General features: G+C 46.5%; 1 protein-coding gene and 1 long non-coding RNA gene across 4 annotated transcripts in view; both read left to right on the top strand.

Annotated features, from left to right (window-relative positions):
* LOC139079343 (uncharacterized) overlaps positions 1 to 5940 on the top strand; it is a 6918-nt gene extending 978 nt beyond the window's left edge. Inside the window, exons 2-3 of the long non-coding RNA XR_011532908.1 lie at positions 1 to 58; positions 1790 to 5940. The exon at positions 1 to 58 is cut by the window's left edge and continues 55 nt beyond it. This is a non-coding gene — a long non-coding RNA (uncharacterized lncRNA). The remainder of the gene's footprint in view (positions 59 to 1789) is intronic.
* A 4193-nt stretch (positions 5941 to 10133) lies between these two features.
* Positions 10134 to 71917, top strand: LOC103541855 (choline/ethanolamine transporter FLVCR2-like). Of its 3 annotated transcripts, XR_011532905.1 has the most exons (11): positions 10136 to 10752; positions 45989 to 46130; positions 54212 to 54346; positions 60179 to 60246; positions 61501 to 61604; positions 64498 to 64608; positions 65622 to 65727; positions 65877 to 65988; positions 66579 to 66634; positions 70248 to 70525; positions 70704 to 70959. XR_011532905.1 is itself a non-coding variant. In XM_008508750.2 (10 exons), exons 1-10 carry the CDS (start codon positions 10243 to 10245, stop codon positions 70311 to 70313), a joined length of 1410 nt encoding a protein of 469 aa, XP_008506972.1. In that variant the 5' UTR covers positions 10136 to 10242; the 3' UTR covers positions 70314 to 71917. The 3 variants fall into 3 exon arrangements, 2 of the variants coding, with proteins under 2 accessions (XP_070449753.1, XP_008506972.1); XM_008508750.2 differs by having other exon boundaries at positions 70248 to 71917; XM_070593652.1 differs by lacking the exon at positions 54212 to 54346 and having other exon boundaries at positions 10134 to 10752; positions 70248 to 71917.
* The last annotated feature ends 48216 nt before the right edge of the window (positions 71918 to 120133 follow it).

The following is a 120133-nucleotide window of genomic DNA, read 5'->3' as shown; positions in this document are numbered from 1 at the left end:
CAGATTCCCCCAGGGCGCTCAACCGTCAGCTATAGCTCCAGCTTTGGAGGCAACAAAGGTGAGTTTGAGCCCCATCTCTGCACTCCACTGTGTGACCTTGGGCAAACCATGTAACCTCTGAGTCTGTTCCTTTATCTGCAAAATGGGGAAAGGAATGGTTCCTAAAATAATCCAGTGAACAATAGGCAAATGTTTGATAAGTGGCAGCCGCTCTCCCCTCTGCCCCAGCAAGGAGACGGGGCAGCACAGCCCGCTTACTCTTGCACACATCTCCCTATTCTGCACCTTTTTTCTTCTTGCAAGACAGCCCCCGAGGCTTCTTTGAAACGGGCACGGAGATAAACATTCGGGGTGGGGAGTGTGAACGCAGGGGGAAGGTCCGCAGTCTGATTTTTCTGGAAGAGATCCACTTTCCCCCTTCCTTGCCTCCTTCTACCCCTTCTCTAACTCTTCACTTCTTTCTCTATCCGGGGATTTTTATTTGCCAATGTGTGTTAACCACCTGCTCTGTGCGGAGCCCTTGTCTAGGCAGGGACAGGTGGGGAGCGAAGGCTGCGGAGAGCAGGGTCACGCGCACTGGAGAGCGCCCCCCGCTCAGAGGCGCTCCCATCCTATAGGCACGGAGCTGATCCTCACGCGTGGGCGCTCAGTGCAGCCAGTGGTTAAAACACGGAAACATGGAGGTTCTGGCTGGCCGGTAGCCCTGCCCCAGCGCCCTCCACCCTGCAGCGCGGGGCCTGCCGAGCGCCTGCTCCGTCTTATCAGCCTGGTGAATTGCCCCTGTCTTCCTGGGGACTGCGCCTCTCCACCTCCATATGGCAGCTGCGTCCTTGCCTCCATGGTCACAGTCGGTGGGTCCAGGAATGGGCATCTGGGAGTTTGTATTTAGGACAGAAAATCAGGGCAGCCTCTCTCAGGCAGCTGAAGCTGCGAAGAGATGAAACTTTAGCGTGAAGAAAACTAGTCTTGAGGAAGAGAGAAAAAGAAAGCGGACAAGCAGGGTGCAATGGACAGTTTGTGTCCCGCCAAAATCCTATGTGCGAATCCAACCTGTAGATAGTAGTGTGGGGAGGTGGGCCTTTGGGAGGTGATGGGGTCCTGAAGGTGGAGCCCTCATGAATGGGATCAGTGCCCTTATAAAGGAGACTTCAGAGAGCTCCCTTGCCCCTTCCACCACGTGAGGACACAGGGAGAAGATGCCGTCTATGAACCAGGAAGGGGCCTCACCAGACACGGAATCTGCCAGAATCTGGGTAGTCGGCCTCCCAGCCGCTAGAACTGTGAGAAGTAAATTTCTGTAGTTTATAAGGTGTTTTTGTTATAGCAGCCCAAATGGACTGGGACACAGGGAGAACCAGAGAAGGGAAGAGTCCTGAGGGGTTCCAGTCCCTGGTTCTGGCAGTTCCCGAGGCTGCAGCCACATTCTCAGAGCCCTTTCTGCCACTGGATAGGTCCCCACCTCCCTGACGTCTGTGAGCAGCCCCAGTGTTCTCGAAACATGTTCTCTTTGGCTTAAGCTGGTTCAGGTTGCGTATCTGTCACTTGGAATCAATGCAACAGTGAAGAGAAATGACTGTTGAGAACAGTGGGTCCAGCCAGCACCCTTGCTTTCCCCAGCTGAGACACCAGGCAGCGCTCTCTGGACAACTCAGACTCAGGGTGGCTGATGGCACGCAGCGCGGGGGCTTCACACCACTGTGGACTTGGGAAGGCTTGAAGGAAATCCATGAAGACTTGGGTTTCGTTTGGCACTTGTTTGTTTCTTTCTAATTATTCTGTTTATTCACAGAATTAGGGAGAACCTGAGCCAGCGTCCTGCTTGCAGCCTGGAGGGCACGTGATGGCCAAGAGGGAAAGAGGAGAGCAGGAATTCAGGACTGGGTAGTTTCCATGAAATTCGATGATTGGACTTTTGTGGAATTTACACTCTGAAGTGACAGCAGCTTCTCTGGCCTCTTGACCTCGCCGTGCCTGAGGCAGCTGTAGGAAGGGGTGGAGGGCAAGTAAAGGAAGAGCAGAGAGGAACCAGAGGCAGGAGTGATAATAACACTGGGCACTTTTCCTTCAGAACTTGGCTTCTCCTCTGCAAGATTCACAGGCTGAAGGTGTTTCTCTCCCTCTGGAGGGCACCATGCTGACTCCTCCCTCTGTCCCTCCTGGTCCCCCATCCCATGCAGTCCACCCTGCTCCCCTGCCCTCCCCCACCCCCATCTTCCTGCATTTCCGGAGTGCATTTGTAAAACTCCATTCTGCCCTGGGTGTTCCCATGCTCACCCCTGACCTCGTGAGTTCTCCACAGAGCAGCCAGAGTATCCTGTCCAGGTGACAAATCTGACAGTGTCCCTCAGCTGCTTAAAACCCTCAGTGGCTCCCTTTTGCTCTTAGGATAAAGTACAAAACCTCTACACCATCCAGCAGCTGCCTCTCTCTCTTGCCTTGCCCTCCCCTCACTCTGCTCCAGCCACGATGACTTGGTTCAACTCCTGGTAGGGCCCTGCTCCCTCCTGGCTCAGGGCCTTTGCACCAACTGTTCTCTCTGCCTGGATGCCCTTCCCCTCTCTTTCACCCAGTTAGTTCCCACTCTTTCTTAGGATCTAGCTCATCTGTCCTTCTTTACAAATTCTTACAAATAACCCTCATAGCCCTTATCACAATTTAACTTACCCCAGTGGGAGTGTTTGATTGACAGTTGTCCTCCCAACTGGACTGCAAGCTCCGTGAGGACAGGGAGAGACCACGTCTGTTTCCCTCACTGCTGAAACCACAACACCGCTCACAGGGCCTGGCTGAGTCTTACCTCCTCCTCCAGACCCCGTTCAAACATGTCTGAGAGGCCCTCTCGGGCTCCCCACTCTGTCAGTCCATGAAGCAGAGTGGACCTCTACCATGCATTTATGGTGCTGTGCTGCAACAATTTGCTCACGTGTCTGTCTCAGCCCCAGTGTGTGGACTCCGGGAGGGCTAGGACCACTGCCTTTGCTGTGTTTGTTTCCCCGACACCCAGCACAGTGCTTGGCCTGCAGGGGCCAGCTGTGTGAATAAATGCATCACGGTAAAGACAGGTCCCTGGGCCGGGGTGTCATCCTCCGTAAACCAAGCGGCTGGACCACAGGATTCTGTGTGTCCTTTCTCTCACACTCTGGCTCAACATCACATAACCCTGCCTGTCAGCGCCTCTCTGCTTTGTCACCCATGTGCTTTAATTGTTGCCCTGGCAATCAGCAAACCTCCTGCCACCAGAGGTCCTGCGTTTCGCTCTGCAAAGAAAGCCTCACACCTCGGGCTTTCTATAGATTATGCAAAAATAAGCTGTTTAATAGCTCCTTCCTCTGACTCATATTTTTTCCTTAGGTCTTTCTCATGTTTATGCAGCATCTTTCTTTGTTTTCTACTTATTAAGAAGCATTTAAAATACATAAAAAGGTATGAAGAATAACGTAACGGACACCCATGAACACACCCAAGTGCGGAGAGCTGAGGACGTGGACCCGTGGACGTGGGCCTTTTCTTTAGAGAAGAACGAATGCCGTCCGAGGCCTCTCTGGATACAGCCGTGTATTTCCAGGGAACTGAGACAGCGATTTCCAGCACTGCCTCTGGGACAGAGCCAGCGTCTCCGTGTCCAGGCGGGGGCTCTCCTCCTGTGCTCCCTTCTAAGGAGAGCGAGGCTCCTTCTCCCCAAGGCCTCGGCACAGCCTGACCACAGTCCCTTCCAGGACAGACCCCGAGACCCTCTGAACTGAGGGGACCCCAGAGGGGAAGGCATCCAGAATTCCGCTCAGCACAGGAATGCCCTCCCTGCCGTCCTGTCCTGTGGGCTCCGGGAGACGTGGCCCTGGGCTCCAAACCCATGGGGGAGGCACCTCAGAAAAGAACAAGGCAAACCTAAGAAACAAGGAGACACGAGCATTCAGGACAAGCTGCAAGTTTTTTCCCTCAGGTTGAGGACTTCTGGAGGTGGACTCATCCAGGAGTTGCATCCCAGAGCTCAGGGCAATCATGCCTTCGTGTCCCTTCAGTGGGCCACATGTCGAGCCAGAGGCTGGGCTTTGAATGTGAATAGGACACGGTCCACAGGCTGGAGGAACTCACGGTAAGTGGATGACTTGAAAGGTTAAGAAACACTCATGATGCAGTGTGCCAGGAGCCACTGTGAAGGGGTACGGGCAAGGTGTGAATGAAGCCTCTGAATCACACTCAGGGCTTCGGGGAAGGCTTCCTGGAGGAGGGGATGCTTGTCCCGCATTGTGAAGGATGGCAAGCGCAGGGCATGATGTGTTCACAATGCTTGTGGGGAGCTGCAGGTGGTTCCAGCTGCCTGGCGTGAAGGTGGGAGTGGGCAGTGGTGGGAGAGGTGGCCAGAGAGACATCACAAAGGCCTTGTGTGCTCCTCTGAGGAGTGTGAACTTCTGCAAGCTAGGGGCGGCCACTGGAGGAGTGGAGGCAGGGCAGAGGCCTGAAGGGAATTGGGAAGCCCTGGAAAGTGGTGTGGTCGTGAACTGGAGGAGGAAGAACAAGGAGGAGGGGGTCGCAGGACCAAGGGGAGATGCCACGAGAGTCTGCACAAGGTGATGTCGAAGGAAAAGGAGAGGAGGGAAGATGGTGAGGAGATCAACGCCCAGGGGACACTGAGAAGGAGGGAAGGGAGGTTCTGGGGATTCTCGGCGTTTGGGTTTGGCTGACCGGGAGCTGGCAGTGCCATTCACTGACAGAGAGGATCCCAGAGGAGAAGACCTTGTTGTGGTCTTTGGATGATGGCACAGAGGTGAGGCCTCAATAGAGGGGATAAGACCTCCACAGAATCTCCAAGAGAGAAAGTCACTAGAAGCAGAAAGAAGGTCAGAGAAGGACAAGCAAGACCAGCATGTGGGTAATAGGGCCTCTGACCACACACCCGGTTCCCCGAGGCGACACCCTGGCACAGCTTTGGAGGACACAGCATCCCTGAGGTCCCAGGGCTAGAGACTTGGGTGCCCGTTTTAGCACCAACATCATAAACTCCATGATGGAACTGAACACACCCCTAGGTGTCACCTGTGGGCCTCGGTGACGCAAGTCCGCTTCCATTCCATATGTTCCTATTTTTAGATTTTAGAGGGTTTTGTTGGAAACCAAAGTTATACATAATTTAAGGAAGCAAATAGTCATATGTCAACAACATCAGTTTCTTTCCTCTTTCCCACTCCCTTGAGGTAATTGCTTTCAGTTCTTATTAGATGATTCTCTTGGTATTTACCTCCATAGCTCTACACAAGATGGATATATGGAACCTTCCTGATTTTGTCCCTGTCAGGAATCAGCTCCTGACTTTCCAATGTGGCAGACAAAGATTCAGCTCTGTTAACCCCACCCTCATCTCCACGACACACATGTGCCCACTTCCCACTCCCCCATCCTCCCGAAATGCTTCTATCATATTTGGTTATATCAACTTTCAGCGTTCACATTATTATGACTGGGTTTATGCTACTCACAACTGAGTCACTTGAGGTCACCATGATTTTTCCCCTCTCCTTCATGCCTTTTACATTCCACAGGAGCTGGTAATCATGTCCCCCGACCCGCATTTATTTAGTTCTACTTCGTGGTACTTATCACTGGTCCAACCCCTAATTCTCCCCCAATTATGTAGACCCCCTTGCGAAACTTTCAAACATAATTTCTTCAGTGTCATCTTCTTGATCACATCTTTCCTGGAGCCCTTTGAGCAGCTTTAATCTGAACGGACTGCTTTCTATGCCCAGCCCATGGCTGTCCTCCTGGGATCTTCCTTCCCAGGATCTTGGTGATTCTCATCGCCTGCCTCTCGTTTCCTCCCTTGTTTTGATGGAGCCCATCCTTTAGCAGCTTTCTGGAATAGAGGCTAAGGCAGTACCTTTTTTGAAACTTTGCATGTCATGTGTGAAAATATTTGATAGTCTTCTCATCCTTTTTTCTTTAGTAGTTTGGATATAGAATTCTAGGCAGAAAATGGTTTTCCTTCAGAAAACATTTTCCACAGACTTCATTTCCAGGTTTGATGATAACTCTGGTGACATTCTGTTTCTGGTTTTTGGAAAATATTTTATGAAACCAGTTTTTATCTTTGAAGATCTGTTGGATCTCCTCTTTGTCTCAGTTTTCTGAAATTTCATGGTGATGTCTAATTCAACTCAATTCTCCCAAAAGGTGTTGCGAGCATGCACTGTATAGCTTCTCTCTCTAAATGCTCCGCTGAATACAGAGATACACACAAGTCCTCAGGAGATGGAAATACATGGGGAGTGTGGGGGATAAGGCAAACAGGATATTGGTGAGTATGCAGCATTACACATATAAATACACATATAAGATTTGTAAGGGCAACATTTTTACAAATTGCAAGTTTTGGTATTTCTTAAGAGGGACGAATCCAGGGTCTCAACCTGATGCATTGTGTTAGCAATTTGGCCTTCCCAGCACTCAGCGAACTTCCAGGCTCCCACACCTCCAGCCTCTGTCGACTGGGTGGAAAGCTGTCAATACTCCTGTGATGTGTTGCCTTCCAAGTTGTGCTCTCCCTGCTGGAGCTGTTGTTGGCCTCTAGGGGGCGAACACTGCCACCATTCTGCAGAGCCCCAGGACAGGCTGAATTCAATGCCAGAGGCTCCCTCAAGCTCCTTATACAGGCAGTTGCCACAGAACCAAGAACCAGGGCCCTTTTTCCAGAAGCAATCCCTAAAATGTATTTCTCCTTCCCCTTCAAGGTGCATCTCTAGATACCTATAGATAGAACATACAGCTAAATAGATATAATACATAATAAGCTGCTCAATAAATGGTTTTCTTTGTTTTTTCTTTTTTTTAAGATTTTATTTTTTCCTTTTTCTCCCCAAAGCCCCCTCGTACATAGTTGTATATTCTTCGTTGTGGGTCCTTCTAGTTGTGGCATGTGGGACACTGCCTCAGCGTGGTTTGATGAGCAGTGCCATGTCCGCGCCCAGGTTTCGAACCAACAAAACACTGGGCTGCCTACAGCGGAGCGCACGAACTTAACCACTCGGCCATGGGGCCAGCCCCTCAATAAATGTTTTTCAATGGCTGAATACAGAATACTTCTCTCCATGTGCTGTCTGCCCAATATCTATATAGCTGTCCTCCCCCCGGTGGGAATCAGCCAAGAGACAGCACCACCCTGGTGGCTGCCAGAATTTTTTTTTTTTGAAGATTGGTACCTGTGCTAACATCTGTTGCCAATGTTTTTTTTTTTCTTTCTCCCCAAATATCCCCAGTACACAGTTGTATATTTTAGTTGTGGGTCCTTCTAGTTGTGGCATATGGGATGCCGCCTCAGCATGGCCTGATGAGCCATGACAGGTCTGGGCCCAGGATCCAACCCGGTGAAACCCTGAGCCGCCGAAGTGAAGCACACAAACTCAACCACTCAGCCACAGGGCTGGCCCCTGCCAGATTATTTTTATTGAAAACAATTCACACCTTGTCCTGTTTAATTCTTGCAACAACCCTATCAGGCAGGTATTTTTAATCCTCATTTTGCAGATCCAGAAACTGAAGGAGAGAGAGGTGAAGTAACCTGCCCAAGATCCCGAAGCTGACAATGGCAGAACACAGCTTCAGATCTTGAGTAGACTGAATCCAGAGCTCACAATAGATCCCACGGGCTCCAACATAAAAGGCGACCCCAAATACCGCTTGAATCCCAGGTTAGACCCCCTGGGACTCGTCGCCAAATGGAAGCATTGCCCCAGAGGAGCATGTGGGAGAGGCTGCATGGGAGCGAACTGAGTAACCTGTCTTACTGTTGCTTGTTCTCATGCTAATTAGCTGTGTGACTCTGATAACACAGTGTGACTCTGTGGGCCTCAGTTTCCATTTCAGTAAAATGAAGTGAAGAATATATTCTGCAGGCTTTTGGGAGAGGACCCTGATGACCTAGGGAAGAGAAACAGTGAAGGTCTCAGAAGGTTCCAGGAGAACCTAGGTTCTGTGCTCCCTGGAGAAGGCTGGGAAACACCGTTGGAATTTCAGGAAGACGGGATGTTGACCTAGTGTGGAAATTCTTAGGTGGGTCTGAGTCCCCTTTTCAAACATCCCATTATGATCCAAGACCTCAAATTTCCACTGAAAAGTGGGTGCCTCCAAGCAGCCTTCCCTCTCCTGGGAACCAGTGGTTCTAATTCCACCAGAGGTGCCCACAGGTGGTTGCATGTTGAGGTCCCCTGGGGACCTTTAAACATGCAGATGCCGGGGTCCAGTCTCAGAGACCCTGATTTGGGGTGTGGCTGAGGCATTGGGAATGTTAAGAGCTCAGGATGTGATTTTAATGCTCAACCCAAGTTAATGCCACTGCCCAGAGCTTTAAATTCTTCATTTTGCTCTGAAGGTTAAAAAAGAAAACCAAAGGGAAGCAGTGGCACCCAGAGGCTCTCAAACTTTAATGTGCAAACACACGAATCACCTGGAGATCTCTAAAATGCAGCCTCTAATTCAGTAGGGCCAGGGTGGGGCTGGGCTGCTGCCGTTGGAAGAAACTTCCAGAGCATGCCCACACTGCTGTCCCCAGACCACACTTGAGCAGCTGGGCTGTAGCTTGAATGAACACAAACTCGCTTGAGAATGATGGCTCTTCAGGCAAGCTCAGACCTTAAGTACGAAGTTACTTTCCTTCTCCGAGCTTTTTCGTCTTCTGTAAAATTCAGGTAAGCAATACTAACTACATCCCAGGATTCTTGTGATCCTTAACTGAGATCACGAGGTGGTCATGTTTAGCACAATATAACAATCATTAGCTTGTTAATCCTTAGGGTAGTCAACACTCACGGAATGCTTACTACCTGCCAGGAATTTTCAAGGTGCTTTCATGCCTTAACTGTTCAAACCTCAAAACAACACTCTGAGTTGCGTCGTGCTATTTTATCGTCCTTATTTTCCAGATGAAGACATGAGGCACAGAGAGGTGGAGTACCTTAAGTTACGGTACACACCTAGGAGTAGCTAAGCCGGTGTTTGCACCCAGGGAGACTCTGGGCTCTTATCCCTCCCCAGGGCTGAAAGGGATCAGTGGGAACAGGCACTTCCGCCCTGCAGGCCTGCCTTTCTGGAGGCGAGGACTTGAGGGCTTACCCTCTGGAAAGGGCTGAGCCCAGCAGGCGGCAGCCTAGGGTACATGGGTGCAAAGACAACTTACAGACCCCGCCCAGAGGCAGCGCTGTGCTGGGCCTGTCACCACAAACCCGCCCCCGCTAGATCCTAAACGTCTGCGAGCTCCCCTGCACCCTCCGCCCTCAGGGCCCCGCCCAGGAGGCCGCCCGGGCATCCATCAGGAAAGAACAGCCCTCCCTCCCAGGTTCCAGCCCGAGATCCCCAAGATAGACCATGTCCGCAGGGAAGCAAAGAGCACAGGGAGTTTCTGCGACTGCGTTTTACCCCAGGAGCGCAACCAGACCGGGAGATGCACAAATGTCTGTTTCAGCCGAAAATTCAGGGGGAGTCTGGGAGCCCAGCCAAGCGGGGAAATGTCAGGAAGCCCTCTTGGATTCCCCAGAGCGCCTTTGGGGCTCCGAGCACCGGTGCGCGCGCAGGGATGGGACCCGGCACGGAGGAGACTCCGTTTGGATAGTCACCTCGGAAGGGCAGAGAGACTTATTTGCGGCGTCCCCCGGGAGGCGGCAAATGAATTTGAGGGGCCGTGCGGGGAAGGGGGGTTAACCGGCGGTTTCCATGGCGCCCGGGGCGTGTAAGAGGAATGCACCCCAAGCTGTGGCGAAACAAGTGCGCTGCTGGGCCAGCCCGGCTGGAGAAGGCGGGCAGGAGTGGAGGCGGGGCGGGGGGTACGTCGGACTAGATCGGGCGGGGCCGTCACGTGCGCCCTAGGGGGCGAGGCCCCTAGCCTGCAGGGCAGCGAACAGAATCCGGCGAAGTGGCTGCGCAAGGAGCGCACTTCTGCCAGGACTGAGGGGCTCAAAGCGGCCAGACGCCCTGGAACGTCTCCAGGAACCGATGGCCAGCCCCAGGCTGAGGCGTCTGCCTTGACTTGGGGACAGCGGTCAGCAACAGAGGACGCCAAGGAAACGTGGGAGTAGATTCTCGGGGTGAGCGCAGGGAGGCCCGCTCGCGGCTTTTCCGCAGGCTGGGGTCTTGGTTTATTCGTGGGCGGGCCGGGGCAAATGCCTCGTCAGCTCTAGGGGACCAGCCGAGGCCATCGTCCCTTAAGACCGCCGGTGTCCTCAGCACCTGTCGAGGGTTCCGGGAGAGGCTGTGATTATGGGGAGTGAAGATCACAACCAACGGGAGGGCGATGACAGCAGTAGCTCTGGCCCCGAGGACCTTAGCGTGATCAAGGTGAGCAAGCGCCGGTGGGCGGTGATCCTGGTGTTCAGCTGCTACTCCATGTGCAACGCTTTCCAGTGGATCCAGTACGCCTCCATCAATAACATCTTCATGAACTTCTACGGGGTCAGTACCGTAGCCATCGACTGGCTGTCCATGTGCTACATGCTGATCTACATCCCTCTACTCGTGCCGGGCGCCTGGCTGCTGGAGAAACTCGGCCTGCGCACCATCGCCCTCATGGCCGCCGGTCTCAACTGCCTGGGGGCCTGGGTGAAGTTGGGCAGCCTGAAGCCACATCTCTTTGCAGTCACCATGCTGGGCCAAGTCATCTGCTCTGTGGCGCAGGTCTTCATCCTGGGCATGCCCTCCTACATGGCTGCCGTCTGGTTCAGGCGTGATGAGGTTTTAAGAGCCTCCACTATAGCTGTCCTTGGCAATCAGGTGGGTAGAGGATCTGCGGATGTTCAGAGCAATGGGCGTCATGTCATTGTGAGACTGAGTGGCTTAGCTTGTCCCTAACTGTGTGGGAGAACTGACTATGCAGTTCTCTGACTTGAGCAGTGTTTGTGACTCTGGGTGACTGGCTGGGTGTGACTGACAGTGTGAGTGAGTGATGATGACTGGGTGACGGTGTGTGAGAGGTGCTGGGAAACAAAAGGAAGGGACCTTTTCTGTCACCCACAATTTCTCCTCCCCCAGCAGAAAGCATGCTTCTGGAACATATGCTGTTTATGTGATCTCTTTACTGAACCTGTCAGTCCATCAGCTTCGACCTGTAACTTAGGAAAGCTGTTCTTTCTTGGGGAGCAGCCCTTGGGGGTCAGACTCTTCTGGTGTCATCAGAATTTGGGAGGTGTTTTTAGCCTGAGCAGCCAGCTTTCCTAGAGTCAGCATCTCCCGTCCTGCAGAGAGTCGCGGAGCGGTGCCCTGCTGGTGCTGGGTACTGTTCTTACCTCCTTTTATTCACAACTGAAGCCAGGACAGTGGGAACAAAGCTTTGTGCCAACCTCCTTCCCTGGGGTTTAGAGACTAGTCCAGCAGTATGGAGTAGAAACCTGGCTCTGAATTTCCAAGGCCTAGAAACCTTGGAAAGGCCTGGAAAGTTCATATCTTAATCCCTTCTCTTTCCTTTTTGGAAGGAGAATCTCAAATTCTTTGCATCTCAATGTGGTTATGACCCAGAAGGGTAGGTGAATTATGAATTTGCTGTTTCCTATTATTATTTTTTTCAGTTTTTTCAATTTACACCTTATTGCCTTCCTCTTCCCATGTCCTTTAGATATAGTCACCTATGCATTTGTTTAACAAGTATTTATTTTTTTAAATTATTATATTGAGGTCATATTGCTTTATAATGTGTAATTTCAGGTGAACATTGTTATTTATCAATTTCTGAATATACTTCATCGTGGTCACCCCCAGTAGTCTAAATTTTGTCCGTTATCATACGTATGTGCTCCTTTATCCCTTTCACCCAATCCCCCAACCCAATCCCCTCTGGTAACCACTAATCTGTTCTCTTTATCCATGTTTATCCATGTATGTGTTGTCTTCCACGTATAAGTGAAATCATGCATCATGTGTTTTTCTTTGTCTTGCTTATTTCTCATGATATGATACCCTCAAGGTCCATCCATGTTGTTGCAAATGGGACAATTTTGTCTTTTTTATGGCTGAGTAGTATTCCATTGTCTCTCTATACCACATCTTCTTTATCCATTCATCTGTAGAAGGGCATTTGTGTTGCTTCCACATCTTGGCTATTGTGACTAATGCTGCAATGAACATAGGGGTGCATAAATCTCTTTGGATCATTGATTTCAAGTTCTTTGGATAAAATACCCAGTAGTGGGATAGCTGGATTGTATGGTATTTATATTTTTAACTTTTTGAGACATCTCCATACTGTTTTCCATAGTAGCTGCACCACTTTGCATTCCCACTAGCAGTGTATGAGGGTTTTCTTTTCTCCACAACCTCTCCAACATTTGCTGTTTTTTGTCTTGGTGATTATAGTCATTCTGCCAGGTGTAAGCTGATATCTCATTGTAGTTTTGATTTGAGTTTCCCTAATAAATAGTGATGTTGAACATCGTTTCATGTGCCTGTTGGCCATCTGTATATCTTCTTTGGAAAAATGTCTGCTCGTATACTCTGCCCGTCTTTTGACCAGGTGGGTTTTTTTTTATTGTTGAGTTGTATGTGTTCTTTATATATTTTGGATATTGACCTCTTGTCAGATAAATGATTTCAAAATATTTTATCCCAGTTGGTAGGTGGTCTTTTCGTTTGTTCGTGGTTTCCTTTGCTTTTCAGAAGTTTTTTAGTCTGATGTAGCCCCAATTATTTATTTTTTCTTTTGTTTCCCTCCCTGAGTAGACATGGTACTTAAAAAGAAGCTGCTAAGACCAGTGTCAAAGAGGGTACTGCCTATATTTTCTTCTAGGCGTTTTATGGTTTTATGTCTTACATTCAAGTCTTTAATCCATTTTGAGTTAATTTTTGTGTATGGTGCAAGATAATGGTCTACTTTCATTCTTTTGCATATGGCTGTTCAGTTTTCCCAGTACCATTTATTGAAGAGACTTTCCTTTGTCCACTGTATATTCTTGGCTCCTTTGTCAAAGATTAGCTGTCCATAGATGTGTGGTTTTATTTCTGGGCTTTCAATTCTGTTCCATTGATCTCTATGTCTGATTTTGTGCCAGTACCATGCCATTTTGATTACTATAGTTTTGTAGTATATTTTGAAATCAGGGATTGTGCTGCCTCCAGCTTTGTTGTTTGTTTCTCAGGATTGCTTCGGCTATTTGGGGTCTTTTGTCATTCCATATAAATTTTAGGATTCTTTGTTCTATTTCTGTGAAGAATGTCATTGGGATTCTGATTGGCATTGCACTGAATCTGTAGATTGCTGTAGGAAGTGTGGACATTTTAACTGTTTATTTTTCTGACCCATGAACATGGAGTATCTTTCCATTTCTTCATGTCTTCTTCAGTTTCTTTCAATAATGTTTTACAGTTTTCAGTGTACAGGTCTTTCACCTCTTTGGTTAAGTGTATTCCTAGATATTTTATTCTTTTTTGTTGCAATTGTAAATGGAATTGTATTCTTGATTTCTCTTTCTGCTGGTTCATTGTTAGTGTGTAGAAATGCAACTGATGTTTTGAAATTGATTTTGTGCACTGCAACTGTGCTGTAGTTGTTAATTATTTCTAATAGTCTTCTGATGGATTCTTTAGGGTTTTCTGTATATAGAATCATGTCATCTGTAAACAGCGAGAGTTTCATTTCTTCCTTTCCAGTCTGGATTCCTTTTATTCCTTTTTCTTGCATAATTGCTCTGGCCAAAACCTCCAGTACTATGTTGAATCAGAGTGGCGAGAGTGGGCACCCTTGTTCTGTTCCTGTTCTCAGAGGGATGGCTTTCAGTTTTCCCCCATTGAGTATGATGTTGGCTGTGGGTTTGTCATACATGACTTTTATTATGTTGACGTACTTTCCTTCTATACCCATTTTATTGAGAGTTTTTATCCTAAATGGATGTTGGATCTTGTCGAAAGCTTTCTCTGCATCTACTGAGATCATGTGGTTTTTATTCCTCATTTTGCTGATGTGGTGTATCACATTGATTGATTTGTCGATGTTGAACCATCCCTGCATCCCTGGTATAAATCCCACTTGATCATGGTGTATGATCCTTTTAATGTATTGCTCTATTCAGTTTGCCAATATTTTGTTGAGGAATTTTGCATCTATGTTCATCAGTGACATTGGCCTGTGATTTTCCTTCTTTGTGTTGTCCTCATCTGGTTTTGGTATGAGGGTAATGTTGGCCTTGTAGAATGAGTTATGAAGTGTTCCATCTTCTTCAATTTTTTGGAATAGTTTGAGAAGGATAGGTATTAAATCTTCTTTGAATGTTTGGTAGAATTCTCCAGAGAAGCCATGTGGTCCTGGACTTTGTTTTTTTGGGGAGATTTTTGATTACTGTTACACTGTCTTTACTTATGATTGGTCTCTTTGGATTCTCTATTTCTTCTAGATTCAATTTTGAGAGGTTTTATGAATCTAAGAATTTATCCATTTCTTCTAGGTTATCCAATTTGTGGGCATATAGTTTTGCATAGTATTCTCTTGTAATCCTTTGTATTTGTGCAGTTTCTGTCATAATTTCTCCTGTTTCATTTCTAATTTTGTTTGAGCCTTCTTTCTTTTTGTTTAGTGAGTCTGGCTAAGGGTTTGTCAATTTTGTTTATCTTCTGAAATAGCCAGCTTTTCATTTCATTGATCCTTTCTACTGCTTTTTAAAAAAATCTCTATTTCATTTATTTCTGCTCTAATTTGTATTATTTCCATCCTTCTGCTGACTTTGGGCTGTGTTTGTTCTCCTTTTTCTTGTTCTATTCGGTGTAGTTTAAGACTGCTTATTTGGGATTTCTTTTCCTTGTTGAGGTAGGCCTGTATTGATATAAATTTCCCTCTCAGCACCACTTTTGCTGCACACCATAAGAATTGGTATGTTGTGTTTTCGTTTTCATTTGTCTGCAGGTAATTTTTGATTTGTTCATTGACCCAATGGTTGTTCAGTAGCATGTTGTTTGAGCTCCACCTATTCGTGACTTTCACAGCTTTTTCTCATAGTTGATTTCTAGCTTCATAGCATTTTGGTTAGAAAAGATGCTTGATATGATTTCAGTCTTCTTCAATTTATTGAGACCTGCCTTGTTTCCCAACATATGGTCTATCCTTGAGAATGTGCCATGTGTACTTGAGAAGAATGTGTATTCTGCTGTTTTTGGATGGAATGTTCTCTATATATCTATGCTCAAGTGTTTCATTTAAATCCACTATTTCCTTGTTGAGTTTCTGTATGGATGATCTATACATTGATGTACATGGGGTGTGGAGGTCCCCTACTATTATTATGTTGCTGTCAATTTCTCCCTTTAGGTCTGTTAATAGTTGCTTTATACACTTTGGTGCTCCTGTGTTACGGGCATATATATTCATAAGTGTTATGTCCTCTTGGTGGAGTGTCCCCTTGGTCATTATATGCTGCCCCTCTTTGTCTCTCATTACCTGTTTTGTCTTGAAGTCTGCTTTGTCTGATATAAGTATGACAACATGTGCTTTCTTTTGTTTGCCATTAGCTTGAAGTATCATCATCTATCCCTTCACTCTGAGCCTGTGTTTGTCCTTAGAGCTGAGATGTGTTTCCAGGAGGCAGCATATTGTTGGGTCTTGTTTTTTAATCCATCCAGCCACTCTCTCTTTTGATTGGAGAATTCAATTCATTTTCATTTAGAACAATTATTGATATAATTACTTATATACTTAATATGTGTATCTGTATAATATATCTATAACAGATTAATGGCATAATACTGCCATTTTATCTCTTCTTTGCTGGTCATTCTATATTTCTCTTCTTTCTCTTCCTTTGTATTTCTGACTGCCATCTCAGTTTGGTGGTTGTCTGTGATTGTTTTCTCAATTTTGTCTTTATTTATGATTTGTGTCTCTGCTCTGATTTTTCATTTAGTGGTTACCATGAGGTTTGTATAAAAGTTCTCGTAGATGAGATACTCCATTTTCTGATAGTATCTTATCTGTATTAGCCTAAGCAGGTTCCATCCCCTCTCCTCTTCCCCTTCTGAGTTATTGTGTCACAAATTGTTCTTTTCTGTGTTGTGAGTTTGTTACTATATTGAAGTGTTTGTAGTTGTTTTTGATGCTGACATTCCCTTTGTCATTTATATTATAATTAAGTGGTTACTGAACTATTCTGATATAGAGCTGCAATTTTCTGATTTTGTCTATTTATCTCCTTGCTCAGGGTTTTGTAAACTTTACCTTTTTGTTACAAGTAGGAGGGCTTCCTTCATCATTTCTTGTAAGGGAGGACTAGTGGTGATGAACTTCCTCAGTTTTTCTTTTTCTGGGAAAGCTTTTATTTCTCCATTGTGTCTGAAGGATAGTTTTGCTGGAGAGAGTATTCTTGTCTGAAAGTTTTGTCTTTCAGTATTTTGAGTATATCATTCATTCTCTCCTAGCCTGTAAGGTTCCTGCTGAGAAATCTTCTGAAAGCCTGATTGTGATTCCTTTTATGTTGTTTTCTTCTGTGTTGCTGCCCTTAATATTTTTTCTTTGTCATTGACTTTTGCCAGTTTTAATAGTATATGCCTTGGAGAAGGTCTTTTTGCCTTGATGTAACTAGGAGTTCTCTTGACTTCATGTGCTTGTAAGTCCAGTTCTTCAGGTTTGGGAAGTTCTCAGCTATTATTTTTTTGAACAAGCTTTCTGCTCCTTTCTCCCTCCCTTCTCCCTCTGGAATACCTGTAATCCTTATATTGCTTTTCCTAATTGAGTCAGATATTTCTCAAAGAATTTTTTCATTTTTTAAAAAACCTTAGTTCTTTTTCCTTCTCTATCTGAATCATTTCTATATTTCTGTCCTCTAAATCACTAATTCTGTCCTTCATAACATCAGCTCTATTTTTTATAATTCTGGATTATTTTTTATCTCATTAATTGTGTTCTTCATTTCTAGAATTTCTCTTTGTTTTTTTTCAGAGTTTCAATCTCTTTGGTGAAGTATTCCTTCTGCTAATTAATTTTTTTCCTCAGCTCATTGAAGTGTCTTTCTGAGTTTTCCTGTAACTCGTTGAATTTCTTTGTGATAACTATTTTGAATTCTCTGTCATTTAGATTGTAAATTTCTGTGAGTTCAGGATTAGTTTCTGGGACTTGTCATTTTCCTTCTGCACTGAAGTGTTAATGTAGTTCTCTGTGGTGTTTGATGAAATGATCTTTTTCTGGTGCATTTGTGGTAGTAGCACTTCGCAAATTCTACCTGCCTCCAGTGTGGGGGAGCAGGAGCTGTGTTTTCTGATCCTGCCCCATCTGCTTGAAGTTGTGCAGATAGGGCTACTTTGCGTTTGCCTGGGCTGGCTGCAGGAGCTCTACAGTTTGCGCTCATGTGCACAGGGCCTCTGTGCTGGGTGGGTGGGTTGGGCACAATTGGCAGGGTCTCTGTGCTTGGCTGAGGACTGGCTGAGCTGCTGCATGCTGGGCCAGAGGGGCACCTACACCAGGGCTGAACCATCACCTGGTGAATCCTGTGGGCTGCTGTGCTCCATGGGCGGCAGTACCTTCTGAGTGGGTGGGGCGCCTTCTCCCCCATGCTGCACTAGGGGCATGGAGAACCCAAACAGAGGCTGACCTGCCACTCAGTGAGTCCCGTGGGTTGCTGTGCTCCATGGGCGGCGGTGCCTTCTGAGTGGGAGGGGCATCTTTTTATCTGTGCTTTGCTCAGCAGGCGGGCATCCATGTGTGGGCTGAGCTGCCACCACTTGGTGTAGAGTGATTCCACTGGCGGGGCTGCTACAGCACAGTGGGCATTCCCATGGGCTGGGCTGCAACTCAAAAAGCGTTCACATGGGCTGGGCTGACCCTGCCTCCTCTTACAGTTGCACTGGCTGCTATTTGAGGATCTTTGACCTGGCTTGCTGCTGCTGGGGAGGGAGAGGGGTGTGCTCACCTATTTCCGTAGCCTTTCAGTGATTAAATTCTACCACCTTCAGATGTAGAGCTGTGTGAATCTCTCAGACATCGTGTTGTGCTGTGCAAGGAATCCTCTGCTGGTCAATGAATGTCCATTTAGTTGTAACTCAAAGAGTAGAAAGTAAGGGGCTGGCCTGGTGGTGCAGTGGTTAAGTTTGCACATTCTACTTTTTGGTGGCCCAGGGTTCACCGGTTTGGATCCCAGGTGCGGACATGGCACCACTTGGCAAAAGCCATGCTGTGGGAGGCGTCCCACGTATAAAGTAGAGGAAGATGGGCAAGGATGATAGCTCAAGGCCAGCCTTCCTCAGCAAAAAGAGGAGGATTGGCAGTAGTTAGCTCAGGGCTAATCTTCCTCAAAAAAAAAAAAAAAAGAGTAGAGACTAAGGGAACAACTTACTCCACCATGATGCTGATGTCACTCCTTCTCTTCCAATTATTTGAAGCAAATATTTATGGACTCCGTTATCTGGACCACTGCTTCCTGGTCTCACATCTTCCCAAGCACATGCAGTGTGGCTATGTGTTTAACAAATGACCAGTGTAAGGGAGAAAGACATATTTCTCTACACTCTGGGTCCTTCTGGCTGGTCTAAGAATTAAATTGACACATGACAGAATAAGAGGAGAAAATCAAACAAACTTTGATAACATGTATACATGGGATAAACCCAGGAAAACTGAGTAACTTTTCATTTTGGCAGAAGCTGCCACCATAAATACCTTTTCCAGCTAAGGACAAAGGAGGATGTTGGGGGTAGTAGTTTGGAGCTTCAAAGGGGAGGAGGGCAATTCACATGGACATAGAAAAGCAGATGTTTGATAAAAAAAAAAAAATGTTTGTGGGGCTGTCTGTAGACACTGTGAGAGAACTTTGATAAAAATGGGCTTATAGCAAGGATCCTTCCAATCTATCATACCCAGCATTATCTATGGTGATGGCCTGTCCTGGGGACAGGCCTTCTATCATAAATTCTTTTAGGCACTTAGGGGGATGGTCAAAGTTTCTTTCAGAGTCTTTTGTCTTTAAAAATAATCAAGCCAATGAGACACCTTTTGGGGTGGCCAATTCTCATCCCTCACGCCAGTAACCATTAGTTCTTATAGGCCTGTTTTCTCTTACCTGTTCATTGCATTTAGAAAATTTAATCTTTTCTTTAAATTTCTCGTTGGATCAGACATTTCCAAATCTTCTCTAAAGGCAAATTTCCATTCTGTTCATCTTCAGCACCAGGCAGGTAACTTGAGTTAAATTTCCCTGAGTGGGGAGGTCCTGCCACTGGGGTAAAAGCGTAAGCAGTCCCTGAAAGCCAACAGAGGGGGCTTCTTTAGCACACAAACAGGCAACATAAAATCCTGTAGTCAGTTTTCTTTCACCTGTAGCTTTGAATGTTCTGAAGATTGAATTGATTTGAGGTCTGGGATGAAACAAGATGGATCTTTGGTTCAGGGTAATGAACAAATAGGGGTTGAGAGGGACATCTGCCAACTCCCTGCCCTCTAAGGGGATGTGACTGTGGATTTTAACATCCTCTGTGCAGCCCTGCTGGTGGGTTTGACGCTACTGGAAACAAAGAACAGAGTATAGAGGATTTCTTTTCAGTTCCCCACAAGGTTTTTATACTATCTGCTTTGCCTAATTGCTATGGGCAAACTGAAGGGGATGGAAGCTAATGTGTATCAAACACTTACCATGCGCAAGGCACTTTTTCATCCATGGTTTAATTTTTCAGCTCTGTGAGGTAGGTGGAACTGTCCCCATTGTTCCAGATGAGGACACTGAGACCTAGATGAATGCAGCAGCCTTCTCTGGGGTCCTACGGCTGCTGAGTGGTAGAAGGGAGATGTGAACCCCGCTCCCCCTCCACGCCTGTCATAGCCAGTGTTGAGTCTTCAAGGGGATAAAACATTTGTTTAAAAAAAAAAAGGGCAGGATTCTGAGGTTCAAATATTGCCCCAGTGTCTTCAGTGTCCAGCAGTTTTCTGAAGGGCCTGGCACCTGTCTTCTGTTCTGAAGTTCCCAGCATCAGCATTGGCTCCCCACCGCTGTGCTGTAAACTGCGAAAGAGCTCAGTCTGTCTCTGAGCCTAGCTCCACAAGAAGGAGGGGCTCCAGTCTCTGGGAAGAAGAAACCAGCGAGGCCTGAGCTGGGGTGAGAGAGGGAAGGGGTGTCTGAGACTGCAGCCCAGGCTGTTCCCTTTCTGTGGTCCGCTCTGACCAGTTGCACAGGTGGGAACAGCTTGGCAGTTTGTAGCAACACCTGTTCCATTGTTTCAAGGGAATATGATCTGTGTGGAGTTTTGAGTGATGTGGACACGTTGTGACTGGGCAAGGGTTGGAGGGCTTTGTGTTGGAGTCTGGTGATGGCTTCATGGCACACGGTGAGCCAGATGCGGGAGCTGGAAGAGAGCCTCAAGTCAGCTCCAGCCCCGATGACGAGCCCACAGCACTGACACTTCCTCAAGGACTCTGGGGCATCTTGTAGCCCCGCAAAACCCAGAAATAGAGTAGGAGTGAATCTGTTTGCTTTTCGAGGTAAAGAAAATACAGTAGCCTTACGGAATCAGTTCTGTAGAATTCACACCTGGCTGGGTTGTCGAAATAGTGCTGTCCAATAGAAAGAAAACGCAAGCCACTACTGCAAGCCACGTCCATAACTAAATTTCCTAGTAGCCACATTAAAAATAGGTAAAATGTAAATTTAAAAAAGTCAAAACAACAGGTGAAATTTCTTTTAGTAGTATATTGTCTTTAACCCGGTATATCCAATTATTTCAACATGTAATCAACATAATAAAATGACTGCGAAGCTATGTTACGTTCTTTTCAGCACATATTCTACACTTACGGCTTAGATGCTTTTTGCAGTAATGATGTGGTGTCGTCAGTACCATCAGGTTTTAGCAGATCTGGAACAAGGCTGCTATTTCTAGAGGAGGAAAAAGTTGTCGTGGCGTCTCTTAGGGTCCCTGACTGGGTCTAAAAATTCGCTGACAAAGTCAAATTAACAGGAGAAAATCATCCTGATTTCTTTAATGTAGGTAGGACATGACATAGGAACCCTACTGTTCCTTCATGAGGAAAGGAAGAAACAGACTTAGGTACCTCTTTTGTTGTTGCTGAGGAAGATTTGCCCTCAGCTAACATCTGTGCCAATCCTCCTCTATTTTGTATGTGAGTTGGCATCACAGCATGGCTGACGAGTGTTGTAGGTCTGCGCCTGGGTTTCCAACGTGTGAACCCAGGTCGCTGAAGTGGAGTGCACCGAGTTAACACTCAGCCACGGGGCCGGCCCTAGACCTGTGTACTTTTGTGCTAGGTTTCATGAGGACAGTCGTGAGGGATGTGAATAGGTACGGAGTATGATGTAACTGTAACTGGGGGAGCCGCGCAAGGCCCGTCTGTCAGGATTCGTCTTGGGGCGTCCCTTTGTCTTCAGAGATAAGGGTGCTCCCTTCCTCGGAGTCTAGGGAGGGCGCCTCTCACAGGAGGGCTTTGAGGCCTGTTTCAGGGAAGAAGGGCGAGGCCGTGAGAGGAGGTCAGAGGGATCTTCCTGCTTCTGCCATTTTCTCAGACTCCTTCAGCTTCAAATATTATCATGCCAAGGTGCTGTATTTTGGGGAGCGTGTCCTGAACCCTCTCATATTTCGAGCAGTTGGAAATCAGAGTCTAGCAGATAAAGATGGGCTCTAGGAAACCGAGGCCAGCCTCGAGGAGGTTGTACTTGCTGGACAGGCTGATCATATGGCATCACCCAGAGAGGCTGACTCAGGACCAGGGTTGTAAGGTGGGCCGTCAGCCTAGTCTTCTTCCAGAATCGTGGTCACTTGGGTCTGTTAAAGCACAGGCTTATCATTCTGGATCTTCTAGTGTCAGAGGCCTTTCAAGGTCGGGGGGAAGTTTGGGGAGGTGAGGGCAGACTCTTGTTCTCTTCCTTTGTTGTTGTTGCTCAAGGCACACAAAGTGCCTGCCCACATGGCTGCCCACTCTCTGGCCTCCCCTCACGCATTAGAAGAGAGGAACGGACAGGGCCTCGAGAGCAGAATGGAGCTAGTGGGGACCCAAATGAGACGGGGTGGAGCTGGGACCACAGCCTCCAGTGCTCATTGGGGCCGGCCAGGTCATATACATGGGGCAGAGTAGAAGTGACACTGGAGTGTGGTGGGGTCACAGCAAAAGTGAGAACATGTATCTCACCGAAGGGCAGCAGCGGCTTCAGCACCTGCCAGCCGTTGACACACAGAGTGTGACCCAGTCTGGTCAGGCCCCCTTTTTTTTTAAGGAGAAAGCAGAAATCCGGATTTTTAATGTGAAATATATTTTCTTTTTATTGTGGTAAAATATACATAATATTTATCATTGTAACCATTTTCAAGTGTACAATTCAGTGACATCAAATATGTTCACAATGTCGTGTATTACCACTGTCTATACCCAAACTTTACATCATCCCCCACGACTCTGTACCCAATAAACAATGACTCCTCCCTTCCCCCCACCAGCCTCTCGTGACCTCTGTTCTGCTGTCTTTACGAATTTGCTTGTTGCATAAACCTCACACAAGTGGAGTCATACCGTATTTGTGTTTCTGTGTCTGAAATCTGTATTATAATGCTGATAACTAATTCAAAACTTGTATTATTATTATATTCTGTTTTGAAACTGTGCGTCAGATAAACTGCCCATTTGAGACTTCTGGGGAGGGTAACCCTAAACCCAGTCCCGTTCTGCTCTGTCCTTCCTCGGAAAGCCCTCACCAGAGATGCAGGCAGTGGAAATGAGCTCAGAGGCTGGCAACTCTGGGGAGGAAACTAGACCAGTGCTCGCCAACAATGGTCGTTCGCCTCACCTATGGGGCTAGGTAAAAATACAGATGCCTGGGTCCCCCAAGGACTTCCTGAACTGGCCTTTCTCGGGGAGCGGCCCAGGCTCCTGTATTTTAAACCAGGCTTCCAGCTGAGGCTCATGGTCAGCACTTCTTGAAGCCATCTGGAGAGAGGACCAGCATGCCGTGGGAAGGCATCCTCTTGCTTGAAGAAACGTTCTTGTCAGGGCTGATTTATCATGTGTTTGCTGTGTGCTGTGTCCACTGTCCAGGGGGAAGCCATTGGGAGCTGAGCTACTCACTCTTCAGATTGAGGGGAGAAGCAGGGCTGGGGGTGGGGTTCATGATTCTGATTCACTTAAGGTTCTGAAAATATACTCGAAGTCCTGGGGTGGGGGTTGCGGGTTGGGGAGAGGGGAAGGCCCTCATGGAACGTGAGGCAGAAGCATTTCAGTTGCTCCACATCCTCCTGTTTCTGTTACACTCAGCTCCGTGCACTGGACGAGGCTTGGGATGGCCTGGCTGGACTTCTGTCTTGGCTTTGTGGCCTTGCCCGACATCGTCGCAGGTGCCCGCCAAGTCCACAGCATCACGTCTGAGTCTTCAGTTTAGTGGTCCAGGGCCCTCCTCCCTCCCCATTCCTAACCAGCCTGTCCCTTGTTCCCTCCCAGCCTTGTCTCTGCTCTGACCAGTCTGGCTCCTTAGTTATCTCCTTGAAGATACACTGCTTAGGGAATAAGTCTTAGGCCGTGGAGAGTGACATCAGCAAGATGGTGGACCAGGAAGCTCCAGACCCTCACTCCCTGCAGAAACATGAAACAAACTAGAACCTGGCTAAAATGCCTTCCCTCTTAGAGCCATGGCAATCCATCAGAGATCTGTGGCAACCAAGCAGACGCCCAACCTGGAAAAAGCCGCATTCAGAATGTTAGGGATTTCACGGCCTTCTTCCCCACCCTGGCCTTCCTCCTCCTCCCTGCTGGGCCTCCCAATGCCTTGTTCCCTCTGCAAACCACAGAGAGCAGAGCGGACCCAATTTGCACCGTTTTAACCTAGTTATACACTAACAGTGAGCAATGCAGAAAAAAAATAGAAAACAATTCTATTTACAATAGCATCAAAAAAAAGGACTTAGGAATAAATTTAACCAAGGGGTAAAAGACTTGTACATTGAAAACTACAGGACGTTGCTGAAAGAAATTAAAGATGAATGGAAAAACATCTTGTGTTCATAGATTGAAAGACTTACTATTGATAAGATGTCAGTACTATGTAAAGCAGTCTGAAGGTTCAATGAAATCCCTATCAAAATCCCAATGAGGTTTTTCACAGAAATTGAAAAATACATCCTAAAATTCATGTGGAAGTGCAAGAGATACTGAGTAGCCAAAAATATCCTGGAAAAGAACAACAGAGTTGGAGGTCTCACACTTCTTGATTTCAAAACTGCTAACAAAGCTGCAATATCCCGACAGTGTGGTGTTGGCATCAGACAAACACAGACCAATGAACTAGAGTCCAGAAAGAAATCCTCTCCTGTGTGGTCAAATGATTTTCAATAAAGGGTACCAAGAATATTCAATAGGAAAAGGATAGCCTTAAAAAAAAGAAGACTTTGTTTCTTAGAGCAGTTTTAGGTTCACCGCAGAATTAGAGGGAAGATACAGAGATTTTCCATATACTCCCTGCCCCATTATCAACATTCCCCGGCAGCGTGGTACATTTGTTACAATTAATGAACCTACATTGACACATCATTGTCACAAATCTTTTCAACTAGTGGTGCTGGGAACACTATAAAACTCACACAAGAAAACATAGGGAAAAAACTTCATGACACTGGATTTGTCAATGATGGCATTGATTTCTCTGATATGATACTAAAAGCATGGGCAAAAAAAGATAAATTAGATTATATCAAATTTAAAGACTTTTGTGCATCAGAGGACACTATCAATAGAGTGAAAAGGCAACCCTCAGAATCGGAGAAAATATTTGCAAATCATATATCTGATAAGGGGTTAATATCCAGAATATATAATGAACTCCTACAGCTTGACAACAAAAACAAACAACCCAATTTAAAAATGAGCAAAGGACTTGAATAGATATTGCACAAAAGAAGATATATAAATGGCCAATAAGCACATGAATAGATACTCAACATCAGGGAAAATGCAAATCAAAACCACAATGAGATACTGCTTCACACCTATTAGGATGGCTATTAGAAAAGAAAATAAGAAAAGTGTTGGCAAGGACTTGGAGAAGCTGGAACCCTGTACACTGCTGATGGGAATGAAAATGGTGGAGTCATGTGGAAGATAGTATGGTAGTTCCTCAAAAAAAATTAAATGTAGAATTACCATATAATCCAGCAGTTCTACTTCTGGGTATATATCCGGAAGAATTGAAAGCATGAACTTGAACAGATATTTGTACGTCCTTGTTCATAGCAGCGTTATTCACAATAGTCAAAAGGTGGAAGCAACCCAAGTGTCCATCTGTGGATGAATGGATAAACAAAATGTGATATATACATACAGTGGAATATTATTTAGCCTTAGAAAGAGGAAATTTTGATAGATGCTTCTTGGATGAACCTTGAAGACATCGTGCCAAGTGAAATATGCTAGTCACAAAAGGATAGACAGTGTCTAATTCCTTATGTGATGTATTCTGGCGTCTTTTTTTCTGACACCAACCTGTACTCCAATTCTCTAACACCAGCTAGGTGTCCTCCAATTCAGTTCAGTTCTATCACTAACATCTTGGAGTTAGTGCAGACCCTGTTAAGGGCTCAGTTCCACAAGACTGCCTCCACTGAAGTTGCCATTTCCAAATCCTGGGGGTCACCCATGCTTCTGACTGACTATAAATTAGGGGTTTCCACAGCCCCTCCTCAGATTCTAGAATGGCTCAGAGAACTCAGGTAAACATTTTACTTTCATTTCCTGATTTGTTACAAAGGATACAACTCAGGACCAGCCAAATGGAAGAGATGCCAGGGGGAGGTGTGGGGGAGGGGCAGAGAGCTTCCATGTCCTCTCTGGGGACACCACCCTCCCAGCACTTTGATGTGATGTGTTCACCAGCATGAAAGCTCGCTGGATTTCCTTGTTGAAGAGTTTTTGTAGAGCTCAATGTCCAGCTCCCCTCTCCTGCTCAGAGGTGGGGGGGGGGGGTTGGGAGTTCCCAAACTCTGATGACTAGGCAGTTCTTCTGGTGACCAGCTTCATGATGAGGCTGTCAAGGGCCCCTGGTCACTCTCAGTCACCTGATTAGCGTAAATTGGAAAGGGGGCCCTTTTGAATAACATGAATAATACTCCTATCACTCAGGAAATTCCAAAGGTTTTTGGAGCTCTCTGCCAGGAATGGGGTCGAAACCCAAATATATGTTTATTATAGCACAGGTGCCTACAGTAGTCAAATTCATGGAGACAGAAAGTCGCATGGTGGCTGCCAGGGGGGAGGGAATGGAGAGTTATTGTTTAAGGGGTACAGAGTTTCAGTTGAAGAAGATGAAGAAAGTTCTGGAAATGGGTGGAGGTGATGGTTGCACAATAATGTGAATGTCCTTATTGCCACTGAACTGTACAGTTAAAAATGATTAAGGTGGTAAATGGTTAAAATGGGAAATTTTATGCTGTGTATCTCTTTTCCTTTTTTTTCTGCTTTTTCTCCCCTAATCCCCCCAGTGCATAGTTGTATATCTTAGTTGTGGGTCTATACTGTGTATCTTTTACCACAACCTCCAAAAAAAAGGTACAGCACTTGTGAGATGTTCTCTGCTGGCTGGGTACCTGCTCACCTCCTGCCTTCCCGTCATCAGCCTGTGCTTGGAGGAACTCGTTCCTTGCCCTCTATGTGCTTGCTGAGTTTACTAGGATCCTGGCCTTTGTTTTCTGGTGGTTTGAGTTTCCCCCTCTTCCTTCTCTCTTCTCCTGTCCTCTTCCCCTCCTCCTCCACCTCCTCTTCTGACTCAATGGGAAACTTTTTGGGGGCCTGGAACCTTCACTAAGACATCTCTCCTATGGCTCAGGGCTCTGGGCGTAACAGGTGCTTACAAATGAATGGACAAATTAATAAACAGGCTTCCATGTCCTGAAAGGAGTTAGTGACCAGTCAGTTAACCGAGAGCTCAGGTGGTTGGAGGAAGGCATTGTCAGGCCTGGATTGTCTTCCCGGTGTGACTCAGTCTTGTTCCTTCAGTGGAAAGAGCTGTAAGTCTTTACTGTGTGCCTTGAACTGTGCCAGACCCAGGGTGGTTGAGGACACTCTCTTTAGCTCTGCTGGGTGCCCTTGGACAAGTTCTTTAAGTTTTCTAAGTTTTGGCGTCTTCTTTCATAAGATGGAGATAATATTGGCTATTGCAAAAGGTGGCGGGTTGGATTAAAAGAGACAATAAGTGGAGGGCACTAAGCTAGCAGACTTTACCAGATGAGAAGTGCAAAATGAAGACAGATGCTGTCAGTACTATCACCCATAAAGGTGGTTGCTCCTGTCTTCCGGAGGGGGGGTGGCTCCTGACGTAGAAGGAGAGGCCAGTACTTCAGTGCTCCTAGTACCCATGTGGCAGGCTTAAGGATATGTGTGCACAGGGCATTAAGAGGTCACAGCCTGTGCGAGGACATTACCCCAGTGTGAGCGCAGTGGGGAGAAGCAGGACAGCTTCCCTGAGGACGCGATGGTAATAGCAGTTCTTAGTGAGCGAGGTGACTGAGTGTTGGGTGCATAGAAGAGGGTGGCCCTTCCAGCAAGTTTCCAGGCAGCATCCTGATGGGCACTTCTCCCTCGTGAGAGCTCCTGGAAGTGAAAGCAGTGCAGGTGCTGGAGGTGTGTTATCGTCCCAGTGTGTGGTGAGGAGACCTGATGTCTGTGATGAAAACTAGGGGGTCCCCGTGAGATTCTGGGCTGAGCCCCCCCCGCCCGCACATTGGACTTTAGTCTCATAAACCTCAGACTCTGCTGAAGGAAGTGGGGCGCCCAGCTTATCAGGTGGACACAGCTGTTTTCCACGGCCTGGTTCTTGATCTTTTTCTAGCAGTGCTGTTCACAGGATGCCCTTCCCTTGACTTCAACTCCCCTCTGCCCTCAACGTCAAACAGCCCCGTGCGGATTGCAGGATGAGGGTTGGAGCCCCATCAGGGATGCTGAAGAACCATCAGGTTACAGTGAAAGCTGGCGTTCCCTCTCTCTTTCTTCTGTGTCTCCTGACTTCTCTCCAGCACCATTCCCAAACTTGACCGATGGAGCACCTCCCTTCTCTTGTTTCTGCAGGACTAAGGGCCTGTTACTTTGCTGGGCCATTCAGAGGGGGGAGGGCATCCTGCAGGCTCAGGCGGCCTACCCAGAGTCTTCTGCTTTCTGACCTCATCACAGGCATTTTTCCCTTTTTGTGCTGTGTGAAAACTCTAGCTCACACCTCACCACCCACAGTTCAAGAGGAGGCCTTGCCCAGCGTGAGGGCAGGTAGCAGCGGCACCTGCAGTGTTTGCAGAAGGGCGAGATGGGAGGCAGGCCCGGGTTCCACTTGCTTACCAATTTCTCGTGATTGGACGATGTGTCTCAGAACCTTATGATGGAGCAGGGTTGGCTTTATCCCCCATACGATTCCTTCTCTAGAGAGGAGGTGAACACAGCCCCTTTCAGTTCCAGGTGACCCCCTTTGATGGGACAACCCTGCTCGATCCAGAAGGGAGGGGCACAGAAACTGTAGCAAATTTGGAGGTTATTTTTTCTTCTAGTTTTCCTCTCCTCTCCCCTCGAAATTGCTGATTTCTGCCCAGAACTCCTGTGTCAGCGTGGCTGGGTCTCCTTTGGTGGCTCTGCAGGCAGCCATCTGTGCACAGGCTGTTTGCTGTGTCCGTGTACTCTGAGAAATGTAGGACGTGAGCGGCCCTGGGTCCTTATGTTAAAGCAGAGCCCATTCCAATAGGCTGTTTGTTTGGGGTGGTGGCTGCCATGTGAGCAATCCACGCCTGCTCAGACCTTTGTCCTGGGTTTCCTGTTTGGTGCTGGACCTGTTGGTGGAGCCCTCAGTGAGCTCACTCAGAGGACCACTTCTTCTCTGCCCAGGAGCTAAATAGGAGCACACAGCTGTCTGGCACCATCCCTGTCTAGGATGCATAGGGAAGCCAGCTGCTGAGAATTATCTCTGGATTTCTTTCCTTGGGGCAGCTGAGATCAATTGTCTTTAAGTGTGGTCCATGAACCCCAACACTAGAACCATCTGGCGTGTTTGTTAACAATGCAGTATCCTGGGCACAGGGCAGACCCCAGGAATTAGCCTCTGTGGGTGGCACTCAGGAGTCTGTGTTTTTGATTCTGTGCCAGGGATTCTGATGCTCACTGAAGTTGAGAAGTCCTGCTGTGGAAGCCATGGAACTGCAGTGCAGCTCTGCTGCCAGCTGTTTGGGCCCCCAGCATGGCACCTGCCCTCCCTGGGCATCAGCTTCATTATCCGTAACAAGAAAGCCTGCCTCACAGCGTTGCCGCCAAAGTGAAATGAGGGAGAGAGTGTGTGAAGCTGCTGGCTCCAGATAAGCCCTCTGTAACTGTAGGGAATCCCCATCTATTGCCTCCCTCCCCACCAAACTCCGGCTCTGGACCAATTTTTCTGCTATCTCTAGTTTGCAGCTCCTTCCTTTCATGTTAGCTGTCGTCCCTAGAAGTTTTGCTGACAGTTGCTCCTCCCTGATGTGTCACCGTTGGGAACTGAAGCAGACCCACCTCTCTGCTCTCTCTGCTGATAAGTTAGGTTGGCCCCAGTGTCCCCACCTTCTAGACAGAAGTCAGCCCCTGCAAGACCTTGCTCATGTCACCGAGGCCATGCCTGGCACACAGCAGGGACTGAGAACATTTGGATGGAAAGAGGCATGACTTGTGTTCTGGTATAACACGTTATCTTTGGGACATTGTCTTCTATTTCAGAAGGAAGATTCCAGAGCATTTTCTCTGATTGCCATTTAATGACGTGTCAGCCACAGCCTTAGGAGGTTGGGAGTGTGGTAGGGGAAGAATGTGCCTAGAATGGCTTCTCTCGTCAATGTCGGAAAATGGTGGTGGTGGCACAGCATGGAACGGATTAGGTCCCACCATCATGAGATAGGGCCCGAGATTGTGAAGTTTTCTCCTGAGAGCCTGGAGGTCCCAGCCTTACCACATTTTTCTCCCAAGCCCCTTACAGTTGCAAGTGGCAGTGATCAGTGGTCATGAATGGGGACTGGTGGGGTAGGACAGTCCTTGTGAAGATGTTGCATCTTCTCTCTCTCGAGTTCTTCTCTCGCTCCTTAGGGAAGAGGGTAGCCCATTATCTGCCCCAGGAATGGCTAGCCCTGTATTCTCATGCTACTCCACAAAAGTCCATGACTTTTACTAGGGTGTCCCCACCCTGAACCAGATCGCGGTCCCTTGCAGATAACCCACACAGGCCCCGGGCCATTCAGTCTTTGTCTCTCTTTGAATTCTACTTGTCCTGGATGGCATCCTCCAGCCAGCCTCCCTGTGTCTCCCCAGTGGACAGCAGGTAGTGTGACAGATGAGAGCCAGTGAATGAGGGCTCTCCTCCCATGGGCCTGTCCCTGTCACCAAGTACAACCTTGGATTAGTGGCCACACCCTCCATTTAAAGGGCTCAGCACCCTGACCTTTACAGTCAGTTCTTGAGAGCTACTTTTGCTTTTCTGAGACAATGCACCACCGCCTTCATTTATTTATTGAGCAAATATTTACTGAGTGTCTGTTCAGTGCCAAGCAACATTCTGAGCTCTGAGGCTGAAGCAGTGAGTGGGAAAGCAAAGGTCCCCGAGTTCCCCTTTAAGGGAAGAGAGAGTAGACTGTAAGGGCGTCATTGAGGGAGGGATGATGCTGGAAATGTCAGGCCACGTAGGAGGGGCGCTGGCTTCAGAGCAGGCTATTGGCAGATGTTCTCCTGTAAGTAGGCCCCTGAGTAACTCGCTAAATCTCAGGGCCGGATCTGGTGGTGCTGCTGTCTTGGGGTGGTGTTACATATGGGTGACTAATAGTTTTCCTGGTACAAGGCTTAGATTTCTTTTTCTTTCCAGATTTCTCTCTGGGATCATGAGGTAGGGTTAGTTAACTTGTGAAGTTGGCTTTTTAGGAAAAAACCACAGGGGGCTCACGCTGTCTGTTTCTGGAGACACACCCTGAAATAAGAGGAAGTGGGTCTGGCTCATGGCAGCCCTTTAAGCAACAACTCTTCCAGGGCCTGCCCGTGAGTAACCCCCAGGGTCTGAGTTTCAACTCTGAAAATGGCAATGAGAGGGCTGTCACTAAGCGAGCGCAACCAGACTGAGAAGAAAACTTGGGAGGATTAGAAATATTTATTGTCACAAGAAGTACTTTTGGGAATGACAGCGTGTGACATCGCAGACAAAGGAGACAATTCTTCTGCTTTGGGCTGTTTTACGACCTGCTGTCAAAGGCAGGGAGTGGTACAGTTGAGCACAGGACAGTATGGTCCATCTGTTGGCTGCTGCGTGCTGGTGTCTGGGACAGAATTGGTGGGAAGTACCCAAGCATTTGAGCGGAGCTTTGCATGTTGGCTATTTCAAATGTGAAAAGCTTGGAGAAAGTCAGCTCTGCATTCTGTGCCTTGGCTGTCCTGTTGGTTCAAAAGATTCCGTCTCGTTTTTCCTCTTTCCCAGCTGAGTCCCTGGGGAAGTTCTATGAGCCTATGGTCGTTGGCGGCCAGCACCCTCAGACGGAGGGACGTTTGAGTGGTGAAGCCGGCATGACACGGGCTCTCGGTGAAAGGGGAGGCAGAAGAGGCTTCACGTCTGCCCTCATGTGGACCTGCACTGACCCTTGCAGATGTCACCATGAGGACAATTTCAAGAGGAAGACCAACCCTTACAAGGAGGGGTGTGTGTACCAGGAGCCTCCTGAGTTGATGACTGAAAGTGGCCACAACTATGAGGCTCAGCTGAAAAAAATAAATAAAGCTCTTTGTCAGCATCCTTTTTTGTTTTAATCAAAAGATTTCCCTGTAGAACTCAGACCCCTCCCCTAAACTTAGCATCTTCTCTATTTACAGCCTAGGGTTCCCCTGCTCTTCAGCCACCTTGCACTCCCCAAAGATGAGGAGGAAACCCAGCACCAAGGCTGTAGGTCAAGATCAAGGTATATTAGATGTCTATAAGCTTGGTGGTGTGAGCGCCTTGTCTCCTCTACCCTTTGGTGTGGTGCTTAGTATCAGTAGGGGCTCAGTAAATTTGTGTGTAGATTTGAGGGTGAGAAGTTGATCAGTGTACTTCCAGTGGCCTCCATATCTGATCTTGGGGCACCCCAAATTTGAGGTCTTCCCTGTGTCATTCCACCTTGCCTCTGCTTACTTTTGGTGGTAAACTCTTGGAATACAGCAAACTGCTCCTGTGCCCAACTTGTATGCTGTAGAGGAAACTGGAAATACTTCTTAGGTTTGAGCTGCACAATTGTAGAAGTCATCTCTTTCTTCAGAAGATAATTCCCAAACGCCATCTCTGTGAACCTTAGCTTCTGATTAATCTTTGGACTGTAATCCCATTGCTAGTGTACCCAGAGATGTGTAGATACACCACGTACCTAGCCGTGCATCATGTAAAGACACCCTTGTGGGGGTGGCCTCCTGCTTCTAAGGGTTGATGGGCTTTAAGTGTCAAGTGTTTAAGTGGGCTTTAAAGGACCCTCAATCACGCTTTTAAATAGCAGACTTTCTGTGAGAACCTTGTCTGGGATTAAGTTTCCACCCACGTCTTTCCCTGGGTCTGGGCTCAGGGCTGCTGCGGAAGGGAACTAATGTTTTCCTGACGGTCTGGTTAACTGCAGCCCATTCATTCGACAGCCATTTATGGAGTAAGCCCCTGTTCTGGTTCCCAGGCTCCAGACTAGTGTCAGAGGAATGGCTGAACACCAAAGGATTAGAGAAGTTTGGGGCAAGCAGATCTCACTAGCTTGGATAACCGAGGAAGACTCAGTGAAGGAACTGACGCTGAGACGGGCTCTGAAGGACTGAGAGGGAAACCTTTCCAAGCAAGGCGACTGCTCGGATCAAGGTGGAGGCCAGAGGTGGAAAGGTTGGAATCGTGACTCGTCCAATCTGGCTGGAGAACCAGGGACCTGGAGGGAAGTGGGTGGAGACAGACTGGAAACTAGGTGAAGAAAGCCAAGAGCAGCAGGCTGAGGGGTTTGGACTTCCGTGCTCCCTCTGGGAGGGCCGACTCCTTGAAGGTCTTGAGCGGGGGCTTTGTTGGCAGTGCAGCTCCGAGGAACGTGCCCCTGAATACGCTGTGCAGGGTGACGGAGAGAGACCCGGGTCGCTTGAAGGAGACGGGGCACATTCAAAGTGGGCTTCCGGGGAGGCCTGGGAGGGTCTGGGACGGAGAGGACGCGAGAGGGCAGAGTCGGAGGTGACAGAGAGCTGAGAAAGAGCAGAGAGAAGGGGCAGGAGCCGGGGAAGGAAGAGGACGAGAACTGGGGCGGGGGGTTTGCCTGACTGCCATAAAGAAACCAAGCGCGTCCTGTGAGTCCCAGCAGCCTCTCCGCTCCTGCCGGGCGCCATCGCTGGGTGAGGGTGTGCGGGCTGGAAGAGCCAAGCTTGCACGTCGGCGTGAGTGCCTCGTCGGTGTAGAGCATCCTGCTGAGCAGTCCCTTCAAGTGAGCTCATTTAGTCCTCAGAACAACCCCGCGAGCTCGATAGTTTGACTAGGTGATATCATCTTCCTTTTCTGGGTTAGGAAGCGGGCACTAAGAGGTGAATTAACTTGCCAAGGTCAGACTGCTAGTAACTGGTAGCGCTGGGATTTGAACTCAGATCTCTCCGACTCCAGAGCCTGAGCCCTTGACCACTGTATTCCAGTGAGGATGTCTCCAAGGAAGGTTGGGATGGAAAGAAGGAAAGGTGAGGGGTTCATTTCAAAGTGAACAACAGGGGCCGGCCAGGTGGCGCAGCGGTTAAGTGTGCACTTCCGCTTCTCTGCGGCCTGACATTCTCTGGTTCGGATCCCAGGTGCGGAAATGGCACGGCTTGGCATGCCATGCTGCGGTAGGCGTCCCACATATAAAGTAGAGGAAGATGGGTATGGATGTCAGCTCAGGGCCAGCTTTCCTCAGCAAAAAGAGGAGGACTGCCAGTAGTTAGCTCAGGGCTAATCTTCCTCAAAAAAATACACCCCCAAAAACAAAAATAAACCACAAAGTGAACAACAGGGGTGTGACCTCCGGGTGTGAGCTCCTCAAGGAGCAAGGTAAGCCCCATAGGTCACAAGGAGACCCAGTTTGAAGTGAGGGTTCAAGCCCAGGGGCTCTGCTGAGGGGAAAGCTGCTGACCCAATAAGGGGACATTTTTGACCCTCAGTGCCAGGGAGCCAGCTCCTGGGAGCCCTGAAATTCTGGAGAACGGTGGTTCTGGGGGTCTCGGAGCCGATATAATGCGTGTTGTGTTGTGTGATGGGTTAGGGGTGGCATCTTATCCCAGAGGCAGCCCGGTGGTTTTCTGGTTTTATTCTTGCTCTGCCAAACGCGTGAGCCAGAATGACAGGTGGTGCATTACACAGAGCAAGGCTTCTCCTGTCACCCAGGCCCTCGGGCTGCACAGGAGTGTTTGTAATTGTGCCATTTGCTCTGAAAGTGCCCATGACCGCTAGCTTGCAGCAGTGTTTAGCTATCACCCTGGAGTTTGTGGAAAGAGCAGAAATAAGAGAGAAAATGAAAATCGAGTATCCCAGGCTGCCTCTCATTCCTCACATTTTTGTTAAACACCTGCCTTTGGGGTGAAGTGGGCGGTGCTGATTGGTGCGCAGGCTCTGGATTCAGAACCGCTGTGTGTGAAACTGAGCTCTGCTACTGTATGTCTGTCGCCGTGGTCAGGTCACTTCACCTTTCTGCACCTCAGCTGCATCATCTGTGAAATTGGGACAGTGTTAGACCCCTCTTTCTGGGGTTGTTGTGAGGATTGAGATACCCTGTGGAAAGTGCCACACAATTCACCAGTTGGTGTTGTTATGTCCTAGGCTCCAGAGATAAATGTGAGCCCTGCCCTCATGGAGCTTATAGTCTGGTTGGGGAGACAGATGTTTATTGAATAATCCTACAAACATAAAACTACCTCTGTGAGGGGACCTGACCTGGGTTGAGGGACTGGAGAAAGCTTCCCTGAGGAAGTGTGACTTGAGCTCAGGCCTGAAGGATGTCTGCGTTTACTAGGTGACACGGAGCAGGGAGGGCACTGCAGTCTGGTGCAAAACTGAGAGGAGCTGGTGCAAGATCCCTGTAGTCTTCTGGCACGAGGGCGCTTGGGACATTTGAAAGACAGAAAGGAGGTCAGTGTGGCTGGGTCTCAGGGAGCAAATAGTCGACCAGGGGCAGACGACCCCACGAGCAGAACTTTGTGGGTGTGTTTAGGATTTTTCCCGCTCATTTCTAAGAAGGGGAAGTCACTGCAGGGTTTTAAGCATCTTAAGGACATGATCTGATCACATTTTCCAAGTATCCCTGACTGCAGCGAGGAGAATGGCTGGGAGCACAGCCACAAGGAAGCTGTTAGGGGGCCCATGCCATAATTTTTGTGAGGCCAGTGTCTCCCAGAATCCCTTGATGGGTGATAAGGATTGCCTGCGTATGAAAACAGGTACTCAGGACCAACCCCAGACCTGAGAGATCACAGTGCAGTTCGGGCTGGTGAAATACTGCTATGGGCTATGTAGAAATGAAGAGAACCTAACTCTCCTGTAAAAGCAGTTTTTAAAAAGTAGGCTTCTGAAGGCCAGCCCTGGTGGTCTAGTCGTTAAGGTTCAGTGCTCTCACCTTGCAATGTGGGTTTGTTTCCCAGTCAGGGAACCACACCACCCATCTGTCAGTTGTCATACTGTGGCGGCTGTGTGTTTGTGTGATGCTGAAAGCTATGCCACTGCTATTTCACATACCAGCAGGGTCACCTCTGGTGGACAGGTTTCAGCGGAGCTTCCAGACTAAGACAGACTAGGAAGAAGGAACTGGCCACCCACTTCTGAAAAAGTTGGCCATGAAACCCCTATGAATAGCAGACGAGCATTATCTGATAGAGCACCAGAAGGTGAGAGGATGGTGCAAAAGACCGAGCAGGGTTCTGCTCTGCTGTCCTCCAGGTCCTTAGGAGTCGGAATCCACTCAACGGCACCAACGACAGCAACGCATTCCTGAAGAGCTAAGACTCTGACTTTGTTTGAGTGTGGTATCGTGTGTTTTGCCGGTGTCTTTGTATTTTGTTAAGGATGATAAAACTAGAACCTATGTTGCGACATAAGCCAAGTCAAAACCAGTTAGCAGTGATTTTTAATCATCCACCTTCATGGCCTGGGGCTCTGTTTTCTGTGAGCCCAGGAAGATGCCTGCACCACCCTCCCACGACAGCACTCTCCCATCTCTTGGAATTAATTTTTTTTCTGTTGACATAAACATATAGGTCTTGAAATTTTATAATGTTGACATATGTATGGTAAATGTAGATAACTGTTACCAGTATTGTCCTCATTTTTTTTCAATTATTTTATTGAGGCCTAATGGTTTATAACATTGTGTAATTTCAGGTGTACACTAATATTTACCAATTTCTGTATAGACTGCATTGTGCTCATCACCAATAGTCTAATTTTTATGTGTCACCATATATATGTGCCCCTTTACCCCTTTCTCCCCCACCCCCGCCACCCCTCTGGTGACCTCTAATCTGTTCTCTTTATCCATGTGTTTATCTTCCACATCTGAGTGAAGTCATACAGTGTTTGTTTTTCTCTGTCTGGCTTGTTTCACTTAACATAATACCCTCAGTGTCCATCCATGATGTTGCCAATGGGACCGTTTTGTCTTTTTCTATGGCTGAGTAGTATTCCATTGTATGTATATATATACACTTCACGTCTTCTTTATCTGTTCATCAATTGATGGGCACTTGGGTTGCTTCCACATCTTGGCTATTGTGAATAATGCTGCAGAGAACATATGGGAGCATAAATCTTTTTGAATTTTTGATTTCATGTTCTTTAGATAAATACCTGTTAGTGGGATACCTTGATCATATGGTATTTCTAATTTTCATCTTTTGAGAAATCTCCATACTGTTTTCCATGGTGGCTGCACCAGTTTGCATTCCTACCAGCAGCGCATGAGCGTTCCCTTTTCTCCATATCGTTTTCAAAATTTGCTATTTTTTGTCTTGTTAATTATAGCCCTTCTGACAGGTATAAGGTGATATCTCATTGTAGTTTTGATTCGAGTTTCCCTAATAATTAGTGTTGTTGAACATCTTTTCTTGTGCCTGTTGGCCATCTGTATCTTCTTTGGAAAAAATGTCTGTTCATATCCTCTGCCCATTTTTTTTTATTGAGTTGTTTGTTTGTTTTTTGCTTTCTTCTTCTTCTCCCCAAAGCCCCCCCAGTACATAGTTGTATGTTCTATTTGTGAGTGCCTCTGGTCATGCTATGTGGGATGCCGCCTCAACATGGCTTGATGAGCATGGCTTGATGAACGGTGCCATGTCCGCACGCAGGATCCAAACTGGCAAAACCCTGGGCTGCTGAAGCAGAGTGCACGAAGTTAACCACTTGGCCACAGGGCCAGCCCCAGTTTGTTTTTCTATTGTTGAGTTGTATGAGTTCTTTATATACTTTGAATATCGACGCCTTTTTGGATACGTGATTTGCAAATATTTTCTCCCAGTTGGTGGGTGGTCTTTTTATTTTGCTCATGATTTCCTTTGCCTTGCAGAAGCTTTTTAGTCATATATAATCCCATTTGCTAATTTTTTTCTTTTGTTTCCCTTGCCTGAGCAGACATGGTATTTGAAAAGATGCTGCTGAGCCTGATGCCAAAGAATATACTGCCTATATTTTCTTCAAGGAGTTTTGTGATTTCAGGTCTTACATTCAAATCTTTAATCCATTTTGAGTTAATTTTCATGTATGGCATAAGATAATGGTCTACTTTCATTCTTTTGCATGTGGCTGTTCAGTTTTCCCGACACCATTCACTGAAGAGAATTTCCTTTCTCCATCGTATGTTCTTGGTTCCTTTGTTGAAGATTAGCTGTCCATAGATGTATGATTTTGTTTCTTGGCTTTCAATTCTGTTCCATTGATCTGTGAGTCTGTTTACCATAGGTTTGTAGTATATTTTGAAGTCAGGGATTGTTATGCTTCCAGCTTTGTTCTTTTTCCTCAGGATTGCTTTAGTTATTTGGGGTCTTTTGTTGTTCCATATAAATTTTAGGATTCTTTGTCTTGTTTCCATGAAGAATATTGTTGGGATTCTGATTGGGATTGCACTGAATCTGTAGATTGCTTTAGGTAGTACGGACATTTTAACTATACTTATTCTTTCAATCCGTGTACATGGAATATCTTTCCATTTCTTTATGTCATCTTCGATTTCTTTCAATAATGTCTTATAGTTTTCAGTGTATGGGTCTTTCACTCCTTGGTTGATTTTATTCCTAGATATTTAATTCTTTTTGTTGTGATTGTAAATGGGATTGTATTATTGAGTTCTTTCTGCTAGTTCATTATTAGTGTGTAGAAATCCAACTGATTTTTGTAGGTTTATTTTGTACCCTGCAACTTTACTATAGTTGTTGATTATTTCTAATTGTTTTCTGATGTATTATTTAGGGTTTTCTATATATAGGATCATGTCATCTGCATACGGCAGGAGTTTCACTTCTTCCTTTCCAGTTTGGATACCTTTTATTTCTTTTTCTTGCCTTATTGCTCTGGCCAAAACCTCCAGTACTATGGTGAATAAGAGTGGTGAGAGTGGACACCCTTGTCTTGTTCCTGTTCTCAGAGGGATGGCTTTCAGTTTTACACCATTGAGTATGATGTTGGCTGTGGGTTTGTCATATATGGCCTTTGTTACATTGAGGTGCATTCCTTCTATACTAACTTTATTGAGAGGTTTTTTTTTTTTTTTATCATAAATGGCTGTTGGATCTTGTCAAATGCTTTGTCTGCATCTATTGAGATGATCATGTGATTTTTAGTCCTCATTTTGTTATTGTGGTATATCACATTGATTGATCCCTGCATCCCTGATCTAAACTTCACTTCACTTCTAAACTAAACTCCACTTCATCACAGTGTATGATCTTTTTAATGTATTGCTGCATTTGGTTTGCCAATATTTTGTTGAGGATTTTTGCATCTATGTTCATCAGTGACATTGGCCTGTAATTTTTCTTCTTTATGTTGTCTTTGTCTCCTTTTGGTTTCAGGGTGATGTTGGCCTCATATAATAAATTAGGAAGTGTCCCATCTTCTTCAATTTTTTGGAATAGTTTGAGAAGGATAGGTATTAAATCTTCTGTGAATGTTGGGTAGAATTCTCCAGAGAAGCCATCTGGTCCTGGACTTTGGTTTTTTAGGAGGTTTTTGATTACTGTTTCAATCTCCTTACTTATGATTGGTCTATTCAGATTCTCTATTTCTTCTTGATTCAGTTTTGGGAGGTTATATGAGTCTAAGAATTTATTCTAGGTTATCGAATTTGTTGGCATTTAACTTTTCATAGTATTCTCTTATAATCTTTTGTATTTCTGTGGTATCTGTTGTAACTTCTCCACTTTCATTTCTAATTTTATTTATTTGAGCCTTCTCTCTTTTTTTCTTGGTAAATCTGGCTAAGAGTTTGTCAATTTTGTTTATCTTCTCAAAGAACCAGATCTTAGTTTAATTGATCCTTTCTGCTGGTTTTTTTGGTTTCCATTTCATTTATTTCTGCTCTAGTTTGATTATTTCCCTCCTTGTGCTGACTTTGAGCTTTGTTTATTCTTCTTTTTCTAGTTCTGTTAGGTGTAGTTTAAGATTACTTATTTGAGATTTTTCTTGTTTGTGAAGGTGGGCCTGTATTGCTATGAATTTCCCTGTTAGAACCACTTTTGCTGCCTCCCGTAAGTGTTGGTATGATTTATTTTCATTTTCATTTGATCCAGGTATTTTTTATTTCTCCTTTGATTTGTTCATTGATCCAATGGTTGTTCAGTAGCATGTTGTTTAGTCTCCACATATTTATGACTTTCCCAGCTTTCTTCTTGTAGTTGACTTCTAATTTTATAGCATTGTGTTTAGAAAAGATGCTTGATATAACTTCTATCTTCTAAAATTTATTGAAGTTTGTCTTGTTTCTCAACAAATGGTCTATCTTTGAGAATGTTCCATGTGCACTTGAGAAGAATATTCTGCTGTTTTGTCATGGAATGTTCTATATATATCTGTGAAGTCCATCTGCTCAAGTGTTTCATTTAAATGCACTATTTCCTTATTGACTTTCTACCTGGATGATCTATCCATTGATGTAAGTGGGGTGTGGAGGTGTCCTACTATTATTTTGTTGCTGTCAATTTCCTCCTTTATGTTTGTTAATAGTTGCTCTGTATACTTTGGTCCTCCTATGTTAGGTGCATATATATTCATAAGTTTTATGTCTTCTTGGTGGAATATCATTTTTATCATTATATACTGCCTCTCTGTCACTCTCATTGTCTTTTTTATCTTGAAGTCTGTCTTGTCTGATATAAGTATGGCAACACCTGCTTTGTTTTGCTGGCCATTTGCTTGGAGTATCATCTTCCATCCCTTCACTCTGAGCTCTGAGCCTATTTTGTCTTTAGAGCTGATGTGTTTCCTAGATGCAGCATATTGCTGGGTCTTGTTTTTTAATCCATCGATCCACTCTGTGTCTTTTGATTGGAGAATTTAATCCATTTTCATTTAGAGTGATTATTGATATATGCGGGCTTAATCCTGCCATTTTATCTCTTGTTTTCTGGTTGTTCCCTATTGCCCTTGTTTTTCTGACTGCCGTTTCAGTTTGGTGGTATTCTGTGATGGTTTTCTGAGTTTTATTTTTATTTATGATTTGTATCTCTGCTCTGATTTTTTGTTTAGTGGTTACCATGAGGTTTGTATAAAAGACCTCTCTGATGAGATAGTCCATTTTCTGATAGCCTCTTATTTCCATTAGCCTAAGCAGGTTCCATCCATTTCCTCTTCCCCTTCTAAGTTATTGTTGTTCCAAATTATTCTGTTTTGTGTTGAGAGTTTGTGATTAAAATGAAGACATTGTAGTTATTTTTGATACTTTCCTTCCCTTTATCTTTTATGTTATAATTAAGTGTTTGCTAACCACTTCTGATGCAGAGCTGCACTTTTATGATTTTGTCTTTTTATTACTTGCTCAAGGCTTTGTAAACCTTTGCCATTTTGTTTCAAGTAAGAGAGCATCCTTGATCATTTCTTGTAAGGGAAGTCTAGAGGTGATGAACTCCCTCAGCTTTTGTTTATCTGGGAAAGCTTTTATTTCTCCACCATATCTGAAGGATAATTTTGCTGAATAGATTATTCTTGGCTGAAAGTTTTCGTTTTTCCATAATTTGAACATATCATTCCAAACACTCCTAGCCTGTAAAGTTTCTGCTGAAAGCCTGATAGAAGTTCTTTTGTAGATTATTCTCTTCTGCCTGCTGCCCTTAATATTTTTTCCTTGTCATTGACTTTTGTCAGTTTTACTATTACATGCCTTGGAGAAGGTCTTTTTGCATTGATGTAATTAGGAGTTCTGTTGACTTAATATACTTGTCAGTCCACTTCTTTCCCCAGGTTTGGGAGCTCCTCAGCTGTTATTTCTTTGAACAAGCTCACTGCTCCTTTCTCCCTCTCTTCTCTCTCAGAATGCCTTACGTTGCATTTCCTAATTGAATCAGATATATCTCAGAGTTTCTTCATTTTTTTAAGTCTAACTTCTCACTCCTCCTCTACCTGATGCATTTCTATACTTCTGTCCTCTAACTTACTAATTCTGTCCTCCATAATGTCAGCTCTGTTTTTTAAGGTTTCTAGATTGTTTTTATCTCATTAATTGTGTTCTTCACCTCCAGAATTTCTGTTTGTTTTTTTTTTAGAGTTTTGGTCTTTTTGGTGAAGAATTCCTTGTGCTCATTAATTTTATTCCTGAGTTCATTGAAGTGTGTCTGAGTTTTCTTGTAACTCATTGAATTTATTTATGACAACTATTTGAATTCTCTGTCATTTAGTCTGTAAATTTCTGTGACTTCAGGATTGATTTTTGGAGACTTGTAATTTTCTTTCTGCTCTGAGGCGTTAATGTAGTTCTTCATGGTGTTTGATGAAGTGATCCTTTGCTGGCACATAGTGGTTGTATCAGGTTGCAGATTCCACCTGCCACCTCTGGGAGGGGCGGCAGGAGCTGTGCTTTCTGAATCCTCTACGTAGCTGCTGGAAGTGGTATCGATAGGGCTCATCTGCATTTGCTGCTGGCCACAGCCTCTTGGCAGGTCACACACGCATGCACAGGCACTCTGGTGTGGAACTGCTGCTTTGGCCAGGGACTGTTGGAGATGGTGCCCTAGGCAGGAGGGGAGGGGGGCTTTCTTTCACATGTGTGGGCCCACTCTGCATTCACAGGCAGTACACCTCAGCTGCTGTGCAAGGTAGGGGTGCCTGTGTGGTGGCTTAGCCACGACAGTGAATGTGGAACATTCTCACTGGCTGACTGCAATTCCAAAAGTGAAAGTGTTCAGGTGTAGGCCTGCCTGCTCCCCTGCCTCCTCTTACAGTTGCATGGCGGCTGATGTGTGAGGATCTGTGATCTACATTGCTGCCACTGGGGTGGGGAAGGGAATCTGGTCACCTATTTCCACTGCTTCCCAGGTATCCAGTACCCCCATCTTCAGATGTGTGGCTGCATGAATCTCAGACATCCTAGTGTTCTTTCTAGGGAATCCTCTGTTGCTTAATGAATATCCATTTGGTTATGTCTTGGAGGGAAGAGACTAAGGGAACAGCTTACTCCACCATAATGGCAATATCACCCTCTTGGAAGGTTTCTGAGTTTTACCCAGGTGGTGTCCTATTGAGTGCTTGCCAGAGCTCAAATGGGTGAAAATATAGGCTTCTGTGTTGACTAATATCACACTAATTCATGGGAGGCGGGAGGTGAACTCAGGTTCTGGAGTCAGACAGAACTGGTTTAGGGGCTCAGCTCTTCTGCTAGCTGCCTGTGTGACCTTGGACAGGGTGCTGACCATCCGTTTCCCTCATTTTTGTCTGTGTTGTAAGCTTCTTTGGTTAAATAAAAATGATAAATTATATTAGATACCTGGTGCATAGTAGATGCTCAAGAAATGGTTGGCCATCCTACCCTCTCCCAACTCTCCCCTGTACACATTTTTTCCCTTACCATTTCACAGTTGATTCTACTATTTGGTTTGTAGATAGAACATGGACTCGCCATGGGCAGACCTGTATGATATGGTCAGCTTTGAGTAGACAAAATTTTCCACCAGTGTTCATCTGTCCATATGTCCAGCCACATGACTGAGCGCCTGCTAAGGAACAGACTTAGGAACTGGGAGCTGGGAGTACATCCATACATTCTCACTGAACACGGCTCTCAAGAAAAAGTAAAAAAATAAGTCTTGAAAAAACAAAAGAGACAGCAGTCTGCAGTCTAATCCCTATGTTTTGGTGTTCTGCATTGTGCATGAAAGTAGTTCCAACACCAATTTCCTCCTGAAGAAAGGTCACTTGAGACAGCGTCGCTATCTGAACAGGGTTACCTTGGGCCCCTGTGGCTGGCTGCTTGGTCCTGCTGGCTGGAGAAGGCTTCAGTGCTGGACTTGAGGTGGAATGAAACTCACTCAGCCTTGGTGTGTAGACGCCTCTGAGGGTTCGGGCAGGCAGTGTAGAGCCAGGTGGGAGGACTTATTTCTCGGGGCAGAAGATTCCTGCAGATTAGGTTATCCTACATCAGGGTCCTTTGGGGATGAAAGAATGAAAGAGCCTTGGGTGATGTCCTATATCTTCCCTCATTCTTGCCACAGGGACCCTGGGCATTCTATTTAACTTCTAGATCTCCGACTCTGAAGTGCTTAGGCTAAGGCCAGGTATGATTGGATACAGATCCGAGGATGTGAAGTATCTTCTCTTCTGGAGAAGCCTGCTCACCTGGGCCTTTCTTAAGGCCCTTGGTCCCAGAGGGCACCACCAGGCCCAGTGGAGGAGGCACTGGCTTGAGAAGCCAGGATATCTGTTTTATCACCTCAACTCTGTGTGCGTGACCTCAACAAGTCACTTAACCTCTAGAGTTTAGCCTCACTTAGCCTCCGTTTGTCCCACTAATAATCGGTTGTAGTAGAGGATGACAAAGGAACTTTCAAACTATAATATTCTATAATTTCAACCCACAAATATCTCCATTTATGTTATCTTTTGTATCTTCATTTTAAATGCCCCCTGCCCCCCTAGAATATAAAGCTCCTTGAAGGCAAGAACCTTGCCATATATGTCTTGGTGCCTCCTAAAATCTAGCAGAACACTTTTCACATAGGAGATGCTTTAAAGATCGGTTTGATTTGTCGATTATATACTGGCATACATCGGAAGAACCCTATACTGAGCCTATTGATGGTGACTTTTGTGAATATTCCAGAGCTGAGGACCACTAGTGACCATCCTGAGTGGGTGTAATTGACAGGCTGGAAGACCAGTGTAGACAGTCAACAGATTGGCAGCTGCTGAATGGTGTTGTGTATGTCTGATATTTTCCCATAAGCATCGTTGCTGTAGACATCTTCGCTGCAAGCACTTTTGCCACGTAACTAATTGGTCATAGGACAGTTTTGCTGTAAGAGATAAAAAAATCACAAAAAATAAAAGAGGGACATAATGAAACATGAAAAATGAATAACAAGATTAAAGACTTTCAAAATACAAAATATTTGAATACATTTAAAATGTGTATAGATTCATGGCAATACTGTGCAAATAACTGACTTTATTTTGTGGGTTGGGCCTAAGCACTTGTCTTCAAAGTCCTTCATTCATAGTAGTCTACGTTTTTGTTTTTTTTTTTTTGCTTGTTGATTGGTCTCCTTGTTCGGCATCCATCACACTTTTTATTTTTCACTAAAATGTGCTCCTTCATTAAGAGAGATATCAGTTTCCATAGGATGCATATTTGTAACTGAGCTTTGAATTGCTTGTGAAAAGCCGTCTACACTGTTTGTTCTTGGCATATTGTCACATGTCTGTTGATAGACGTCCCAAAGTTCTACGGGAATGTGGAGCTAAGATTTATATAATATAACATGGCAATACTGTGTCCATGAAGAAATGAAACTAAACTGTCAAACAGTTAAAACCAAACTCTCAATCAGTTATGTTATCTCTTACAGCAAAGTTGCATTATGAAAAATTAGATATGCCGCAAAAATGTTTGCAGTGAAATGCTTGCGGCAGAGATGCCTAAAGTGGAAGTACCTAGAACCTGCGTACAATGTGGCGTGAAAGCAAATTGCTTCTCTACCTGCAGGTCCTTTCAAATACAATAAAGGAGAAGTGGCACCTTAAGACAGAAGACCTACTCATCTTGCTTCACTCTTAGAATCTGAGGCTTGCCTGGGTTCTCAGGCTATTTTCCAGTTTCTGCCTTGGTGTTACGTGTGGCAAAAGGGCTTCTGGGAGTCATATGACAGCTAGTCACTACTGAATCAAGGCATCTCTGACCTCGGAAACACCCACCTCACGTTATCTGTCAGGTCCCTGGAATTTGAACTTCTACGCAGATATGAGATGTTTTAATCTGTTGGTGCGTGCACGTGTGTGTGTGTGTTGTGTGTGTGTATGTGTGTTTATATCCAGTTTGCATGTGTCCATGTCCTGTGTGTATAAATTTATGCAGTTGCATGTGACTTCACACTACAGATGTTTTATAAATCACTAAGTTCTTTACACAGTGAACTTAAGCTGTCATGTTTGTAAATGTGGTAAGAACTGAGGCTTCCATCTCTTACTGAATGTAAGTTCTTGTGGTTTTGGGTGTAGAACTTTTCCCTCAGCTGGTCTCTCAGCTCCAGGGTAACAGATTCACTGAAATCAAGCATTTAAGTGGTAGGAAAACAAATCAACATTGTTTTACTCTATCATACAGATGGGAGTGTAGTAACCACTATTCATTACTTTACAGCTATAGAAGGGCCAGTCTGCATTGAGATCCCCAACCATAATGTTTTTCAATAGGTATTGATAGTGAGAGTGGTCAGGGGTACGTGAGTTGAGTTGTCAATCAAAAGAGAGATCTCTCTGGTGTCTTAAGGGGGGGTTAAGGGAGCATCCTGTTTGGGTGTTAAAAAGGACTGGAATTTGGGATTTTTGCTTCTTATTAGGAGTCTCTTTAAATTTGTGCTGTCATCTCTTGGCCATTGGTAACTGTGATTGATTGTCTCTGTCTTCTATAGCTTGGAAATGGACTTGGATTCTTGGTCCCTCCTCTTTTGGTACCCAACATTGAAGACCGGGACAAGCTTGCCTACCACATCAGCATCCTGTTCTACATAACAGGAGGTGTAGCCACTCTGTGTTTCCTCCTGGTCATCATTGGTAAGGCCTTTAGTAGACTGATGGGAGGCTGGGAGGCAAGGAGGTTCTGCTGACTTGGGTGGGGACCTTGTGAACACGGCCCTGGAATACCAGGGACATTTATAGATTAGAGAGCTACTAAGTGGCAGAGATTGGATTCAAGCCTAAATTTGTGAAACTCCAGACTCTAAATATCTGCAACAAAACAAAACAGGATTGACCCCAACACTAATCTTCTCATAGAATCACCTGAGAATACCTCGGACCACATTTTTTTTTTTTTTTTTGATGTTGCCATTCTAGAATCCTCTGGTTTTTATTTTTTATTTTAAAAAAATTTTATTGAGATTATGATAGTTTACAACCTTGTGAAGTTTCAGTTGTACTTTATTGTTTGTCAGTCGTGTTGTAGGTGCACCATTTCACCCTTTGTGCCCACCCCCCAACCCTCTTTTCCCTGGTAGCCACTAATCTGTTCTCTTTGTCTACAGGTTTAACTTCCACATGTGAGTGGAGTCATACAGAGATTGTCTTTCTCTACCTGGCTTATTTCACTTAACATAATACCCTCAAGGTCCATCCATGTTGTTGTGAATGGGACGGTTTTACCCTTTTTTATGGCTGAGTAGTATTCCATTGTGTATATATACCATATCTTCTTTATCCAATCATCAGTTGATGGGCACTTAGGTTGCTTCCATGTATTGGCTATTGTAAATAATGCTGCAATAACATAGGAGTGCATGGGACTTTTGGAATTGCTGATTTCAAGTTCTTTGGCTAGATACCCAGTAGTGGGATGGCTGGGTCATATAATATTCCTATTTTTAATTTTTTGAGAAATCTCCATACTGTTTTCCATAGTGGCTACACCAATTTGCATTCCCACCAGCAGTGCATGAGGGTTCCTTTTTCTCCACAACCTCTCCAACATTTGTTACTTTTTGTTTTGGTTATTTTTGCCATTCTAATGGGTGTAAGGCGATATCTTAGTGTAGTTTTGATTTACATTTCCCTGATGATCAGTGATGATGAACATCTTTTCATGTGCCTATTGGCCATCCGAATATCTTCTTTGGAGAAATGTCTCTTCATGTCTCCTGCCCATTTTTTGGTCGGGTTGTTTGATTTTTTGTTGTTGAGTTGTGTGAATTCGTTATATATTATGGAGATTAACCCTTTGTCAGATATATGATTTGCAAATATTTTTTTCCCAGTGGGTGGGTTGTTTTTTTGTTTCAATCCTGTTTTCCCTGGCCTTGAAGGAGCTCTTTAGTCTGATGAAGTCCCATTTGTTTATTCTTTCTATTGTTTCCCTTGTCTGAGAAGACATGGTGTCTGAAAGGATCCTTTTAATACTGATGTCAAAGAGTGTACTGCCTACGTTTTCTTCTAGAAACCTTATGGTTTGAGGTCTCACCCTTAGGTCATTGATACATTTTTAGTTTATTTTGGCGGATGGTGAAAAAGAATGGTCAATTTTCATTCTTTTACATGTGGCTTTCCAATTTTCCCAGCACCATTTGTTGAAGAGACTTTCTTTTCTCCATTGTAGGCCCTCAGCTCCTTTGTCAAAGATTAGCTGTCCATAGATGTGTGGTTTTATTTCTGGGCTTTCAATTCTGTTCCATTGATCTGTGCACCTGTTTTTGTACCAGTACCATGCTGTTTTGATTACTGTAGCTTTGTAGTATGTTTTGCAGTCTGGGATTGTGATGCCTCCAGCTGTGTTCTGTTTTCTCAGGATTGCTTTAGCAATTCGGGGTCTTTTGTTGCCCCATATGAATTTTAGGATTCTTTGTTCTATTTCTGTAAAGAATGTCATTGGGATCCAGATTGGGATTGTGTTGAATCTGTAGATTGCTGTAGGAAGTGTGGACATTTTAACTAAGTTTATTCTTCCAATCCTTGTGCATGGAGTGTCTTTCCATCTCTTTATGTCATCATCAGTTTCTTTCAGGAAAGTCTTGTAGTTTTCGTTGTATGAGTCTTTCACTTCCTTAGTTAAATTCACCCCAACATATTTTATTCTTTTTGTTGTGATGATGAATGGTATTGCATTCTTGAGTTCTTTTTCTATTAGTTGTTTATTAAAGTATAGAAATACTACTGATTTATGTAAGTTGGTTTTACAAGCTGCAACTTTGCTGTAGTTGTTGATTATTTCTAGTAGTTTTCCAATGGATTCTTTGGGGTTTTCTATATATAAGATCATGTCGTCTGGAAACAGTGAGAGTTTCACTTCTTCACTCCCTATTTGGATTCGTTTTATTCCTTTCTCCTGCCTATTGCTCTGGCCAAAAGCTCCAGTACTATATTGAATAAGAGTGGTGATACAGGGTATCCTTGTCTCGTTCCTGTTCTCAGGGGGATGGCCCTCAGTGTTTGCCCATTGAGTATGGTGTTGGCTATGGGTTTGTCACATATGGCCTTTATTATGTTGAGGTAATTTCCTTCTATCCCCATTTTGTTAAGAGGTTTTTTTAATCATAAATCATTCTTGGATCTTGTCAAATGCTTTCTCTGCATCTACTGAGCTGATCATGTGGTTTTTCTTCCTCAATTTGTTGATGTGGTGTATCATGTTGATCGATTCACGGTTGTTGAACCATCCCTGTGTCCCTGGTATGAATCCCACTTGAACATGATGTATGATCCTTTTGATGAATTTCTGAATTCAGGTTGCCAAAATTTTGTTGAGAATTTTTGCATCTATGTTCATCAGTGATATTGACCTGTAGTTCTCCTTTTTCGTGGTGTCCTTGTCAGGCTTTGGTATCAGAGTGACACTGGCCTCGTAGAATGTGTTAGGAAGTGTTCCATCCTCCCTAATGTTTTGGAGTAGCTTGAAAAGTATAGGTATTAAATCCTCTCTGAAAGTTTGGTAGAATTCCCCGGAAAGCCATCTGGTCCTGGCGTTTTATTCTTTGGGATGCTTTTGATGGCTGTTTCAATCTCTTTCCTTGTGATTAGTCTGTTCAGATTGTCTGCTTCTTCTTGGCTTAGCTTTGGGAGGTTGTAGGAGTCTAAGAATTTATCCATTTCCTCTAGGTTATCTATTTTGTTGGCATATAGTTTTTCATAGTATTCTCTTACAATCCATTATATTTCTGTGGAGTCTGTTTTCATTTCTCCTCTTTCATTTCTGATTTTGTTTATTTCAGCTTTCTCTCTTTTTTTCTTTGTAAGTATGGCTAGGGGTTTGTCAATTTTATTTATCTTCTCAAAGAACCAGCTCTGTGTTTCACTGATCCTTTCTCCTGTCTTTTTTCTTTCAATAGCATTTATTTCTGCTCTGATTTTTATTATTTCTCTCCTTCTGCTGACTTTGGGCTTTGTTTGTTCTTCTTTTTCTAATTCAGTTGGGTGTAATTGGAGATTGCTTGTTTGAAATTTTTCTTGCTTGTTAAGATGTGCCTGTATTGCGATGAATTTCCCTCTTAATACAGCCTTTGCTGTATCCTAAATGAGTTGGTATGGCATGTTATCATTTTCATCTGTCTCCAGATATTTTTTGATTTCTTCTTTAATTTCTTCAATGATCTATTGCTTGTTCAATAGCATATTGTTTAGTCTCCACATCTTTGTCCCTTTCTCAGCTTTTTTCTTGTAATTAATTTCTAGCTGTATAGCATTATGATCGGAGAGGATGCTTGTTATTATTTGAATTTTTTAATTTGTAGAGGCATGCCTTGTTTCCCAACATATGGTCTATCCTTGAGAATGTTCCGTGTGCATTTGAGAAAAATGTGTATTCTGCTGTTTTTGGATGGAGTTTCTATATATGTCTATTAAGTCCAAGTGTTTTAGCTTTTTGTTTAATTCCAGTCTTTCCTTGTTGATTTTCTGTCTAGATGATCTGTCCAATGATGTGAGTGGGGAATTGAGGTTACCTACTATTATTGTGTCATTTTTTATATCTTCTCTTAGGTTTGTTAATAGTTGTTTTATGAACTTTGGTGCTCCTGTGTTGGGTGCATAGATATTTATGTTATTTCTTCTTGATGTAGTGTCCCTTTGATCATTATATATTCCCCCTCTTTGTCTCTCTTTACCTGCCTTATCTTGAAATTTGCTATGTCTGATATAACTCTTGTGACACCTGCTTTCTTTTGTTTGCCATTAGCTTGGAGTATCCTCTTCCACCCCTTCACTCTGAGCCTGTATTTGTCATTGGAGCTGAGGTGTGTTTCATGGAGGCAACAAATTGTTGGATCTTGTTCTTTAATCCATCTTGCCACTCTGTATCTTTTTATTTGAGAGTTAAATCCATTTACATTGACGGTGATTATTGATGTATGAGGGCTTAATGCTGCCATCCTATCACTCGCTTTCTGGTTTTCCTGCATTTCCTTTGTTTCTCGTCCTGTGTGTTTTGGTCTACCCATTGATTTCTGCAGTTTCTTATGCTGTGTTTCTCAGGTTTTTTTCCTTATTTATTTTTTGTGTCTCTGTTCTGCTTTTTAGTTCAGCAGCTACCCTGAAGTTTGTATTCAGAATCTTGTGCATAACATAGTCCATTTTCCAATGACCTCTTATTTTGTTAGTCTACACTGATTCAGTCCCTTTCCTCCTCCCCTCCTAAGTTATTATTTTCATATCTTATTCCAACTTGTGTTGTGAGTTGGTGGTTAAAGTGACAAGATTGTCTTTGTTTTTGGTGTTTTCCTTCCCTCTAGCTTAATGCTATAGTTGAATATTTGTTATCATATTCTGATTCTATCTGTCTCTTTACTCTGTATTTTGTGACCCCTTTCTCCCTTTTTATCTTTTTTCAGGTATGAAGGCCTTCTTGAGGATTTATTGTAGGGGGGATGTCATGGCTACGAAGTCTCTTAGCTTTTGTTTGTTTGGGAAAGATTTAATTTCTCCCTCATATCTGAAGAATATTTTTGCTGGATAGAGTATTCTTGGCTGAAGATTTTTATCCTTTAAAGTTTTGAGTATGTCATTCCATTCTCTCTTAGCTTGTATGGTTTCTGCAGAGAAATCTGCTGAATGTCTGATAGGGGTTCCTTTGTAGGTTATTTTCTTCTGCCTTGCTGCCCTGAGTATTCTTTCTGTGTCGTTCACTTTTGCCAGTTTTACTACTATATGCCTTGCAGTAGGTCTTTTTACATTGACAAATCTAGGAGATCTGAAAACTTCCTCCACACACATTTCTCTCTCAGTCCCTAGACATGGGAAATTCTCTGCTATTATTTCTTTGAGCATGCTTTCTGCTCCATTCTCCTTCTCTTCCCCTTCTTGGATACCTATATTTCTTATGTTGCATTTCCTCATTGAGTCAGATATTTCTCGGAGACTTTCTTCATTTCTTTTTAGTCTCAGTTCTCTCCTCCTTTGTCTGGAGTCATTCAAGATGTCCGTCTTCGATTATGCTGATTCGCTCCTCCATGGTGTCCACACGAGCATTCAGGGAATCCACGTTTTCTTTTATCTCTTCTGTTGTGTCTTTTGTCTCTAGTATTTCTGATGGGTTCTTCTTTATAGTTTCAATCTCTTTTGTGAAGTAGCTCCTGAACTCATTGAATTGTTTCTCTATATTCTCTTTTACCTTATTGAGTTTTTTGATGATAGCTATTCTGAATTCATTATTGCTTAGTTTACTTATTTCTGAGTCCTCAGGACATAATTCTGGACACTTATTGTTTTTCCTCTGGTCTGGAGCTTTGAGGAACTGTTTGATGCTGGAAGTACGGGTTTTGCCCATTGTGATATTATTTGGTTGCAGTTACAGCCTATCACCACTAGACGGGGGTCGAGAGGCACATATTCTGAGCCCTCGACCTACAGTCATGACGGCGTGGCACAGGGCGGGGTGCTTTTTCTTTTGCGTGCAGACCCCGTTCCGGTCAGCTCTGGCTGTCTGGCCTCCTGGGGTCTTGGCTTGATGAGGTCACCCCACGTGAAAGCTTTCACCCAATTAGAGGGCTTCCATCTAGGATCCAAGGGTGCTAGGGAGTCCTGGGTGATCCTGTGGATGCACAACCCTTCCCCCACTCTTTGCCTTACAGAGCCTCCCACGCAAACGATCCCAGTCATTAGGGGAGGGAGTCAAGTTCTCTCTGACCTGGGTCCAGCTCCTCTGAGAGGGGCTGCAGCCTCTCCACTCTCTGTCGTTTGGCTGCTGTGACTCTCTGAGGATTCCTGTGCTATTAGGATATTTTCTGTTGGAATATGGTTGCTCCTTTTTGTTGTATGTTGGAGGGGAGAGAGTCCTGGGCAAGCTCACTCTGCCATGATGCCAGAAAGATGGGATCACGTATTTTTAATGATTTTTAAAAAATTATAAAAGAGTAATGTATCCTCATTATGGAAGAATCCAGAAAATACAAAAAAGAATGCCCATTAATTTAGCCTTGTACCAGTTAATCCCAACCACGAACGTCAGACAACTACTATTAATTTTTTATGCATGTACATTTAATCATTGAGATACTTGGTGAATTTTATCTTCTTTCATCATCTGAGTGATATTACATGGGCTCTGATAAATTCAGAAACAGCACAGTAGAGGTTTTCATTTTCAGTTAGTCACTCATCTTTAAAGCTTAACCAGCTTTCCTCCTAACATCTGATAGTTCCACCACCCACGTTAAAGGTGTCGGTCCTTCCTAGTGGCCTCACCTCCAGAGTCAGTTTTACAATCTGTACCTCATTCCACTGTTTTCACTGTGTCCTTCCTTCCCCAGTGTCCAAGCTGAGGAAGGGCTGTCTGATGGCCCAAGGCTGGCAGATATCTTGGACAGAGGACTTGGTGTCCTGGAAGGCTGAGAAGCTGTGGAGCCATGGATGAGAGCAGGAAAGAACAATCCGGCCAGGGACCCTCACTCAGCCAGACTTTAAGTTTCAAACTATGATGTTCCCACCTGCAAATTCTCATGTTTGTAGCTGGTGAGGGCCTGGTCCTTTGCAGCTGAAATCTGGGCGATAGGACACTGCTACATTTTGTCATGTTATTATCAAGCACAGATAGTAGCTCATTGAGGAAAGAACTGAGAAATCTTATCTGAATTCTGTTTTGTGGTTGCCAAGTCCTTGAGCAAACACCTGCTGTTGCAGAGATAAATAACCTCTTGCCTTGCTTTGATTCCCCTGATGGAAGGGGAGGTGAACAGGCAAGACAATGGATGAGGGGTTCCCAATGGTGGGAAGTCATACAGGGCTATTTCCAGAGAAGGAAGAAGGCAGGCTCTGAAGTCAGTGCTGGAGGGTTTTCTGGGAGAGGCGCCCTATGATCTTCAAGAGAGTAAACCTCATTTCCAGAGCTTCCTCTTACTGGAAACAGCCTACTGACCTTTGAGGAGTGTTCTCATGGAGTGTGGAGGAGGCCATGTGGTACTTGCTTTGACACAGTTTGAGGACCATTTTAGCCAAACAACTGGGTAAACGGATCTACCCCCCAGAGAACTGAATGACAATCAGTGCACACAAATGGATTGTCCCAGTTGCACTGAAAATAGAATATAAAATGAATGGTTTTCCGTGTCCCCCTCAGTCCTTCGTATCTGAGTGGCTACTCCTGCAGGAGCATGTGTTAATCCTCTTGTCTCTTTGGGAAGCAGGTGTCTGACTCAGACTTTGAGAAACTAGGAAAGGAGGTGAGTTTTTCCAGTAGAAGAAGCTCCTTTCATTTCTTCAGGGAATATGTACCGGCTGCCCTGTGCCAGGCTCTGTCTAATCGTGAGCAACACAGTCCCTCCCCCTCGAGAGGAGCTCTGGTGCTCAGCCAGTAACTGGGCTCACTAATTCCAAAGCTCAGCCCTCACTGCCTTTCCATCCTTACGTTTCTACTGCATGTTCTCAGGGCTCTGTGCTGTGTTCTTTGCTGGTTGTTATGGGACTCCTTGATCCTTGAACATTCTCTGGGAGGCCCAGTGATGGCAGCCATTCAGAGGCCATTAAGGAAAAGCAATCAAAGAACTGCTTAGTCAGCCACAGACAGAGAGACGCAGCTTCAAGAGAGGGGCTGTAAAGGAGCTAGTTGAAGAATTACTATTTCCTCTTGGAGTCTGGGGTCCTCCTCAGATGAGGGAGCCAGCTCCACAGGGATGGGACCACAGGGATTTGAAGTGATCTCTCTGTCTCTTTCCTTACAGTATTCAAGGAGAAGCCTATCAATCCCCCCAACAGAGCCCAGTCCCAGAACCCTGCCTTGACGTTCTCTGATGCTTTATCCTCTGTCATCCGGCTCTTCAAAAACCTCAACTTTGTGCTGCTCGTCATCTCCTATGGTAAGGTGCAGGTGTCTAGGAGTGTCCTTGAACAGGGAATATGGCACAAGAGGCCTGATGTGTCTGTGCGTCTTACTCTTTCCAAATCTGAAATGTATATAAAACATCATTGTTTGGGGTCAACCAGAAGAGCTGGCTGTGCCTCAGGCCCTTTGCATGTTCTTAAAGTTCACCTAGAATACCATTCTTTCCCATGTCAGGTTGTCTGACAAATGCATACTCATCCATCAAGTCTCATCTCAGTGTCACTGCTATAAAGCAGTATTAGGTGACCTTTCCTCTTTTATTATGCTGTTCCTGGTATGTCTTAACACTTAGAATTTCTTAAAAAGTGTTTCCAGCTCTGTCTTCCAACTAGACTGTGAACTCCCTGAGAGCAGAGGTTTACATCTTTTCATCATTGTAGTTCCTCAGCAGTGCCCAGCCTGGTGTGGCTACTCCACCAGTCATTGAATGAGTGAGGGATTGAATGCATACATGAGTCTTGCCAAATGAACCACTCCCCAACCAATCCTCTTTCAGCTTGTAACATTGACTCCTTTTTTACCTGAATGCAAACAACATTCCTCTTTCATTTCATTTTCTTGGCTTTTGGTAAGATAAATTTGAATACAAAATAAATAGCAGCAACAGCAACAAATCCTGGGGAGGAAAGAGAATCTCATTTCCAGAGTTGACATAGTATTTAAAATGTCATTTTCAACACAAAACTATGGGACGTGCAAAGAAACAGGAAAGCATTGCCCATACTCGCATGATAGAAAGTGTCCCTGAGGAAGCCCAGACGTTGGACATAATAGACAAAGACTGTAAATCAACTGCTGTAAATATAGTCAAAGAGCTAAAGGAAACCATGTCTAGAGAATGAACGAAAGTAGAGAATGATGTCACACCAAATGGAGAGTATCAATAAAGATGGAAATACAAAAGAACCAAATCGAAATTCTGGAGTTGAAAACACAGTAACTGAAATGAAAAATTCACTAGAAGGCTCACCATCAGATTTGAGCTGGCAGAAGAAAGAATCAGTGACCTTGAAGATAAGTTGAATGAAACTATCCTGTGTGAGGAACAGAAAGACAAAAAGAATGAAGAAAATAAGCAGAGCCTCAGAGACCTGTGGGAAACCATCAAGCATACAGCATATGCATAATGGGAGTCCCAGAAGGAGAGGAGAAAGACAAAGGGGTGGAAGTAAAACATAGTTTAAGTTGAGATAGTGCTAAACTAGAAAAGCAGTTCACTTCTGAGTCTCTGGAAGCATTTGACTCTATTGTGTATAGATAGGATTTCTTAACATTCTTCTCCAAGGCCTAGGATTACCCCAGTGAGAGGGAGTTAAGCTAACCTAGGTGTTTAGACACATTGCAGAAAACCACAAGCCTTATTTCCATGGTAGAGAATTGGACTTGGTGACAGGGCTCTTTCCTATAAGGAAATGATTCTAAAGCTTGATCATAGATTTGAAAAACATTTTATTGAGCCATTATCATGTGTCAGGCACCATGTGTAGTGCTTACATGTGTTATCTCTTTTAATCTTCAAAACAGACCCAGGACTTAGGTCCTTAACTGTATTGCATTTTATACCTGTGGAAGCAGGCTCTGGTTTAGTTCCTTGCCCACAGTTGGACAGCTAGCGAGCAACAGAGCTTGGATATAAACCTCTGTCTGTCTGATGCCAAACCCATCTTCCTGACCACTGCGCCTTTTGCCTTTCCATGCAGATGGGAGCCTCTTGGAGACACAGTTGGCGCTCTTTTCTTAGTGTGCTTGCTTGAGTGGTCTTTGGGTCAACCTAGGGGAGTATGTCCTTCCTCAGATTCAGTCCTCCAGACCAGTTGCAGGGGGTTGCTTTCTTCTAAGTTGTAGGTCAAGAGTTCTAGGGTTTTGGAAGCAGGACCCACCTACATTGACCAGCCATCTTTGGGATTTGGGGATGGTGGGGTCTCAGCCTTAGTGTGTCTCTCTCTATGGTTTACAGACCATGTAAAAGCAGTGTCTGGCACTCAGTGCACCTCAGAATCTCTACTTTCTTCTCCCACTGTCTTTGCTCCAAATTAAAACAACAACAAAAAACCCTCTATAAATTCAGCAAGAGACTGAGAAACCCCACAGAGATCCCCCAACAAACCCTATAGTTTCCAATGAGGCTGCGAAGAGGGAAATGGTTCATACTTTTTATATTGTGCATATGATGTTCATATTTTCCTTTGAATTATGTGCACTTAAGAGCCTGTAGCTGGGAATCAAGCAGATGATAGCATTTTACAGGCACATTTGCTGGATGGGAATGGACATCTTGGAGCAAGAGACTTGAATGCTGGACCGGTGAGTTCAGAGTTGGCACATAAGGAGTGGGAGGTCTGAGTTTTGGTGTTAGCCCTGCCAATCACTGAGCATACCACCTTCAGCCCTCCTGTGCCCATCCTCTAATTACCTTCCCTGAGAAAATGGTAATAACATTTGGTTCTCATAGGAGTGCTCTGAATGGAAATGAAAGCTTTTAAAGCACTTGCAAATAAAGACACTGTGGGCATCCACCTTGCTGTTGTGTTGAAAAACTGATGATTTCTTAGGTTCTTTTGTTGGTCTGAAGTAGATTTCACCAAGTAAGGAGTAGCTCTCACTGAGCTGGTGGGATGTCCAGTATTGCATTCGTAGTGGCTTCTCCAAGCTGCTGAGTCAGCTGCCCAGAGCTGAGGTGCAGTGATACAGCAAGGCTTCGGAGGAATTCCAGGTTCTGCGTGTGGCTGGCTTTTCCCTATAGGCTTCTGGCCACACACTGAGAGTTAGGTTTGAGAGAGAAAATAAGGGCCATCCAGCTAAATTTGAATTTGAGAAAACAATAAATTCTTTTTAGTATAAATGTGTCCCATACAATATTGGGCATATTTATGCTAAAGTATTATTCATTTATCTGAAATTTAAATTTATCCAGATGTGCTGTTTGTTTTTATTTTTTCCTAAATCTGGCAGCCCAGCTTGGAGGGGAGGTGCAGAGGTTGGGTTTGTGCTGGATGTTGCAGCAATATCACAGGAACAAGGAACTGCCTCCTCCTCTAGTAAAATACCTCCCCTCCTCCAAGTTTGGTGACGCAGGAAGATGCAGGCTGGAGCCACATTCTCCTCGGGTCTACCAGAGGGTGGGGGAGGGCAGAGCCTGTGATGTGTCTGAGCAGTGGGGCGCCGTGAAGAAAAGAGCCTTTCTTTGGCTGCCTTCTCCTTGTGTCTCTAGGTCTTGCTTCCCCACGGCCTCCGTTATGTCTTGTCAGCAGAGGTGTAACAACTGCCATGTTGAAAAGAATCATTGAAAAGTCACCTCCTCTAGAGAATGTCCTCAAAGGCAATACTTTCCCATGTCATCCCGCAGCCTTGCCTCCAGCTGTGCTTCTGAATCGTCTTCCAGTGTTGGTCATCGGGAGTCATGAGGACACCTTTCCTTGGGGCTCTCAAAGGCCTTCCCACTGCCCCACCCACATGGGCCTAGGGAGGGGGCTTTGGGCCCCTTCTGAGATCCTGGCTTCAGAGTGGGTATAGAATCCTCTGGATTCCCTGGAGCTTTGCTGAGGTCTGGCTGGCCCTTTGAAACAAGAGTTCACTACAAGTTCAGGAAGGATGGAAGGGAAATGAACACGGAGTAACCAGGACCCAGAGATAGGATCTGGGATCAGTGTTTCCCAAGCTTCCTGATGACAGAACCCCCCTGGGGTGCTTGGCTGAATGTGTGCATAGATGTCCCTGTGTCTCCTGCAAATTCAAATTCAGAAAGTCTGAGTTGTGGTCTGGGAATCAGCTTTTAACAAGCATTCCAGGCGATTCTGGTGGGCGGCGGGGTTGAGAGCTTCTAAAGCAGGTGTGTTATGGATCTTCTTCACGGTCTTGAAGCCCCTTCCATCCCAGCTGCCTCCATGGTAACCCCAGCACTTGAGGGGCCTTGCCTGATATTCCCAAGGCCATTTATTCCAAACTCCAGTGAGTTTAATAAATAACTAGGCTTTTTGTTGTTGTTTTTAAAATGCAGATTCCTAGCCCCATTCCGGAAGAATCAGATTAGTAGATGGAGTCCAGGTGTCTGCATTTTTAAGCTCTAAATCCTTCTAATGCCAGTGTTCTCTGGGCCACTGTTTAAACAGACTGGTCTTCACAAAGGGGAGAAACTCAGAGTGATGACATGTCCTTCCTACCTTCCTAAAGCCTGTCTCCTCAGTGACCGACTCTTCTCCCGGTGATGGATACCAGGATGACCAGGCCTTTCAGGGGAATCACATTTTCTCCCAGGAGTACGGCCCTGACCCGGCAGGCTTGCCTTGCTGGGGACAGTCACACCCGAATACAACACAGTGGTCTGTCTTCCTGTGAGAGGGGCTCACACACAGGGTGGAGCACGCGTTAATTCCTGCCCTTCAGTGTGGACGCCGAGCCCCCTGATTTGGGCAGTGGGGTGGATTTGTGCTGTTTAACCATGTCTGGTGAACTTTGACAATATGGGAGGGATATCTAGATTACAGATTGATTCAGAAACCATACAGAAGCTCCTAATTCCTCTAGGGTTGGACTGTAGAAACAACTGAAAAGGATTGTAGCCTTCCAGGGTGAGTCCCTGCTGGAGACCCTGGAAACTATGCCACGGAGGCATTACGAGCAACAGTAGCTCCTGTGAGGTGTTGAACCAGGGTTGCCATATCTCCCTCCCGTGCACGTGAGCCATCACCCTGGGGGCCAAAGAGAATAGCTTCTGGCTGGCTCCGTGGCCTGGGGCTCTATGGACCGGTTCCATTGAAGAGGAACTCCTGAGGCTGCCCTGCCCACGGGCTGCCTTCCACCCGTCTAAGTGGTTCTAAGGTCAAGTGTGCCAGTGGTAGTCTTGGGAGCCTCCAAATTTAGGAAGACCCTTGGTGGGTATTTCTGAGTGACCTCTATATTTGTTTTTAAACTGTGTGACCATTTTTCTCATCTAGAAAATGGGGATGATATTATTACCTACCATCTAGGGTTGTTATGAGGCTTGTAAGGTGCTTAGAACAGTGTCTAGTACATAAGTATGTGCTGCTGCCATCATCATCATCATCATCATCATCATCATCATCATCATCACCACCACCCCCGTTATTATGAAGGGAGGGCCGGAGCCCCTTTCTCCTTAGGGTCAGTTCCAGTCTGATCTTAGTTACTAACTCACTGTATGACTTTGGACAAATGGCCTCATTCTCTAAGGACATGGATTCTTACAGCATATTCTAGGTGCTCCATTTATTTGTTGAATGAGTCGATGAATTAGGAGAGTCCACTAAATGCTCTTTAAGGTCCATTCTGGTTTCAAATATAAGATTTTGTGTGACATTGAATCTGAGAAGAAAGTTGAAATTGGGATGGGGAAAGAGGTGAGAAGCCACCTGTGGAGGGAGTGGTGTCAGGGGTCAGAGGTCTGGAGCAGTCTGGAGAGGGCAAAGGTCATCAGGAGGAAGTGGAAGGTGCCAGTAATTCCACTGACCCCATAGGCCTAGCCAACACTTAAGAGGAATGTAGACGGTTCTGACTTGGAAGTCATAGTTTCCAGAGCCTGTGTTTCCAGGGCAGAGTTAAAGGGATCAAGGGCAATGGTCTGCAGCCAAGGAAAGTTTCAAACAGTTACTTTTGGTTGTTTTGGAGTATTTCTTTGAGAAATACTGCAGGTAGCCTCATACACTCTGGCTTTTTCTTCTCTGAGGACACCACTCACCGTGGCAACGAGGATGAGCATTTCTACCGTCCCTGAGTACTCGGGGGAGAAGTTAGCAATGGCCCCAGTGGAAGGCTGACCCTAATGCTCTGTTTCTCCCTCCCTCCTTAGGTCTGAATGTTGGTGCTTTTTATTCCCTGTCCACTCTGCTGAATCGCATGGTGATCTTACACTACCCGGTAAGGGAGTTCCCTAAGCAAGCTACACGTTGGAATGAGACTTCTGTGTGTGTCTTGGCCAGAGCTGGGGCAGCAGTTAATTCTTGGTTCTCCATAGTTCGTGGCGGTGTGGTATGGCGGTGTATGCTTATGTGATTTGGAGGGAGGTGGCCCTGGGTTTCAACCCCAGCTTTGGTGGTACTAACCTGTGTGACAAGCTAGTTAGCCTCTCTGGGCTCTCATTCTCTTTTCTGTGAAAGAAGTATAATTACTTCCTGAAAGATTATTTGTAGGATTAGAAGGTAAATAATATCGTGTGTGTGTATATATATGTATTCATATCTAGTATTTATAGGTGAAGCACAGAGCACGGTGCCTGGTGACACATGAGGTAAACATATAGACATATAGAATCACATAGGAAATATTTAATCTGTAAAATATTAGCAAGGTTTAATTTGAGCTCTTAGTTGATCAACTGAACACACTTTCTAAATGTTTCCAGCATCAGTGAGGGCTGGACACTGGGAGTGGGATTCCGAGTGTCCTGGAGTCAGGAATCCTGGGCTCAGCCCTCTTTTGAAAGGATGAGGGTCTCCCACTTTGGGAGGTGGTGGCCACTGTGGCTAAGCGTTCCAGAGTTGGCGTTTGACAGGTTTGAGTTCAAATCCCAGCTGTGTACTTAATGAATGCCTCATGACCTTGAGCTGGCAGGTTAATCCCACTGTGCCTCAGTTTCCTCATGAGTAAAATGGGGAATATTGTTTTCTAACCTTATGGTGGGGAATTATGAGAGTTAATGAGATGATGGTGTAAAGTCCTCAGCACAGCGTCTGCCTTATAATAAGCGCTCAAAAATGTGTACCTGTTCTCTTCCTCCTCCTTTGGCCCTGATAGCTCAAAACCTAAGGATGGAATGTTTGGATATACATATTTTAGTTTCCCCATCTGTGAAATGGGAATAATGAGAAGTCAAAGGGTTGCTGTGGGATTAAATTTTTTAAAAAATCTACCCAAAAGTTGTTCCAAGGACAGAATTGGGTCCCCCAGCATCCAGCATCACGCACACACTCCGGGTATGTTATGTTGGGAGGAACAACCATTCTAGGACTCTCTCCCCACTGCAGCTTCCTACAGACCACCTTCCTGGTACTTTCTGAGAACTGGCTCTAATGGAGCCTGAGTTGCCTGCCTTTGCCCCTTGGCCATGGTGACTGTGCCCTGTCCAGTGTCTTGTCCCCTCACTGAGTGCTCACTGGGGCTGTGGTTTCCCAGGGGGAAGAAGTGAACGTTGGAGGAATCGGCCTGACCATCATCATTGCAGGAATGCTCGGGACTGTTATCCCAGTCATCTGGCTGGATAAGACCAAAACCTACAAGTAAGTGACTTCCTCCTGGACTGTGAACTGGGGACCCATGTTCTGAAGTGACACATTCGTTAGCAACACGGCTCTAAAGGTTTGAGTGGTCAAGCAGGCAGCTGAAATTTATCTTCTCCGAGCCTCAGTTTCCCCATTTATAAAATAAGGGAAACAATACCCGCCCCATGGGGATCTTAGGAAGACTGGAGGTGGAGGACATGAGGCCAAGCACAGCACCTTCCCCAGTCCCAGCCCCTAAGTAGCTTGTGGAAGGTGCAGATGAGGGAGAAACGAAAATGAATGTGGAAAAATGGCAGCAGTTGGGAAGTTTGTGGAAACCCCAAAGAGCAGAGTGGGGAGGTGACTCCACTGCCCTGTGCTCATGGCTCCCTCTTGGACCCCATGGGTCAGCAAAGATGCTCTGTGCTTCCTCCAGTTTGCAGTGTATTATCTTGCAGTTGCTTACACCTCATTGGTAAATGTTGTGATGTGCTTTGGGCCTGAATGCCCAACACCCACTGAGATTTTAGTGTACGCCAGGCTATCCAGGATGCTTGTTAGAAATACAGCTTCCTGGGCCCACTTCAGTTCAGTAGGAGAATCTGCATTTGTAAAAAGCAATCCCAGGGTCTGAATTCACTAGTCAGCCTTGGAGAAAAGGCTCTGGAAAACAGAGGCCTGACATCCTTCTCTTCTTGTTGCTTCTTTCCGGTGCCCTGCATGCAGTGGGTGCTCAATTAATGCTGGCCAGCAGGGTAGCTGTCAGGGTTGTCCTGCCCTGCGGCACGGTGGTCCTCTGGGCTGCTTTGTCAAGGCCTCCAAAGTTCCCAGTGTCTGGGGGCGACAGACAGTAGCAGACCTGTTCTCTCCACACAAACCCGCTTCTGTGAGGCTGTGGTCAGACCAGGTCTCAATCTGGCCACCCTAGTCAAAGGCCCATTGAGGCCATCCCTGGGGATGTGGCCACCTGGCTGAACACGACAAGGAGCCTGGCTTGGCTTAAGTACTGCTGGTGGCGCTTGGCTGCCGTCTCGTCTATGCCATCTGTCAATTGCTTGCTCACAGCCAGACACGAGAGCCATGAGGCCTGGCCACCCCCAAGCCAGGGAACAGCAGGGTCCCTTTTTCCAGGGCTTGCCCTGTGGCAGGAGAAGGGAGGGATTGGAATGTTGGCTTGGCTGGGACGTGGGCAGCCAGGTGATTCAGACGAACTGGAGACTACAATGGAAGGGCTGGGGAGGACACCTCAGAACCTAAGTGTCACCAGTTCCTGGTGTCCCCTGATGTCCCACTCCTGCAGGCAGCACTACTATGCAGGCAGAGAAAGGAGGCGAGAGCTCTGTGATCTGGTCATTTCGGTGACAGTTCCCCCCTCCCTAAGGCTCCCAGATTTGTTCTGTTTGGTTTGGAGGCCGGAAATTGGGTGTCAGGTCCCTTGATCTCAGGCTGGCACTACCCATAGTTTTTCTAGATGGGTGGTGCTTTGAGTTGAAGCTATGACCAAACAAATATGGCAAACATCAGCTTGTGGGGTCAGCGAGAGAGCCTGGTGTCCATGAAGGTGCATTCTGCAGGGTGGGGGATGGGAAAGCTCCTCTACCCTCAGCAGCTCTGAGCACGGGGTGGGAGGGGCCTCCTTCAGAGGCTCTGGCCTTAAGCTTTTCCAAAGATGCCACCACACAGTGCATTAGGTTTCCTGGGTGCCATGGCGGAAAGAGTGCAGGGTTCCAATCCCAGCTCTGCATTTACTCAACAGGTGTCTTGGGCAAACAACTTAACTGGCTGAGCCTCAGTTTCCTCATTTGTAAAACTAGGGATAGTCATGCATTTCTTGCCCAGCTTTTGTGAGGGTTGAGTGAAATAATAAATGCCTGTGAAGTGCTTCGCAGAATTCCTGGCATCCGATAAATGCAGTATCAGTAGGACATAGCCTCAGCCCGCATTGGTGGCACCCCCGCCGTGTTTCTGGCTCCAGCGGAGACCAGTGAAGGCCGTCAGCTTTCGTTGTTGGAGTCCTGATGTGCGAGGCGGGAGGGCGGAGGGCTGTGCAGAGCCGGGCCCTGCAGTGAGTGGGGCAGGGAGAGGAACGCAGGTCCCGCGGCAGAGTCAGGGCCCAGCAGAGTCCTGAGCGCACAGCACGGGAGGAGACACGTGTGGAGGGCACAATCAGGGTGAGGCCAAAACTGAAACCAGCACTTTGTTGATGGTCCTTCCCAGGGGACAGACACAGGGAGATGTCACAGGGAGTGGGCAGAGCCTTCTCACTTTTGCTTTGGAGTCAAGCACTAGTTCAGGGCTGGAGAATGTTCTCTCTCAGTCCCGCTGTCTGGAGCGGAGTGGTTCCGACTCAGCAGGAAGAGCTGTGCTGCACCTGTGCACGTGGCAACAGGAAGAACTTAGAGAAGACAGAGAGAACCTAATGACACTGCCCAGCATTGTCATGGGGTCATGGGGACAGCAGACGAGCAGAATCAGATGGCTTCTGGGGTAGTTCTGCACGCCACTGCCACCTGGCGAGAGCTCATGTTGGTCCTGTTTGGTTTTTTGGTGCAGGACGAGACAAGGAAGGGCTGTACCCTTACTGCTTGTGGGTAGAAGGACGAGTCAAGGTGCTGCTTGATGTCATTGAGAGGGTTCTGCAGGAGGACACACATGCAGCAGACGGCTTCATGCTTCCTGGTCTCACCCTTTGTAGCACTGACCACAGTGTACTTCAGGAATTATTTGTGTGATCATTGGTTCAGTGTCCATCAATCTCTTTGACAGAAAGTTCTATGAGAGCAGATGTCCCAGCACACAGCAGACGGCTTGACACACAGCAGGGGCCCAATAGATACTTGTAGAATGAATGAATGAATGATCCTGTTAAAGTCAGAAGTGTATGACTCAACCTCTTTGCCTTTGCTTGTAGGGAGACAACCCTAGTGGTCTATATCATGACTCTGGTGGGCATGGTGGTGTACACATTCACCTTGGATCTGGGACACCTGTGGGTAGTGTTCATCACCGCTGGCACAATGGGGTAAGTTTCACCTCTAAGCTGTTTACCTGGAAAGCACCATCCCATGGCTCCTCAAGCTGGTGACATCCTAGGAAGCAATATTGATCCCTTTGCTGCCTTCTCACTCACCTCTGGGGGTGTGGAAATGGTGCCCAGATGTCTTGTTTACTTGCAGCACTTCAAAAGGTCACCTCGGGCTCCCAGGCCCATCCCTGCTGTGGAATGGAGTGTGTCCTTCACAGACATCTGGGAGGCTAGGACATGTTCAGAGGCTTTTTCAGTTCTGCCTGGGACAACATGGGGTCACAGAAAGTACACAGAGCTGAGCATCAGAAAGTCTGGGTCCTGGTGTCAGCTGTGTTGCTGACTATCTATTAGAGCACAGGCCCATCACTTAACCACTGTGGGCCTCCGTTTCCTCATCTGTAAATGATGAGTGGCCTGCCTGAAGAGGGGCCTGCTCAGCTTTACCTCCCATCATTTTCCTGTAGGCAGTTCATGAGTATGTATGTTTGTGTGTGTGTGAGAAGGAGAGATTCAGAGAGAGAGACGACAGACAGACACTGAGTCCTTCTCAGCTAGCAGCTCCGTGGAGGGAAATAAGGAGGACTCTGAGCTCCCCATTCCAGGTCTCTGAGGGTCATGGAGAAGCTGTTCAATATCCAGGAACTTCCCATTCCCAGCATCGGGCCTGTGTACCCAGGACACAGAATTTCTTAGCTGAGGGCTGAACACTCCAGGCATCCCCAGCCCTTCTGTAAATGCTGACTCTGCCTGTAATTGATGGCTAGACAGAGAAGAAGCAGGGGACCCCTAGAGGCCCCCTGAGCACAAAGCCTCCATATGAACTTCCTCCTGGCCTCCAGGGGTCTCTCTTACTTGGTATGGCCACCTGGGGGATGGCCTGATCTGTTCAAGGCATGTCTTGATGGGAAGAAACAAACAGAAAAAGGAGTTCTAAGGGAGGAGGCAGGCTGCCCATCCTGCTTTGCCTGAACATTTCCATCACCTTGTTTCTGTGATCTGGCCTTCAGCTTCTTTATGACTGGCTATATCCCACTGGGATTTGAGTTTGCTGTGGAGCTGACGTACCCAGAACCAGAAGCCTTGTCAGCTGGCCTCCTCAACGTGTGCCCACAGGTACGGGTCTTATTTGGTGGTGGCCCAAAGCAGTGGCTCTTGGTTCACTGCCTCGCTTGGCTGGTGCAGGCATTGCATTGTGGGAGCTGAGTTCCTCCATGGGCTAGTTGGCTGGGCCCTTATTTCCACTCTTTTTTATGCCTTTCCAGGTATTCGGGATCATCTTCACCATCTCCCAGGGCCAGATTATCGACAACTATGGGACCATGCCTGGAAACATCTTTCTATGTGTGTTCCTCACCCTTGGAGTAGTCCTCACTGGTGAGTCAGGGCCTCAGGACAAGATGCTGCTCATCCTGCCCATGGGCTTATGCTGTTGGCAGTTTGGGACCCCAGCGTCTTGATTGGTCACGCAGATTGGGGGTACACATGCAGGGGGTTGAGGGGGCTTCTTAGGGAATCTGTTTGGGAGGCAGTAGCATGTATTGATGGAATGAGTATGGGCTTTGGTGCCAAAAGACCCTCATTTGAATTCTGGACTGTGACTCTGAGCTCCATAGCTGTTTGACCTTGGTCAAGCAAACGAACTTCTGGGAGCCTCACTTTCTTCATCTGTAAAATGGGGATTTTTGTGAGGATCAGAGCTATGTGTGCCAAGTCTTTGGCAAATATGTGATTTATAAACAAAGGTCAGTGTCATTATTGGCTTCTGCCTGTCAGGGACAGCAGTGACCCCCAGGCTTTATCAAGTTGGCTGATGGGACCCCCAGCTCCCTGGAATATCTGAAGCAGGTCTGGGATACCTGTGACCATAGGGAAAATGAGGGCTCCCTCTTGGATGAAGTTGACCATTGGTTGGCTTGATAACTGTGTTTCTCTGTTGCTCTTCCTTCTCGACCCCTCCACCTCAGCGTTCATTAAGGGAGATCTCCGGAGACTGAAAGCAAACAAAGAAACTCCTGACAATGTGAGTATGTGGGAGCTTGCTGGGAAGAGTTCTGAGTTCTTGGCTTTGCTGAGGATGTGGTTGCTTTGGTGGGGGCCGGCGGAGCTCCCAGAATGGACTGGTTTTATGGTGGCTGTGAGACCATCTCAACTCTCACAAACATGGCGCCCAGAGTTTGCTCAGTGGGTGTTTCAGCACTGCTTTCCTGCTGCTCTTTTCCAGGCTCTTTTCCCACTTCCTGCCCTTCTCCTGGCCTCCCTGCTCTGGTCCCCAGAGGACATCACTATTGTCACAGTCTGCTGAGTAGCATCCACCCCTCATCCTGAGATAAGCCCTGAGGCCCTGGCTCCACTGCTTTCAGCCTGGGGTCCGTGGCTGGAGAGGAGAGGTGGCAGCCAGGCTTGACCATTCTGTCAGGGTGGTGGTGGCACCAAGGCAGTGGCTCTCCTGGCAGATGACAGCTCCTTACGCAGTGGGATGGGGATGGGGGGACTGGAGCCAATGGATTGCCAGTAGGGCTTTAAAAGGACAGTTCAGGAAGCAGGAGCTGATGGTGGTGGAAGGGGAGAGGACCAGGAGCATGATCTAGAACAGAGAAGTGTTTCCCATCTGCTCAAATTTGCTGGGAACTGTTTTAACCAAAATGTTAGGTATCAAATCTGAGCCAGGATGAAAGGAATATCAAATCTGAGGAGTAAAACTGGGATATTTCTTACAAAACAAACAAAACACTGAAACCTGTTACAGAGATAATACGCATTCTTTGTAGAAAAAGGAAAAGATACAAAAAAGTGTACAAAATTTAAAAATCACCCTGTAATACCATCATCTAGAGATGAGATGCTGTTTTTTAACATTTACTGTACATGTCTATATCCACGTATAATATATATACATATAGATGGATATATATGTATGTTTTTTAAACAAAAATGGAATCTTCCTGTATCTGCTTTTTCATGTGTTGTGAACACTTTATCGGATCATTAGTCTTTCACAACATACTTTTAATGACTGCACTTGGATAAACCATGATTTGTCTAACAGTTTTCCTGTCTGTGACATTAAGGTTGTTTCCAGTTGCTGTTATAAATAATATTGTGATTAATGTCCTGGAAGCTGAATCCTTGTGCATGTTCTTAAGCACAGTATTTCCTTGAGAAATGGATCAGTGGTCAAGCACATTTTTAGGACTTTGAAATGTATTGCTAATCTGTCCTCTAGAAAGCTACCATCGGCACTACCCATTCACGTTGCTGTAGTGGTGAATGAGTGCCAACACTGAGGATTTATCATTTTGAAAAGTCTTTGCCAATTTTCTCAGGGAAAAAATGGTATCTGAAAGAGGTACGTTTAGCGTTTTAAGGATATGCGTTGGCAGACAGATGATGACCTTAGTTCTCTACTATCTGTCTTCTGATCTCATGCTCCAGAGCTGGCAGGCAGTGGCAGGTAGCCTGTGGGAGGAGGAGCCTAGGGCAGGAAACTCAGTGGGGAGACAGGGAAAGCCTTGGAGCAGAAATGCTATTCTCTAGATGGGGAGGGGCCCGGCGTCAGCACTGTGGAGACGGCTCTCCCTGTGCCGTGGACAAGGAAACCTAATGATCTGGAACACTTTGGTGGCTATATGGTGAGACTGGGAAAAGGTGCCTGTACTAAACCAGGATAGATTTCTTGTGAAAACGTCTCAATGTGGAATGTGACATATTGTGTCAAGTGATGTGGGATTCTGCTATGTTTACTTACAATCTCTGTTTACGTTGTCAGATATAGTCAGACAAGAATGTAAAGGTCACCTACAATCCTTGCACCCAGAGATAACCTAGTAACGTTTCTATGCGTATGCTTGTGCACATTTGGTTTTCTGCCCTGCTTGTTTACTTAATATAGCTTACAACCTTTGCACACCATGACATTTTACAGCCTCATATCGACATATATGTATTTCCATTTCGTCTTGTTGAATGTTCAGGTTGTTCCACTATTTCACTATTCTTGCAGCCAGATCCTTGTGCACGTGGATGGCGTGGTTAATCAAGGTTGGAGGTGTTGGCTCAGTCACCTTCTGTGTGGAGTATTGGAAAGAGCACTGAGTAGGAGGAGGAGACTTCAGTCTGGTGCTGGTGTCCCTCGATAACTCACTACGCGTCTCTGTCCCTCACTTGCATCTGGGCCAGCTTAGTGTTAGGGGGAGGTCAGAGTCATGCTGAGCTGACACCCAGGGAAGCCAGGGCTGTCACGGAGCAGGCCTCCTCCGGAGTCCATCATTACACACCCCGTCGCAGTGAGTGTAAGCGAGACCTGTGCCCCAGCACACAAATTCATTATCAGGGCCAGGGGAAGACACAACCCACAGCAGATCTGGCCAGAGCTGCTCTTTCTAATGAGTGATGTGTATAGTTTTGGTAAAAAGAGACAGAACTTCTGGGAGGTGTGTAACAACTGACCTCGACTATGAAAATCTCTGGTGTCTATTTTGGTGGTTCTCAGCCACAGTGGCAGGGGCTGTGCTTCTGTCCCCAATAACCTGGGCTTCTGGTTGTGATTTCAAGCTGCTGGCTCTGGCAGAGGCAGGTGTGTGTGTGCATGTGTGTGCCAGAGAGAGCCTGCCTGATCCACTTAAGTAGGCTGCTAGTTGCCTAACGAAGGCTTCTCATGGCCGAAGCGGACCTGGTGGCAAGTTAGCAAGACTGAGAAGGCGAAGGGTGGATTGCACAGCTGTTGCCACTGCCATGGACTGGCCCGGTGAGACTCCCTGGGGCAGAAGCACCACCTTTAGGATCGGCCCTGCACTGCAGCTTGGCCCTGCACACTCTCCCCAGCCGAGTGCCGTTGACCATGCAGTGCTGTGCCTGGGCCCAAGGCCTTCGAGCGAACTAGACGAGCCCTTGAGCTAAGAAGCAAAGCGCTCCTTAAACCAGCGGACAAGTGCCCAAGGTGGCGGTGTGCACCCAGGGGCCCCACAGGATGATTTCCAGACCAAATTTAATTCCAAGCCCACCTAACAAGTGTGACCCAGAAGACTCTCCTAGTCCTGTGCCCTCCTCCCTGAGAAAGCGAGAGCCAACTACCAGCTCCTTTTCTCTGTGCACAGAGTATAGACACCTGTTTCCATCCACTGAGTTTTTATATGCAGCTGGCATCCTGCCTTTCTAAAGTCTCTGTCGCATCCATTCCATGCACGTTATAACAGTGCTCCTCATCCTGGGGGCTGCCTCCAGATGGGGTAGTCGGGAATTCTGAGGGAGTCGTGGGCCGGGTACTTTGGGCAGCTACTTGAGGCTCAGTCCCGGTGAATTGCAGGCTGTCAGCATGGGGAGGGAGAGAGCGTGCACAGTGGCGCTCGAAGTGGGATGGTGGGCAGAGGTGGCATCACAGAAAGCTGGCCTTTATGGTTTTTCCTTTGATGACGTTGTGATGGGGTGTGTGTGTGTGTGTATGTGTGTGTGAAGCACACTTGTGGCAGGGGCTGGAGGCTGTTTTCTCCTTCCCTTTGCTCACTGTTGGGGACGTGGAGTGGCCTCTGACTCTTGTGTTTCCCACTGCTACAGCGTCACTGACAGGCGTTTCTCCAGGTGGGGTGGAGTCCTGTGTCTCTTCACCCAAAGGGCTGCCTGCTTGTTTTGCCTTACAGAAGCTCCAAGGGGAGGAGGAGCCATACCAGCAAAGCATCCGTGACTGGTCTGAGGAGCATTTCTGAGAGAGGAAGGTGGCGGCGACTCAGGGAACACGAACACCCCCCACTTCTGTCAGCTCAGCTCACTGCCAGCACAGACGTCTTCACTGGAGCAGCTTTTGGAGGGAAGCGGCTGGAATGCTTGTGGCCTGGATGGCAGGGCCTGTGCCTCCTGGAGCCCATGCAAGAGCTCGTGTGGTCTAGTCGGGGAAAATGGCACCCTTCACCAAGTCCGGGTTCGACCCCGCCCCTCCCTCTTTGGGTCAGGGGAGCTGGTGTCGGGAGAGGCTGGTGCAGGACCTGGGGGCCGGCCCTGGCTGGGGTTTGCCTTCCCTCTTCCTCTCCTCCCTTATGGAGAAGGCCTGTAAAATGATCACAGGAGGAGACCTCATTCAGGATGTTAACTTGTTCTAGTGTCTTAAGACCCTTCGAAGCCCAGTTCTCGGGAGCGGCTGCTCTCTGGATGAGGGTCGTCCGTGGGGCCTCACTGACTGCTGAGTTCTCTGGGAGAGACAGCGCCATCAGAACCACCTTCATCGGAGCAAACCCATCGGCACTCTGGGCCTCGATTCTCTGGGCCTGACCTTGGGGTCTGTCTCCAAACCCTCTTTCCTGAGAGCCAACAAACCAACATCAATAAACTTGAGAAAAGCTTTGTTGTGACCACGAAGGAGAAAGCGGTTTGGCCAAGTTTACCGCCCAGGTGTGCGAGGCTGCTGGGCACTTTCTGAGCATCTGTCAAGGCCCAGATTTGGGAACTTTGGTACTTGATTTGGGGACGGGAAGGTTCTTTCTAAAGAGAAGTCCTTGCCCAGGGACTTCCGTGTGTGTCAGTCACCTCTGGCGCCTTCATCTGGATGTTGGCTTGAGAAACTCGGTCATTGGCTTAAGTGCTTGTTTTCTCTGGAGGGAGGGAAATCCCAGCCGACTGCCCGCAAGCTTGCTGAAAAGTAATCTTGATTCATTCCAGCCCAAAAGCCCAAAGCTGCTTCTGAGATGAGAGGAAAGAGCAGAAGGAAGGAGGCCCTTGATGTGGGTATTTTCTGCCTGAATTAAGTGTATCTCACCTCTGGTGGGGACAGTATCTGGACCCACCCCCTCGAGCAACACTCTTTATCAGATGCTCTCAATTTAAAGGGATTCCCTTTGAACCATCTCAAGCTGACCTCCTCTTCTGCCTAGCCTGCTATCTGGCACTACTCATGGGCTTGGGTCGCCTTTCCTGAAAATAAGATATTTTGCATTTCTCCTGTGCGTGGCGCAGCTGTGATCTTGACTACCACGCTGATCTGCTGTGGCCACGGCCCTGGCCGCAGCATGTCGGGGCAGCATGCGCTGTCTGCCGTGCTGGGCTGCTTCGGCCGCTGCCTGAGGGGAGCCTGAGGTGTATGTGTACAGACTCTCTGTTGGAATAAAAGTTCATTTCTGATGGGGGGAGTGTTAGGGGTGGAAAGGAGGTGGAGAGAAGGTGGACCTTACTTTGCGATAAGGAGAAAGGTCTTTCCTCTTCAGCCCCTTAAAATGTGGTAACCAAATGTTTACTGAGTCCATTGCTTTATTTTAAGAACAGTTTGTATTTTCTATTCATAATACCAGATGTTTTAGGGCAATAAAAGATTCTTCACGTGGCCTGCTTTGTCGTTTATGGGGGCAGAGATGGCGTTTGGCAGTCCCCACAGGACTCTGGCACATTTCGAAGACAAAGGTATGGGAAAGGGCTGCAGGAATGAGGGGTCAGAGCTGGAGGGGCAGCTCCTTGGCCTTCCACAGAAGTGGCCCTGTTTACATCCATGTTACCATCCTGGAAACCTGGGTTATCTTTTACACACAAGGCTGTAAAGGTTACTGTTGACCTCCGGGGGGCTGCGCCTCAGCGCCCATCACATGACCCTGACCACGTTCTGTGCTGTGCAAACATCAAGACAGTTCACCGAGCATGGCTGCCGAGAGGGCCCACTGTCGTTTGTGCCTCTGCTTCAGAGGGTGGCCGAGGTGTTTGTTCTACAGTCACCCCAGCCTGGCACCAGTCTGCTCTGGCCGGAGTCCGCAGTCTCAGTGCCTGCAGCTCCGTCACCGTTTTTCTCCTAAGCTGTCCTACTTACTGTCACTCTCCCTCCCAGTCGCGTTCACCTTATGGCTGTTACTTGGATATGCTGCTGCCGTCGGTTTTCTGTACATTTCTTCCCTAGAGAGGTGCTCTGTGCCTGGGGCGTTCTGGCACCAGCTCTGTTAGCAGTTCTTAGCTGGAGAGAGACAACATTACGATTCTCCTTAAAATCATCTGGGAAAGGAGCCAAGCCTGGGCTGTAAGAGAAATCTAATAGTCATAGTGTCTGCTAGATACTCTACGTCCTCTCTTTAGATCCTTTGGGATCTTGTCTTTATTTATCGGGAATCACACTTCTATGATGCATGCCTAGAGGATCCAAACCATCATAGGCTTTCATTCACTCTTTCTTAGGTGGGCTCCATGGGGTCTCTACTCAGAGGTTAACTCTGTAAGATCATTGCTTTTCTTACTAACTCTTTTTCTTTCTTACTCCATACCATTGCTGGTGAGTAAGGGAAAGATAGTCCTTATCACTGAGCTACTCTTCTAGATGTGCTATTGTGGGGATGTGAGCCTGGAATTGCTGCACCACTTTTGGCACCATAAAGGAAGCCAGCCTGAGGACGAAGCCAACACAGGAGGGCAGAGCTGAAAGAAATGCAGAGAAATAGAGCTGAGTCTCGATCAAACCATCCCTGAAGCCTATATCCTCTTTTCAGTTTTGTGAGCCAATGTTATCTTTATTGTTTAAGCTGGTTTAAGGTAGATTTTGTTCCTTTCACCTAAAGAGCCTTAACTGATGCAGAGTTCCCAATACATTCAAGTTCCAACGTCAAGCTTCCTATGGTCCCTTACAAATCTCCTGCCTGTCTTTCTGACCCATCTCCTACCTTCTACTTCTAACTTTGCCATATTGTAGTTACACTGATCCTACTCCTTGAACAGACTGCTCCTACATTGCAGATGCTGCTCCCTCTGCCCTAAATGCCTATCTCATATCTGAAGACACCTGAGGTCTGGGCATTCAAGTCTCAACTCAAACCCCATCTCCTCAGGGAGGCCTTTCCTGATGATCTAAGTTATACCTCCTCCCCTTCTTGATCACAATTCCTTTTTTTCTAGAGTTCTTATCACTGCCAGAAGTTGTGCTCGGACATGTTGGCTTGTTTTTCACGTTTCCTTGACCACAATGTAAGGGCCACGCGGGCAGGGACATTGCCTGGGTTGTCCATTTCTCTTTCCTGTGTGTCTGGCATGGAGCAAGTGTTTGATAGCTGCTTGCTGAGACAGTGAATGGGCTCTCACGTCTACATGCTGTGTGGGAGCACCCAGCCCGTGGGAGCTCCCAGGGTTGTGTCTGGGGCACCTGCCAATCCAGTGGGCTGTCCTTGGAGGGCAGTGCCCACCTTTCAGGGTCATGCAGCTGTGTCTTCTCTGCTGCTCGTTGTGTTTTCTGCCTCTGCCTTCTCAAGCATCCATTCCTTCCTTAGGAAGAAAACAAGAACCGGTGCTGACTGTTCAGTTGTGAATCTGCCCACGTAGGCAGTAACTCCTGGATGTAGCAGTTTCCACCTCTGTCCTAGAAGCCCCTCTGGTGTTGACAACGCCCAGCGAGTCTGGATGAGGACAGGTTTGGAGCAATGCTGCAGAGTGTCTGTCAGCAGAGGAGGCCTAGGGGGTCAGTAGACTTCTCAAGGCCGAGGTAGGAGAGAACTCAGAAATACTGGGATCTATCTAGATGCCCACATCTGGTCTTCAAGAGGCCTCAGTCCCTGGGTCTTCACCTGAATCCAGATCTATGTTATCTGACGGAGCCCAAACCAGGCTGGTTTCCTGTGCACGTGGTAGTGGAACAAAGCACTGCTTCTCTGGCGTTTTCTGAGGGCACGCGGCTCTTGGTGGCTTCGTTGTGACACTGCTGTGTCAGATATGTTGTCCTGAAAGTACGGATCATACACCACCAGAACAGTGGTCCTCGATCCTGGGCATTTATTAGAATCAACTGAAGAAGTTCCTTAAATTACCAAGACCTGGGTATCAGAGCAGTTAACTCATACTCTGGAGGTGGGCCCTGGGCATAAGTATTTTCTGAAATCTCCTTCCCTGGGTGATTGTAACATACAGCTGTTGATCTCAGTCATCCAGGGGTTGGCAATGCCAACACAGTGAAAGCAAAGGTACTTCCTGTGCTGGTCTGTCAAGCAAGGGAAATTCCAGGGGACAAGACCAAAAACTGAAAGGCCTATTAATGTTTTCTTGGGTTCTAAGGGTTTTCCAGCCTTTGGAAAACTAGACAGTGACACCAATTTCCCAACGCTGAACCCTTAGATGGTAGTAATGTGAGAAAGAATTCCATATGCCAACCAAGTATCTAGCGGTTAGCTCTGGAGGGGTACATTCTTTATAAACCAATTTGATGGCTTTTCTGATGAAAAGATTGAGGAAATTTCTCTACTTAGTGAGATATAAAAGTGGAATATTTTGCCAACTCTAACCAGATGAGGCATCAGGTGAAATTTCTACGTGAAGCTCCAGAGCCTGGCTGTGACCAGCAGAGTACCTTGCCGGCCTCCAGGTCACAAGGGAGGAGGCAGACTCTACTTCTGGGCTGGAGACAGACTGACAGACACATACACACAGTTGTTTGGCTCAGCTCCATGCCCTTCAGCAAGTCACATGACCCCTGGGCTATTCTGTGTCATCCTGACTTCAAAGGGCTAGAGCAGATAACCCTTAAAATTCTGTGAATCCATATGGGGGTCCTGGACCGCCCGAGGGCAGCGTTTGAGGGTGAAAAAGTGGAATTGTGTTGCCCAGGTTTCCAGGTTCTTTACTCCTATTGTCTCTGAGCTTTGTTCAAAATGAGCCGTAGCCTGCTTAGTTTCATTTTATACACAGAAGGTGAGCTAGGTCAGAGCCTGAATGTGGGTTAGCTATAAATGTGACAGGGACTTGTGAGCCGTGTGGATGGTGCTGCAGCTCAAACAACCCCCCGCAGCCACGCAGGGGAGCAGAGCTGAACCGTGAAGACACCCTCAGTGGAGAGGCCCAGGAGGCTGGCAAAGGCCACCGTGGGCCTTCTGGAGCGTCGTTCTGGAAGGCCCACTGGAGGATTTGGATTCCTCCTCAGGACTAGGTCACGGTTTGGGAAGGCCTTGGGTTAGTAACTCTCCGTCTGCAACGTGGACTATAACCCCGTGTCCATGACCTGGTTCTGAAGAGAGCTGGCTAACGTGCAGAGCTTCCTCATGGCTTTCCAGTGGGGCCTCGCACAGTCCCCGAGTACCTCTGTTTCCTCACTTGTCCTCGTACTGCCTTCTGTACAGACTAACTGCCCAGGGCAGTGTGAAATGAATGAAAAGGGATTCAGAGAAGCTTGGGGAAAAGGGGCCAAGTGCTCTCCACAGTCCATTCCAGAGGCTGCCAAAGGCTGGATTAGGCAGCATCAGAATCACCTGGGAAGTTTTTAAAAAACAGAACTGAGGTGGGGCGCCCCGTGGCCGAGTGGTTAAGTTCGCGTGCTCCGCTTTAGCGGCCCAGGGTTTCCCCGGTTCAGATCCTGGGCGCGGACATGGCACCGCTCATCAAGCCATGCTGAGGCGGCATCCCACATGCCACAACTAGAATGACCCACAGCTAAAAATATACAACTATGTACCGGGGGCCTTTGGGGAGAAAAAGGAAAAATAAAATATTTAAAAACAAAATAGATCCCAGGGCCTCACCCAGCAGGTCAAAGGTTCAGGAAATGGGTTTGGAGAGGGAAACGGGCACCTGTGCCTTGTTTGTTTCTAAGTTTTCTAGGTTATTCTGATGTCCACCTGGGTCTGGGAACCACGATTCAGGCCACCCCACAAAGGCGGCAGTTCTTGGACTTCTCACCGAGGCCTAGCTGGCCGGTGTAGAGCTTCTCGTGGAGGAAGGTGTGGTCTCGGAAGCTCTGCAGCGTGTTTCCCGCGGCTATGATGGCCACCATGACCAGCCAGCTCTGTAACACGTTCAGGAAGCGGCTCATGGCTCCGCTCAGAGAGGGCTTTCTGCCTTGGAAACGAAGCCAAGGGACATGAGATGACCGACGGTTAGGCTACTTCAACCATGTGCTAACTCAACTCCTTTGTTAACCTGGGCCCCACCATGAGGGTTCTACTAAGCTTACTTGGTCCATCACTTGATAAATTCCTCTCCCAGTGCCCTAGGCTCATCCACCCTGAGGGATCTTGACACACTGCTCTTACTTCACAGGGTTAGCACACTGCATTTGAATATTTACCTTAAACCAAAGTGTGCTGAGCTTTACCTAGAGTGTAAAAGTCTAAATAATGCAGTGGGTGGAAATGACAATCTCGGCAGGAAAACTGGAGAGAACAGGAAAAGAAGCAAGGGACGTGTACACATATTTCTATAAAGTAACATGATGGACTGCCGTGGAAGACTGCAGAAACTGGTCTCAGTATTTAGTCACGCTAAGGGTATGAACCCGCAGTATATTTTGCACTGAGTGGCACAGTACTTATTTTTGTCTAAGCAATTTCTCCAAAATATTAGCTAAATTAGAACTCTTTTCTGTTGGCTGGAGTCAGCCCTCTTATATCTCTACTTGTAGCCCGGTTTTTCATGCCATTCCTTTGTAACGCAAGTGGCTCAGTGGTGACTCTAAATCTACGACCAGATACCTGCCTGGCTACTGATGACAGATCCTTCCAGCACATAGAAGATTTATACATTTGAGTAACCTATGGTGTAAGGACAATATTTACATCCTCAGTTCTTCTCTACTCTGGTTCTCAGGTACACCATGCTTCATAAACCAGAATAACAATCTAAAAGTTATAAATAAACTGCTGTGACTTGAGAGCTAGTAAGAAAATTATATGGATGGGCCAGCCCTGGTGGCCTAGTGGTTAAGTTCAGTGTGCTCCACTTTGGTGACCCTGGTTCCGTTGCCAGGAGAGGAACGACACGGCCCATCTGTCAGTAGCCATGCTGTGGCGGTGGCTCACATACCAAAAGACCAGAAGATAGGCAACAGCATTTTGCTAAGGGTGAAACTTCCTCAGAAAGAAAAAATAATAATACGGAGAAGGAAACAGCAATGTTGCTGGGTTGCAAGAGAAATGATAATAGTTAATAGTTACCAGGCACTTGTGTGTGCCATGCAGTGCAAGCACCTAACATATATCATCTCATTTACTCCTTAAACAAGGTAGGTAGGCACTATTTATATTTGGTTTTTACAGATGAGTGTTGGCATAGAGAGGTTAAGTGATTTGCTTGAGGTTACACAGCTAATATATGGCAGAGCTGAGATATCTGGTCTCTTGGACTCTACATTGCAATGCTGCCTCACTGTCTGAGATTTTGATGAAGTTTCTATTTTTGAGGAAGACAAGCATACCATGTCCACGTCTGTCTTCAAGTTGTGTAGGAACTACAATTAGGTTATATACTTTTTGCTTAAAAAAAAAACTTAGATTAAATCTTGCTGAGCATTGATTTCTTTCAGCTTAATATACATAAAACCCATGTAGATAAAGACTCTAATATTGGAATTCTTCTCATCTTGATGGTGTTTTGGCCCACAGTTTGTCTGTTTGCATTAACTTCTTTGGCTTGAAGTGGTAACATCATCAGGCTTCCTTTGCCACTCTGGCAGTCTTAGGAGGCTCCTACACTACCCAGCTGAAAAAGATATTAAAGCCAGCAATGGCTCAAGACAGAAGCACCAAAAAGTAAACAACAAAGAGCTCTAGAGGAGGATGGGTGAACGGATGACTGACTCCTTTAGGGAAGGTGGAACACAAAAGTGGACTTTGTCAAAGTCCAGAGAGAACAAGGCTCTACTGGACATCACAAGTGGGTACAGCAGGGGCCAGGATCCCTCCATCATCCTTATTTCTCACCCTTCCTCAACAGGAGACTCAGGGTCAGAAAAGCTGCATGGATGGCTCTCCTCTTTGACAGAACTTATGTCTGTTTCACAGATGTTCTTAGAAATAGCAACAGATAGCGGATGAAGGCAGAGCCTCAGCACTCTTCTGAACTGCTGGACCAATCCCTCAACAGCATGTCCCTCAAGCTTGAGGGCCTCCTAGAATATCCAACATCTCTTCTGAAATTTTGCCCTGGCCCAGCCCAGCAAAGGTGTGGTGTTAAGACTGGAGTCAGGAGAGAGAGGTTCCCATCCTGGCCCTACCATTTACTACCTTGGGCAATTAACTTACACTTTACAGCCTAGGTTTCCTCACCTGCAAAATGGAGATCAAAGATAAGACTTAGATGAGAAAGTGAAGGTTGCACCGTGCTAGGCTCATAGTGGCTGCACATTCATTCATCCATTCCCCTATTCCCCAAACCTACCAAGCCTTCAACTTACTAGCTCCTCCTTCGCATGGTCTCTCAAACACTTTTTCTCCCAAAAGGTTGCCTTCCAGGTATCTTCCTCCCATTCCCCCCTCTATTTCCCAGACTCTCTGTTTCTTCTCAGTCAGATGCCACATACACACCTACATCCCTCTTCTCCCCTACATTCTCCTTACCTGGCGACCAGACCCCCAACTCAGCAGTGTAACCACAAGATCTCTAGGACCATTTCACTTGACCCCATCTTACTGACAGAATAATTAAGACTGGTTTTTCAGGAACCAAGACCCCTTGTCCAGTTCAGTCCCCTTGGGACCACCAGCTCATCAACTGGGGCATGTTCAAATGCTCAATAAGTGACTTTTTTGATGTCAAGGAGATTAAAACACCACCCTCAGATCATGGGAATGCCATCAGTATGTGAACATCTGTGCAATGAAGAGCCATGACGCTTGACTATGCTTGCAAAGATCATCAATTACCTCACTTCTCCTTACCTCTAATCATCTGTCTCCACACTTCAGACTGCCCTGCCTTTCATCCCATAAATTTTGCCCCAAGTCCTGGTTCGGGAAGATAGATCTGAGAGCATTGCCCCTGTCTCCTTGCAGCTCAATGTAGTAATAAACCTATGTTCTTTTCCCAAAAGCTGATGCCCTAATAGTTGGCGGGTTTTATGCGCACTGGGTAAGAGAACCCAATTTTGTGCGATAACAGCAGCAGAAGCAGCAGCAGCAAATAAGCTTCCCCAAGACCGCTCCAGCCAGGAGTCCGCCTGAGCCGTTTGTCCCCGCCCCCGCCCTCACCCGGCTCCAGGATTGGGTCGTTTCGGTCAGTCCTCGCTCTGATTGGCTGTTCCAGTTCTTCTTGAGCTGGAGATGGGGCGTGAACCCTTTACTGCCAGTCAGCGGTTGCCACTGCCCAAGGCTCACTCCGGGGCGAGGCTCACTCCGGGGACAATCCCGTCCAGCGAGGTGGAAGAACTCCGGTTTCGAAGTCGACCCATTGGGGGCGGAGGGGAAAAAGAGAGGGGAAAAAAAAAATCAAGAAAGACTCTTCTGCTGAGAGTTGGACGCTGCGCCGCGGTGACGACATTCGTCCGCGCCCGCAGCCGAGCGTTGTGGGCGCCGGGTGGCGGGCGCCTGTGCAGTGGCTCCGAGCGGGCGGTTGCTTGCTGGTTGTTGTAGTAACGGGGGAAGCAGCCTTCCGCGGCCGTGAGCCCGGCTGGGGAAGGAGCACGGAGGTCGGCGCTGAGCGCAGTCCCCGCCTGCCCGCCCCGAGCCATGGGAAGATGAGCCAGGTAAATGCCTGCGCCGGCGCTCGCCTACCGCGGGAGGTGCGCTCCGCGTCTGGGCGGCACGGCCCGCTGCGCTTCCCTGTTCGAGTCCGGGAGCCGCTGTTGGCTTCCGGGCGCGCCGCGCCGGATCGCGGCGGCGGAGTCGCCCCGTCCTTCCCGTGGGGAGCATCTGCGGACCTGCCTGCGGTGGGAGTGGTGGTCGGGGGTCGGGGGTCAGGGCTGGGGCTGAGGCGCTGATCTCTTTAGGGCGGGGACGCTCCTTGGGCGAGTGTCCTTAATCTTCTGACCGTCCTGGCTCTCCCCGCTCTGCAGGCAGCCTAGGACGGTCGGCACCCCTTCCTCGCTTGGAGGTTTTGTTTTGCTTTAACTTAAAGGACATCCCAACATTTTGGGAAAGATCGAGCAATCCCGCTGGGAATCCTTGGAAGAATGCATTTGAGGTTGTTAGATCTTCAGCTCATTCCGCTGAGATCTGTAGGGATCCTTATCGGGATCGGCGTTTTTTGGTGCGTTTACAATCTAATCGTACTGTATATATGAATGTATAGAAAAGGTTTGGAAGGATTGACATCAGGTGGCTATCTCTGAGTAATGAGATTATGGTCCTTTAAATGTTTTCATTTTCTTTATCTGTCATTTCTATTCCTTCCTCAAACACACATGACAAACAGGTAGTTTTTCCGTATGGAAAAAATATTTTGTTAGAAATTGGAAATATCTTAATTTTAACGTGTATTTTAAATTCAGATCATGGATTCTGATGTTTAGTAAGGGAGAATGATTTTTGTTTTAATCACAGGAAGGATGCTGAATACATTTTATTGTTTATCATCGTGAATCTTGAATCTTGTTTTCCTTTGACTATGCCTTATTTGCTTATTTTTTTATTAAGATTATGATAGTTTACAACGTTGTGAAATTTCAGTTGTACATTATTGTTAGTCATGTTGTAGGTACACCACTTCACCCTTTGTGCCCTTCCCCCAACCCCCACTTTCCCCTGGTAACCACTGATCAGTTCTCCTTGTCTGTGTGTTAACTTCCACCTATGAGTGGAGTCATACAGAGTTCGTCTTTCTCTGTCTGGCTTATTTCGCTTAACATAATACCCTCAAGGTCCATCCATCTTGTTGTGAATGGGACGATTTTGTCCTTTTTTATGGCTGAGTAGCATTCCATTGTGTATATATACCATATCTTCTTTATCCAATCATCAGTTGCTGGGCACTTAGGTTGGTTCCACATCTTGGCTACGGTGAATAATGCTGCGATGAACATGGGGGTGCATGAGACTTTTGGAATTGCTGATTTCAGGTTCTTAGGATAGATACCCAGTAGTGGGATGGCTGGGTCATAAGGTGTTTCTATTTTTAACTTTTTGAGAAATCTCCATACTGTTTTCCATAGTGGCTGCACCAGTTTGCATTCCCACCAACAGTGTATGAGGGTTCCTTTTTCTCCACAACCTCTCCAACATTGGTCACTCTTGGTTTTGGATATTTTTGCGAATCTAACGGGGGAAGGTGATATCTTAGTGTAGTTTTGATTTGCATTTCCCTGATGATTAGTGATGATGAGCATCTTTTCATTTGTTTATTGGCCATCCTTATATCTTCTTTGGCAAAATGTCTGTTCATGTCCCCTGCCCATTTTTTGATCGGGTTGTTTGATTTTTTGTTGTTGAGCTGTGTGAGTTCTTTATATATTATGGAAATTAACCCTTTGTCAGATAAGTAACTTGTAAATATTTTTCCCAATTAGTGGGCTGTTTTTTTGTTTCAATCCTGTTTTCCCTTGCCTTGAAGAAGCTCTTTAGTCTGATGAAGTCCCATTTGTTTATTCTTTCTATTGTTTCCCTTGTCTGAGGAGTTATGGCGTCCGATTCTTTTGAAACTGATGTCGAAGAGTGTACTGCCTATATTCTCTTCTAGAAGACTTATTGTTTCAGGCCTAATCTTTAGGTCTTTGATCCATTTTGAGTTTATTTTAGTGAATGGTGAGAAAGAATGGTTGATTTTCATTCATTTACATGTGGCAGTCCAGTTTTCCCAGCACCATTTGTTGAAGAGACTTTCTTTTCTCCATTGTAGGCCCTCAGCTCCTTTGTCAAAGATTAGCTGTCCATAGATGTGTGGTTTTATTTCTGGGCTTTCAATTCTGTTCCAGTGATCTGTGCATCTGTTTTTGTACCAGTACCATGCTGTATTGGTTACCGTAGCTTTGTAGTGTGTTTTGAAATCAGGGATTGTGATGCCTCCGGCTTTGTTCTTCTTACTCAGGATTGCTTTAGCAATTCGGGGTCTTTTGTTGCCCCATATGAATTTTAGGGTTCTTTGTTCAATTTCTGTAAAGAATGTCATTGGGATTCTGATTCGGATAGCGTTGAATCTGTAGATTGCTGTAGGAAGTGTGGACATTTTAACTATGTTTATTCTTCCAATCTATGTGCATGGAATGTCTTTCCATCTCTTTATGTCGTCATCAATTTCTTTCAAGAAAGTCTTGTAGTTTTCATTGTATAGATCTTTCACTTCCTTGGTTAAATTTGTCCCAAGATATTTTATTCTTTTTGTTGTGATTGTGAATGGGATTGAGTTCTTGAGATCTTTTTCTGTTAGTTCATTGTTAGCATATAGAAATGCTACTGATTTACGTATGTTGATTTTATACCTTGCAACTTTGCTGTAGCTGTTGATTGTTTCTAATAGTTTTCCTATGGATTCTTTGGGGTTTTCTATATATAAGATCACTTTGTCTGCAAACAGTGAGAGTTTTACTTCTTCATTGCCTATTTGGATTTCTTGTATTTCTTTTTCCTGCCAAATTTCTCTGGCCACCACCTCCAGTACTATGTTGAATAATAGTGGTGAAAGTGGGCACCCTTGTCTTGTTCCTGTTCTCAGAGGGATGGCTTTCAGTTTTTGTCCGTTGAGTATGATGTTGGCTGTGGATCTGTCATATATGGCCTTTACTATGTTGAGGTACTTTCCTTCTATACCCATTTTATTGAGGGTTTTTTATCATAAATCCATGTTGGATCTTGTCGAATGCTTTCTCTGCATCTGTTGAGATGATCATGTGGTTTTTGTTTCTCATTTTGTTAATGTAGTGTATCACGTTGATTGACTTGCGGCTGTTGAACCATCCCTGTGTCCCTGGTTTAAATCCCACTTGATCATGGTGTATAATCTTTTTGATGTATTGCTGTAGTCAGTTTCACAGAATTTTGTTGAGGATTTTTGCATCTATGTTCATCAGTGATATTGGCCAGTAGTTTTCCTTCTTTGTGTTGTCCTTGTCAGGTTTGGGGATCAGAGTGATGTTGGCTTCATAGAATGTGTTAGGGAGTGCTCCATCTTCCTCAATTTTCTGGAATAGTTTGAGAAGGATAGGTATTAAATCTTCTTTGAATGTTTGGTAGAATTCTCCAGAGAAGCCGTCTGGTCCTGGACTCTTATTTTTGGGAAGGTTTTTGATTACTGTTTCTATTTCTTTACTTATGATTGGTCTATTCAGATTCTCTATTTCTTCCTGATTCGGTTTGGGGAGGTTGTAAGAGTCTAGGAATTTTTCCATTTCTTCTAGGTTGTTCAATTTGTTGGCATATAGTTTTTCATAGTATTCTCTTATGATCCCTTGTATTTCTTTGGTATCCATTGTGATTTCTCCTCTTTCATTCCTAATTTTATTTATATGAGACTTCTCTCTTTTTTTCTTAGTGAGTCTAGCTAAGGGTTTGTCGATTTTGTTAATTTTTTCGAAGAACCAACTCTTTGTTTCATTGATCCTTTCTACTGTCTTTTTTGTTTCAATATCGTTTATTTCTGCTCCAATTTCTATTATTTCCCTCCTTCTACTGACTTTGGGCTTTGTTTGTTCTTCTTTTTCTAATTCTGTTAGGTGTCATTTGAGGTTGCTTATGTGAGATTTTTCTTGTTTATTGAGGTGAGTCTGTGTTGCAATGACTTTCCCTCTTATGACTGCTTTTGCTGCATCCCAAATGAGTTGGTATGGCGTGTTTTCATTTTCATTTTGTCTCCAGATAATATTTGATTTCTTCTTTAATTTCTTCAATAATCCATTGTTTGTTCAGTAGCATGTTGTTTAGTCTCCACATTTTTGCACCTTTCCCTGCTTTATTCTTGTAGTTGATTTCTAGTTTCATAGAATTATGATCTGAAAAGATGCTTGATATTATTTCAACTCTCTTGTATTTATTGATGCTTGCTTTGATTCCCAAGATATGCTCTATCCTTGAGAAGGTTCCATGCGCACTTGAGAAGAATGTGTAACCTGCTGTTTTTGGATGAAGTGTTCTATATATATTTATTAAGTCCATCTGGTCTAATTTTTCATTTAATTCTATAATTTCCTTGTTGATTTTCTGTCTGGATGATCTATCCATTGGTGTTAATGGGGTGTTGAGGTCCCCTACTATTATTGTATTGTTGTTGTTGTCTTCTTTTAGTTCTGTTAAGAGTTGCTTTACAAATTTTGGTACTCCTGTGTTGGGTGCATATATATTTATAAGTGCTATGTCATCTTGGTGGAGTGTCCCTTTTATCATTATATATTGTCCCTCTTTGTCTTTCTTTATCTGTTTTGCTTTGAAGTCTACTTTGTCTGATATTAGTATAGCGACACCTGCTTTCTTTTGTTCATTATTAGCTTGGAGTATTGTCTTCCATCCCTTCACTCTGAATCTGTGTTTGTCCTTGGGGCTGAGGTGTGTTTCCTGGAGGCAGCATATTGTTGGATCTTGTTCTTTGATCCATCCTGCCACTCTGTGTCTTTTGATTGGAGAGTTCAATCCATTTACATTTAGAGTGATTATTGAAATGTGGGGGCCTACCGCTGCCATTTTATCTCTTGTTTTCCGGTTTGCTCGTATTTCCTTTGTTTCTCGTCCCATGAATTTTGGATTACTAATTCAGGTATATAAATTTCTGTATTGGGTTTCTTCTTATTTGTAATTTGTGTCTTTATCCTTGTTATTTGTTTAGTGGTTACCAGGTGGTTTGTATAAAACATCTCATAGATGAGATAGTCCATTTTCTGATAGCCTCTTATTTCCTTGAATTAAAACCTTCCATCCCTTTTCTCTTCCCCTTCTAGGTTGTTATTGTCAGATTTTTTTTTCTCTTCTTTCTTGTGTTGTGAATTTGTGGTTAAAATGACAGGGTTATATTTATTCTTGGTGTTTCCCTTCCTTTTATCTTTAATGTTTTATTTAACTTTTGCTAACCTGTACTGATGGAGAGCTGCTACCCTCTGTTGTTGTCCTTTTACTTATCTCCTTTGCTCTTGGTTTTGTAACCCCTTTCCTTTTTTTGATTTTTCAGGTATGAGGGTTTTGTGAGCATTTCTTGAAGAGGAGGTTTTGTGGCAGTGAACTCCCTTAACTTTTGTTTATCTGGGAAAGTTTTTATTTCTCCATTGTATTTGAAGGATATTTCACTGGGTAGAGTATTCTTGGCTGCAGGTTTTTGTCCTTCAGAGTTTTGAATATATCATTCCACTCTCTTCTAGCCTGTAAAGTTTCTGCTAAGAAATCTGCTGATTGCCTTATATGGGTTCCTTTGTAGGTTATTTTCTTCTGCCTGGCTGCCCTTAGTATTTTATCTTTGTCGTTGACTTTTGCTAGCTTCACTGCTGTATGCCTTGGGGTTGGTCTTCTTGCATTGATAAAGTTTGGAGATGTATTGGCTTCTGTCACATGAAGTTCCATCTCTTTCCCCAGGTTTGGGAAGGTCTCAGCCATTATTTCTTTGAACAGGCTTTCTGCCCCCTTCTCCTTCTCTTCTCCCTCTGGTATACCTATAATCCTTATGTTGCATCTCCTAATTGAGTCAGATAATTCTCGGAGAGTTTCTTCCTTTCTTTTTAGTCTTAGTTCTCTCTCCTACTCTGCCTGCAGCATTTCTATATTCCTATCCTCCAAATTGCTAATTCTGTCCTCCATATTATTGGCCCTACTGTTCAGAGCGTCCAGATTTTTCTTAATCTCCTCCATTGTGTTCTTCATTTCCAGTATTTCTGTTTGGTTATTCTTTATAGTATCAAACTCTTTTGTGACATAGCTCCTAAGCTCGTTGAGTTGTCTATCTGAATTCTTTTTTTTAACTCATTGAGTTTTTTAATAATGGCTGTTTTGAAGTCATCATCATTTAGGTTATATATTTCATTGTCTTTGGGATTGTTTTCTGGGTGTTTGTCATTTTCCTTCTGTGCTGGAGATTTAATATATTTTTTCATACTGCTTGATGGCGTAGATTTGTGCCTCCGCATAGAGATAGAGTTTAGCTACTGCTTCCACTTGTTTCTACTGGTGTGGCGGGGGAGCAGCTGTTTAGACTGCAGCAACCAGGAATCCTATCAGCTGTTGCTAACTGGACCTGGGCCCCTCCTCGTAGTCACAGTGGTCCTATGGGGTCCCTCTTCAGCTGTGGGGGCAGTCACAAGGGGGCTTCAGGCTCCTGGTGCCTACTGTTGCAGACCACCTAGACATGCTCCCTACTTAGGGTCTGCAGCGGTGTTATGGGCTTTCCTGGCGGCCAGGAGCAGGATCACCTATATTTGCATCTCTGTCACTGTCGGAGCCCACGAAATCTCACTTGTCCACTATAGGTCACAGCAGAGCTATGGGTATCTTCTGCAGTCTGTGGTTAGCTCACCTAGCTATACTACTTTTGTCCCAGGGCCTTCCAGCCTTGTGATTGCCGGGTGGGTGCTCTCTACTAGTGCTGTGCAGAGGCTTTCCCTGAGACTGCTGTGAGACTGTAGAGTTTCCGCCAAGGCCGTGGAGCCAGGCCACTGGAACTCCACCCAGCCCCAGACCACTCCCACAGGATCTCCGGGTGCCCTTTGCCCCATCTGGGGGACAGCCAGAGTCCGTGAGTCCGGCAGCAGCTGGCAGGCTGCTGCCCTGCCCGAGGTCCTCCTCTTTGGGACCCTTCTGGCGTTCTGAATGCTGGGCAGGGCCTCTCTGCTAATGGCGAGTAGAGGCTTTCCCTGCTGCTGGTGCAGGACCCTGGAGTTTCCCCTGGGCCACAGAGCTGGGTCGCTGGAACTCCACTCAGCCCCAGTCCTCTCCCCCGGGATCTCTGGGAGCCCCTTGCCCCATCTGGGGGACAGCCGGAGACTGTGAGTCCGGTGGCGGCTGGCTGGCTGCTGCCCTGCCCGGGATTCACCTCTTCGGGACCCTCCCAGCGTTCTGAAAGCTGGGAAGAGCCTCTCTGCTAATGGCGAGTAGAGGCTTTCCCTGCTGCCAGAGCGGGACCTTGGAGTTTCCCCCTGGGCCGAGGAGCCAGCCGCTGGAACTCCACCCAGCCCCAGTCTTCTCCCAGGGGTTCTCCAGGAGCCCCTTTCCCTGTCTTGGGGACAGCCGGAGTCCATCAGTCTGGTGGCGGCTGGCAGGCTGCTGTCCCGTTCTGGATTCTCCTCTTCGGGAGCCTCCTGGCGTTCTGAATGCTGGGCAGGGCCTTTCCGCTAATGGCGAGTAGAGGCTTTCCCTGCTGCCAGAACGGGACCCCGGAGTTTCCCCCTGGGCCGCGGAGCTGGCCGCTGGACCTCCACCCAGCCCCAGTCCTCTCCCAGGAGATCTCCGGGAGCCCCTTGCCCTGTCTGGGCGACAGCCGGTGTCCGTGAGACCAGTGGCAGCGGCTGACAGGCTGCTGCCCCATTCGGGATTCTCTTCGGAAGCCTCCTGGCATGCTGAATTCTGGGCAGGGCCTCTCTGCTAATGGCGAGTAGAGGCTTTCCCTGCTGCCAGAACGGGACCCTGGAGTTTCTCCCTGGGCTGCGGAACCAGATGCTGCAACTCCACCCAGCCCCAGTCCTCTCCCAGGAGATCTCCGGTAGCCCCTTTCCCCTTCTGGTGACAGCCGCAGTCTGTTAGACCGGCGGCAGTGGCTGGCAGGCTGCTGCCCCATTCAGGATTCTCTTTGGGAGCGTCCCAGCGTTCTGAGTGCTGGGCGGGGCCTCTCTGCTAATGGCAAATAGAGGCTTTCCCTGCTGCCACCCGTGTGGGACCCTGGGGTTTCCCCCTGGGCTTAGGTGTAATTGCGGGGGGCTTAGGTAGGGCTGTAGTCACCTGTTTCCACTGTCGCTCCTCTGGTGTGCTCACCCTCCTACCCTTGGTGCGTGGCAATGTTATGGGGGAGTCCGCTGGAAGAAAGCCGCTTGCAGGTACTAGGTTGTTCGGGGGTTGGGGGTCGGAGAGTTTTCACCTATCTCCACCTTCTCCCAGGGGAAGTCCATCCACCTTCAGATGTATAGCAGCACGGGTCTCTCAGGAGTCCTGAGATGCTACATGGATATCCTTTGTTAAGTGATGAATGTCCAATTAGTTGTAGATTCACAGGCGGAGAGACAAAGAGGACTACTCACGCCGCCATCTTGGTGACGTCTCCAACAATGATTTTTTAAAAAGATTTTATTTTTCCTTTTTCACCCAAATCCCCCCAGGAGATAGTTGTGTATTTTTAATGTGCGTCCTTCTAGTTGTGGCATGTGGGATGCGGCCTCAGCATGGCTTGATGAGCAGTGCCATGTCAGCGTCCATGATTCAAACCAGTGAAACCCCAGGCCACCGAAGCTCTAGGTGTTGCAGGTAGCTCTTGGTAAACTCTTAATCAGAGCTCCTAACGTAGGAGATCTTGAAATTTTTAGATATTAAAGAAAAGTAGGTCTCCAAGCTCTGACATTGGTTATGTTACTTTCTCGAAGGCATTAGTGATAGAATGATGATAATATAGAGAGGTCAGGTGACTTACCAGAGTAACCGTGGGGCAGGACGTTAGAATTCTGTAGCCTGTGCTGTGTCTATTGGACCACGTTGCTTTCCTGAGTTCCTTTGGGTATGAGCCAGGTTTCTTGGTTGCTGGATTCTCATAATAATAGGAATGAATGATAGTGATAAGTGCAGCTGCTATAGATGATGGTAAGGGCTTTAACTACTGTGTCTCATTTAATCTGAAGATGTTACTATTCCCACTTTATTAAGCTCCGTCTCGGAAATATCAAAGCACTGCTTCAGGGACACAGAGAGAGTAAGTGAAGGACTGAGATTCAGGCCTAGTTTTCCTGGATTTTGAAGCACTTTGCTGTTTTGCCTCCTTTAATGTTAATACTTGACACAGAGAACAAAGAGAGAGACTGGCTTAAACGTAAGATTAGTTCTTAAGATTCTCTGTGAGTCCCCTCGGATATGTGTGTGCTGCCTAACCTGAGAAATGGGGATAATATCTCCCAGGCTGTTTTCTAGGGGTATGGTTAGGATCAAACAGAATAATGTCTATCAAATTACTTTATAAATTATAAAGTGCCATACAAATGTAAGGCATTATTCCAACTGGCTTTGACATTGAATTTAAAGTGGACTTCTTATTTTAAACTTGAAGATTACATTATTTAATATGACTTGAAAAAAATTCTTGAAGTATCAGTAAAGCTTTGGGGAAAGGCTTCTCATCACGTTTAGGTTGTAGAACATAATAGAGGTTTGACAATATATTTGGGTCATTCTCATTAGGGTTAATTAAATGGGTAATTCTCTCAGCCCACTTTGCCTTCTCGTGATTTTGCTTTCTGTGTGCTGCTTCTTACCCATTTCACAAAATTTTTAACTTCTGCTGCAAGCATCCGTCTTTCCAATTTCAAGATCATGCTTTTACTCCATGAATTTCTCTCCTATTAGTGGGCCGAGAGGTTGGGCCTAACAAGTATTAGGTTGAACTAAATGAAATTGCACTTTGGGGGGTTAAAAACAGTCAAATATTGACAATTTCAGATGGCTCAACCTAGTATTGTAGTAGGATCTCAATAAATACTTGCTGACTGAATGAATGGATGGAGACTTTATGCCTTAGATCACGTTAGATCCAGGGGTTCTTAACCTTTTTAATGGCACAGATCCCTTATCAGAATAATATTTGTAAGGGCTTAAAATAAAATACATATTACAAGGAATACCAATTACATTGAAATGCAGTTGCCAAATTTGAAAAACAAACGTGATATAGTAGTATGTGCTTTCTTATTACTACATAAATAACAAGATGATTCATTAAAACACTGCAAAGTTAAATTCTCTAAAGATAGTAGAAGGAAGACTTTTTGCTTAGTCGGCATAAAATCATCACACTGTAGGGTGGTCTTTGATTAACAGTTATACGTGGAGAATACTGGGAAACAGCATAGATGTCAGGACCCCCAGTGTGAGATGTCACCATTTGGTAGCTGAACAGTTGCTTGGGGGAGAGCTGCCAGCTCGTTGTCCAGCCTCATCACAGCCGAGGAGGAGGACTGGGATCACAGGTGATCTAGTGGCAAGTGTAATATCTGCCATCACTTAGAAGTAGTGATAAATGTAGATGATATTTTGAGATATTGGCAACAACTGTAAAATGCTATAAAAAATCTGTAATTTCAGGTAGAGCCCACGGCACAGATAATGCCAATACTGCTGTGCTTTGTTGCCTATGTTCGTAACTGAGAAAGGTTAAATTTCTAATGGAAATCAGTGAAAATAAAGGTGTGATCCCCCCTACACCACCCAATCCAAAGTCATGGAACTTGTGCTCTTCCTTTCAACCTCCTACTGTTGATTTTTAAAAAGCATTTTATTGAGGTCATAATACTTGATAACATTGTGAAATTTCAGGTGTACGTTATTTGTCAGTCACCGTATATATGTGCCCCTTTACCCCTTGTGTGCACTCCCCAACCCCCTTCCCCTCTGGTAACCACTAATCTGTTCTCTTTGTCCATGTGTTTGTTTATCTTCCCCTTAGGAGTGAAATCATACGGTGTTTGTCTTTCTCTCTCTGGCTTAATTCACTTAACATAATACCCTCAAGTTCTATCCGTGTTGTTGCAAATGGGACGATTTTGTGCTTTCTTATGGCTGAGTAGTATTCTGTTGTGTATATATACCTCTTCTGCTTTATCTATTCATCAGTTGATGGGCACTTGGTTTGCTTCCACATCTTGGCTCTTGTGAATAATGCTGCAATGAAGATAGGGGTGCATAAGTCTCTTTGGATTGTTGATTTCAGGTTGTTTGGGTAGATACCCAGTAATGGGATAGCTGGATTGTATGGTATTTGTATTTTTAATTTTTTGAGAAATCTCCATACTGTTTTCCATTGTGGCTGCACCAGTTTGCATTCCCACTAGCAGCGTGTGAGGGTTCTCTTTTCTCCACAACCTCTTCAACATTTGTTTTGTGTCTTGCTAATTATAGCCATACTGACAGGTATAAGTTGATATCTCATCGTAGTTGTGATTTGCATTTCCCTAATAATTAGTGATGTTGAACATCATTTCATGTGCCTCTTGGCCATCTGTATATCTTCTTTGAAAAAACGTACATATCTTCTGCCCAATTTTTGATCGGGTTGTTTGTTTTTTTATTGTTGAGTTGTATGAGTTCTTTATATATTTTGGATATCGACCCCTTGTCCGATAAATGATTTGGAAATATTTTTTCTCAGTTGGTGGGTGGTCTTTTTGTTTTTTTCATAGTTTCCTTTGCTTTTCAGAAGCTCTTCAGTCTGATGTATTCCCATTTGTTAACTTTTTCTTTTGTTTCCCTGTCTAAGTAGACATGATATTCGAAAAGATGCTGCTAAGACCAATGTCAAAGAGTGTAGTGCCTGTATTTTCTTCTAGGAGTTTTCTGGTTTCAGGTCTTACATTCAAGTCTTTAATCCATTTTGAGTTAATTTTTGTGTATGCTGCAAGATAATGGTCTACTTTCACTCTTTTGCATGTGGCTGTCCAGTTTTCCCAATACTGTTTATTGAAGAGACTCCTTTCTCCATTGTATGTTCTTGGCTCCTTTGCTGAAGATTAACTGTCCGTAGATGTGTGGTTTTATTTCTGGGCTTTCACTTCTGTTCCATTGATCTCTCTTTCTGTTTTTGTGCCAATACCATGCTGTTTTGATTACTGTATAGCTTTGTAGTATATTTTGAAGTCAGGGATTGTGATGCCTCCAGCTTTGTTCTTTTTTCTCACGACTGCTTTGTCTATTTGGGGTCTTTGTCATTCCATATAAATTTTAGGATTCTTTGTTCTATTTCTGTGAAGAATGTCATTCAGATTCTGATTGGGATTGCATTGAATTTGTAGATTGCTTTAGGAAGTATGGACATTTTAACTATGTCTATTCTTCTCAGGTGTGAGCATGGAATATGTTTCCATTTCTTTATGTCTTCTTCAGGTTCTTTCAATAATGTATAGTTTTCAGTGTACAGGTCTTTCACCTCTTGTAAAGTTTATTCCTAGATTTCTCTTTTTGTTGCAATTGTAAATCGGATTGTATTCTTGATTTCTTTTTCTGCTAGTTTATTTTTAGTGTATAGAAATGCAACTGATTTTTTTGCATTGATTTTGTACCCTGCCACTTTGCTGTAGTTGTTGATTATTTCTAATAGTTTTCTGATGGATTCTTTAGGGTTTTTTGTATATAGAATCATGTCATCTACAAACAGCGAGAGTTTCATTTCTTCCTTTCCAATCTGGATTCCTTTTATTTCTTTCTCTTGCATAATTGCTCTGTCCAAAACCTCCAGTACTATGTTGAATAAGAGTGGCGAGAGTGGGCACCCTTGTCTTGTTCCTGTTCTCAGAGGGATGGCTTTCAGTTTTTCACCGTCACGTATGATGTTGGCTGTGGGTTTGTCACATATGGCCTTTATTATGTTGAGGTACTTTCCTTCTTGTATGCATATTATTCAGTTTTTATCATAAGTGGATGTCGAATCTTGTCCAAGGCTTTGTCTGCATCTATAGATGATCATGTGATTTTTATTCCTCATTTTGTTGATGTGGTGTATCACATTGATTGATTTGCGGATGTTCAAGCATCCCTGCATCAGTGGTATAAATCCCACTTGACCATGGTGTATGATCCTTTTAATGTATTGCTGTATTTGGTTTGCCAGTATTTTGTTGAGGGTCTTTTCATCTGTGTTCATCAACAATAATAGTGGCCTGTAATTTTCCTTCTTTGTGTTGTCCTTGTCTGGTTTTGGTATCAGGGTAATGTTGGCCTCATAGACTGAGTTAAGAAGCGTTCCATCTTCTTTCATTGTTTGGAATAGTTTGAGAAGGACAGGTATTAAATCATCTTTGAATCTTGGTAGAATTCTCCAAAGACACCATCTGATCCTGGATTTTTGTTTTTTTGGAGGTTTTTGATTACGGTTATAATGTCTTTACTTGTGATTGGTCTATTTAGATTCTCTCTTTCTTCTAGATTCAGTCTTGGGAGGTTCTATGAGTCTAAGAATTTATGTGTTTCTCCTAGGTTATCCAATTTGTGGGCATAAAGTTTTTCATAGTATTCTCTTATAATCCTTTGTGCAATTTCCCTTGTAATTTCTCTTTAATTTCTAATTTTATGTATTTGATCTTCCTTTGTTTCTCAGTGGATCTGGCTAAGGGTTTGTCACTTTTCTTTATCTTCTCAAATAACCAGCTCTTTGTTTCATTTATCCTTTCTACTGGTTTTTTTTTTTGTCTCTATTTCATTTATTTCTGCTCTAATTTTTATTATTTCTCTCCTGCTGACTTTGTGCTGTTTGTTCTCCTTTTCTACTTCTATTAGGTGTAGTTTAAGATTACTTATTTGAGATTTTTCTTTGTTAAGGTGGGCCCATATTGCTTTGAATTTCCCTCTTAGGACCACTTTTGCTGCACCCCACTAGTTGGTATGATTTATTTTCATTTTCATTTATCTCCAGATGTTTTTTGATGTCTCCTTTAATTTCTTCATTGATCCATTGGTTGTTCAGTAGCATGTTATTTAGTTTCCACATATATGTCACTTTCCCAGCTTTTTTCTTGTAGTTGATTTCTGGTTTCATAGTATTATTTTTGGAAAAGATGCTTGATATGATTTCAGTCTTCTTAAATTTATTGAAGGTTGCCTTGTTTCCCATCATACAGTCTATCTTTGGAATGTTCCATGTGTACTTGAGAAGAATGTATGCTCTGCTGTTTTTGGGTGGTGTGTTCTATATATCTGTAAATCCATCTGATCTAGTGTATCATTTAATTCCACTATTTCCTTGTTGACTTTCTGCCTGGATCATCTATCCATTGATGTAAGTAGGATGTTGAAGTCCCCTACTATTATTGCGTTGCTGTTAGTTTCTCCCTTTACGTCTGTATTTTAATAGTTACTTTATGTACTTTGATGCTCCTGTGTTAGGTGCATATATATTTATGTGTTATGTGCTCTTGTTAGAGTGTCCCTTTTATCATTAAATACTGCCCCTCTTTGTCTCTCATTGTCGTTTTTATCTGGAAGTCTACTTTGTCTCATGTAAGTATGGCCACACCTGCTTTCTTTTGTTTGCCATTTGCTTGGAGTATCGTCTTCCATCCCTTCACTCTGAGCCTGTGTTTGTCTTCAGAGCTGAGATGTGTTTCCTAAAGGTAGCATATTGTTGGGTCTTGTTTTTTAATCTATCCAGCCCCTCTGTGTCTTTTGATTGGACAGTTCAATCCATTTACATTTAGAGTGATTATTGATATATGAGGGCTTAATATTGCCATTTTATCTCTTGTCTTCCCATTGTTCTGTATTTCCCTTATTTCTTGTTCCGTATATTTCCGACTGTCAGTTCAGTTTGGTGATTCTCTGTGATAGTTTTCTCCGTGTTCTCTGTATTTATCATTTGTGTCTCTGTTCTGATTTCTTGTTTAGTGGGTAGCATGAAGTTTGTATAAAAGATCTCATAGATGAGATAGTCCATTTTCTGATAGCCTCTTATCTCCTTACTCTAAGCAGGGTCCATCCCTTTCCTCTTCCCTGTCCAATTTATTGTTGTCACAACTTATTTCATTCTGTGTTGTGAGTTTGTGATTAAATTAAGTGTTTACGGTTATTTTTGATGGTTTCCATCCCTTTCACTATAATGTTATAATTGTTTGCTAACCTGTTCTGGTGGAAAGCTACAATTTTCTCATTTTGTATGTCAGTTTATCTCCTTGCACAAGGCTTTGTAAACCTTATATTTCTCTTTTCAGATATGAAGGCCTTCTTGATGATTTTGTGGGGGATCTTGTGACAATTAACTCCCTCAGCTTATGTTTACCTCGGAAAGTTTTTATTTCTCCATCGTATCTGAAGGATAGTTTCCCTGGATAGAATATTCTTTGCTGAAAGTTTTTCTCTCTCGATATTTTGAATATGTCATTCTACTCTCTCCTAGCCTGTAAGGTTTCTGCAGAGAAATCCACTGAAAGCCAGATAGGGGTTCTTTTGCAGGTGGTTTTCTTCTGCCTTGCTGCCCTTAATATTTTTTCTTTGTCATTGACTGTTCCTAGTTTTACTAATATATGTCTTGGAGAAGGTGTTTTTAAATTCATGTAATTAGCAGTTCTGTTATCTTCATTTTACATGTAATCCAGCTCCTTCCCCAGGTTTGGGAAGTTCTCAGCTATTATCTCTTTGAAGAAGCTCTCTGCTTTTTCCTCCCTCTCTTCTCCATCTGGAATATTTATAATCTTTATGTTGCATTTCCTAATTGAGTTTGATATTTCTTGGAGAATTTCTTCATTTCATTCTAGTGTTACTTCTCTCTCCTCCTCCATCTGAAGCATTTCTATATTTCTGTCTTCTAAATTACTACTTCTATTCTCCATAATATCAGCTCTAGTTTTAAAGGATTCCAGATATTTTTATGTCTCATTCATTGTGCTCTTCATCCCCAGCATTTCTTTTTTTTTTTTTTTTTTAAGATTTTATTTTTTCCTTTTTCTCCCTAAAGCCCCCCGGTACATAGTTGTATATTCTTCGTTGTGGGTCCTTCTAGTTGTGGCATGTGGGAAGCTGCCTCAGTGTGGTTTAATGAGCAGTGCCATGTCCGCGCCCAGGATTTGAACCAACGAAACACTGGGCCGCCTGCAGCGCAGTGCGCGAACTTAACCACTCGGCCACGGGGCCAGCCCCATCCCCAGCATTTCTGATGGAACAAGACTGAGTCACATCGGGAAGACAATCCAGGCCTGACAATCCCTTCCTCCAACCACCTGAGCTCTCAGTTAACTGACTGGTCACTAACTCCTTTCAGGACATGGAAACCTGTTTATTAATTTGTCCATTCTCTGGTAGCACCTGTTACGCCCAGAGCCCTGAGCCATAGGAGAGATGTCTTAGTGAAGGTTCCAGTCCCCCAACAAGTTTCCCATTGAGTCGGAAGAGGAGGTGGAGGAGGAGGGGAAGAGGACAGGAGAAGAGATAAGGAAGAGGGGGAAACACAAACCACCAGAAAACCAAGGCCAGGATCCCAGTAAACTCAGCAAGCCAGAGAGGGCAGGGAATGCATTCCTCCAAGCACAGGCTGATGACAGGAAGGCAGGAGGTGAGCAGGTGCCCAGCCAGCAGAGAACACCTCACAAGCACTGTAACTTCTTTCTGGTGGTTGTGGTAAAAGATACACAGCTTAAAACTTCCCATTTTAACCATTTTCCACCTTAATCATTTTTAACTGTACAGTTCAGTGGCAATAAGGACATTCACGTTATTGTGCAACCATCACCTCCATCCATTTCCAGAACTTTCTTCATCTTCGTCCACTGAAACTCTGTACCCCTTAAACAAGAACTCCCCATTCCTTCCCTGCTGGCAGCCACCATGCAACTTTCTGTCTCCATGAACTTGACTACTGTAGGCACCTGTGGTATAATAAACATATATTTGGTCTTTGCCCTCATTCCTGGAGTTTCCTGAGTGATAGTAGAGTCTTTTGTTATTCATAAGGGGCCCCTTTCCAGTTTATGCGAAGCAGGTGACTTAGAGTGACCGGGGGCCCTTGACAGCCTCATCTTGTGGTTGGTCACCAGAAGAACTGCCTAGTCATCAGAGTTTGGGAGCTCCCAACCCCCCCCCCCCCCACCTCTGAGCAGGAGAGGGGAGCTGGAAATTGAGCTCTATAAACACTCTTCAACAAGGAAATCCAGTGAGCTTTCAGGGTGGTGAACACATCACATCAAAGTGCTGGGAGGGTGGTGTCCCCAGAGAGGACATGGAAGCTCTGCCCCTCCCCTACACCCTGCCCTGGCATCTCTTCCATTTGGCTGGTCCTGAGTTGCATCCTTTGTAACAAACCAGGAAACGTAAGTAAAATGCTTACATGCATTCTCTGAGCCATTCTCGAAATTACAGAACCTGAGCGGGGGCTGTGGAAACTCCCAGTTTATAGTCAGTCAGAAGCATGGGGGACGCCCAGGATTTGCAAATGGCATCTGAAGTGGAGGCACTCTTGTGGAACTAAGCCCTTAACCTGTGGGGTCTGCACTAACTCCAAGAAGTTCGTGTTAGAATTGAATTGACTTGGAGGACACCCACTTGGTGTTGGAGAGTTGGAGTACAGGTTGGTGTCAGGAAATAAGACACTGCAATACGTCACATAGGTGCAGTTAAACCGTATTTGTCCTTTCGTGACTAGCTTATTTCACTTAGCATAATGTCCTCAAGCTTCATCCATGTGTCACACCTGTCAAACTTTCCTTTCTAAGGCTAAATAATATTCCATCATATCTATATGTATCACATTTTGTTTATCCATTCATCCATACACGGACACGTGGGTTGCTTCCACCTTTTGGATATTGTGAATAATGCTGCTATGAACAAGGGCGTCCAGGGGCCGGCCCCGTCGCCGAGTGGTTAAGTTTGAGTGCTCTGCTTTGGCAGCCAGGGTTTCAATGGTTCGGATCCCAGGGGCAGACATGGCACCGCTCATCAGGCCATGCTGAGGCGGTGTCCCACATAGCAGAGCCAGAAGGACCTACAACTAGAATATACTACTATGTACTGCGGAGTTTGGGGGAGCAGAAGACGAAACAAAAAAGATTGGCAACAGATGTTAGCTCAGGTGCCAATCTTTAAAAAAAAAAGCAAAAAAAAAGGAGGCGTACAAATATCTGTTGACGTTCCTGCTTTCACATCTTTTGGGTATACACCCAGAAGTAGAAGTGCTGGATCATATGGTAATTCTATTTTTAAGTTTTGGAGGAACTACCATACTGTCTTCCACATGACTCCACCATTTTACATTCCCATGAGCAGTGTACAGGGTTCCAGCTTCTCCATGTCCTCGCCAACACTTATTTTCTTATTTTGTTTTCTAATAGTCGTCCTAATAGGTGTGAAGTGGTATTTCATTGTGGTTTTGATTTGCATTTTCCCTAATGTTGAGTATCTATTCGTGTGCTTATTGGCCATTTATATATCTTTTTTGGAGACATGTCTATTCAAGTCCTTTGCTCATTTTTAAATTGGGTTGTTTGATTTTGTTCTTGAGTTGTAGGAGTTCTTTATATATTCTGGATATTAACCCCTTATCAGATATATGATTTGCAAATATTTTCTCCCATTCTGAGGGTTGCCTTTTCACTCTATTGACAGTGTCCTCTGTTGTACACCAGTTTTTAAATTTGACGTAGCCTAATTTACCTATTTTTTCTTTTTTTCCCCATGCTTTTAATATCATATCCAACAAATCAGTGCTGTCATGGCCAAATCCAATGTTATGAAGCCTTTTCCCTGTTTTCTTGTATGAGTTTTATAGTGTTCCGAGCACCATTTGTTGAAAAGACTGGTGAGAATGATGTGTCAATGCAGGTTCATCAGTTGCAACAAATGTACCACTCTGGCGAGGGATGTTGATAACTGGGCAGGGAGTATATGAAAAATCTCTGTACCTTCCCCTTAATTCTTCCGTGAACCTAAAACTGCTCTAAGAAATAAGTCGTCTTTTTTTTTTAAGGCTATCCTTTTCCTATTGAATATTCTTGGTACCCTTGTTGAAAATCACTTGACCACTCAGCTGAGGGTTTCTTTCTGGATTCTCTAGTTCATTGGTCTGTGTTTGTCTGATGCCAATACCACACTGTCGGGATACTGCAGCTTTGTTAGCATTGTTGAAATCAAGAAGTGTGAGACCTCCAACTCTGTTGTTCTTTTCCAGGATTGTTTTGGCTACTCAGTGTTCCTTGAACATGCACATGAATTTTTGATGCATTTTTCTATTTCTGCCAAAAACCTCATTGGGATTTTGATAAAGACTGCATTGCATCTGTAGATTGCTTCTTGTAGTATTGGCATCTTAACAATACTGAGTCTTCCAAACCATCAGCACAGGATGTTTTTCCATTCATTTATGACTTTTTAAATTTCTTTCAGTAACACCGTGTAGCTTTTTTGAGGAAGGTGGTCTTGAGCTAACATCTGCCACCAATCCTCCTCTTTTTGCTGAGGAAGACTGGCCCTGAGCTAACTCCATGCCCATCTTCCTCTACTTTAAATGTGGGATGCCTACCACAGCATGGCTTGACAAGCGGTGAGTAGGTCCGCACCTGGGACCTGAACCTGTGAACCCCAGGCCACCAAAGCAGAACGTGTGAACTTAACTGCTGCACCACCAGGACAGCCCCAACATTTTGTAGTTTTCAGTGTACACATCTTTCACCTCTTTGATTAAATTTATTCCTGTCTTTTTTTTTTTTATGCCACTGTAAATAGAATTGTTTTCTTCATTTTTTTTTTTTTCTGGATTGTTCATTGTTAGTGTTTAGAAATACAACTGGGGTAAAATGGTGCAAATTGGGTCTACGCTGCGCTCTCTGGTTTGCAGAGGGAACAAGGCATTGGGAGGCCCGGCAGGGAGGAGGAGGAAGGCAAGGGTGGGGAAAAGGCCGTAAAATCCCCACCTTTGTGAATGCGGCTTTTTCCAGGTTGGGCATCTGCTTGGTTGCCACAGATCTCTGACTGCCATGGCTCTAAGAAGGAAGGCATTGTAGCCAGGTTCTAGTTTGTTTCATGTTTCTGCAGGAGTGAGGGTCTGGAGCTTCCTGGTCCACCATCTTGCTGATGTCACTCTCCACGGCCTAAGACTTATTCCCTAAGCATCTTCAAGGAGATAATTAAGGAGCCAGACTGGTCAGAGCAGAGACAAGGCTGGGAGGGAACAAGGGACAGGCTGGTTAGGAATGGGGAGGGAGGAAGGCCCTGGACCACTAAACTGAAGACGCAGACGTGATGCTGTGGACTTGGCGCGCACCTGCGACGATGTCTGGCGAGGCCACAAAGCCAAGACAGAAGTCCAGCCAGGCCATCCCAAGCCTCGTCCAGTGCACGGAGCTGAGTGTCACAGAAACAGGAGGATGAGGAGCACCTGAAATGCTTCTGCCTCACGTGCCATGAGGGCCTTCCCCTCTCCCCAACCCGCCACCCCCACCCCAGGACTTCGAGTATATTTTCAGAACCTTAAGTGAATCAGAATTATGAATGCCACCTCCAGCCCTGCTTCTCCCCTGAATCTGAAGAGTGAGTAGCTCAGCTCCTAATTGCTTCCCCCTGGACAGTGGACTCAGCACACAGCAATCACATAATAAATCAGCCCTGACAAGAACGTGGCTCCAAGCAAGAGGATGCCTTCCCACGGTGTGCTGGTCCTCTCTCCAGATGGCTTCAAGAAGTGCTGACCACTAGCCTCAGCTGGGAGCCCAGTTGAAAATACAGGAGCCTGGGCCCCTCCCCTAGAAAGTCCAGTTCAGGAAGTCCACGTGGGGGCCCAGACATCTGTATTTTTACCTAGCCCCATGGGTGAGGTGAATGACCATTATCAGTGAGCACTGGTCTAGTTTCCTCCCAAGAGTTGCCAGCCTCTGAGCTCATTTCCACTGCCTGCATCTCTGGTGAGGGCTTTCCAAGGAAGGAGAGAGCAGAACGGGATTGGGTTTAGGGTTACCCTCCCCAGAAGTCTCAAACGGGCAGTTTTATCTGACCCACAGTTTCAAAACAGAATATAATAATAATAAAACTTTTTAATTAGTTCTCAGCATTATAATACAGGTTTCATAAGCCAGACACAGAAACACAAATACGGTATGACTCCACTTACGTGAGGTTTATGGAATAGGCAAATTTGTAAAGACAGAAAATATGGGGCTGGCCCCATGGCTGAGTGGTTAAGTTCTCACGCTCTGCTTCGGCGGCGCAGGGTTTCGCTGTTGGGATCCTGCACGCGGACATGGCACTGCTCATCTGGCCACACTGAGGTGGGTTCCCACATGACACAACTAGAAGGACCCACAACTGAAAATATACAACTATGTACCGGGGGCTTTGGGGGAAAAAGGGAAAAATAAAATCTTAAAAAAAAAAAAAGAAAAGTAGAACAGAGGTTACGAGGGGCTGGCGGGGGAAAGGGAGGAGTCATTGTTTAACGGGTACAGAGTTGTTGGGGATGATGAAAAAGTTTGGGTATAGACAGTGCTAATATACAACAATGTGAACATATTTGATGTCATTGAATTATACACTTACAAATGGTTACAATGATAAATATTATGTATATTTTACCACAGTAAAAAGAAAACGCATTTCACGTAAAAATCTGGATTTCTGCTTTCTCTTTAAAAAAAAAAGCGGGGCCTGACCACACTGGGTCACACTCTGTATGTCAACGGTTGGCAGGAGCTGAAACTGCTGCTGTCCTTTGGTGAGATGTGTTCTCACTTTTGCTGTGACCCCACCACACTCCAGTGTCACTTCTACTGTGCCCCATGGATATGACCTGCCTGTCCCCCATGAGCATTGTAGGCTGTGGTCCCGGCCCCACCCCATCTCATTTCAGTCCCCACCAGCTCCATTCTGCTCTCCAGGCCTTGTCCGTCCCTCTCTTCTAATGCGTGAGGGGAGGCCAGAGAGTGGGCAGCCATGTGGGCAGGCATTTTGTGTGCTTTGAGCAACAACAACAAAGGAAGAGAACAAGAGTCTGCCCTCACCTCCCCAAACTTCCCCCCGACCTTGAAAGGCCTCTGACACTAAGAAGATCCAGAATGATAAGCCTGTGCTTTAACAGACCCAAGTGACCACGATTCTGGAAGAAGAGTAGGCTGACGGCCCACCTTACGACCCTGGTCCTGAGTCAGCCTCTCTGGGTGATGCCATATGATCAGCCTGTCCAGCAAGTACAACCTCCTCGAGGCTGGCCTCGGTTTCCTAGAGCCCATCTTTATCTGCTAGACTCTGATTTCCAACTGCTCGAAATATGATAGGGTTCAGGACACGCTCCCCAAAATACGGCACCTTGGCATGATAATATTTGAAGCTGAAGGAGTCTGAGAAAATGGCAGAAGCAGGAAGATCCCTCTGACCTCCTCCCGCGGCCTCGCCCTTCTTCCCTGAAACAGGCCTCAAAGCCCTCCTGTGAGAGGCGCCCTCCCTACACTCCGAGGAAGGGAGCATCCTTATCTCTGAAGACAAAGGGACGCCCCAAGACGAATCCTGACAGACGGGCCTTGCGCGGCTCCCCCAGTTAGTTACCTCGTACTCTCTGACTATTCACATCCCTCACGACTGTCCATTCCTTGTGAAAGCTACCACAAAAGTACATAGGTCTAACTGTTCCTTCACTTCCTTACGAAGAAAGAGTAAAGCTCCCGTGTCATGTCATACATACACTACAGAAATCTGGATGATTTTCTCCTGTTAATGTGACTTGTCAGTTTAATTTTTAGACCCAGTCAGGGTCCCTAAGAGGGTCCAGGAAAACCTTTTCCTCCTCTACCAGTTCCATCCTTGTTCTAGCCCTGCGCTGTCCTACCTGGCTATTGCACACATCCCATCCTTGCTGGGAAATGTGGCTTATCTGTAAGTGCAAATACATGCCCATTTCCAAAGACTCAGTATGAAAAAAGAATATAAAATAGTTTGTTAGTAATTTTATTGATTACTTGTTGAAATGATATATTGGATATATTGGGTTAAATAAAATACAGCAGTAAAACTAATGTGGGCCTGTTCTTTCTACTTTCCTTAAAATTTCTATTTTACCTATTTTTAATGTGGCTACTGCAAAATTTAGTTATGTATCTGGCTTGCAGTAGTGGCTTGCATTTTCTTTCTATTGGACAGCACTGTTTTCGACAGCCCAGCCAGCTGCGGCTTCTACAGAACTGATTCCATAAGGTCACTGTATTTTCTTTACCTCGAAAAGCAAACAGATTCACTCCTACTCTGGTTCTGGGTTTTGCGGGGCTACGAGATGCCTCAGAGTCCTTGAGGAAGTGTCAGTGCTGTGGGCTCGTCATCGGGGCTGGAGCTGACTTGAGGCTCTCTTCCAGCTCCCACATCTGGCTCACCCTGTGCCACGAAGCCATCACCAGACTCCAACACAAAGCTCTCCTCCAACCCTTGCACAGTCACAACATGTCCACATTAGTCAAAACTGCACACCGATCATATTCCCTTGAAACAATGGAACAGGTGTTGCTACAAACTGCCAAGCTGTTACCACCTGTGCAACTGGTCAGAGCGGACCACAGAAAGGGAACAGCCTGGGCTGCAGTCTCAGACACCCCTTCCCTCTCTCACCCCAGCTCAGGCCTCGCTGGTTTCTTCTTCCCAGAGACTGGAGCCCCTCCTTCTTGTGGAGCTAGGCTCAGAGACAGACTGAGCTCTTTCGCAGTTTACAGCACAGCGGTGGGGAGCCAATGCTGATGCTGGGAACTTCAGAACAGAAGACAGGTGCCAGGCCCTTCAGAAAACTGCTGGACACTGAAGACACTGGGGCAAAATTTGAAACTCAGAATCCTGCCCCCCCCCTTTTTTTTTTAAACAAATGCTTTATCCCTGTGAAGACTCAACACTGGCTATGACAGGCGTGGAGGGGGAGCAGGGTTCACATCTCCCTTCTACCACTCAGCAGCCGTAGGACCCCGGAGAAGGCTGCTGCATTCGTCTGGGTCTCAGTCTCTTCATCTGGAACAATGGGGACAGTTCCACCTGCCTCACAGAGCTGAAGAATTAAACCATGGATGAAAAAGTGCCTTGCGCATGGTAAGTGTTCAATAGACATTAGCTTCCATCCCTTCAATTTTCCCATAGCAATTAGGCAAAGCAGATACTAAAAACCTTGTGGAGAACTGAAAAGAAATCCTCTATACTCTGCTCTGTTTTTTGCAGGTTTTTTTCTGGTTTTGTTTGTTTGTTTGTTTTGAATCTGAATCTTGGTGCCTGGTAGAATTTAAAAACCTAAGTATAGGAACTCTGCCACGGCAAGGACGATCTTTGCAGCCCTCACATAGCATCTGGCCAAAGGCAAGTGCCAGGTAAATGCTTGTTGAATGAATGGAGGAGTGTTGGATTCAATGCAAGCAGGGGCTGGTGCACGTGTGGAGCACATAAGCAGCCCTAGCACGAGAGGTCAGAGTTAGCAGGGTGCAGGGGTTCTGCTGATCAGTGTGAGACTGGCAGGCCACGTAGAATTATTCTGCGGAATGACATGTGGAATCTTTGTGGAGCCTTTTTTCTCAGCAGCAAAGCTCAAGGTGCTCTGTTAATATTTTTCCTCCACTCAGCCATGCCTTACTCAGACAGAAAGGTTGGCACACACGCAGAGGAAGCGAACCTAGTCATCTCTAGGAGAGGAAGCATAAACAATTCAGTTTTTCCTAAATTTTTTTTAAGTTAGCACAATTGGTTAAACCTAAAAGCTCAAACTTTAATAGATGGCTCTGTGATACAGATACATGCCTTCAGAGTGTTTTCACAGGTGAAAAGTCTGAGCATTTCTTGACCCTGGTGGGTGCTGGGGGTGGCGACTGCATAACTATTGTTTTTAAATTTTAAAGATGGATCTGGATCTGGTGTTCAATTCCCTCACAGGTGTGTGAGGATGGCTCTGAATACTATTGGTGTATGCTTTGTGGTTAACAGAAAGTGGTTAACAGAAAAAGGGTTGCCTTCTCTGATCTCAGCAGGCCTCCTGAGGACTTCTCCCCGTTAGCTCTCCTGTCTCCCCACACAGCAGGTCCGGGACTGCAGGGGCCTTGTCTGAATCCTGTTCTGCTCATCAGGGGATTCAACCCTCGGGAAGCCTGAAGCGTCCTGCCCTTCGCCCCCAGGTTTACCCTCCTAGAAAGGAAAACTCCAGTAGTGTCAAACCCACCAGCAGGGCTGCACAGGGGATGTTAAAATCCACAGTCACATCCCCTTAGAGGGTAGGGAGTTGGCAGATGTCCCTCTCGACCCCTATTTGTTAATTACCGAGAACCAAAGATCCATCTTGTTTCACCTCCAGACCTCAAATCAATTCAATCTTCAGAATATTCAAAGCTACAGCTGAAAGAAAACTGACTACAGGATTTTACGTTGCCTGTTTGTGTGCTAAAGAAGCCCCCTCTGTCGGCTTTCACGGGCTGCTTACGCTATTACCCCAGAGGCAGGACCTCCCTGCACAGGGAAAGTCACCTCAAGTTACCTTCCTGGTGCTGAAGAGAACAGAATGGAAATTTGCCTTTAGAGAAGATTTGGAAATTTCTGATCCAAATGAGAAATATAAATGAAAGTTTAAATTTTCTAAATGCAATGAATAGGTAAAAGAAAACAGGCCTATAAGAAGTAAGGGTCACTGGTCCATTTGCCAAACATGTGGCCACAACTACACGTGCTTGGGAAGAAGTGGGACCAGAGGCAGTGGTCCAGATAAACGAGGAGTCCATAAAGAGTTGCGTCAAATAATTGGGAAAGGCCATTAGATTCAACACACGCCTGACTTTCTGGGTCATAACCTCATTGAGATGCAAAGAATTTGAGGTTCTCCTTCCAAAAAGGAAAGAGAGGGGATTAAGATATGAGCTTTCCAGGCCTTTCCAAGGTTTCTAGGCCTTGGAAATTCAGAGCCAGGTTTCTACTCCATACTGCTGGACTAGGCTCTAAACCCCAGGGAAGGAGTTTGGCACACAGCTTTGTTCCCACTGTCCCGGCTTCAGCTGTGAATAAAAGGAAGTAAGAACAGTGCCCAGCACCAGCAGGGCACCGCTCCGCGACTCTCTGCAGGATGGGAGATGCTGACTCTAGGAAAGCTGGCTGCTCAGGCTAAAAACACCTCCCAAATTCTGATGAGACCAGAAGAGTCTGACCCCCAAGGGCTGCTCCCTGACAAAGAACAGCTTTCCTACGTCACAGGTCGAAGCTGATGGACTGACAGGTTCAGTAAAGAGATCATATAAACAGCATATGTTCCAGATGTATGCTTTCTGCTGGGGGAGGAGAAATTGTGGGTGAAAGAAAAGGTCCCTTCCTTTTGTTTCCCGGAACCTCTCACACACTGTCACCCAGTCATCATCACTCACTGACACTGTCAGTCACACCCAGCCAGTCACCCAGAGTCACAAACACTGCTCAAGTCAGAGAACTGCAGGCTCCCACCCACACAGTTAGGGACAAGCTAAGCCACTCAGTCTCACAATGACATGACGCCCATTGCTCTGAACATCCGCAGATCCTCTACCCACCTGATTGCCAAGGACAGCTATAGTGGAGGCTCTTAAAACCTCATCACGCCTGAACCAGACGGCAGCCATGTAGGAGGGCATGCCCAGGATGAAGACCTGGGCCACAGAGCAGATGACCTGGCCCAGCACGGTGACTGGGAAGAGATGGGGCTTCAGGCTGCCCAACTTCACCCAGGCCCCCAGGCAGGTGAGACCGGCGGCGATGAGGGCGATGGTGCGCAGGCCGAGTTTCTCCAGCAGCCAGGCGCCCAGCACGAGTAGAGGGATGTAGATCAGCATGTAGCACATGGACAGCCACTCGATGGCTATGGTACTGACCCCGCAGAAGTTCATGAAGATGTTTTTGATGGAGCCGTACTGGATCCACTGGAAAGCGTTGCACATGGAGGAGCAGCTGAACACCAGGATCACCGCCCATCGGCACTTGCTCACCTTGATCACGCTAAGGTCCTCGGGGCCGGGGCAACTGGGATGGGCCAAGACACCAGGTTGGGCTGAGGTAGTGGGGTGCGCCGAACTGCTGGGGGTACGCAGAGACGCTGGGGTGGGCCGAGAGGCTGGGTGCCGACCGGACTGCGGACTCTTGCGCAGGGGTTCCATCGCACTGCCGTTGTTTGGGATCTTCATTCTCCATGACCACAGCCTCCCCTGGAACCCTCGACAGGTGCTGAGGACACCAGCGGTCTCAAGGGACGGTGGCCTCGGCTGGTCCCCTAGAGCTGACGAGGCATTTGCCCCAGCCCGCCCTCGAATAAACGGAGACCCCAGCCTGCGCTCACCCCGAGATCCTACTCCCACGTTTCCTTGGCGTCCTCTGTCGCAGACCGCTGTCCCCAAGCCAAGGCAGACGCCTCAGCCGGGTCCTGGCCGTCGGGGCCTGGAGTTGTCCCATGGCGTTCTGTCCGCGTTCAGCCCCTCCGTCCTGGCAGAAGTTCGCTCCTTGCGCAGCCACTTCGCCGGATTCTGGATTCTGTTCCCTGCCGGGCCGGCTAGGGGCCTCGCCCCCTCGGGCGCACGTGACCGCCCCGCCCGGTCCACCCCAACGTACCCCCCGCCCCCCTCCACTGCCGCCCGCCTTCTCCAGCCGGGCTGACCCGGCAGCGCACTTGTTTCGCCACAACTTGCGGTGCATTCCTCTCACCTGCCCAGGGCGCCATGGAAACCGCCGGTTAACCCCCCTCCCACGCACGGCCCCTCAAATTCATTAGCCTCCCTCCCGGGGGCCCCGCAAATAAGTCTCTCCGCCCTTCCGAGGTGACTCTCTAAACGGAGTCTCCTCGGTGCCGGGCCCCATCCCTGCGCGCGCGCACCGGTGCCCGGCGCCCCCAAAGCGCTCTGGGGAATCCGAGGGCTTCCCGACTTTTCCCAGCTTGGCTGGGCTCCCAGACTCCCCCTGAACTTTGGGCAGAAACAGAAATTTGTGGATCTCCCGGTCTGGTTGCGCTCCTGGGGTAAAACTCCCTGTGCTCTTTGCTTCCCTGCGGACATGGTCTGTCTTGGGGATCTCGGGCTGGAACCTGTGAGGGAGGGTTGTTCTTTCCTGATGGTCGCCCGCGCGGCCTCCTAGGCGGGGCCCTGACGGCGGAGGGTGCAGGGGAGCTCGCAGACGTTGAGGATCTAGCGGGGTGGGTTTGCGGTGACAGGTCCAGCACAGCGCAGCCTCTGGGCGGGGTCTGTAAGTTGTCTTTGCACCCATGTACCCTAGGCTGCCGCCTGCTGGTCTCAGCCCTTTCCAGAGGGTAAGCCCTCAAGTCCTCGCCTCCAGAAAGGCAGGCCTGCAGGGCGGAAGTGCCTGTTCCCACTGATCCCTTTCAGCCCTGGGGAGGGATAAGAGCCCAGCTTCTCCCTGGGTGCAAACACCGGCTTAGCTACTCCTAGGTGTGTACCGTAACTTAAGGTACTCCACCTCTCTGTGCCTCATGTCTTCATCTGTAAAATAAGCACGGTAAAATAGCACGACCCACCTCAGAGTGTTGTTGTGAGGTCTGAACAGTTAAGGCATGAAAGCACTTTGAAAATCCCTGGCAGGTTTGTACGCATTCCGTGAGTGTTGACTACCCTAGGATTAAAAAGCTAATGATTGTTATATTGTGCTAAACATGACCACCGCGTGATCTCAGTTAAGGATCACAAGAATCCTGGGATGTAGTTAGTATTGCTTACCTGCGTTTTACAGAAAACAAAACAGCTCAGAGAAGAGAAGTAACTCCATACTTAAGGTCTGAGCTGGCCTGAAGAGCCATCATTCTCACGCGAGTTTGTGTTCATTCAAGCTACAGCCCAGCCGGTCAAGTGTGGTCTGGGGACAGCAGTGTGGGCATGCTCTGGAAGCTTCTTCCAAGGGCAGCAGCCCAGCCCCACCCTGGACCTACTGAATGAGAGGCTGCCTTTTAGAGATCTCCAGGTGATTCGTCTGTTTGCACATTAAAGTTTGAGAGCCACTGGGTGCCACTGCTTCCCCTTGGTTTTTTTTTTTTTTAACCTTCAGATCAAAATGAAGAATTTAAAGTTCTGGGCAGTGGCACTAACTTGGGTTGCACATTAAAATCACATGCTGAACTTTCACATTCCCAATGCCTCAGCCACACCCCAAGTCAGGGTCTCTGAGACGGGACCCCGGCATCTGCATGTTTAAAGGTCCCCAGGGGACCTCAACATGCAGCCACCTGTGGGCACCTCTGGTGGAGTTAGAACCACTGGTTCCCAGGTGAGGGAAGTCTGCTTGGAGGCACCCACTTTTCAGTGGAAATTTGAGGTCTTGGATCATAATGGGATGTTTGAAGAGGGGACTCAGACCCACCTAAGAATTTCCACACTAGGTCAACATCCTGTCTTCCTGAAATTCCAGCGGTGTTTCCCAGCCTTCTCCAGGGAGCACAGAACCTAGGTTCTCCTGGAACCTTCTGAGACCTCTCACTGTTTCTCTTCCCTAGGTCATCAGGGTCCTCTCCCAAAAGCCTGCAGAATATATTCTTCACTTCACTTTATCGAAATGGAAACTGAGGCCCACAGAGTCACACTGTGTTATCAGGGTCACACAGCAAATTAGCATGAGAACAAGCAACAGCAAGACAGGTTACTCAGTTTGCTCCCATGCAGCCTCTCCCACATGCTCCTCTGGGGCAATGCTTCCATTTGGCGACAAGTCCCAAGGGGTCTAACCTGGGATTCAGCAGTATTTGGGGTCGCCTTTTATCGTGGAGCCCGTGGGATCTATTGTGAGCTCTGGATCAGTCTACTCAAGATGTGAAGCTTGGGGCCGGCCCCATGGCTGAGTGGTTAAGTTTGCACACCCCTTTTGGCGGCCCAGGGTTTCGCGGGTTGGATCCTGGGGGCGGACATTACACCGCTCATCACGTCACACTGAGGTGGGGTCCCACATGCCACAACCAGAGGTACCCACAACTAGATATTCAACCATGTACTGGAGGGCTTTAGGGAGAATAAGTTAAAAAAAAAAAGAAGACGAAGATTGGAACAGATGTTAGCTCATATGCCAATATTTAAAAAAAAAAAAAAAATGAGTCGTTGAAAAAAAAAAGATCTGAAGCTGTGTTCTGCCATTGTCAGCTTTGGGATCTTGGGCAAGTTAATTAACCTCTCTCTCCTTCAGTCTCTGAAACTGCAAAATGAGCATTGAAAATACCTGCCTCATAGGGTTGTTGTGAGAATTAAACAGGATAATGTGTCAATTGTTTTCAATAAGAATATTTTGGCAGCCATGAGGGTGGTGCCGTCTCTTGGCTGATTCCCACCGGGGGGAGGACAGCTATATAAATATTGGGCAGACAGCACATGGAGAGAAGTATTCTGTGTTCATCCTTTGAAAAACCTTTATTGAGCAGCTTATTATGTAGTGCATCTATTTAGCTGTATGTCCTATCTATAGATCCACCTTGAATGGGAAGGAGAAATACGTTTTAGGGATTGCTTCCTGAAAAGGGGCCCTGGGTCTTGGTTCTGTGGCAACTGCCTGTATAAGGAGCTTGAGGGAGCCTCTGGCATTGAATTCAGCCTGTCCTGGCGCTCTGCAGAATGGTGGCAACGTTCGCCCCCTAGAGGCCAACAACAGCTCCAGCAGTGAGAGCACAACTTGGAAGGCAACACATCACAGTATTGACAGCTTTCCACCTAGTCGACAGAGGCTGGAGGTGTGGGAGGCTGGAAGTTGGCTGAGTGCTGGGAAGGCCAACTTGCTAACGCAATGCATCAGGTTGAGACCCTGGATTTGTCCCTCTTAAGAAATACCAAAACTTGGAATTTGTAAAAATGTTGCCCTTACAAATCTTACATGTGTATTTATATGTGTAATTCTGTATACTCACCAATATCCTGTTTGCCTTATCCCCACACTCCCCATGTATTTCCAGCTCCTGAGGACTTGTGTGTATCTCTGTATTCAGCGGAGCAGTGCTCTCACTGCCACTGCCTGGGTTCTTTTCCCTATCAGGGAACCACAGGACTCATCTGTTGTCATACCATGGCGGCTGTGTTGCTGTGATGTGAAAACTATGCCACCAGTATTTCAAATACCAGCAGGGTTCCCCACGGTGGACAGCTTTCAGCAGAGCTTCCGGACTAACACATACTAGGAAGAAGGACCTGGCCGCCCACTTATGAAAAAGCTGGCCATGGAAACCTTGTGAATAGGAGCGGAACACTGTCTGATAGAGCGTCAGAGGTGAGAGGATGGGGCAAAAATCCCAGGCAGGGTTCCGCTCTGCTGTCCACAGGGTCGCTAGGAATCAGAAGCCACTCCATAGCACTAACAACCACCACCTAGTTCCCTACCCTCTTGGTGCTTGGAAGCATCCCTGTTGTCTTAATAAGGACCATCACAGTTGCCGGGGTAACAAGCAGGAGTCCAGCCTCAGTCAAAGGCTGCCTGTGCCCATTGAATCTCTCATGCACAATCGTTTGTGTGGTTCTGGAGACGACTAGAATCCGAAGGCAGCTCTGTGTCTTCGCAGTCGGTATTTCCTGCTGGGACAGATTGCTGTGCGACAGCTTACCTTTCTGGTCTTCTCCGCCTTATTCTCATTCCTTAACAAGCTTCTTCATCCCCGGTGCTCCCGAGAGCTCTTTTATCTCCCCAACAGAGGAGCACATTTCTGGCTTTCTGGCTGCAGAGTCCGCACTGACACTCCTTGCTTTATAGCAGGGGCACTCAGACCAGCAATACTTGAGATGATTTCAGATGCTATGAGAGCCACCCAGGGATCCCTGCCCAGCTGAGGCCAACACACTCACTGTGCAGTCCCAGGAGGACAGCCTGGCCCTTCTGGGGAGGGGGCACACACCCAGCACTGCCGTTCCCTCCAAGTCACTTCCAGGTCACCCCGCTGTGATCCCTCCTCAACAGCCCCCACCCCCCCAAATTTCAGCTTTCCCCTCTGCATCCCCCCAGCTTTCCTCCCCCTGACTCTTTGGGGTCCTCCCGCCTTGTGCCCAGTTCCTCAGCACCCCCTTCCCACGTGTCCTCTCCCACATGCCCTCCTCAGGCCCCCTGCTTAGCCTCCACACTCTGTCCTGCCCGTTCAACCTCACCCAAACCCTGACACTGACGGCACCTCAGGGTCAGCACCCGCTCCCTCTCCCTCGGCTTCCCGTTGCACAGCCCTAGTTCTCTCTGCTTCTCTTCCAAGGCACTTACCACAGTCGTCATTCATTAGTCAGTATGGTTAGTTCTCTGGTGTCTGTTTCCTCCACTAGACTATAGGCTCCCGGCAGCCAGGGATGGGTCCTCCTTGTCCACTCCTCCATCCTCAGTGCCTAGCGGTGTGTCTGACACAGGTGGCTGCTCAGTACATTTGTGTTGAATGGATGAATCAATAAAGAAGGGACAGTAGAGCAGGTGCCAGAGATGCCGCAGGGGAGGGAAGCTGGTTCTGAAAGGAGAGATGCAAATAGGAACAGAGCGTGTCTCAACTTAGAAACCAAAGGGCTCACAGGCACCTAGTGTGGAAAGCATTAGGATCCTGTCCTCGACTTGTGGACACACCCAGCCTTGCAGACACACCCACAGATTTGAATGCACACACACACACATATACACACACACGGCAGTAAGAGCACATGCCCACAGATTTGCACGCACACATACACACATATACACATGCACGGCAGTAAGAGCAGTACCTCCCAATATGAAGCATGAAGATAGGTTGGTAACATTGAATCTCTACTCAGGATACATCCTGAAGTTGGAGCAGGAACAGGGACTAATATTTTGGCCAGAATTTGATCTTGAGGCAAATGGCTCAATCAACTCAGTCGATTTGCAACTCAGCTCAACTGAAAGCAGGATCAATAGTGAGAGAAATCATGACATGATCAGTTTCGTTTCAATGCCTCTAGCTCCCATCCAAGTCCTCTCCCATCCCCCTCCTCCAATCTTGAGCATTTTTATGCCTTCTCTGAACTCCTTGGAATCAAAAGAAGACCTTCTGAGAAGGAGCAGGCAAAAATTCTGTCTATAGTGTAAATGGCTGATAGGACAAAGTATTGCTCTTTCCAGGAACACTTGCACTTTGTAATAAACACCTTAAGCCACAGCAACAACGTTTGGGGTCCTTGTGCCCTCGTGATTGTATTCTACAGACAGCCACCTGTCTCACAAAGGTTGTCCCAACCTTCTATTCACTGGAAGGCACTTGACATGGCTGTTTTAGCACAAGACTCTTTTGCCAAAGGGACCTTTTCATGTATCATTTTGAAAAACCATTAGGCTTCCAACCATTAAAAAATTATCAAGTGATGTACCTAACATACATCTTCATTCCATCCCGTCCTCATCTCCACTCCTTCCTTCTCACCACTGATGACACTGTATCAGAGCTGCCAGATCACAACTGTCCTTGAGTCAAACATTCTGCTTCATGTCGAGTGGGTCTCCTTCTTGCAAGTAGGACGCCCTCCCGGCTCGCTAAATTGTGACAACTCATGAGAACTTTTTTTTTTTGTGAGGACGATTGGCCCTGAGCTATCATCCGTTGCCAATTTTCCTCTTTTTGCTTGAGGAAGATTGTTACTGAGCTAACATCTGTGCCATTCTTCCTCTATTTTATGTGTGATGCCACCTCAGTGTGGCTTGATGAGTGGTGCTAGGTCCGCTCCCTGGATCTGAACCTGTGAACCTGGGGCCGCCGAAGTGGAGCGCACAAACTTAACCACTGCTCCGCCAGCCAGCCCCTCATCAGAACTTCTGACTCCAGTTCAATACCACACGCCCTGGACCACACTCTCTGCCAGCAGCTGTGTTTCTTGAGTACTGGGTGCTTGCTGTGTTGACCGAGGACAGGTTTTTACCTTGGGGGTCTACAAATGGGTTTCAGGAGTCTACGAGCCCCCGAAATGATATAACCCAAATTTGATGAGTACATATATACTTTGTAAAGGGCAGGGGGAGTCTAGAGTTTTCATCAGATCTTCAGCGCAGTGTGATGACCACCAAATGTAGGAAATGACTGGTTTACATGAGTAATCCAGATATTTCAGGTAAAAACCATCTATTTGGGAGCATGCCGCTTAGCATCTGCCCTCACCAGAGACGCTGTTAGGGCCAGAGCTGACTATTCAGTGATGTTTGTTTTGTTACTATGGGCAACTGGTTTATGTCGCCCCAAATCGAAAGTGGGTTTCCTGACACAAATGACGCACTTTGGAGGCAAGCTTTGAGGACTAAACAGAGAAGTTACTGAATTACTTTGGGGCCGAGTGAAGCACAGGTTTGGTGAGAATGTCCTGCCTTCTAGAAGGTGACCCTTTATCCTCTCTCCATGTGCAACCAGATTCCAAGAACCAGGTCTAAAAGGAGAATGCGGCTTCTGCCTTCCACGTTTCAGGCGACCCTGGGCTTGGGAGAAGACCCAGAAAGAGCAGGGAGGCGCAGGAAGCGGGACTCCCCTCTGTTTCTCTGCCCAGCTGTTCTGTCCTGTTCCAGCTGAGACTGAAGTCCGTAGGCAGCCACATGTTTCAGATTGAGCTAACTCCTCGCTGCCCTTAAAGGTCAGGAGAGCCACCGTGCTGACACAGGCCTTTCTCCCCCTGGCAGTCTGCCCCACGACGACTCTTGAGTCATCACATCTGGATGACTAGGCTGATAAAAACGAGGTTTCGTGGGGTGTGTCGAACGGGGGGAAGTGGGGTGGCAGGGCAGAGTGATGAAGCAGAACCCTGCCCTTGGAGTCTGAGGCTCCGGGTTCGAGTCCCTGCTGAGAACTCGGGCAGGCCACGATGAGCTCTTTGGGTCTCGGATGAAATTAGATAATGCAAGACAAGCTGCTTAACACGGCAAAGGGCGCCAGTCTGTGCTCCAGGGAAGGGATCGTGCAGGACCCGCACTGAGGCAGAGGCTGGCCCAGCCCGGGACGTGCTCATCCCTGACCCTCACAGTGGAGTGTCTTCACAGGTTGTCTGTGGAGACCGGGGGGTCCCCAGGCCTGTGGAGATTTGCGTTCCTGGTCATTTACTCAACAACTGTTTCTTCAGAGCCTCGCGCTGGGAGACAGTGAGGAGGCCTGAGGAGGCACCTGCTCACTCTAGAGCTCAGCTCTCTGCACCCAGGCGGCCTCCGCCAAAACGCCCAGTGGTTGGCTGCCAGAGGGAGCACTCAGCCCTGCGGGCCTCTCAAGCCAGGGGCGGGGTTGGAGCCTGGAGGGGCAGGAAGGAGGGGAAGGTTTGGGTCACAGTTCTCTGTCTTGTCACTAGGTGGCAGCACCAACTCAAGACTGCTGCCGCGCCGTCCTGGCTGTTGGCTGGGACTCAGAAATTCCCCCAGGGCGCTCAACCGTCATCTATAGCTCCAGCTTTGGAGGCAACAAAGGTGAGTTTGAGCCCCATCTCTGCACTCCACTGTGTGACCTTGGGCAAACCATGTAACCTCTGAGTCTGTTCCTTTATCTGCAAAATGGGGAAAGGAATGGTTCCTAAAATAATCCAGTGAACAATGAGGCAAATGTTTGATAAGTGGCAGCCGCTCTCCCCTCTGCCCCAGCAAGGAGACGGGGCAGCACAGCCCGCTTACTCTTGCACACATCTCCCTATTCTGCACCTTTTTTCCTCTTTCAAGACAGCCCCCGAGGCTTCTTTGAAACGAGCACGGAGATAAACATTCGGGGTGGGGAGTGTGAACGCAGGGGGAAGGTCCGCAGTCTGATTTTTCTAGAAGAGATCCACTTTCCCCCTTCCTTGCCTCCTTCTACCCCTTCTCTAACTCTTCACTTCTTTCTCTATCCGGGGAGTTTTATTTGCCAATGTGTGTTAACCACCTGCTCTGTGCGGAGCCCTTGTCTAGGCAGGGACAGGTGGGGAGCGAAGGCTGCGGAGAGCAGGGTCACGCGCACTGTAGAGCGCCCCTCCCTCAGAGGCGCTCCCATCCTAAAGGCGGGGAGCTGATCCTCACGCGTGGGCACTCAGTGCAGCCAGTGGTACAAGACTGAAATACTGAGGTTCTGGCTAGCCGGTAGCCCTGCCCCAGCGCCCTCCGCACTGCAGCGCGGGGCCTGCCGAGCGCCTGCTCCGTCTTATCCGCCTGGTGAATGGCCCCTGTCTTCCTGGGGACTGCGCCTCCTGCACCTCCAATATGGCAACTGGGCCCTTGCCCCCATGGTCACAGTCGGTGGGTCCAGGAATGGGCATCTGGGAGTTTGTATTTAGGACAGAAAATCAGGGCAGCCTCTCTCAGGCAGCTGAAGCTGCGAAGAGATGAAACTTTAGTGTGAAGAAAACTAGTCTTGAGGAAGAGAGAAAAAGAAAGCGGACACGCAGGGTGCAATGGACAGTTTGTGTCCCCCCAAAATCCTATGTGGAAATCTAACCTGTAGATACTAGTGTGGGGACGTGGGCCTTTGGGAGGTGATGGGGTCCTGAGGGCGGAGCCCTCACGAATGGGATCAGTGCCCTTATAAAGGAGACTTCAGAGAGCTCCCTGGCCCCTTCCACCACGTGAGGACACAGGGAGAAGATGCCGTCTATGAACCAGGAAGGGGCCTCACCAGACACGGAATCTGCCAGAATCTAGGTAGTCGGCCTCCCAGCCGCTAGAACTGTGAGAAGTAAATTTCTGTAGTTTATAAGGTGTTTTTGTTATAGCAGCCCAAACGGACTGAGACACAGGGAGAACCAGAGATGGGAAGAGTCCTGAGGGGTTCCAGTCGCTGGTTCTGGCAGTTCCCGAGACTGCAGCCACACTCTCAGAGCCCTTTCTGCCACTGGACAGGTCCCCACCTCCCTGATGTCTGTGAGCAGCCCCAGTGTTCTCAAAACATGTTCTCTTTGGTTTATGCTGGTTCAAGTTGCGTATCTGTCACTTGCAATCAATGTAACGGTGAAGAGAAACGACTACTGAAAACACTGGGTCCAGCCAGCACCCTTGCTTTCCCCAGCTGACACAGCAGGCAGCGCTCTCTGGACAACTCAGAGCTCAGGGCGGCTGAGGGCACGCAGCCCGGGGCTTCACACCACTGTGGACTTGCGAAGGCTTGAAGGGAATCCATGAAGACTCGGGTTTCATTTTGCACTTGTTTGTTTCTTTCTCATTATTCTATTTATTCACAGAATTACGGAGAACCTGAGCCAGTGTCCTGCTTGCAGCCTGGAGGGTGTATGATGGCAAAGAGTGAAAGAGGAGAGCAGGAATTCGGGACTCAGCAGTTTACGTAAAATTCAATGATTGGACTTTGGTGGGAATTCACACTCTGAATTGAAAGCAGCTTCTCTGGCCTCTTGACCTCGCCATGCCTGAGGCAGCTGTAGGAAGGGGTGGAGGGCAAGTAAAGGAAGAGCAGAGAGGAACCAGAGGCAGGAGTGTGCTTTTCCTTCAGAACTTGGCTTCTCTCTCTGCAAGATTCACAGGCTGAAGCTGTTTCTCTCCCTCCGGAGGGCATCATGCTGACTCCTCCCTCCGTCCATCCTCGTCCTCCATCCCATGCGGTCCACCCCCACCGCTCCCCTGTCCCCCCGACCCTCCTGCACTTCCCGAGTTCAGTTGTAAAACTCCATTCTCCCCTGGGTGTCCCCATGCTCACCCCTGACCCCAACTGAGTTCTCCATGAAGCAGCCAGAGTATCCTGTCCAGGTGACAAATCTGACAATGTCCCTCACCTGCTTAAAACCCTCAGTGGCTCCCTTTCCCTCTTAGGATAAAGTACAAAACCTCTACACCATCCAGCAGCTGCCTCTCACTGTTGCCTTGCCATCCCCTCAATCTGCCCCAGCCACTCTGACTTGGTTCCATTCCTGGAAGGGCTGTGCTGCCTCCTGGCTCAGGGCCTTTGCACCAACTGTTCTCTCTGCCTGGATGCCCTTCCCCTCTCTTTCACCCAATTAGTTCCCACTCTTTCTTAGGATCTAGCTCATCTGTCCTTCTTTACAAATTCTTACAAATAACCTTCATTGCCCTTATCACAGTTCAACTTACGCCTGTGGGAGCGTTTGATTGACAGTTGTCCTCCCAACTAGACCACAAGCTCCGTGAGGGCAGGGAGGGACCATGTCTGTTTCCCTCACCACTGAAACCCCATCACCAGCCACAGGCCCTGGCTGAGTCTCACCTCCTCCTCCAGATCCCGTTCAAACATCTCTGAGAGGCCCTCTCGGGCTCCCCGCTTTGTCAGTCCATGAACCAGAGTGGACCACTACCACGCATTTATGGTGCCTCGCTGCAACAATTTGCTCATGTGTCTCTCTCAGCCACAGTGTGTGGACTCCGGGAGGGCTGGAACCACTGCTTTTGTTGTGTTTGTATCCCCGACACCCAGCACAGTGCTTGGCCTGCAGGGGCCGCTGTGTGAATAAATGCATCATGGTAAAGACAGCTCCCTGGGCCGGGGTGTGATCCTCCGTGAACTGAGCGGCTGGACCACAGGATTCTGTGTGTCCTTTCTCTCACACTCTGGCTCCCACATCACATAACCCTGCCCGTCAGCGCCTCTCTGCTTTGTCACCCATGTGCTTTAACAGTTGCCCTGGCAATCAGCAAACCTCCTGCCACCACAGGTCCTGTGTTTCGCTCTGCAAAGAAAGCCTCACACCTCAGGCTTTCTATACATTATGCAAAAATAAGCCGTTTTAATAGCTCCTTCCTCTGACTCATGTTTTTTAGTTAGGTCTTTCTCATGTTTATGGAGCATCTTTCTTTGCTACTTATTACGAAGCATTTAAAATACATAAAAAGGTATGAAGAATAACATGGGGGACACCCATGAACACACCCTAGTGCGGAGAGCTGAGGACGTGGACCCGTGGACGTGGGCCTTTTCTTTAGAGAAGAACGAATGCCGTCCGAGGCCTCTCTGGATACAGCCGTGTATTTCCAGGGAACTGAGACAGCGATTTCCAGCACTGCCTCGGGGACAGAGCCAGCGTCTCCGTGTCCAGGCGGGGGCTCTCCTCCTGTGCTCCCTTCTGAGGAGAGCGAGGCTCCTTCTCCCCAAGGCCTCGGCACAGCCTGACCACAGTCCCTTCCAGGACAGACCCCGAGACCCTCTCAACTGAGGGGACCCCAGAGGGGAAGGCATCCAGAATCCCGCTCAGCACAGGAATGCCCTCCCCGCCATCTTGCCCTGTGGGCTCCGGGAGACGTGGCCTTGGTCTCCAAACCCCGTGGGGGAGGCACCTCAGAAAAGAACAAGGCAAACAAAGAAACAAGGAGATACGAGCATTCAGAACAAGCACGACATGTTTTCCCTCAGGTTGAGGCCTTCTGGAGGTGGGACTCATCCAGGAGTTGCATCCCAGAGCTCAGGGCAACCATGCCTTCGTGTCCCTTCTGTGGGCCACATGTCGAGCCAGAGGCTGGGGTTTGAATGTGAGTAGGACACGGTTCACAGGCTGGAGGAACTCACGGTAAGTGGATGACTTAAAAGGTTAAGAAACACTCATGATGCAGTGTGCCAGGAGCCAATGTGAAGGGGTACGGGCAAGGTGTCAATAAAGCCTCTGAATCACACTTAGGGCATCGGGGAAGGCTTCCTGGAGGAGGCAATGCTTGTCCCGCATTGTGAAGGATGACAAGTGCAGGGCATGATGTGTTCACAATGCTTGTGGGGAGCTGAAGGTGGTTCCAGCTGCCTGGCGTGAAGGTGGGAGTGGGCAGTGGTGGGAGAGGTGGCCAGAGAGACATCAGAAAGGCCTTGTGTGCTCCTCTGAGGAGTGTGAACTTCTGCAAGCTAGGGGCGGCCACTGGAGGAGTGGAGGCAGGGCAGAGGCCTGAAGGGAATTGGGAAGCCCTGGAAAGTGGTGTGGTCGTGAACTGGAGGAGGAAGAACAAGGTGCAGGGGGTCACAGGACCAAGGGGAGATGCCATGAGAGTCTGCACAAGGTGATGTCGAAGGAAAAGGAGAGGAGGGAAGATGGTGAGGAGATCAACGCCCAGGGGACACTGAGAAGGAGGGAAGGGAGGTTCTGGGGATTCTCGGCGTTTGGGTTTGGCTGACCCGGAGCTGGCAGTGCCATTCCCTGACAGAGAGGATCCCAGAGGAGAAGACCTTGGCATGGTCTCTCTGAATGATGGCACAGAGGTGAGGCCTCTGTAGAAGGGATGAGACCTCCACAGAATCTCCAAGAGAGAAAGTCACTAGAAGCAGAAAGAAGGTCAGAGAAAGACAAGCAAGACCAGGATGTGGGTAATATGGCCTCTGACCACACACCCGGTTCCCCGAGGCGATACCCTGGCACAGCTTTGGAGGACACAGCATCCCTGAGGTCCCAGCGCTGGAGACTTGGGTGCCTGTTTCAGCACCAACATCATAAACTCCACGATGGAACTGACCACACCCCTAGGCGTCACCTTGGGCCTCAGTGACGCAAGTC

The sequence above is a fragment of the Equus przewalskii genome, chromosome 25 (assembly GCF_037783145.1).
Source record: "Equus przewalskii isolate Varuska chromosome 25, EquPr2, whole genome shotgun sequence".
NCBI classification, from domain to species: Eukaryota; Metazoa; Chordata; class Mammalia; order Perissodactyla; family Equidae; genus Equus; species Equus przewalskii.
The sequence above is the reverse complement of the archived record's forward strand: the minus strand, read 5'-3'. Positions and strand labels throughout refer to the sequence as shown.

Excerpts from the sequence above, each read along its gene's own strand:
- LOC103541855 (XM_008508750.2), top strand. The coding sequence starts at position 10,243 with ATGGGGAGTGAAGATCACAACCAACGGGAGGGCGATGACAGCAGTAGC. Across the intron at positions 64,609-65,621 it reads ATCACCGCTGGCACAATGGG|CTTCTTTATGACTGGCTATA; the intron begins GTAAGTTTCACC and ends TCTGGCCTTCAG. Across the intron at positions 65,728-65,876 it reads TCCTCAACGTGTGCCCACAG|GTATTCGGGATCATCTTCAC; the intron begins GTACGGGTCTTA and ends ATGCCTTTCCAG.